General features: G+C 43.1%; 2 protein-coding genes across 10 annotated transcripts; both read right to left on the minus strand.

Annotated features, from left to right (window-relative positions):
* Positions 1-8,327: 8,327 nt before the first annotated feature.
* Positions 8,328-118,184, minus strand: rnf103 (ring finger protein 103). 8 transcript variants are annotated; one of them, XM_076738788.1, is made up of 7 exons: positions 117,468-118,176; positions 94,967-95,115; positions 70,425-70,540; positions 53,530-53,952; positions 52,485-52,617; positions 42,305-42,391; positions 8,329-8,698 (listed from the first exon to the last, which is right to left on the minus strand). In XM_076738788.1, exons 1-7 carry the CDS (start codon positions 117,691-117,693, stop codon positions 8,678-8,680), a joined length of 1,155 nt encoding a protein of 384 aa, XP_076594903.1. In that variant the 5' UTR covers positions 117,694-118,176; the 3' UTR covers positions 8,329-8,677. The 8 variants fall into 8 exon arrangements, 5 of the variants coding, with proteins under 5 accessions (XP_076594904.1, XP_076594903.1, XP_076594902.1 ...); XM_076738787.1 differs by lacking the exon at positions 8,329-8,698 and adding an exon at positions 33,861-35,351 and having other exon boundaries at positions 117,468-118,184; XM_076738789.1 differs by lacking the exon at positions 42,305-42,391 and having other exon boundaries at positions 8,328-8,698.
* LOC143325601 (uncharacterized) lies at positions 10,038-14,162 on the minus strand. Of its 2 annotated transcripts, none has more exons than XM_076738792.1 (5): positions 13,954-14,162; positions 12,824-13,845; positions 12,465-12,534; positions 11,587-11,752; positions 10,038-10,738 (listed from the first exon to the last, which is right to left on the minus strand). In XM_076738792.1, exons 1-5 carry the CDS (start codon positions 14,159-14,161, stop codon positions 10,636-10,638), a joined length of 1,569 nt encoding a protein of 522 aa, XP_076594907.1. In that variant the 5' UTR covers position 14,162; the 3' UTR covers positions 10,038-10,635. The 2 variants fall into 2 exon arrangements, with proteins under 2 accessions (XP_076594907.1, XP_076594906.1); XM_076738791.1 differs by having other exon boundaries at positions 10,038-10,765.
* Positions 118,185-122,592: the final 4,408 nt, after the last annotated feature.

Raw genomic sequence — 122,592 nt, forward strand, 5'->3', positions numbered from 1 at the left:
CTTTGATAATTCTATATATTTACCCCAATACATTTTTAGGATTAAATTTGTTGTGTGTGTTTATTATGTATTTAATTAGAGGGTGTACATCATTTAAGCTTTTATTATATCCCATATTTTTTATCAAGTAACTTCTTACCTGTAGATATTTGTAAAACTGAGAGTTTGGAAGGTTAAATGTTTTCAAGAGGTTCTTGTTAGGCTTTAGCCACTAAATAGTTAGGACCCAAGGATGCAACCTGGACACAGGAGTGGAGAATAACCAAACTAATGGCGCACTCAAAAGGAGTGGGAAAATAACTAAAGGAGCTCTGACGAGGCGGGTATGTGGTATAGGCACGCGTGGAAGTGGCAGGTAGGCACTGGGAGCAAAAGAAGCACGCAATACTAAACAGTGGAGCATTAACTGTTTCTCAGGAGGAGAGGAAGACAAAAGAGACATAGTACTCACAACAAGAAGACCAGAAACCGTCATGGGAGGATGAGGAATAATCCGGCACAGGTAAGAGAGGGCTCTCTCCTCAAATACTGTGCCAATCAGGAACAATGCCTCACAGGTGAGCCCCAGCAGGGGCGGGGTTAGCTGGGAGCATGGAGACACCCCGCTGCACAGACAGGGGAGAACAGACAGACAACAAACAATAGGGAAAAAGGGCAAGGAGACACACTAGGAAAGACAGGCAGGCAGGATCCTAACAGTTCTCAAATGTCTCAGTCCCCTTATCTGTGATTATTTGGCTAAATCTGATCAGTCCTTTGTCAGCCCATGTTTTGAATGAGTCATCTAACTGATTTGGTTTAAAATCTGTTGCAAAATTCTTAAAGTCTGTTGCAATTTCTCTCAGAATCACCAGGTCTTTTTGGAGTTGCTTATTACGCATTATTTTTTTTTCCAGGCTCTTACTGTATTCCTTATACAAATGTTATCTATTTTATCAACTGTTGCATGAGTTACTTTGCTGAATATGAGTTCATTCAGTGGTTTTTCCATTTGAAAGAGTTCCATTTTTTCCATCTTGCTGTACTATTATTATTGATCCAGGCTAAGATTGCTTTAATTTGAGCAGCTATGTAATAATTTGACAAATTCAGCACTGCTAATCCTCCATGTAATTTATTTTTTTTAACAATTTAAGTTTAAGCCGGGCTTTTCCTCTTCCCCAAATAAAGGTACTAAATAATTTGTCCCATTTATCAAACATGTTTTGTCGAATAAATATTGGTAAATTCTGAAATAGAAAAACAAATCTTGGTAGAACATTCATTTTAATAGTTTCGATTCTTCCTGTTATTGACAGTGGAATTACTGTCCATCTTTGTAGATCTTGCTTGAGGTTATTTTCCAGTGTTCCAAAATTGAATACTAATATTTTGTTTATTTCTTTGGAGATAATCACTCCTAAATATTTTAACTTGCTTTGTTCCCATTTGAGTTTCTATTTCAGTTGTATGTCTTGAGGTATTGGTTGACCTTTTACCATTTCCTCTGTATGAGCCATATTCAGCTCCATGCCACTAGGAGGGCTGTATTTGCTGAGTGGCTCGGCCGACCTCGGGTCAGCCCAGGTAGGCTTTTTAACCTAGGGAAACCAAAACACAGGTGTTGCTGATTTGGGAAGCAAACAGTTTTTTGACTGTGCCTATGTGCCTATGTGCATGTGGTTTGATGTGATGAGCAATTGGGGTTGTTGTTTTTGTTACGTGTATTTTGAGCTAAAGTTATTGCTGCTGTTATAAAGGAAAATAAACATCCAAGATAATTGTTACATCACTGAACTGTCCATTTTGCTATGTTCTAGTGCACTGGGCGCATGTCTAAACTTAAATCCTCCAGTACAAGACTTCGTTTAGGACTTAGTCAGTACAGCCTCTGTTTTATTTGTGTTTAGTTTATATCCTGATATATTACTGTATTGCTTGATCTCATCCATCACTTCAGTAATTGACTGGGTTACGTTAGATAAATAAATGATAACATCATCCGCATACATTGCTATTTCGTGCTCCTCCTGTCCGATCTGTATTCCTTGAATTCTATTATTTTTTTCTTATTTTTTTCTGCCATTGGCTCCATAGCCAGGATGAAGATCAGAGGGGATAGCGCATCTCCCTGTCGTGTACCTCTTGAAAGTTTAAAAGGTTTAGACAGGGTGTCGTTATCTCTAATTCTCGCATTGAGTGTTTTGTACATCATCTGAAGCAGACTTAGGAATTTTTCATGAAATTTAAATTTTTTGCATGTTTCAAATATAAAGGGCCACAGCACTCTGTCAAAAGCCTTTTCCGCATCGAGTGTTAACATAAGTAATTGTTGTTTTGTTTCTTGGGAGTGTTCCATTATATTTATTGTTCCTCTAACATTATCACTTAGGTGTCTACTAGGGACAAAACCAGACTGGTCTGAGTTTATGATATTAGGAATTATTCTTATAAGTCCATTTGCCAAGATTGATGAGAACAGCTTTTGATCAACATTTAACAATGAGACTGGTCGATATGATGCACAGTCTGTTGGATCTTTACCATTTTTATGAATCACAGTAATAATTGCAGAGTTCCATGTTGGGGCATATTCTTTATTATCTAGTGCCCAGTTGTACACTTTACAGAGGAGTGGTGTTAATTATTGGTGAAATTCCTTATAAAATTCGTTAGTAAAACCATCACTACCTGGACAATTCTCCTTTTTACTTCGTCTTATACTTTCTGCTACTTCCTCTTCTGTTATTGATTTAATGAGTTGATTGTTTTATTCTTCTGTAACTTCCGGCAGTTCAATGTTTTCTAAGTATTTCTGGATTTTTCCTATATTGGCTTCCTGAACCTCTGGTGTGTATAACTGTTTATAGTATTTGAAGAATTTATTTGCTATTTCTGTCCTTTTAAATCCATTTTTAGAATTACTGTCCCTTATTTTGGTTACATTCACTTTTATGCTTTGTTTTTTCAGCCGGAATGCTAGTAGTTTCTGTGCTTTTGGTCCGCTGTTGTAATGTTTTTGTTTTGTGAAAATTAGTGCTTTTTCAATGTTTTCCAATTCAATTTGATCTAACCTTTTTTTAATTTGCTTAATTTTGTTTAAAGCCTGTGTACATGTTTCCTTTTTGTGTTCGTTTTGGAGTTTATTTAAGGAGATTAGTCATTCCTTTTTCTCTCTCTCATTTTCTTTTACCTTATACGATGCCAACATTATTATCTCTCCTCGAATTACTGCTTCAGCCCCTTCCCACAGTGTGATGGGGGAGACTTCTCCATTATCATTAATCTCTATATATTGTTCAATTGTTGTCCTGATTGTATTCTTAATGTCGGCATCATTCAAAAGTGAATCCATAATGTTGGACTTTGTTCAATTCCTATTTTTAATTTCATGGATGTCATTGCATGGTCAGATACTTCTATTGTGCCAATATGGCAGTCTGATACCTTATCTAAATCTGTTTTAAATATAAAGAAGTAGTCTAGTCCGGAATCTGCATGAGAACACACTACAGCTGAATTAGAAGAAGTGCAATGTTGTTGCAGCTAGTTAATAAAGAGGCTCCATGATCACTCAAAGCAGTGGTCTTTATTTGCAAAAGAACCCAACACAACACGTGTACTTGAGTGTTTGCCAGTCTTTCTAATTTCTTATGTTCCTCTTTTGAAAGGTGTGTTTCCTGAAGAAACATTACATCTCCTCCCTCTCTCTTTATCTTGAGCAAAATCTTTTTTCGTTTAATCAGGTTATTTAAGCCATTCACATTTAGTGAGGTTATTTTAATTCTCTGTGTGGTTATTTTAATTAGTTCTCTCTGTGTTTCATTTTTGTCTTCCTCTCAGTATTTCCAAGCCCAAACCAGAAACAAAACCAAAAATGAATATAACGTAAACGAAAATTAAAACACGATAACATAAAAAGGCTTCCACATGTGCCACTCTTCTCTTTGGGTAGCTTTGTTGGTTTTCCATGTGTTTCCTGTCACATGGAACCTAGGGTCTATTTCTAGTTGAGACGCTTCCCTTAACAAAATGATAAGGTTTCTTTTACAACACATCACTAGATACAGCAGTTGTAGGGGAATCAGTTTATTAAACCTCTAAGATAATGTTGCATTTATTAATAAAATACGGGGGAACCAACCTTCTTCAGCTAAGAAGGATTCTATTTATCATGTCTTATAATGCTGATGTAGTGACAACGAATGGCCCAACAGTAGATCAATCTGATAATCTAAAGCGTAAATTCTCGACACAGGGATTGCTTATATTCAGCTCAAAAGGACATTGTCTGACCACGACTTGTATAAAAAGTATTATTTATTAAACACAATAATGGGAATGAATATGAATAATGAATAATACGACAAATGATATGGATGGTACGAAAAATGGGGATGCAAATGTAACGTTAATTTCTTGAATGAATGGTTGAGAGAATTTAAGCAAACTGGAAAAACAAATATCACCTCACGGACCAACTCTTATTCAAACCCGCTTAAGCATGCCAACTTTGTCAGCGACGCTCCTGTCAAAGTCTGCTCCGAACTGACACGAAGGACTCCAAGCATTCGTCTGTGGCTCCGATCTGTGCTGCAGTCTGCCAGACGAATCAAGCAAACCATGGTTGAGAGCCGATGTTGGACAGTTTGGACTCCCACAACGTGTCAGGGGAGATGCTGGTAGTGAGAACATTGATACTGCACGGTTTATGATTGAGAACCGAGGAGCAAACAGAGGTAGTTTTATGGTTGGACGTAGTGTTCATAATCAAAGAAATGAAAGATTGTGGGGAGAAGTAAACAGGGTGGTATCAGCATACTTTAAAGACCTTTTCCTCTTTATGGAAAATGCTGGAATTTTAGATAGCACTGACCCACTCCTGGTCATGACAGTACCCCCCCTCTAGGGACGGCTCCTGATGGACCAGACAAGTCAGGATAATGTTTGTAAAAGTCTGTGATGAGGTCAGGGTCCATGATGAAGCTCGCAGGAACCCACAATTGTTCCTCCGGACCATAGCCCTCCCAGTCCACCAGGAATTGCCTGCCCCGGCCCCTGTTGCACGCAGCCAGAAGGGTCTTGACAGAGTAGACAGGACCACCGTCAATCACCCGGGAGGGCGGAGGGGGTATGGCTGCGGGAACCATGGGGCTCTCCTTGACAGGTTTCACCCGGCTGACGTGGAAGGTGGGGTGAACCCTCAAGGACTGGGGCAGACGCAGGCAAACCGAGGAGGGACCAATGACCTTGGACACAGGATATGGCCCCACGAACCGTGGAGCCAGCTTCCTGGAGGCGACATGGAGGGGCGAGTCCCGCGTTGAGAGCCAGACCTTCTGGCCAGGCCTGTACACCAGAGCAGGTCGGCGCCTCCGATCTGCAGCCCTCTTCATGCAGTCCACACTGCGTAGGAGGACCCTGCGGGCGGCTGCCCATATGTGGTGGCAATGCCGGACCATGGCGTGAGCTGATGGGATGATGATCTCCTTTTCTACCTCTGAGAAGAGAGGAGGCTGGTAACCGAAGACACATTGGAACGGTGACATTCCGGTGGCTGAGGTGGGGAGCGAGTTGTGGGCATACTTCACCCACATCAGCTTCTTGCTCCAGGAGGCCGGGTTCTGCAACATCAGACAACGAAGACATGTCTCTAACTCCTGGTTGAGACGTTCTGTCTGGCCGTTAGATTCTGGGTGATACCCAGAGGTGAGGCTGACGGTGGCAGAACTTCTTCCAAAATCTGGAGATGAACTGGGGCCCCCAGTCTGAAACGATATCTTTAGGAAATCCGTGGATACGAAACACATGGGTCATCATAATTTCAGCTGTTTCTTTGGCGGATGGAAGCTTAGGTAAAGCAATGAAATGAGTCATCTTAGAAAATCGGTCCACCACTGTAAGGACAGTGGTGTTACCTTCAGAGACCGGGAGCCCCGTGACGAAGTCCAGAGAGATCTCTGCCCAGGGACGAGTGGGAACCAGGAGTGGCTGCAGCAATCCCATCTGCGCTCTGGAGGAGGTCTTGTTGCGGGCACAGATGGGGCGCGCCTCCACATACTCCTGCACTTCTCGCTCCATGGAGAGCCACCAGAATCTCTGGGAAATGACATGCATGGTTCTTTTGACCCCCAGATGGCAGGTGAGCAGTGAGGTGTGAGCCCAAGGCTTCGCTGGAAGGCGTCCTCAGCTTGAGAGGACCACAGGAACGGAGTCTGTGGAGACGTGAGCGCATGGAGGGGGGCAGCTATGGCGCTGAAGTTTCTGATAAATCACCTGTAAAAGTTAGCAAATCCCAAGAATTGCTGAACCTTTTTGTGACTATCAGGTGTAGGCCACTGAGCTACAGCGCTAATTTTTGCCGGATCCATTTGCACTTTCCAGGGGCTATGATGAAGCCGAGGAAAGATATGGAGTTGGCGTGAAATTCGCTTTTTTCAGCTTTTACATACAATCAGTTCTCCAGCAACAGCTGGAGAACCTGACGTACATCGCGGACATGAGAATCAGAATCTGGGGAGAAGATCAATATGTCATCTAGGTAAACATAGACAAAGTGGTTCAAGTAGTCTCTAAGAACATCATTGATCATGGCTTGGAAGACAGCAGGAGCGTTAGTCAACCCAAATGGCATAACCAGGTATTCATAATGCCCACTGGGTGTGTTAAAACCCGTTTTCCATTCATCCCCTTCTCTGATTCGGACTAGGTGATAGGCGTTTCTCAGGTCTAATTTGGTGAAGATTTTGGCCTGCTGGAGCTGAGCAAAAGCTGATGACATGAGTGGCAAAGGGTACCGATTTTTGATGGTAATGTCATTCAGTGGCCCATAGTCAATACATGGCCGGAGAGTCCCATCTTTCTTCCCCACAAAAAAGAACCCTGCCCCTGCTGGAGAAGAAGAGGGACGAATGAGACCAGCCTTTAAAGAGGACCGTTTTTGATTGTGTTTTTGTGTGTGTCTCTGTATGTGAATGTGTGCATGCAGTGAGCAGGAACATTACTATGATTCTGAGGCCAATACTGGCTTTCTTGCTTGGAGATTCAAGACAGTTCAGCAACACCTATGATGGCTTCTGTGAGGATTCCAGGCCTAATCTCCAGGACTGCCCCACAACCCAACGAGAATCTTTGTTAATAGGTGAACAGCTCTTTGGTGACAAGTGCAGGGAGGTTGTTTCCATCTGACACTTAATCCGTGGTTAAAGAAAGAGATGAGAGCCACCTTTGGGTACAGACAGAAGCTGGTTCATGACCAGGATGCAACATCTTCAGTCTTGGATGTCTTCCCTCGTTTCCTTGACATACCTGGATTGGTAAGGATATATATGAATTATTTCATAGTATTTTAAATATTTGAAAGCGTAATCCTTCTAAATGCAAAGCATACTTGAGTAACCTGTATATGGACATTGTATTGTAGTATCTGGTCTTCTGCAGGAAACTCTGACCTCCTGGGCTTTGAGGAATCTTTTCACTCGTAAATAATGTATACCTTTAACATAAACGTTGAGAGGCCATGACCATATTAGGCCCTCTCCTGTTTTGCAGTATATGCTCTGCCATGACCATATTAAGTCTTCTTCAACCCTTCTGTGTTAGTTGTATCAACACAACTCCCCTATATAATTCATGTCTGAGTTGCTGTATGTGTGTGTTGATTCTATTGGCTGAAACCACCCAGACATAGCATGCTGTCTGAGATGCTGTACTTGCTTTAATAAACCTTTTTATATATGAACAAGACAGTATCGGCGGAGAACTTCTTCATCATCTTCAATTCATCGCTGCATCATTTATACACAACAGTATCTCTGTTTAAAGATTGACGAGGATTTTTCCATGATGTTTGGGGACAAGTTATCTGGAAAGTTTCTCACAAAGTGGCCTTCACATTTCAAGAACAAAGTCATCACAGAATGCCAGAGTCTTCCCTTAAACCTTTATGTTGAGGAGCTGCAGGCAGCTTTTGACCCTGAGGCTGAGAATGACTATGGTAAATATGGACAGTTTTTCTGTGTCCACAATACACTCAGCTGCCTGTTTTAATAAGTCCCATATATAACAGCAAACTGAAACTAAATTAGCAGTCGCGAAATAAATGAATTCATCACTATGATCATTTGAATATTGACTGCAGTGTCAAAATTACCAAGGAGATGGGGGGGGGGGGATTTTAAATTTGTATTTAAAATCTTTAATAAATGATTAAATAGATTTCAAAAGTAATCATTCTTTCTTCTGTCTTAAGCACGCTATTTGTCTCCAAGGCAGGGATAGTTCAATTCAATTCAATTTTATTTGTATAGCACCAAATCACAACAGAAGTTGTCTCAGGACACTTTCCATATACAGCTGGTACAGGCCAAGCTCTTTTATCTACAGAGATCCAACAATTCCCTCATGAGCAAGAGGAAAAACTTCTTTTAAACAGGCAGAAACCAGGCTCTGGGTGGGTGGCCATCTGCCACAACCGGTTGGGTGAGAGAGAGAGCAAGAGAGAGAGAGTGAGACAGACAGAGAGAGACAGACAGAAATGCAATCAAAGAGAGAGAGCAAGAGAGAGAGAGTGAGACAGAGACAGACAGAAATGCAATCACAGTAACAGTGACAGTGGATGTAATAATAGTCGTAGCAGTTGCAGTGGATGTCAGGCAGGGCCATGGCAGGGGACATAGTGGTAATCCACAATCCAGATTCAGCCACTATCCATGGGAACCTGCAAGACGACAAAGCACAGAGACTCAGGGGAAGAAGCTAAGTTAGTAACACCTTGTGGTAGAACATGAAAGCATGCAGATGGAGAGGGAGAGAAGGACAGAGGAGCTTGGTGTATCTTTGGAGGTCCCCCGACAGTCTAATGCTATAGCAGCATAATTAGGGGCTGGTCCAGGGAAAGCCTGAGCCAGCCCTAACTATAAGCTTTATCAAAAAGGGAAGTTTTAAGCCTACTCTTAAATGTAGAGTCAGTGTCTGTCTAACAGACAAAGACTGAAAGATGGTTCCACTGGAGAGGAGCTTGATAGCTAAATGCTCTGGCTCCTGTTCTGTTTGTGGAGACTTTAGGAACCATAAGTAGACCTGCATTTTGGGGACGCAGTGTGTGAGTGGGGTAATAAGGTACTATGAGCTCTTTAAGATAAGATGGTGCCTGACCATTTATGGCTTTGTAAGTAAGGAGGAGGATTTTAAATTCTATTCTAAACTTTACAGGGAGCCAGTGCAGAGTGGCTAATATCAGAGAAATGTGATCTCTCTTCCTCGTTTTTGTCAGATCATGTGCTGCAGCATTCTGGAGCAACTGGAGAATATACAGCAACAAATTTGGGCAGCCTGATAGGAAGGAATTGCAATAATCTAGCCTGGAAGTTACGAATGCATGGACTAGTTTTTCTGCATCATTTTGAGACAGGATGTGCCTGATTTTTGCATTGTTATGTAGGTGAAAAAAGGCAGTCCTTGAAATTTGTTTTACATGGGAGTGAAAGAACATGTCCTGATCAAAGAAGAACTCCCAGATTCTTTACAGTGGTGCTGGAGGCCAGCACAATGCCATCCATAACTGCTGTGTCATCAGAAAGTACACTGTAAAGAATTGACTGTAAAATTTACAGTAAATACCTGGCAAAAAAGTTGCCAGTTAAGTATTGTAAAATCGCAGTTCATTACTGTAAAACTTATTACAACATATTACTGTAAATCTTTTACAGGTTATTGCTGTATGTAATTTACAGTTACTAATTGTTTTTGTTTTTAGAAAACAGCAATTCAATGTAATCTAGTTTACAACTTTTTCTTGTATTCTACTAAATTACAGTAATTACCTGGCAACTAAAGTTGCCAGGTAATTACTGTAAATAATAAACAATACAATATGTTGTCGTAAAATGTTTTTACAGTTAATTCTGGTTTTCACATCAGCTGCTTTGCAAATTATGCAGGTTGTGAAATGTGAATGAAACAAATACAAACACAGTGTCAGAGTTGCTACAAAATACAACTTTTATTAAAACCTACAGCATTTGTACAATATGTTCAGCTTATGTAACCTGAGGTAACTATTTTTCATAACAGTTCCTGAAATAAGAACTCCATGAATGGAGATAGGCTCCATTCAGACCAAATGTCCAGTAAAAACGGAGTACCCCCTTTCAAAATAAGTGCACTTAGTTTAGTGGTGCACTGCAGGATGCTGCCACAAGATAGTCAGGTGAAAACACAGCAGCTGTCCAGTGAACCAGAGTCAACTTTCGCCAGAATGCAGTCAGACATCACACTGTGGCAACTGATAATGCAAGCCTTAATACATTCACTGACATTCATGAACAGGCTAACATTAATATTTCAGCATAATTAGTCAAGTATTATTGTAGACTAAAACTGACCGTATGGGCATAAAGGCCCAATCTGAAATCAACCGGAGGTGAAATATTAAGAACAATGAGCCATTGCTTTTAATAATGTTAATACTTTGAACAGATTAACATGTGCAAAAGGTGCATGGATCAGGAAGAACAATTAACAATAAAAGAGCTTGCATGAAACCTCGCCAGAGCAGGTAGTATAGGGTACCAGGTACTGCGACTAATGGAAGCACAAACGACCGGGTAGAGAGCAGAGCAGAGTTGAGCCGTGCTGGTTGAAATGTGCCATAAGTTAGGCAGAAAGCCATTCAAAGTCCATAATTCTCCGAAGAAGAGAGGAGACATGAGGACTGACCTTCCCACTTCTTTGGCTCAGCTTTGCTGTCTTGGTGCCACTGTTTGGATTTATTCCGACAAAACATCTAAAATAAGAAAATAACAAAACTTTATGAAAAACTGTGCTCACAGCTGCTCAACAAGCCAGCAGAATCAATCAGGTCATACAATACAAGCCCATCGTTTGACGTTCCATGTGCAAATCTGCAACAAAAACTATGCTGTTTATTATTTTTCATTATCATTTAATTTGTGCAGTCCAGGCACTTAGGCAAGCTGAAATAGAAAATAGCTCTGCAATGCAATGACTACATGATGTAGAGTTATAATGGTTAAAAGGGCAGCTTGTATTTATTGCCACAAGACTGTGCGTTAATAACTTAATAACTTTACATTCATGTGACTGGGTGGAGACAGGGATTTGGTCTGTATTACAGTTGATGGATTAATAAAAGCTGTAGTTATTGCAATATGCAAGAGTAATTACCAGTAACTGAAAGAAATATGTTGACTAAAAAAAAACATGGTAAAAAGATTTTGATCAAAAATGGACAAAACTGTACTTAGACATGCTGAACACTTGTTTCATACCATGAAACAAGTGCCATATACACTCTATTATAACACAGCATGTTCACTGGTGTTGTGGTGTCTGGGTTGGCAGGTATACCACTGGGTAGATGGGTACATCACTAAGGAGAAAGCAGGCGATTTCAATGACTTTTTGGCTGATGGGTGGTATCCTGTTACCTGATATAAAAATAGGAGGGTATGCACCATAAACTGCTGTATACTACACCAATGAGCATGTCCCTCGCTTGAGAGGAGTCCACTGTCTGTTAGTGCTGGAAAATCAAAATAGTGTCTTGTCCAGTAGTACAAGTACAAACTACAAACACCTAGTTACCTTTGAATGAATTCCAGTGTGGCTGCTGTCTGCTCCTGGTACACCAGATTGAAGTTGTAGTAACTTGAAAACAATGCTGCCAGTCCTGCTACAAAGTTGGGGTGAGGAGGCACAAGCACCTGGCCCTCAATACTCAGCATCCACTCGGTGGTTGTGAGCACTTCACCTAAACATAAACAAACATATGGTTTATAAGTTAATGTTTTTTTCTTGTTGCTTTCCACATAAGTATATCCACAATAAACTGCTACATTAATGTATCCTACATATGGTCTTGGTCTTTGCAATGCTTTACAACATTTAAATTCCTGTTATGTGTTGATATGCTTGGCTAGTAAAGCTGACTGATAGAACACTAAGTGGTCTCCATGACAGCAGGCAACGTTTCAGATATGGATGTTGCTGCAAAAACGTGGATATTTCACACACACATCTTCCACCCAGCAGCACAGAAAGATCTATGTAATCGGCACAGCTTCAAGGTGGGCACCCAAGATTAGTGTGACCAATTTAGTTTCTGACCAAATGTGAAATATGGGCACAACCTGCCCTTCTGTCTCTGAGTTATGGTGTTGAACAACAGACAGAGAAGTGTTTCTGCAGAAAATAATGATATCACAGTAAAGCGGACCTTTAACCTTTTGGAATGAAAATGTCACTTAATTTTATCCTATTAGACATTTGTCATATTTAATGTATGGATTCTTGGCCAAAAAACATCACATAGGTCACAGTAACCCTGACCTCTGACCTCCAAAATCTAATCAGTTCATCCATTAGCCCAAATGGACATTTGTGCCAAATTTGAAGAAATTCCCCCTGAGTTCTGGAGATATGGCATCCAGCCAATGAGACATCACAGATACTGTATAGCATACCTAAGACAATTAGTCTTGGAGAGTCAGGAAGCAGCAGTGTTCTTTCGGCGTCAGCTGCTGTTGCAAACACCTAAAAACAAAGATAAATAAAATTGACAGACAATTGCTTTCAGTTTCACTGTTGAGTATATCATACCGATACAATACAACTTATTAGCCTACCTCTACAATTGACAGAAAGGGTAGGATGTGAAAAAATGGCTGCAGAAATGTCTTTCATAGGGTGAGTTTTTAGTTTTAAGAGTTGATTCCATGGCCTATACAGCTTCTAAGTTGACACAAAGTATCTGTACTTCTTCTTGAGTAAAGAACATGTGTACTTCTGCTATCTCTGCAAACTACAATAATTACACACTTACATCTGTCTGCAAAATGAGTCCGTCAGGGTTCTCTCTGAAGTATGCCATAAGCAGGAGGATCACACATGGGAGTGGATCACACTTGTCTTCGTTGTTGTACTTGACCAGGATGCGCTCCCTCTCATCTGCATTAGGCCCTGCTGGCTTCTGCTCAAAATACTTGAGGATCAGCTTCCCTTTGTCTTCTATGGCCTGCTCCATTTTATGCAGTATGTCAATGTCAGTGAGCAGTTGGAAATGGCTGTAAAGCTCTTTTGGTGTGAAAAGATATGGCCACTCATTCTTCAGCTCAGCGATTGAAGGGGGTGGGCTGGCATTGATAGTTTTTCTTTGTAAGTAGTAGGTTGCTTTCATTAAGTGAGTCAAATGTCCTCTCTCTGCACCAGATGGCCCCTCAGTGCTGTAGAGGTCTTTCATTTCTCTCTGTTTATCTTTGAGACTTTCTTCAGTTTCGTCCACTGGACAGTCAGGCTGCCATCTCACGCAGCCATATTGGTCAGCTGGTCCTCTAGCTATATCTGCAGGTGATTTTGAGACGTTTTTTGACTTCCTTCGTCTGGAGAGAGTGCTTCCACGATTAACATGTTCTATCCGTGTTTTTAACTGAGTCACAAGGGATCCAAAGCCGCTGCCAATCTTAGTGCCATCTTTCATGACATCGGCAAAGCTTCTGGGATGCTGCTTTACAATCATCCAGGCCACTGTCAAGCACTGAGACTTTGATGGATTTAATTCAGTCAGCCTCATTTCATCAACAATTATTCGTACCATTTCCCTGCGGTCTTTCGCAGAGGGACGTGTCTCCTGTGCGATGGCAGTTCTGATACCAGTGGGCATTCTGTTCCAAGGAACACTGAAGTTTTCAGGCCAGGCACTTAAATTCACTGTCATTCTGGAGCTTTCATTGCTCGACAGACTTGGAGAGGTAGAGGGGGACTGAGAAGATGAAGGATACTGTGTGACGGTACTTAACATTAAGTCAGAGGGTTCGAAGGCAGTCAGTGACAAATGTCTTGGTTGGTCTACAAGGACAAAAAAAAAAGAGTCATAGCACTACTTAATATCTACAAACAACGTGATAATGGAATTTTCTTTATTGCGTGTTTTTATAAGCAATATCTGAGAAATACCTTCGGTTTGCCATGCACTGATGAGCCTCCGACACTGGATAGGTGTGATGTTAGCAGCAAGATCCTCTTCTTTAATGAACTGCAGATCAGTTTTGGATTCCACACCAATGCTTTCCAACTTGTTCAGGAGGGACTGTAGTTTATCTTCTGGTAAACTGGGCAATACAGCCAACACAGCTTGTTTTATGTCCTCCCCCAGCGTTGCCATGTCAGTATATATCTGGGAGAGAGTGATGGATTATGATTACTGATGTACCATTCAAATTGTACCCCACTAAAGGATAATAATCAAGCAGGTCTTCCTGCTTCACACACATGTAGTACGACTCCTGGACAACCTCTGTTAAACTGTGAACACCCAAATCAGGAAACTCCACAGCTTGCTGCCTTCCCACAACAAAATATACAAAGTCGCCACGATGGATCAAAATCAATATGATCTCACCCATGTGAAGGCCCTCATCATCTTGTCCTAAAACAACATGCATTCCTTTTTTGTACTTTGTCCCTTTGACATTCACAGCGCACGTGGCTACAGTAGTGTCATGTGTGAAGTTAAATGGTGCAGTTGCTACCTTGTTTCTCTCACTATAGTCATCAACATAGAATTCAGTTCCTTTTTCAACTTGGATGACAGGAGGGAAAAAACTTCCTGCGCCTAAGTATGCTTGGAGGAGCTGGTGTCGCTCTGCAAGAGTAGCACACAGGTTTTTAAAGTTGTGTAGTTTCCTGGCACACTGTTTAAAAAAAGTGTGCTTACTTTCGAATCTCAACGTCCAAAGACGGATGAGAGGTCCAAACTGAAGAATAAGCTCAGGATAGTGACAGAGATAATGGTGCTTAGGTTTAAGAGGACAGTGTGGAAACAGCTCCACTCTGGACTGAATGTACTCCTCAATAAGAACATTCAAGTAAGCAATCTGATCTGCAGTAATTGCTGGTGCACATATATAAGCAACTATCTCTCTCAAGAGCAAAATCAACTTCCAGACACCATTTTCAGAAGGATTCTTGATCCTGTCCCCAATTAACAGAGGCAGTACTCTCAACAGACACCAATTCTGTACAGCATGGCCGCTCAACTTCTCACTACCTGGGCTGAACTCAGGAGGTTTGTCATCTGCTTCATTTCCAAGATATGTAAATCGACTTATTCTTCTGTTCAAATCCACATAGGAGAACTGTTTCTCCTGGTTTACCAAGTGGTTGATACACAATGCCATGTCAACAGAAACAACGCACTCAAAAAGGTCATGTCCAAGACATGGCGGAAGACCAGGCTGGCAAACATGAAAGTAACAAAGCTGGTTAAACACAGAGTCAGATTTTATGCCACACACTGTATCTGTATTGCCTACTCTTAACTCATGTACATGCTGCTGATATGATTGTTTTGTTCTCTTTGACCCAGTGGACAGTGGACTCAACTGAAATGTTCTTCTGTCTATATCACAAAACCTACAGAAATGAGAACTCTTGCTGAAGTTTTCCACAAAGCCACCAATACTGTGAGAGCCGAGATTATCTCCAGCTATCTCACATACAGAACCTTTGATGACTTTGCCATTATTCAAAACAATGCCACTGTCCTCCAGCTGCTTCAGATCTTTTATCAGCGGACTGAAGACTATTTCCTGTCCGAAAGACTTGAAGTCTTGTTCTCGGCAGAGAAGAACAAGCTGCATGTGATCGATGTTTGATCTGTTGTAGGGCAAAACATCACCAAGCGTCAGATAAACGGCCAGTACCTTATGTTTTTTTCGACCTGATCCTAATGGATTGACTACCTCAAAAGAATCTTGATAGAGAATCAAGGCTAAAGATGAGGTTTCTGTTTTAAGCAAGACATTATCAGTCATATTCTGTCCATCCCATACATATTCCAACACATCACGAGACGAGAGGCGTGAATGAGACGTTTCATATTGTTTTCTGAAAGCCTCAGATTCGAAGAGAGAAGCAATAGTTTCTTTTATTGGCACATACTGTGCAAAGCATTCTTTACCTGAGTCATTTACACCTAAATACAAAGGCAGAGGTGCAACATAGTTGAAGTGGTTTTTGAATACTGACTTGCGACGCTGATCTGTACGCAAAATGTTGTTGCCTTTTTTTAATATGTCAGGTTTTGTGAGCTCTTCAATTACATTTGTGATATCCGTGTCAGGCACCCCAAGCACAGATAATTTCTCTTTGAGTTTGGAAAAGATATGCAACTGAGCAGAATCATGGATGTCCTGGACTTCCTCAATAATAGTCTGAATTACTGATGCTGGTAAAACTAATTTAGCCTGAAGCCTCAGGTAAAACAGAGACAAGTTCTTTAAAAAGAGGTCTTCATCCACAATATCATCCAGTTCTGTGTCTGGCTGTCCATCGTACTCAGTGAGAGAGGTAGAGGGCGGACTCAAAAGTTGGGAAGGGGTTTCTTGGGCTGGGTGTGGAAACACCACCTCACGTATTTCTCCTGCCGAACTTTTTTTGTGTGTTCTCGAAATGTGAGATGCAAATGTAGATTTTACACCAAATGTTTTCTCACAAGCCCTGAAGGGGCATGATATTTTCCTGCCCTCTGCTATATGGCCTTTCAGATGATTAAGCAACTCCTTCACATTTGTAAATGTACCCTGACAAAATTCAATCTGACAAATCAGTGTTGTACCAGTATCCTCATCTGTAGTAGTTTTGTCAGACTTGTACCGTCTATGATCTCTGTACAAATGAGACTTGAAGGCTGCAAATTTTCTGAATGCACGGGTACAAGTAGGTACACCACAGGTAAAAGGGCAGTTTGCAGCATTACTGTGGAGTTTCATATGATTAGTAAAACCTATTATGGTTTTACTCTCATGGGCACACTGCTTGCATTGATACATTTCTGGCCTACGTAGAGCAAAAATGAAAGAGAGAAGAGAAAAAGTTATTAATGTTGCACATCATAAAAACAACACAAAAACGACATTAAATGTGCACGCAGTAGAGTGCTGATCTCTTCCACGTGGCAGTTTAGCTCTCTACACTTTACAGGTAGCTTGTGCAATACTGGGGAAGTAGCACATTTTTTTTACATTCATTTCAATTATTTTAACATTTTCTAAAAGCTTTGAAACAATTAAACCACAGGAGATTTTTTGACATACAGCTATGAGTGTGCACATAAAATTTTAGCCTGATGAGCCTAGTTTGTGAGATGATAGACACACACGTACAACCGAATGCATGATTTCTTGGCGGAGATAATAGTATAGCAAAGCAAATTTAGTTTACTTGAGGTAACTTGGATACAAACTGAATCCCAAATCAAATTTCAGTGCCACAGACTGCATAGTCAAATGGAAAAAATATTTTCACCTGAAAATCCTCTTCACCTCTGTGTTTTGCTTGTGGTCTTCAGTGGTGACACTCACTGCATGTGGCTTCCCTTGGCATCCCTCCACCTGTAGCTAAAAGATGCACAAGTTGCAAAACACAAGTCATGCTAAATTAGCCTCACAGTCATTCACACATGCATTGAGTCATGATTCAAAACGTAATTGTCCATTGAAGCAGGTGATAATGGAGCAAGAAGACCTATGCCAGAATGTAGTCTATGTCAGCATTGTAAATTATCATCTACCAGTGGCTGGTAAAATCTGAGCATTCACTAGCCATTTACAGGTGGACAAAAAAGTTCATTTTGCACTGTGTGTGTGTGTATGACAGAAAGAGAATGTCACTATTTTCCTGAAGAGTTATAATATTTATCTTGTGAAATGACAGCCTATTGCTTGGATATTGTAGATCTAGTTTCACCATTTTTCACATGACGTTATAGTACATTGCCAGGATAAAGTGTCTGGTAAAACAAATCAGTGGCTGGTAGAGAAGGTTAATTTCCAACCCTAGTGTTCTTATTTATTTTCTAAATGAGATTAACATTACTGGCTGTAACAAACCTAAGGGGACTAACATTATGTGGCAGTACATTAAACACATTGTAACTTGCACCACTCTCTGTGAAAAGAAACCTCATGCATTGGGTGTTTTCATGTTGCTTTGTCACAGATTACACTGTGAATTGAACAAAATGTTTTTACCTCAACGGGATGTTCATCAGTGTTTGGTCACTGTGGGCTTCAGTGGTGGTGCTCACTGTCTGTGCATCCCTCCAGCTCTGCAACGTTATGATGCACAAGTTGTAAAACACAAGTCATGGTGGATTACTGTTACCAATCATTCTTCCAATAAGGTTGGATTAATTAGGGGTGTAACGGTTCACCTAATCAACAGTTCATTTCTAACTTCAGTTTTTGACTCATGGTTCAGTTCTAACCTCGGTTTTCAAAGCTACTAAAGAAATGTTTTGAATATTTCCAGAAAAAAAATGTCTGGATTTTATTTACAAATTGTTGCACTGCAATAAAGAACATGCACATTACTACAACACTTTTCTTACCACTTCGCAATACATAGAACTTCTGTTCATACAAAAAATAAACATTTGTCTACATTGTCTAAATGAAATTTAGTTATTTAGTTTAGCTGCTAGTTAACTTAGCGGCTAGTGATAGCTCCTCTGGCTCTGTGTCCAGAGGAGGCAAAAGTACTCACACTCTCTACTTCTAAAAAAGACTGTAGTAAAAGTAGAAATACTGATTCTACTCCTTCACTCAAGTAAAAGTAAAAAAGTACAGGCTCTGAAATGTACTTAAGTACAAAAGTAAAATGTGAAAATGATATTTGCATTGTCAATTATACACAATACTTGTTTTGATGACTTGGCAAAATGAAAAACAACTAAAATGAGTGTTGGCAATCGATTAAAAAAAATTAATTTGATTAATCACAGTTTGGTCCGTGATTAATCATGATTAATCACATTTTTCAAATAACTCTTATTAATGCAAATTACCAGATACTTGACCAAAATGTTATTAAATTACTTTATGAATTACTGCATGTAAAAGTGATTATTACTAGATAAAAGTAACTTTTACATTACTTTAAATATGTACTTTAAATTTATCATTACTGTGCACTATACAGCTACATTATTGTTGCGTACCTACACTTTCTTTTTCTTGAAATTGCATTTGAACACTTTCTTGTTTACCATCGCTTACGAAGCAAACACAAAACTAAAAAATTAGCACGTTGCTAACGTCAGCTAGTCAGCTAACGTCACCAATAAATCACTTATCCTCGTACTGGTGAACGTAACTAGAGATGTAGAGACGAAACCCTTTTTCCCGTTTGCTCTTCGGAGCAGGGGAGTGGGCATCCACGATACGATGAACATCGTTGATAGATATCTTTGACAGATTTTGCAGGCATCTTGTAAAGTTCATTGTGATGACTAGCTGACGTTAGCAACGTATGTTGTTTACTGTTACTTGTTGTGCTAACTGTGTTGACTTTATGTCCATTTCAGTGTCAGACAAAGATCAGGGCACAGGTGATGTTTCTCGGCTTGATGTCAGTCGAGGGCGGCGATCCCAAACACTGGCTCTTGTCTTAGTTGCTGTGTAACTGTTCCATTCAAACAGTGTTGGCACTGCGTTTGCTGCTAAAACCCGTCTACCTTTGGGGGTATTTCGAATTTGGGCATTTTCGAAATGTCGGCTGCATACCTTCGTATGCTGAGTTACCGAAAATCCCGTCCTGCATATTTTCTGCAGCCACTGTGCACGAAGTTCGGTGTCCTTCGGGAAGCAGTGGAAGCTAAGCTCGCTGTTATAGCGACTTGAGCCGGCACAAAGTGGCACACAACAGTGCTCATTAGAGCCATTCACCGTCTTCGGGAACTTAAAAGTCCCTCTCACATTATACTTCGTCTTCTTTCGTGGATGTTGATTCATTTTTCATTCCTTGTATTTATTTTAGTGCTGTTTTGACTGGAGAGTGAAGTAAACCGGAAACTGGTTTGCCGATTTCAGGCGGAATCGGAAGTACGTCACGAGGCTTGCGCACAGAGCCTATTGTCTACAAAACAGCTTTCACAAAAAACATAACTTCTCCTTGCGCCGGATTTTATAAAAAGGCAAATTTCCTACAGAAACAGTAAAATTTGTGATTAAAAATTAGATTAACGCGATTAAAAAACATATCACGCTAAATATGACTGTAATTAATTGATCGCAATTAACGCGATAATTTGACATCCCTACTCAAAACACAGAAAGTTCACGAAGCATTCCAGCAAAGCCAAAGTATTTCCACACAGTTGACTTGAAAGTGGTCAGGAGATTTGATATCTCCGTTCTGTTAGCCATCTTGCTACACTTAACGTGCTGTAGGAGAGGAGAGCGGTTCGGTCTAAAACTGCTACACCCCTAATTTTAAAGTTAACCGAAGACAAATTTCTCTGCCGACATTAACATACACAAATCTCCGTTCTGCAGGCGAATGGATTAATGCATGCTACATTATCTAAGCTAACGTTAGCTGTAATGTTACCTTCATTGGCTTTTGCTAGCCTGTTTATTGGACGAAAAAATGCGATGTAAACACGATGCAGACTGTCCTCGTGCTAAATGCGAAATATGTTTTAGCTGAAGTTATGGGTAATTACAATCACTGAAAGAAATATTACTCACCAACCACTGACTCCTTAGCCTTGCTCTGGTGACAGGTGACTGGTAAACAGGCCCCGCCTTTGCTCCTCTCCTCCCTCCTGTTTCTCGCACCGCCTTTTTTTCAAATAAACAGTTTTTACCTGTAATACACATAATCTACATGCCAGAACACAATTTACTGTATTTTTTACAATATGTAACCCAGGAGTTATGCAGCAGGTTGCTGTAATTAGTTTCGACCCATGATGCATTGCAGTATACAGTTAAAACTTGTAAAATGACAAAACAAGAAGATATTGTAAAATTTTACTGTAGATATTACAGCAATTCCTTACAGTGTAAGTTTCTAAGATGTTTAGGGCCTAGTACTATAACCTCAGTTTTGTTTAGCATCAGAAAATTGCAGGTCATCCAGGTCTTTATATCCTGAAGACACGCTTGTAGTTTAGTTAACTGATTGGTTTCTTCTAGCTTCATTGATAAACATAGCTGGGTATCATCTGCATAGCAATGAAAATTTATTGAGTGCTTCCTGATAATGTTCCCTAAAGGAAGCATATATAAGGTGAATAGAATTGGTCCAAGCACAGAACCCTGCGGAACTCCGTAGCTGACTTAAGTGAGCACAGAGGAGTCGTCATTAACGTGTACAAACTGAGAGCGATATGAAAAGTAGGATTTAAACCAGCTTAGCACAGCTCCCTTAATGCCAATGAAGTGTTCCAGTCTCTGCAATAGGATACCATGGTCAATGGTGTTAAATGCAGCAATAAGATCGAATAAAACTAGTGCAGAGACAAGTCTTTTATCAGATGCAATTAGAAGGTCATTTGTAACTTTAACCAGTGCTGTCTCTGTGCTTTGATGCACTTTAAATCCTGACTGGAAATCCTCAAATAAACTATTGTTGTGTAGAAAATCACACAGCTGATTAGCAACTGCTTTCTCAAGATTTTTTGAGAGAAAGGTAAGGTTGGATATTGGCCTATAGTTGGCTAAAACCCCTTGATCAAGAGTAGGCTTTTTAAGTATAGGTTTTATTACAGCTCCTTTACAGGACTGTGGTACTAAGCAGCTTAGTTGAGTTCATGCATGTACCCATTTTAGGTACGCTAAATTCCATTTTCAAAAACAGTGAGAAAGGAGAGTGCTTCTTGAAAGAGAAACACAGTAAAAAGGGGACATACAAAGACATTAATGATGGGTTCTCACAACAGAGGCATGCTTTACAGATTTTGCTCTATTATGATGATTTTGAAACAGCTAACCCGTAAGCCTCCCACCAAAGTTGAACTCTGTGCTAATAAATGTACATCTTGCAGCTCTTTTCTACACACAAGATTTGAAGACGTATGGTTTTGATGAAATACTAAAACCTCTAATTGATGATTTGAAAATTTTAGAAAAGGAATCCAACTTCTGTTTATTAAAGAACCATTGTTTGGCTCTGTAATTCAAGTCACAGGAGATAATGTTGCTTTAAATGGTTTGTTAGGTTTTGTTGAATCTTTCAGTGCAACACACTGTTGTAGGTTCTGTCATGTTAGGCAGAACGTCTGAATAAGTTCTTAGGACCCAAAGATGCAGACTAGAGAGGGGATTTATCAAACAAAAATAATTTACTTTAAACAAGAACTGTGCAACAAAAAACACACTCATAAAGAGTGGACAAAAGAACAAAATAAAGCGTACTCGAAAGTGAGTGGAAATAAACAAAGGGAGCTCCAACGAGTTGGGTATCTTCGCAAGGTACGCGCTGACGAGGCAACTGCAACACTGGGCACACTGTAAGTGGCAGTCCAACAACAAACTAACATTAGCACAACTCACAAAGAGAGGAGATAACAAAACCAAGTACTCGCACAGAACAAACAAAGACAACGCCAGGGATTCAGGACAATCTGGCAACAGGTAGGAGAGAGCTCTCCCTTTTATCCTGTGCCTTAATCATGGTCATGCGCATCAGGTGTGCACCTGAGGAGGCGGAGCTGGTCAGGTGTAGAGACACACCCAGCTAGAAAGACAGGGGAAAACAGACAGACAACATATAACACTGGGAGAAGGGAAAAGGGAAACACTAGGAACAGACAGGTCTGCAGGATTGTAACAGACAAATAAGGAAGAAAGTCTGTATTTACTGAGAAAAATCCTGCACTTATTCTGTGCTCCTGAGAGCTTCATATTGAACATTGTAATGGACTAAGTGAAGATCCTGCTCTACCTCCTGTTTATGGTGTTAAAAAATATTGTGTGCTCAATTCATTAGAATATTTTCTTACAATTGTGCAGTTGATATAATGCATGATTTGTTAGAGGGTGTCGTACAGTATGAGCTTAAGCTGTGATTTCAGTACCTTGTTAAAAATGGCTACATCTCTATGAACATGTCAGACAGGATAAAGAGTTTTAATTATTAAGGAATTTTAATTATGGTTACATGGAACGTAAAAAAAAATAGGGTTTCATGGAACGTAAAAACAAACCTAGTGGGTTAAAAATGGATGACAAGACCGAACACTTAAATTTAAATGCCATTCAGTCATTGTGTGTTCTCCGTAAGACCCCACTTCTCTTTGGTGATATTGTTGATATTGTTGTTATTATGTTGAAAGTGACAATAATCACTGGAACTTTGTGCTCCTTGTGTTACAGATAGTTAATATATTGTTCTCCCCTATCCTTACTGATAGCATGATATGTTACCTAAAACATTTGATCTCTGACCACCACAACAAGTTCAAAACTTTGTTCCCTGATAAGAAATTGATTCCCAAACACCACTTAATGATTAATTACCCGAGATGTATTAGAAAGGTTCGCCCTCTTATCAATATGTCGTGTATGTGATTCGAAGCAGAACACAAATTTTTTAAAAAGTCTGTAAAAAATTTCAAAAACCTTACAAAATCTCTTGTAAATCAACACCAGTGTCAACTGGCTTTTGGGTCAGAAATTATGGCACTACCAGGTTGGTCTATTTATATGCAATGGAGCATCTCATGACTTACCTGTTAAAGAAAATCTGCAATATCATTATAATGAACAGCAAGCTTTCTTGCCTCCTTGAACTGACACCTTACTGGGGTGGAGGAGTTTGAGTACCCAAATGATCCTAGAGGCTATGTTATCTGGGGCTTAATGCCCCTGGTAGGGTCTCCCATGGCAAACAGGTTCTAGGTGACGGGTCAGACTAAGAGCGGTAGAAAAGCCCCTGTGAAGAAAAAGACAGCAAGGAAACGTACATCGCCCAGATTGACGTCACCTGGGCCCCACCCTGGAGCCAGGTCTGGGGTTGGGGCTTGCAGGCGAGCACCTGGTGGCCGGGTCTTTGCCCACGGGACCCGGCCGGACGCAGCCCGAAGGAGCGATTTGGGCCCGCCTTCCCATAGGCCCACCACCCGCAGGAAGGATCAGAAGGGGCCGGTGCTTTGTGCTATAGGTGGCAGTCGTGGGCGGGGGCCCCGACGACCCAAACCCTGGACGATGATTCTGGCTATGGGGACATGGAATGTCACCTCGCTGGGGGGGAAAGAGCCAGAGCTAGTGCGGGAGGTTGAGCAGTACCGGTTAGAGATAGTCGTGCTCACCTCCATGCACAGTCTGGGCTCTGGAACCCAACTCCTTGAGAGAGGCTGGATTCTCTTCTATTCTGGAGTTGCCCGCGGTGAGAGGCGGCGAGCTGGTGTGGGCTTGCTTATAGCCCCCCAGCGCAGCTGCCATGTGTTGGAGTTCTCCCCGCTGAGAACTCGCCTTCGGGTCGGGGATAGGTCTCTCACTGTTGTTTCAGCCTATGGGCCGAACAGCAGTGTAGAGTACCCGACCTTCTTGGAGTCCCTGGGAGGGGTACTAGAAAGTGCTCGAACCGGGGACTCCATTGTTCTGCTGGGGGACTTCAATGCTCACATGGGTAGCAACAGTGATACCTGGAGGGGTGTGATTGGGAGGAACGGGCTCCTGGATCTGAACCCGAGTAGTGTTCTGTCATTGGATTTCTGTGCGAGTCACAGTTTGTCCATAACGAACACCATGTTCAAGCATAAGGATGTCCATCAGTGAATGTGGCACCAGGACACCCTAGGCCGGAGGTCAGTGATCGACTTTGTAGTCGTATCATCTGACCTTCAGCGGTATGTCTTGGACACTCAGGTGAAGAGAGGGGCTGAGCTGTCAACTGATCACCACCTGGTGGCGAAGGCAAAGCTCTCGATTTACCGGTCAATCTATGTTCCTACCCTCACCTATGGTCATGATCTTTGGGCCATGACCGAAAGAACGAGGTCCCAGATACAAGTGGCTGTAATGGGTTTCCTCCACAGAGTGGCAGGGTTCTCCCTTAGAGATAGGGTGAGGAGCTCTGTCACCCGGGAGGAGCTCAGAGTAGAGTCGCTGCTCCTCCACATCGAGAGGAGTCAGCTGAGGTGGCTCGGGCATCTCTATCGGATGCCCCCTGGACGCCTACCTAGGTAGGTGTTCCAGGACACGCTGGAGTGACTATGTCGCTCAGCTGGCCTGGGAACGCCTCGGGATCCCCCCGGAAGAGCTAGAGGAAGTGTCCGGGGAGAGGGAAGTTTGGGCATCCCTGCTCAGACTGCTGCCCCCGCAACCCAGCCCCAGATAAGCGGGAGAAGATAGCAAGCTTTCTTCAAAGTTTGTACTGTTAACACACTTTACTTTGATGAACACTTTCATGGATACTCTATAGAGGGGCAAAATAATGAACATGCTGTGATTTCCGTTGACCAGCTTACTTATTTTAGACCTTCTGATAAGCAATACTCTAATGAGAGTGAGAGAGCATACGTTGTTCCATATTGTTGTATGTTTTAAAAAGTGTTTTAAAATGTTTAGGCCATGTGGTGCTCATTTTAAAATAAATGTTTCAACCAAACATGATCTCTTTATTTTTGCAACTTCATTTTCTATGTAATTTTCAGTAATTCAGAAGAGCTATATTTACACCTTACAGTGTTAATAAGGGGGCAGGGAAGGGGCTAGATTTTCACTAAACTCAAGAGCGACTGAACATACCACTTAGCAGAATAAGCTAGGTTGTGGAAGACAGAAGTTTGCAATTGATGAGTAAGTATTTTCTGTTGTTATTTTCGGCTTCTATTAGGATCTAGGCTGTTAGCAGACTTTGCTGATGTTGTTTTTGTCATGGGGCACTCGCTCTCACTCTTGAGTTTCAGTAATAGGGTCGGCTGACACAGGCCAAGCCCTCTATCTGTCGCTTGCTGGCGAAATCCTTAAGGGGTGGAATTTTCACTAAACTCATAAAAAAGAGACTGAGCATACCACCAAGCAGAATAAGCTAGGCTGTGGAAGATAGGAGTTGGCAATTTATCAGTAATTGTTTTCTGCCGTTATTTCTGTCTTATATTGGGATCTAGTCTGTTAGCAGGCTTTGTTGTTGTTGTTGGCGGCCGTAAAAGGCGACGCAATCCTGAGAACCACTGCTCACTCAGAAAAACCTCAGCTACTCCCTCTGCTTTTTCCTTTGGCCTATGGAATTGTCAGTCTGCTATAAACAAAACAGCATTTATCCAAGCACATGTAAAGCTATGTCAAATTCAGGTACTAGCCCTAACCGAAACCTGGATCCGTCCAGAACACACAGCCACACCAGCTGCGCTTTCAGCTGACTCTACTTTCTCCCACACACCTCGTCCTGATGGATGTGGAGGTGGCACACTCATTTTCAAAAACTGGAAATTCACCAAGCTTACTCCTCTTAGCAATAGCTCCTCCTTTGAATATCATGCAATCAAGGTTACTGCTCCCATTAAGCTGTACTGGTTCTGGTAGACACTGGTCATATCTCGTCTACCTGGGCTAGTGGGGAACTTTATAGCTGAACTGGAAATGCTACTCTCAGTCATTCCTGAAGATGGCATCCCACTGATTGTCATGGTTGACATGAATATCCATCTTAACAAACCCCATGCGGTCGACTTCCTTTCACTGCTGTCCTTGTTCGACCTCAAACAGGTCTCCAATGCTCCCACACACAAAGCGGACAATACTCTCGACTTAATTGCAATTCGAAACTGCTGCATGGTGAAACTAACGGTCACCCCCTTACATGTATCAGACCACTTTTTTACTCAATTCTCTGTATCCTTACCAAAGCATCCTCACGCTCCACTGCAAGGGGTCTCCGTCAGACAAAACCTCCAGTCCCTCACACTGGCTCAACCATACCTCCTCACAGTGTTTTTTCCTCACTCCCTGTGATTGAGGCAACAGACACAATCTGCTCTTTGCTAGCCACCTCTCTAATGAAATATATGCCCACTCTCATCCAAACTTGCTCGTAAAACCCCCCCTGAGAGAAAATGGAGCAAAACCAGAGATCCCTCTGACCTCAGGGACTATCAGACTCTTCTGTCTGCATTCTCCTCCCATCTGAAAAGTGCCAAGTCCATTTATTATCAGGAGAAAATCAGTAGCGCCAATGACTCTCGGAAACTATTTTCTGCTTTTAACTCACTACTCAACCCCCCTGCCACGTCCACCCTCAACTTTGCTCACAGCCGATCACTTTGCTTGCTTTTATTACAGATAAGGTTTCAACCATCAGCAATCACTTCTCTGAGCCTGACCAACTCAGTAGGATACCACCAGCTACCAGGGCCAAGCCTCCAACTTTCTGCCCGACTCTCACACCACTACCTGTCCATTGGACCAGGGGCGGCTGGCTGATAGAGGGCGCTAGGGAGCCACCCCCTCTGTCTCACATCATGTAGAATCACACAGCCTTTCCTTTAAAAACGTTTTTTAAAATGACTTTTACATGTATATTCTATGTTTTAAAAAGGCAAAATGAATAATATAGTCTGAAGTGAGTTACTAAAATGTAAAATCTGCACTAAATAGTCAGATTAGAAATGTCCTACGTTGTCTACAGTTACTAATAGCTGACATATATCCGGCCACGGGCACACACATCTTTCCCCATTGACTCTCGTTGTAACTTTGACATGCGCAGTTCGTTCCTCTTCAATACAAGAGATAGGAGACAGCGGGGCGCAGCCTGACCGCACCCCGCTGTCTCCCTCTGATCGCTATACACACCATCGGCCATGGGATGGCAGCAGAGAGTGAGCGGTTTGTTCACCCGCAAGCCTGTAATTAAAACCGCCAAGCGAGTGACGTTGAGTGCAGAGTGTCGGAGTAATTAGCAAACAAGATCATGCTGAAAAAGCTGAAAAGGAGAAAATGAAGAGAGAAAATTCAGTGAAGTCACTGAAAACAACACCGTTCAAGAGGAGAAGACTACAGGAGAAACTGAGAGTGATGGCGCTCGGACCTGACCGGCCGGACGTCTTAATTAGACAGCAGTCCGAAGACAGAGGGAAGAGATATACCCGCTCTTTTTCATGGAGCTGGTATGAGAAGACGTATTGGCTAAGTTTAGACAAAGTGACAATTTTTTGTTGCTTTGATAGTCTTAAATATGAGGATTTGCTGTGTTTTCATTGTCATTTAAGGTTGTTAATATAAATGTTAGCTAACAGAAGCACTTTGGGCTTTAAGCCTGATGGTTTGATTGTTTTTTTAAACAAAATGTCCAGTGTTTGTTGGTTTCAGGTGTATGTACTTGCTGTTTTTTTTTCTTTTTTTATTTCAGTATGTAAATATAAATATGTTGTTCCAAACAATTCGCTGGACAGAAGAAACACTTGGTACTCTTGGAAGCTGTGAAAATGAATTGTTTCTCTTTTAACTTTTGAAGTAAAAAATATATTTATACATTCTTGGTTTGTTTAATGATGGAAAAGGAGATTTTAAGGGTTTGTGTGTACCAATTATATCTTATCTGGAGCAAAACATATCAAACACTGGGGAGATAAATTCAAATTCACTAACTGGTAACATTCACGTGCATTTAACTATATTTGACTCAGCAGTAGTGCTTACGTGTACCCTAGTAGTGATACATAGTAATAGCACATCAAATGGTTGTATACATAATATACATTAATTCTTGTGGTCCGGCATTGCCGACTCCGCTTTTTGGTTTGGTAAATTAAGTGCGCCCCCCCAAGACAAAAATTGACCAGCCACCACTGCACTGGACCCTATACCCTCCTACCTCCTGCGGGCCATCTTGACCACACTTATCCCTGCTGTCACCCCCATAATCAACTCCTCACTTACAAAGGGTGTGTTCCCCACTGCTTTTAAACAAGCCCGAGTAACTCCACTGCTAAAGAAACCTGCACTCGACCCAGCTCAAATTGAAAATTACAGGCCAATTTCACTTCTCACTTTCCTTTCCAAGACTCTTGAGAGCATGGCCTTTAATCAAGTCTCTGAATTCCTTTCTGATAACAACCTGCATGATCTGCATACAATCACAGCAAGAGGCACAATAAAGGCCAACAGCAGACAAGCAACTATATTTAAGTATATTGCATATTTAAGGCATACTTATATGGCAAAACTTTAGATTTCATGAATATAAATGTCTTTGATAGGCGTTTTAGGCTCATTATCACTGAAATGGTAAGCTTCAAGACATCAGATACACTATCAATTCTACAACTTCAAATAAAAAAGCATAATCATTGCAGTCTTCCAGAAGTAACTTGGTGGGCATAACACAATTTAATCCCATTAACAACAACACACTAAAAGAAATTAACTCCAATCTCAATTCATCCACCTGTTGCCTTGACGTTTTATCCCCTACTTCTCTAAAACAGTTTTTAGCCTGATGAAAGAACTAATAGTCATTCTTAACAGCTTTCTCCAATCTGACATTTTTCCAAAGGCTTTGAGCCTCTTCCAAGGAAGAACAGTCTTGATGCTACTGTACTAAGTAACAATTAACGTATATCAAATCTACCATTTTTAAGTGAAGCCATTACAAAAGTTTTTCACCAATCTATTAAGGCTGAACAATTGTTTTGATAATTTTTATCTGGATTTCAGTCCCATTATAGTACAGAGACTGCACTCATAAAGGTGGTAAATGACATTTCTCAGGCGACTTTCAACGACTCAGGCAAAGTTTCCATTTTAGTATTTTTGGGTCTTTGTGCTGCCTTTGACACTGTGGATCATACAGTTATATTGCAAAGATTAGAAAACTGGGAGGGACTCTCTGGGACTGTCCTTAAGAGGTTCAAAATGTATTTTGTCTCTATTGGTACCTGTGTGTCCGAGCAGTCAGCCATGACCTGCGGTGTTCTGCAAGCGTCCATCTTGGGTCCATCTCTCTTGTTTAACCTCCATATGTTTTCCTTCTGGCCAAAGCATACAAAACAATAGCCTACGAAAATTATGCTGATGATATGTAAAGCTACATTTCACTTTCATTAGTGTCATTACGGTAACTGCATTTAACAAATCAATGACGGATGAAATTGAAAAAATTATCCAACTAAACAGGGATAAGACCAAGATAAGTGTCTTTGGAACACAGAAAGAAAGAATGGTGTTATTTTGGATTCAGATCTAAATTTTAATCGCTTAATTGGTCAATTTCAAATTGGTCACTTTGTCGGCTTACCACTATCTGATAAATATTGCGAGAATCAAAGGAGTAATGTATGCATCTCATGCAGACATAAAAGGTGTCCTATGTGTATGACAGGCAAAGCCTTTCTAACACGAGGTTAAACATTGTGAAACAGTCACAGTTAATAAGGTTTACAACAAACTATTACAAACTATTTGGTTAGATTTAGGAAAAACTTTTCTGCCAGAAGCCTTTCTAAGTTGTGGTTAATGGAACATCTTCTGCGAACTTAAATGCTGGTAATTTGTATACCTGACTGCTACTTCACTCTGTAGGAGCATACACAGCACTACAAGATACTCCCACTAGGAGACATTGTATACCAGTATCAGTGGATGGCACTACTATATACTCATCCTCCTTTTCTTCGCAACCATTAATATAACTGTAATGCAATTTAAAATCTGTATGAAGTTGTGCAACCATACCAAATCCTTCTCTTTAACATTAATCTAACCATACTATATATGAAAGTGTAATGTATAAGGTTTTCAAAAATATTTAAGAACAATTGAAATTGAGTTGAGAGTATATGTATTTACCTCCTTTGGTGTGACACCTCTAATAAAAAACAGGTGAAACCAACTGCCTTCAGAAGGCGCATCATTAATTAATTAAATAGAGTCCACCTGTGTGCAATTTAATGTCAGTATAAACACACTTGTTCCGTGAAGGCCTCAGAGTTTGTAAGAAAACCTTACTAAACAAACAGTATCATGAAGAAGCTCACTAAACAGATCAGATGAAGTTGTGCAAAGTACAAAGTAAGGTTAGGTTATGAAAAACATCCCAAGCCCTCAATATCTCATGGAGCACCATTAAATTCATTATAAGAAAATGGAAAGAATATAGCACAACAGCAAATCTTCCAAGAGAACACCACCCCCCCCAAACTAATAGACTCGGCAAGGAGAGCGTTAATCAGAGAGTCAACCAAGAGGCCAATTGTAATTCTGGAGGAGCTGGAAAGATCCACAGCTCATCTAATTCTTCTTAAAACTCTATTGTATATGAAATATTGACCGTGTGTTACCTTTTTTGTAGAAACTGACTTACATTGCTAAAACCTCCAAAATAGTCAATATACAATATGTACAAAAATACGGATGAAATGACCTCCTCAATGGCAGCTATAGCCCTGCTTCTTTGTGTATTTGAACTTTAACCCTGATGTATACTTGACCTTCTCTTTACACTTAACAGATCCTTACCACCCATAATTATGACAAAACAACCCCCAACACAAAGTAGTTCTGAGACACTTTTTTTTTTATTTTGGATAAGTGTTACTACTCTGAATATAATTTTCCTTTTCTTGTCCTTCACACACAGAAAGAGGACAGGAAGGAGCTGAATGATTACAGTTAAGCACCCATAAAAGTTGATAAATAACAGTTAGTTTTTGACATTTTAAATGAGGATTATTCTTTTGAACAATGCAAGGTGAAGAAACATCCTGAAAGTGGCTGCACCGGTAGGATTTCAGACATAATAAGATCATTAGCAAGGCATGTGTGAGTTTCAAAGGTCATATTCTAATATCAGCAAGTGATTTATTTTGTACAGTTGCTGAATGTCTTAAATGTACAACAAAACCTCAAATTCCAAATGTCAAAATCCCTTCATTATTTTTGATAAACTGAGACAAGCTAGTTAGGTTTAAATTTCAGCAGAAGACAAAAGTGAGAGCTACTTAACCTGATGTCAGTCAGTCAGAACTAAAATTAAAGGTATTTGTTACAGGTCCTTCGGTATTTCAAGAAATTCACCGAGTCATTTAAAAGAGCTTTACTTTTTTTTAGTTTACTTATTTAAATGACTGAGTCAAAAGGGTTTCTCTCTATTCTATACTGCTGAACATCAGTGTGGGATGACACATGATGACAACTGACAGATGACAAAGACTGTATTTACTGCAACAAGCTGCCCGAAACTTGAGCTTTTTGGGTAATGAAAGGGGTTAAGAAGGCCATGTGTTTTGCCATTCCTTTGTCTTGTGTCATATAGGTTTTTTGTGCACGTGAAAGATCTGAAAAGTTACAAAGTCCATGCCAAAGGGAGTTACTCTCTCCCACAGAAAACACTGACCTGCCAGAGCATCTTGGTAATAGTCCAGCCTTTTTTTTTTTTACATTACTTGGAGGTGGTATGTAAGACCGCACCACCTCCAGCTCGGTGATAAGTGACCGTCCCACCAAAGAAGTCTAGTATATCTGGGTGTGAGCAAAAGCACTCCAATTTCTCTGGTGTTTGCTTCAAGAACCAACGCAAATGTCTTCATCTATTTCCATCATCTAAGGATGTCAAGACTCAGTAGATTGTGACTGTGTCCATGTACTGTTACCTCATAGAGACAACCAAATCAGACATTTAAAAGAAATACGTACCTATACAAATTAATTTGCACTGGTCAAAAACAGAACAGCTGCACCACAGCGTTCAAAGCTATATAATCTTTTTGCCAATTTCAACTTATAACTTCATGATCATTGGAGTGTTTTTTTTTCTGTTCATCTGATGAAAATAAGTTCAGTGTTCACTCTTTTTGTAGCTCTTTTTTTTTATCGTCACCAATTACGTGATATAGTATAGTATACTAGATATACTAGTACATGACTCCCAAATGCTGTGTTCATCGGCTAGTTTCTGTCTCTATATGCCATGGCTGCTGGGAAGGTATTCTACAGATTTATTGGAGTTTATGACAACTACTGCCTGCTGCTGGAAACTAGGTTAATGAGAACAGAGTTTAAATTAAAAGTACAATGGAAAAGAGACTAAAATGCTCTGTGGTGCTGAGGGAAGCTGAAGATTTGGTGATAGTTCTCCATGAATTTGTAACCATGACTGACACCTTTGACATTACACAGTCATTTGACCTACTGTTAACTGTATTGATTGGTGCAGTGTGTATTTCAGTTGCTGTACATACTTGGTAAAACTGGCTATGATAAAAGTGATATAGAGAGGAATGCGGGTGTGGCCTCAGGCTTGTGGTGTAGGTCAGTAATCTCTAGAGTGTATTATGTTTTAGTACAACTTTAAAAATACATGATTTGTGTCAAAGACATTTCAATGTAAAGCCTTTCTTTTAAATCTTCAAACATATGGCACACTATTTTTGTGACAGCACAAAGATTTGCTGGCATGATTTTGTAGATGTAGACGTCACCTTAACAAAGAAAGTACAAAGGTGCATCAGATTTGATGTTAATGGGGAGCTACAATTACAATGATACAGAAAACAAGTTGCTGAAGAGCTCACATGGCTAAGGACACTCAATCCATAGCATGACCAAGAAGCTTTACTCTGTATCCTCATGTAAAATAAGGTTTACAGCAGCTGTATGTGTATTCTCTACATATAATTAAGTTGAAGAAAAATAAACATTCAGAGGAGTTGTTGATGGGGTCATGTGAATGCCTTCAGAACAATAAGAACAAACTATTTTACCCTCTCTTCATTAATATGAATTGTACTGTGCTGACTAACACATCTTTACTGTATTAACAAGAATGAGGGTTCAATAGAAACGACTATCCAGTTTCCTGAATTCTTAACAAAATTCAAATTACATACAAACACATACATGGGCTGTGTTCAGAATTGTGTACTATTCATACTAAGTACATGATGACAAAATGAGTATGTCATGCGTTCCACCTGCATAGTATGTGGATTTTGTGTATGCAAGATATACCCAGATGTATACTAGAGAAGCAAGAATTTCAGAGTATGTGACATGAGCTTACTGGACAAACTCAACTGCCCCACAAAGTATCGCACTTCTTCAGACTGCACTTCAGAGATTTTGAGCCAGGCTAAAAACTGTCAATATGTCACTTTATTAATTTTTAATATTTTTTCAGGTAATAAATTAACCATTTAGATACCCAATGTGTGGTCAATTTATCCAAATAATACATGTTTTGAAATTTGCTGCAACATTTTCAGAGATTTGAGGGAGCCACTGACTGGGTGAGACCAGCAGCACAGCAGCTTCCTGTTCTCCTTGTGATCACAACACCATGTGAAAGAAATCTCACTCAATTGTTTCTGTGGTGAATGTCCTCTTCTTTCCCCTCAGTGTTAGAAACAGCAGAAGTCAACCAGTATCCTCTCTGCACAGAAACCAAGGTGACTGGACTTTCATAGTTTCATCTGTCATATTGCCTTCAACAGGAATGGAAACAAGTTGATTGATGGCTCATGACAACATCATCCCTGAACTTCACCCAAGTAAGCTGTCATGATAACAAACACAATCTTAATGCCCAGAGAGCTTGCTGCCAAAGAACAGTGAGTTTAGATGTACTTATCAGTCCTGCAGTGTGTTTTCAGTAGAGCTCCTCTTTGCAGCTCTCTGCTGTTTCTTCTTGTAGCTGGGCCAGCGACACACTGGGCAGCAGTGTCTGCCTGCTGCCAACCACACTACAATGCACTGCTGGTGAAAGGCATGGCCACATGGCAGACCCATCAGCAGCTCCTCACTCACAAAGTTCTCCAAACACACCACACACTCTGAACAATGCAGCATGTCGTAGGGCCACACCGACCAGTCAAAATGCTGATGGTTTGTGACGCCTTCAGGTTTGAGGCAAGTGTCCTCCAGTGTTCTGTCAAATGATGGTGAGCTTCTGTTCTTATGACAACAGCAGAGGGATGATACAGAAGCAGCAGGGTCCATGTTGTTGTTCACAGGGAGTTGTGTGTTGCTGTTGTGGTTGCACAATAATCTCTTGGGCCTTTTGCAGCTCTGTCGAGGTCCGCTGGGATCTGCAGAGGGGGATTCTTTCTGCTCCCTTCTCTTTGTGTCTGAATGTGTACCATCTGGCTCTTCATCCAGCTCTCCACCAGACCCCTCCCTCCTGCACTGACCAACAGCTCTGAACCTCCAGGTCGGCAGGACTTTAATGTAGTCCATGTTTACTAATGGGTGAAGCCAGAGATCAGGGAAAGCCAAACGTTCAAATAAGAAGTTGGGATCATCTTCCCAGTCTGAATGGTCATATGGGACCTGTTGCAGTGATGTGATTGGGTGGAGCAGATAGGAAGTGTACCAGTCCCACAGACTTGCCAGCCACTCCAGGTTGGTGGTGCTGTCTTCTTGGCTTCTGATGCCACATCTGCGTTTCTTCTCAAAGTAGTCAACCAGTAGACCGTGGGCCAGGTAGGTGGAGAGGAAGACAGCTGGGTGAGATGAGTAAAAGGTCCAGTCTGCTCTAACCAGGCTAGCCAGCGTGGTGGTGTCAGCATAACGAAGCAGCTTCAGACTGTAGCCATACAGAGTGTCCAGATAGGGCAGCTGGAGGATAGCCTGGGGGAAGTGATCAATCAATGATTAGTGATCAAATATTATCAAGTCTCCACTCAGTTAAAATTGTAAGAGTAAAGTTAGATTCAGGCCACTTTCTTAAGTACACCTTTCTTATGCAATTCCCCTTTCCCTCAGAACAGCCTGCCTTCTTGACTTGGATTTAACAAGTTTCTGGAAATATTCCTTACAGATTCTGCTCCATGTTGACATGGCAGCATTTATTTTTTGATTGCAGGACATTTACTTCTAGTTTAATATTTTAACAGTATGGTATTAGTACTTTCGTAAAGAATCCGAATATTTCTTCTACCATTTAATGTTAGCTATATTAAGTGTCTCACACCTGCCAATGTACATTTCTACTTGTCACAGGATTTTTCTGTCTGATCTGAAATCTATACAGACAGCTTTAATGTTATAAACACTGAGCCAGTGAAACCTCTCAAAAATATTAAAATGCCCATGCTTATATGGCCCTTTTCTATTCAACATCACATGTTAATAGCGTTGAATACATTGACTCAATTATGCAATTTGCTTTGATAACCATTTGTTGCTATATGAAAAATCTATCTGACATGGTTGCAGGTAACCTGAATTGTTAACCTGTCACAGCAAACACTGGACAGGCCAATTCAATTTCCTGATTAAATACTAGACCCTATCAACTAATTTAACAAAAAGCATGTCTCTGTTGCTGTTTCCCAGTCATTTAGCTGCTGTTATTTGTAGAAAGGATGGACATGAAGAGGACCTAGCCTCCACATCAAGGTAATCCTTGTTGGTTGCAGAGCTTAAACACTGAGGATCTGCTGGGAAGGTATAGAGTACAACTCAAATAGCTGCATAGAACATCTTTCTATTTTCACTTTGTACTTTCAGCACAGTAGAGACAAGTTTTTACCACATCCAGACCACGATTATGACCAAAGATCCAAGCCATTGGAGAGGCAGTTTTATCAGTGATTCATATGTGATGACAGGCTAATTATGTTCTACACAGAATTTAAAGATAATATCACTCTCAAGGCTACAGAGACAAAATATAAGCAGATGAACACATCATTAGATGCAGGGTTTTTTAGTGCATGACCTTGCTACTCATTTCAATGCATCTCAGGCAACTGTTAGAAGAATTTAAGATATAAGACTGTACAGAATTACATGTTCAAAGGCTCAGTTCAAAGGCACTAACTTCAAAAATCTACTCCCATTGCAAAGGAAGGACCATATTTAAGACCACACATAAGCTCATTTTCACTACTGACATACATTTCATACATATAGTGTCAATATCAGACAAAGAAATCACAGTTGTCTGGGATTCTCCATTTGTTAGAGGAAGGAAATGAGGTAATGGCAGATAAAGGCTTCCTTATTAGGGATCCTCTGTCTGTCATTAACGTCAGTCTTGTAATACCATCATTACTAAGATCTATTAGACAGCTTACCCTGGACAGGGTTGCACAGACACAAGAAATTGCCTGCCCTTGTCATTTAAGCAGAAAAAAAACAATTGTTATTAGAACAGAATTGCTATTTATAGTAGAATATAAATATTCTCTCCCTGGAATAAATAAATCACAGAGAGATATTTCAGAGAAAGGGCAAACCATCTTGTAATTACACATATGCTCAAAATTCCTAAATATTTCTAAATGCACTAAATATTTCAGGAAGTGATTCAGGAGTCAGGAGGAAGTGGTTATTGAAGTAATCTCTTTCTGTAAATGCATACAGATTGAATGTCAAAATGCATTGAAAAGATTATAGTCACGGAACATTGTCTGTGTATACCAGGCATCTCCAAACTATTCCACAAAGGGTCGTGTGGCTGCAGGTTTTTCCTCCAACCAATCAAGAGCATGAAGTCTGACTAATCAGCTCTCTGAAAACTGAGATCAGCTGATGAAATGAGTCAAGTCTGGTGTGCTGCTGCTTGGTTGGAAAGAAAACCTTCAGCCACTCGGCCCTTTGTGGAATAGTTTGGAGATGCCTGGTGTATACTGTGTACTGTAGCTACAACTTCTTCACGTCAAAGTCTCGGTGGAAGTCGCTGAGACATGACAAAGAAATCACACCAGTTTGCATTTTAAAGCCATACTTGTGTCCCTCTTTAAATGATAAATTGCCATCTAGGTCTTGCATGAGCAATGTACAATTTACAACAGCATCTTTATCTGGGCATTTAAATTCCAAGAGGACATAAGGGCAATCATCAGACTGGTCAGTCACTCTCCTGTCTGTGGTTGTGTCTGTGTGGAAAACATTAGGACTGAACACAAATCCACATGCCAGAATGCCACTGTAAACTGACAGCAATGCTGAGAGCGTCACCTCATTTTGGGCGCATTGTAGTTGATATAGTTTGCTTGGAAAGCAAGCAATGCCAGAACTTGCTGTCATGTTGGTTTCTTCATTTCTTTATCTAGGAGCCCAGAATCAGACAGAGTGACTGACCTGCCATTGTAATAGTGTAGCTCTTCCTGCCTCAGAACAGTGGTACAGCTATTTGGCTGGCTAAGGGCAATGCAAAGGAAGGGTAGTTATCAGAGGGAGTAACAGCAGGGTGAGTGTGGTAACATAGGTTATAATAATCATTATTGTAATTATTAATAATAATTATTATAATTAATGATAATAATAATAATAATAATAATAATACACTTTATTTGTAAACTTATAACTTTTCTTAACAATGTTACAAAATGCAGATAAGGCAGATGAAATAAAAAGGCCAAAGACATGAGCACACAGGAAATAAAGTGAGATAATAAAGACAATATAGACAATAAAGTCAATAAAATTAAAGACAATAAAATATTTCACACACCGTTACCACCAACCATAACCACCAGTTACGTTAGGTTGTTTATGCCAACTTCTGACTTCATCTGCATGCCCCTGCAGAAATTGAGATTCTTCAGCCAGACAAAGTTCTTTGATCGTCACAGTTTAGTTGAGCCTTGCCCAATGCAGGTTGAGTGTCCTGTTCTCATCTGACAGAAGTGGAACCCACTGTGGTATTCTGCTGCTGTAGCCGATCCATTTCGAGGTTTGGCATGTTATACGTCCAGATACTCTTATGCAGAGCACAGTGGTAATGCCTGGTTAATTGAGTTATTGTGGCCTCTATGTCAGCTTGAACCAATCTGGTCATTCTCCTCTGATCTCTCATTAACAAGGCGTCTTGTCCCCAAGAACTCCTGATGATTGGATGTTGTTATTTTCTGCACCATTCACTGCGAATTCTAGGGACTGTTGTGGTGAAAATCAAACCATCCCATCTGACACCAATAATCATTCATCAGTCACTGATTAGATATTTAAGTAAAGTGGCCACTGAGTATATGATCCCCTTGATGCTTGGAACTAGTTACAAAATATCAATGTTTGTCAGACAACTTGGATTTCAGGGTTTTGTTCAAACCCTTATAGACTAATTGAAATTAAATTAGAATCTACAGTGCTAGTATGCATTTTATGGCATCACTTTATTTCTAACCCCAATTTTACATTTATCAACAAAAATAATATATCTCTAAACTATAATTAAAAGCTATAGCACACTTCATTATAGCAGTGCTAATTGAAGCATTGAAAACACTTATAAACATTTATGTGACACATCCATAACTGGTAGATAGACAATTAATGAACAGTTAAGGACCTTACCAGTGGTTTTGCAGAATAATCCCAATAACTCATTTGTGCTAAAAACTGACATTGGTGACAACCATTTCCCAATTCATGCAAGTGACCCTGTGATTTTTAATTAATAATGTTGCAAAACTAAAAATTTGACAGCTGTCAGTGAAAATTATTTTGCTGACTACAGAGTGAAAGACTACAGCGATTAAATGCAATATTCATCTATGTCGAACTCAGATATACCTTCTCATTGCATGATCAGGGCTGGAGGACCCGCATACCGATTAGTAAACAAAAAGCAGTAGGCAAAGGAGTAACTCAGCAAAGTAGTGATGCTTACATAAGAAAATGTCACTGAATCTCATGATTATAATGTCAGACAAGATGGTTCCATCACTGTTACTGTCATTGCATTTCTGTCTGTCGCTCCCACTCTCTCTCTCTCTAACCCAGATTTTTTGTGTGATTTTGAATCCTGCCCTCAATGGGTCGATAATTTTGGTTTCCATTGACCATTGTTACATCATTTTGTTTTCAACAAATTATATAATGTACATCAGTAAAGATTTTCAACTTGAATAATTCATTCACCATGATCCAATGTGTGATTTAACTGTTCCCTTAATTTTTTTTGAGCAGTGTATATTTTAAAATCTATGAAGTGACTGTGGTTCAGGAGGTAGAGTGGGTCATCTACTAATGAAAGGGTCAGGGATTCTATCCCAGGCTCTGTATGTCGAAGTGTCCTTTGGGCAAGATGTTGAACCCAAAATTGCTCCCGATGGTTTTCCAATTGTGTGTAAGGGTGTGTATAAATGGGAGAATGTATTGTAAAGAGCTGTGAGTGGTCGGTAGACTAGCAAAGTGTTATATAAATTTAGTGTATTTAATAATATCTAAATGCAGATGCATGTTTTGGTGGGCGAACTACTGAAATTTAAGCAGAGTATACCACCTGAACATTTAATTTGAAAACTTTTACAATTTAGTAAAATATTATGTGAATATTGAGTGAAATGTGGCTGCATTCTTTGACAAATGGCTCTAACAGAGGGTGGAAGCAGATATTACTTATCAGGCTTCCACATGCAAAACCAGTGCTATGATCCTTAATAATATATAAAACATCATATATATATGAATGGTAATGAGTTAAAACAGTTTATTTTGTAAATTATATGTATATGTATATGTATGTATATATGTATTTAGAACACCCCAATTTTTCCAGTTATTTATTGCAGTTTAAGTCGATCAAGTCCAATGAATAACTTGAAATGGTACAAAGGTAAGTGCTGAACTGCCAGAGGTTAAAAAAACAAACAAAACAAAACTGAAAAATAATGTTCATTTCAGAATTATACAAAAAGGTCTTTTTCAGGTTTTTCACAAAATGGGTTAACAATTTAAAGCTGTTCTGCAGCAATGAAGGTTGATCAAGCCTTGAAAGCTGGTGCTACTAATTCCTAGAGGTGTTCCAACTTTTCTTGATTGCTTACAACCCCCTTTGTCTGCATAAAAGCAGTGCTGGAACACACTGTGGTACCATACCCTCGTGAGCTCCAGTTGAACAGTATTGTGCTGCAGAAAGTAGTGTGTTGCTACAAAAATGGCAAGAAAAAAGCAATTAACAATGGAAGAGAGACAGACCATCATAACACTTAAAAATGTAGGTCTTTCCTACAGAGAATCTGCAAAGAAAGTCAAGGTGTCAGTGAGTACAGTTTTCTTCACCATCAAAAGGTACTCAGAAACTGGGGGAAACTCTGACAGGAAAAGGTCTGGCAGACCCAAAGCCACAACTGAATCAGAGGACAAGTTTCTGAGAATTAACAGCTTGCATGATAGGTGGCTCACAGGACAACAGCTTCCATCACAGCTTAACAGTGGTCATTGTAAACCAGTCTCAGTTGAAACTGGGAAGAGATCTGGTCTGACAGGACGAGTTGCAGCAAGAAAGTCATTGCTAAGATGTCAGAATAAGAGGCTTGCCTGGGCCATGAAACACCGCCACTGCAAAGTGGATCTCCTTTGTGGAAAAGAGACAGCCAAATTGAAGGGACACACCAGAATGAAAAACAACTAAACCAGTGTTACAAAAATAATGGGCTGATACCCTTATTAAAAGGGTATTAATGAATAAGAAAATTCTTGTGGTATTCCTTTACCTGACCACACTAAAACAGCATATAACTGCTAGTTTAACCTCCCACGAAAGTGCTGATATTTTCTACTCTACATATGTTTTTCTATTATACATCCCTGTTCTACTGTTCAGTGAAAGTAATCTGTTATCCATCTCCTTTCCCCATCCTTAATTATCAATACAAATATGTAGGCAGGTATGTATGTATGTATGTATGTATGTATGTATGTATGTATGTATGTATGTATGCAAAAGCAAGTATGTACAAACATAAGCGAGTGCACAGTATGGGTATGTAAAGATACACATAATAGCCTAATGTCATCTGTATTTTGTTATTGTTTTTTGCGTTTTTTTTATTTATTTATTTATTTACATATATATTCTCTGGGAATATTTTCATATAAAGTTTTTATACACATGTATATTTCAAAACTATGTTTACACTGCATACTACACATTTTTCTTTATATATATATATATCTATATATATATATATATATATCTATATATATATATATATATATATATATATATATATATATATGAGGATGTTAAAAAGAAGGGGGGAAAAGACAGAAAAGAGGAGTATCGCGATTAAGATGGTTTAAAACTGTATCTGTACTGCCAAGACTGCACTGTTTTTATCTTCTTGGATTACTTGTAAACATTGGTAATGTCTTGATTGTATGCAATACCTCTGAAAAAAAAAGAAAAAGAAAAACATCAACCGTCATACATGGAGGAGGAAGTGTGATGGTCTGGGGCTGTTCTGCTAGATCCAGGGTTGGTGACTTGTACAGAGTGAGAGGCACCCTGAACCAAAACGGCTACCACAGCATTCCGCAGCGCCATGCAATACCCTCTGATATGCACCTAGTTGGTCAGGGGTTCATCCTACAAATCCTACCAATTGCTTGTTTCTACTATGCTTTCATTTCAGAGTGCAATGAGACATTAAACGGAATCATTTTCAATAAAAAATGGAAAAAGATGGGTGTTCTAAAACTTTTGACTGGTAGAGTACATATATGTTTCAACAAAGGGGGATCCAATCACAAAAGAACTGTTTCATAATGGTCAAAACCTTTCAATACAAGAAGAATTTGTGGATGAAATCAGTTGTGAGAATTGTGTGGTATAGATGAGTTCCTACCAGAACAGGAAGCCAGGACCCCAGCAGTATGGAGTTGTAGGTTCCAAGTGTTCGGATCAGAACTACAAATCGTTTCACTGTTGCTCCCTGTCCATAAAAATTAAAACAGGTTAAAAAAAGGACAATAAATGCTTAACTAACCGTACATGAACTCTCGCTTCAGCACTGCATATAAGGTGGTGGAAGAACCACTCAGATTGAAATTGCAATTGCAATTGAAAGCATTACCACATAAACACATTGTAAAACTGAAGAAAAACTGTTAAGTACCAAAAGTAAAAGTGCTCATTGTGTATAATGTACAATGGCCCCTTTTAGAGATCATTACTTTAAATGCATTACATGGTTGGATTATTATTGCATTAATGTGTAAGTAGCATTTAATGTTACAGCTGGTCATTGTGACCTAAATTTGAATACTTACTATACTGTTGGGTAGTTCAATTTATAAAAATTCACCACATTTTATAAGATGATTGTATGTTATCTATGTAAAGCTGTAATCTGCAAACTAAGGGCTTCAGCATGCTCCATGTGGCAATCTGCACCCAATCTCCTCTGCAGTCTTGTGCACACTGTCCCCAAAAATTTCTGTGCATTGACTTGCACAAGCCAAGCTGTCAAAGGGATAGTCGGTATAGAAAATGAATGAATGAATGAATGAATATGCTTAGACTGCTTTTCTCTCATCAACCTTCACCAACTAACAATTTCTTCATCTGAACCATCAACCTGTTTCTTTGACTCCATCCTGACTAGGCTACTTAAAGAAGTTTTACACATAATTGGCACCTCTACTAGATATGATCGATCTGTCTATCACAACAGTCCTTTAAAGTAGCTGTCATGGCACCGATTCTTAAAAAGCCTATTTTTGATCCAGGGTGTTAGGATCTAAACTATTTTGTGGTTAGTTCCTGTTTTATTTTGGTCGACATCCCTCATGTGTCTTAGTTGACTTCTTGTATTTGTGCCACCCGTGTGATTGTGTGATTGTGTTCACCCGAGTCTAATTTTGTTTCCTGTCTATTTAAATCTGTGTGTTTCCTTTGTCTTTGTGGCATCATTCCTTGTGTGTGGTTTTCCTTGTTACCCATGACTCTTGTGAGTATGCAAGTCTAGTCCCTGGTTTCCCTGTTGTTCCTGGTATTTCTTTGGTTTTTGGATTTTGCACATAGGGGAGTTTTGTTTTTTGGGGGGGGATTTTTACCCTTGTACTTTGTTATATAAATTATTTGGACTGTCTCCACTCAGCCCTTTGAGTTCACTCCTTGTTTTTTTGCTCGACCACTTAAATCATAATACAGGGGTTTTAGCCAAATATAGACCTATACGTAACCTCATCTTTGTCAAGATCTTTGAGAAAACAGTTGCCAATCACTTTATTTGAGGATTTTTTTGTCAGAATTTAGAGTGTATCATAGTACAGAGAAAGTTACAAATGACCTTCTAATTGCATCAGCCAAAGGACTTATCGAAATACTTTGTAGATCTTAGCGCTGCAATCGACACCACAGACCATCACATCCGATGACAGACTGGAACATTTGATTGGCATTCAAGGAACCACATTAAGCTGACTTAAATCCTATTTATTAGACTGATGTCAGTTTGCAGATGTGGTACTGATAAATCCTCCTAAATGAAGGCCAAAGTTAGTCATAGAGGTCCACAAGATTCTGTGCAGGGACCAACGTAATTCACCTTATGATCCATGTACAACTCCGGAAAAAAATTCAGAGACCACTGCAAATTTTTCTGAAATCAGAATCGACAGTTACGTATGTAACTACGGTTCTATGAATCCTGGATGACCGCCAGAGGCGGTGCCTTAAGCACTGAATGACTCCATCTCGCGCATGCGCAGGTCGAGAAGTAATACCAACAAAGTCACCTGTGAGTGACCCCCTGACGACCCCGGACAGGCTATAACTTCCGGTGTTGTCAGAGGATCTGTTCCTGCAGAATCTTCTCGCGAAGCCACAAGGATTCTGAGTGACTGAACGCTCTGGCGGTCATCCAGGATTCATAGAACCGTAGTTACATACGTAAATGTCGTTCTATTTCATCCTTCCTGACCGCCAGAGGCGGTGCCTTAAGCACTGGATGACCAATACCAACAAAGTCACGAGGAATCCAAATGCATACCTCATTGACTGGAAGTAGAAGAGCTTGGTAGGAGGACCACACCCAGTGGGTGAGGAGAGGCAATGTTTACTCTATAGAACCTTGCAAAAGTGCTTGGTGACGCCCACGAGGCTGCGGCGCATATTGCCTCCAGGGGCACCCCTTTCAGGGCCGCCCATGATGTGGAGACGCTTCTCACAGAGTGGCATCTCACGCCAGATGGCAGGGGGCAACCACCCGTCTTATATGCGTGACAAATGACGTCCACGATCCAGTGAGACAGACGCTGTTTGGAGAGAGCGCAACCTTTCCTAGGACCACCAAAACACACAAAAGGCTGGTCCGACTGGCGTATACCCACAGTACTGTCCACATAGGCTCTCAGAGCCCGCACAGGACACAACAGCACCGACCTCTCGTCTGCTTCCCCTACTGGCGGGTCAAACCGTGCCAGCTGGATAGGCTGATTAAGGTGCGAGTTTGACAAAACCTTAGGCAAGAATGCGGGATTCGGCCATAAGGTGACCCCTGAACCGTCTGAGTTCCACCGTAGGCAAGAACTGCTGACCGACAAGGCATGAAGCTCACTAACACGCTTCGCCGAGGTGACAGCGAGGAGGAAGGCAGTCTTCACTGACAACCACCGTAAGCCTGCCTGTGCCAGGGGCTCAAAGGGTGGCAAGCATAGAGCATCCAGCACCAAAGGTAGGTCCCATGCCGGAGCTCTTGGCAGTCGTGGGGGACGTAGTCTCCGAGCCCCCTTCAAGAAGAGGGACACCAACCTGTGGCATCCCACCGTGTTGTTATTGACTAGAACATGTCGAGATGAAATGGCGGCCACGTACACCTTCAGGGTAGAGGGGGACCGACCGCTATCCAGGAGAGACTGCAAAAATTCCAAAATAGAAGGCACAGAGCAGTGCACAGGGTCCTCATGCCTTCCTGAACACCAATCAGAGAACAGCCGCCACCTGTTCTCATACTGCACCCGGGTAGACAGTGCCCTGGCGTTCAGAACAGTATTCTGGACGGTGCCTATACACTCATTCAGCAGTGGGTCGGGCCCTGCAGAGGCCAAACCCACAGCTGAAGATGGCGAGGGTTCGGATGCCACGCCCGGCCCCCCAGCTGAGACAGGAGGTCCTTCCTGTCGGGGAGGCGCCATGGTGAGCCGTGACAGAGCCTGTGCAGGAGAGGAAACCACGTCCGTCCTGGCCAGAAGGGGGCCACCAGCAGCAGTCTGTGGCCCCGCTGAAGAACCCTCTGCAGCGTTGCCATAATCAGAGGGACTGGCGGGAATGCGTACAGGAGACCCTCTGGCCACTCGTGTGCCAGGGCATCCTGCCCCAGAGGGCTGCTCACCTCCATCCAGGAGAACCATAGAGGGCAATGAGTAGTCTCTTCCGAGGCAAAGAGATCCACCTCCGCCCTGCCAAAGAAGCCCCAGATGTGGAGCACCACTTCCGGGTGAAGCCGCCACTCCCCTGGGGAAAGCTTGCCGCGGGAAAGGGAGTCTGCTACCTCGTTCCGCTTCCCCGGTAGATACATTGCCCTCAAGCTGGCTAGGCGAGGGGCTGCCCAAGTCAGGAGGCCCCAGGTCACCTGCAGCAACCGCATTGACCTGGTACTCCCTTGGTGATTTATCTGAGAAACGGTCGAGATGTTGTCCGACCGTACCAGCACATGCTTCCCCCTCAAATATGGGAGAAAGTGCTTGAGCGCCAGGTGCACAGCCTGCAGCTCTAGCACATTGACATGTTCGGAGCGGGCCTGAGCAGACCACTGCCCCTGAGCTGTTCTGTTCTGCCACACTGCACCCCATCCTGAGAGGGAAGCATCTGTTGTGACTGTCTCTCGACGGGACGGAACAGAACCCATTGGCATGCCCTGTAACATGAAGGCCCTGTTCCTCCATGGGGACAGAACAAGGAGGCAGCGCCATGACACCCTGATCTTCCTGTGCCTGTGCCACTTGGCATCCAAGTGAAAGCTGTTCAGCCACCGCTGAAGAGGGCGAAGTGACAGCAAGCCCAGAGGAACGACGGTTGCCGCAGCCGTCAGCTTGCCCAGGAGGTGTAGATACTGCACATAGGGCAACCACCTGCCCTGCCAGAAGAGGGGAAGGAGGTGGAGGATATTGTCCACCCGCCGAAGTGATGGACAAGCCTTCATGGTTGCAGAGTCCAGAGCCACACCGAGGAAGGTGATACTCTGGGAGGGAATCAGACAGCTCTTTCTGATGTTCGCCCTGAGACCCAGCCGGGCTACGTGAGCCAGAAGGATGGCCGTATCCTGCACCACTTGAGACTGGGAAGGCGCACACACCAACCAATCGTCTAGATACGGGAGGATCTTCATGCCCCGCGACTGCAGGGGAGAGAGGGCTGCTGCCACACAACGGGTGAACACTCGTGGGGAGAGGGAGAGACCGAAGGGTAGCACCCTGAATTGAAAATGACGGCCTTGAAAGGCAAACCGTAGGAATTGCCTGTGGTGAGGTATGATGGGCACATGAAAATAGGCATCCTTCAGGTCGATGGAAGTGAACCACTCCCCTTCGGCAACCACACGCAGAACCTCTGCCGTGGTGAGCATGTGAAATGGTAGGACTTTCAGGAACCTGTTGAGGCCCCTGAGATCGAGGATGGGGCGAAATCCGCCATCTTTCTTTTCCACCAGAAAATACGTCGAGTAGTATCCCCCGGGCTGTGACAGGGGATCTACCGGCTCGATGGCACCCTTGACCAGGAGGGTAGACAGCTCCTGGCCCAAGGCTAAGGCTTTCGCCGGGTCGCCTATGATGGTCATTTTGACCCGGCTGAAGGCAGGGGGCCGGCGTCGGAACTGCAGTTTGTACCCCTGGGCTAGGGTGGACACCACCCAGGGGTCCGAGGTGTAAGCAGCCCAATAACTGAGCTGCTGCTGGGAAAAGCAGCCGACGACCGGCCCCGGAACTTCAGTTCCTGGCCCCCCGGCCTTTGGAGGCTCTGGGGGGGCGCCGGTTAACCTCCAAGGCCCGAGGTTGATTAGAAAGCTGACACTCAGGGGCCCGAACATCCAGAGCTGCCCGCCGAGCGGGCTGCTGCACTGGCCGTTGCACTGGCCGCTGAGGCCTCTGGAAGCTACCAAAACCGGCCTGTGGCTGAGAGCGGCGCTGTGCAGCTGCTGAAGAGCCTCTAGGTCGAGCAGGGGGAGGCACACTCCTGTGGAGACCTGAGAGCTGCTGTCTGGTCTGTCTGGCTTGGACCGTCCGCTCTAGTGCCTCTAAAGCGGCCGACCCAAACAACTCTCCCGGTTCTACCGGGACGCTCCGAAGGGTCCTTCTGCACGCCTCTGAGAGGGGCGACTGAGCCAGCCAAACCTGGCGGCGAGCCTGGACCAGGGTGGACATCACACGCCCTAGCTCCCTGGTCATAAGGGCGAAAGCCTGTAGGGACGCATCACTAAAATTATGAGTTGATGCGTCCTGTGTAGTCTCCTGAAGGCAGGCTGAGAGGGCGAGCATGAGGTGTGACATCGAGTTACCGATGCGACCCATGCGAGCCGCTGCATCATAGGCTTTGGAGAGCAAATCATCCGTGACACGACACTGGGGTGAAGGACACCTCGCGTTCAACCTCAGGGCCTCATCAGGAGAGACCACGAGTGCGGCCACCGTCGGCTCAACAGCTGGCATGCGGCCAAGGCCAAACTTGGCTGCATCCTGCATGGCTGCCAGTGTTCGGCCATCAGATGTTGCATGAGAAAGAGCCTTAGAGTCTCTCCAGCATGCATGCAACTCCTTCAGGTACTCCTCTGAAGGAGGCACAGTGAATGTGGCAGGGGCTGAACTGCGCCTGAAAAATGCGCTCGCCGGAGCCGGCTGGGCTTGCAGAGCGTCCAGTTGCAAGCGAGCCAAGGCCATGCGAATGATGGCCCCCATGGAGCTACCCTCTGAGCAGCCACCTGAACTCTGGGCCGAGGAACGAGAGCCCGCTTCTGAGGGATGGGAGACAGTGTCATGAGAGACAGCGTCTGTCCCATATTCCTCAAATTCAGTGGTCGAAGCTGCCGTTGAGAGGATGTCATCCTCTGGACGCGACAAGGCCACAGGAGGAGTGGACGCACACGGACTCCCCACACCAGTCCCCGTCTGGAGGGCTAAAAAGATGGACTTCATCTGATTAAGTTCTGCTGTCAGAAGGTCCACTCTGGAAGAAAGCTCACTCTCTTTAGCCTTCTTCTTGGCGGAAGCACCGTCAGTGGCCGGAGCCCGACGCTTTGGCCGGCTAGGTTGGGCTGGGGACAGCCTGTGAGCGTCAGTCAGGCCTTCTGGTGAGGGGACACCCACAAAAAGTCGCTCCACCTCAGCCAGTCTAGCAGCCCTCACTGCCCGGGGCATGAAGCTGCAGTTCATGCAGGGGTCCTCTGAAAGACCTTCCCTCAGATGCTCGAGGCCAAGACAAGAGGGGCAAAGGTCATGACCGTCCTCAGGCTGCAGAGGAGCCATACAGGCGGTACAAGAGTGGGAAGTTATCATAATGGCGCTCTCTTGCCACCAATTATGAAAACAATGTATGCCGAGAAAGGGAGCCAATTAAGGAATGCTGTGACTATAAATAGGTCACACGTAAACGAGTCGTTCCACAAATAGACAGAATAGCACAAGCAGAGCACTGCTGCTAACTGTACAAAATAAAATGGCTCAAATGAGTTATGCTGCAGCCATAAAAAAAAAGCGTGGGTACGACCGCTCCAAATCAAGAAGGAACGCTGCAAGAGCACAAGGTGCAACTGCGTCCTTAACCAAACAATCGGATTAGGTCGAGCGGGAGCACTGCTGCTAACCGTAATAAGACAGAACGAACAAACCTATGCTGGGAGAGGGGGCGAAAACACAGCCGTCACCAGCAGGTCGCTGCTGTAAAGCTACCAGACAAAACAGGTCCAACCAAAGTTGCTGTTAAATAATAAAGTTAGCTTAAGCGGACACACTGTTGCTAACTGAAAAGATAACAGGGCACAACTAAGCTGGGAGAGGGAGCGAGAACACTGCCGTCACCAACAAAGTACAATATGCGCTGCGTAGCGGTATTTTACCAGTCGAGTCCAACCGTAGGTGAGGATGATCCATAGAAAGGAGCGTCCGCGATGCCGGTGAGACAGCGCACACCGCCTCCCGGAGGGACAGCTTGCCGCAGCCCTTGGAGGGCGAGCACCTCGCAGCTCCGACCAGCAATGAGCGGTCACAAGGCTACCGGCGACAAGCTGCTAATAATTACGTAACGGTGATAATTAGCTTCAAGCTAATGCTACGACCGTAGTATACCTGCGAAGCGAGAAGAAAAAAGGAACAGATCCTCTGACGACACCGGAAGTTATAGCCTGTCCGGGGTCGTCAGGGGGTCACTCACAGGTGACTTTGTTGGTATTACTTCTCGACCTGCGCATGCGCGAGATGGAGTCATTCAGTGCTTAAGGCACCGCCTCTGGCGGTCAGGAAGGATGAAATAGAACTTTACATGTATGGAAACCATTCCATTCCAGTGTCTTTTGAATTCCAATACAGGCACACCTGATTCTACTTAATGAATTACTGATTAGGTGATCACCCAAACCAACTCTTACTTAACAAGGAAAAGTATAAAAAACACTGTTGTGGTCATCACTATCCTCTTGCAGTAGGACCAGCTGGATGGCAAAAACAGTGCTAGTAGTACCTCAAAAGTAATTGGAATCAAAAAATAACAACTGACCATGCCAAAAGAGTTGAAAAGAAAAAAAGAGGGTTCAATTCTGGCAGAGGGATACAGTCAGCGTCAGGTTGCTTCCATCCTTAAAATTTCTAAGACAGCATTTCATAAGAACAAGGTCAAGCAGCAGACATTGGGGACAACAAAGCTACAGACCGGCAGAAGGTGAAAACGACTCTCCACTAACCTGGATGACCGTTAAGTCATTTAAATGTCATTCAGCAACCGTAGGATGACATCAAGTGACCTACAAAAAGAATGGCAAATGGCAGCTGGGGTGAAGTGTACGGCGAAAACGGTTTGAAACAGGCTCCGACAGGCAGGGCTCAAGTCGTGTGAAGCTAGAAAAAGGGCCTTCATCAATGAGAAGCAAAGAAGAGCCAGGCTGAGTTTTGACGATAAGGATTGGACCATAGAGGTTTGGAGTAAGGTCTGATGAGACCAATTTTCAGCTTTGGCCAACACCTGGTTGTCTAATGGTTAGACGGAGACCTGGAGAGGCTAAAAAGCCACAGTGTCTCGCACCCGATGTGAAATTTGGTGGAGGATCAGTGATGATTTGGGGTTGCTTCAGCAAGGCTGGAACTGGGCAGATTCATCTTTGCGAAGGACGCATGAATCAAGCCACTTACATGGTTATCCTGGAAGAAAACTTGCTTCCTTCTGCTCTGACATTGTTCCCCAACTTAACTTTTCCAGCAGGACAATGCTGCATGCTCCATGTGTTGTTTAAAAATGAATATGAACTTGTTTTCTTTGCGTTATTTGAGGTCTGAAAACACCGCATCTTTTTTGTTATTTTGACCATTTGTCATTTTCTGCAAATTAATGCTCCAAATGGCAATATTTTTATTTGGAATTTGGGAGAAATGTTGTCAGTAGTTTATAGCATAAAACAAAAATGTTCGTTTTACTAAAACACATACCTATGAATAGGAAAATCAGACAACTTAATAATTTTGTGGTGGTCTCTTAATTTTTTCCAGAGCTGTATATGAATTATTCTTTCGAAAAACATTTTTTATTGCTGTGCAGATGATACCCAATTACATTTATCAATGAAGCCAGATAAAAGCAATCAGTCAAATAAACTTCAAGCATGTCTTAAGCACATAAAGACCTAGATAACCTGTAATTTTCTGTTACTATACCCAGACAACACTTTTGAAACATCTAATTATCTATATACATCTATAATTATCTAATTGTATGGCTACTTTGGATGGCTCTGCCCTGGCCTCCAGCACCACCACAAAGAATCTGGGAGGTATCTTTGATGGTGATATGTCCATGGCCTCCAACATGAAAAAATTCAGACTGCCTTTTTTTCACCGACATAATATTGCAAAAATCAAGCACATCCTGTTTCAAAACAACATAGAAAAAAGTCCACGCATTTGTTACTTTCAGGTGAATGCAATTCCTTGTCATCAGCTGATACCAAATTCTGCAGTGTGCATTCCAGAATAGAATTTAAAACACTTCTTCTCACCTACAAAGCGCTAAATGGTCAGGCACCATCATATCCTAAAGATTTCAGAGTACCACTATTACCCCACTAAAACACTGCGCCCCCAGAATGCAGTTTTGGTCTGGGAGGCAGACTCTCTACGTTTGAGAGTAGGCTTAAAGCTCTCCTTTTTCATAAAGCTTATCGTTAGGGCTGGCTCAGGCTTGCCTTGGACTGGATGCTGTAGCCTGAGACTACCAAGACACTCCAAGCTCCTCTTGCCTTCTCTCCCTCTCAATCTGGTTGCATTCATGTCCCATTAATGCATGTTACCAACTTCCTGCCTGTTAAAAGTTAAAAAAAAAAAAAAAAAAAGTAAAAAGAAGTTTTTTTCTCACTGCTGCTGCCAAGCGCTTGCTCATGAGGGAATTGTGAGGGAATTGTACTGTCTCTGTAAATTAAGTAATTAAGTAATTAAGTAATTAATCAATTAATAAGAGTCTGGTCTTGAGCTGCTCTATATGAAAAGTGTCATGTCAACTCTGCAGTGATTTGATGTTATATACATAAAATTTAACTGAATTGGGGAAGAAAATTTATCTGATTATTGGATATTTGAGGTTGAGCCAATCATCAAAAAGTAGCAGCCAAAGATCAAATATGATGATAAAATGAATATTTGAGAGGCACGCAGAGCCCACCGCAAGAAGCATGCAGCCATTTTTATTATAGGCGTCAAATAAATATACTGTAGTAAAAATTAAAGTACAAGTATCTCAAAGTATCTCAAAATTGTATTTGAGAACAGGAGTAAAGGTACTCTTACAATACACATTTCACCAATGCATCTAATGGAACTACAGGAAGTGACCTGTGTAATGAAGAGATCCATCCAAGCCAGCAAGTTGATCAGGACCAAACTGAGGACAAACAGATCATTAACCTCTGGCTGAACCGAACGCAGGAAAGTATCCATGGCAGCCAGAGACAGGAACTCCCCTGTACTACAGAGAGGAGAGGAGGAGGAGAAGGGGAGATGAAGAAAAGAGGAGTGGAGGAGAAATGAAGCAGAGGAGAAGAAGTGGAAGTGGAGGAAAGAAGAGGAGAAGGAGAAGAAGAAGAGAATAGAAGAGGAGGAGGAGAAAATGAGGAGTAGGAGTAAAGGAGAAGAGGAAAAGAGGAGGAGAGGCGGAATGGAGGAGTGAACAGGAGGGAAAGATGATAGGAGTGGAAAGAAGAAACAGATTAAAACAAAAAATTAAAAAAGATTTGTATTTTTTGCATAACGATAAATGGACTGTATTTATATAGCACTTTTCTAGTCTGCATTCACCCACACACACATTCCCAAGTGCCCAAGGACACTTCGACATGTAGGTCGACGAGGCCAGGGAACCACCGACCTGAGTCCAGTCACCCTATGAAAGAAACTGATTTTGGCTGCTTTCATCTGCAACCTCATGCTTTCAGTTACTACCCACATCTTATGACCATAGGGGAGGGTTGGAACGTAAACTGATTGGTAAATCTAAAGCTTCGCCTTCTGGCTCAGCCCGCTCTTCACCATAACGTTCTGATAAAAGATCCACATTACTGCTGATGCTGCACCAATCCGTCTGTCCATTTCCTGCTGCATTTTATCTCCATTTTACCATCACTTTTTACCAACAACATCCTGACATGCTGCAACTCCTTCACCTAGCACAGCACCCAAATCCGGAGTAAGCAATCTACCATTTTCCAGCAGAAAACAACCTCCACCCCAAGAGTAAAAAGCCAGTCCATTGTTGCATGGTTGGGATGGAATCCACGTTTTCCTCTTGAATCTGTGATTCGATAATCGGTCAGAGGCTTGTTTCCAGCACCCTGGAATAAATTTTGCATAAAAAATAACCCATTTTCATTTCCATGTTTACCTGTTGCCATAGCGATAAATGCCCTCGGGCATCTTGAGTATGTAGGCGGGGCTCTGTTTCACACCGATCTCTGATAGGCTGCTGTGGTTGTCCCAGTGACGTACGTCCACGTAGATGAACTCAATCCTGCCTGTGAACTTGATAGACAATGAGGAGAAGAAAGCAGGTGGCTGGGATAGACGGGCAAACAGAAACATCTTCACTGGGTGGGACAGGTCAGAGCCCCACTCCTCCAACAATTGCTTAGACTGACGCAGGGTTTTGATTCGATGAGCTACATGTGAGGTCATCCAGCGGAAGATGTGTTCAGCTTCAATGTGACGGCCATTGTACTCTTTTAGCATGACTTTGCCCTTCGATGCTGAAGTCTGAGGAACAGACATGATGAGGGTGGATCGCTTCCAGCCACGCTTGATACATGACCTGGTGGACAGAACAGAGGACCACCATGTCAGTATTACAGACAGACTTTTTTTTTTGGACACAAAAAATAAGCTCTCATTCTTACTTGTAACTCCTTCTTGCCTGTTTCTATGGAAATATAAGTATCATGTGTGAACTAATATACTACTGGTTGTTCACACATGATGTCAGGGCTGTTGGAGGAATTAAACCTTTGACATACTGTGCAGTCTTAGTGCAGACTAAGGGAGGACAAATTCTGACACAGATTTGGGCCTTTGCTCTCTCTCTCTCTCTCTCTCTCTCTCTCTATCTCTCTCTCTCTCTCACACACACACACACACACACACACAGGTGCCTGAGTACCATGGACCAAGTGAAGCAGCTGCACCCCCATTATTAGATTTTGGGGAGCAAACTTGTGCTTTATCAGCCGCACTGTTTGATGATGGCACTTTGCTTTTTTTAAACAATCAACCATTTGAGCTAGCTTGGATCAAACCTGTTTATCTGTATCTGTTTCATATGTTGTTGATCAATTAAAAATTACATTTCCTGTCCTTAGTCTCGTACAGGCACACAAAACAAATTCCGACACAGATTTGGGTCTTTTGCGCTTTCTCACTCTCTCTCTCTCTCTATCTCACACACACACACGCACACACGCACACACACACACACACACACACACACACACACACACACACACACACACGCACACACACACTTTAAACTATAACAAGGTCTAGGTAACATGGCAATGACACAAAAAATTATCTACACATAAGAACTCTGATATCACTTTCTTCTTTAGTGCAAAGTGTGGGGAAATTTCATCAAATGAAAGACTAATGAGTGTACCTTAAGTCTTAGCTTGTCCTGCTGATTGGTTATCATGCTTTTCAGAATCATCATTTCAGCAAACACAGTTTCTTGCATCACAAGAAGGCACTACAAACTAACCCGAGATTTTTCTATTTTCTGAAAAATTTTCTGTTACATATTATCTTGACCAACTGATCACAGCATTTTTATGAAAACATTTAATTCCATTGTAGGCAAGCATACTCTTTTTAAGAAATTCACGAGTAAAAAACATGAACAATTCACAGTTTTGTTCAGAAATTGCTGACTTGTTCAGTGAAAGGGGTGCTGTCTGGCACAAAGTGCGACCAACTAAATCACCCACTGATATTTTCATCAGCAGTGTAATAAATGTAATCTGAAAGTAAAGAGCACCAGCAAAGTTGTGGAAAATAGTTAAATCATTCTCACATATTTGTGCTTCATCCTTGTGGTTCTACCACAATCTCAGTTCAAAAGGATACATATGATGCATTCAGTGCACACTTTATTTCAATTAGGTTATGTATTTGTAAATGCAGGATTTCCTCCTGCTGTCTATGATCATAATGCATAACCAGTTGGCAGTCATATCTTTTCAGAGAAGTAATTTATGAATCTTCAACTGTTTAATGCTCTTTGCTCTGCTGATCCAAAAAAGTCCACTGGTGTTGTTCAGTTAAAGCCAAGGCTGTTATTTTTATCAGCTCAGTTTAAGGTTGAATGTTTAACTTACTCTGACTGTTATAACAGACAGTTTCCCTGACTTTTCGGAGGACAGTCTACATCTAACCTTTACATAGTAGTCAGTCCAATGAGCTGTATAATTAGTGACTACTTTCTAAATGATCAGGCAAAAACATTTTTATCTCTACATTCCATTTTGAAATTTTCACGTTTACAGCGGGCATAATACTGTGACAGCAACATCAAAAATCATGCATGAATGATGTTGCTAAGGCATTAGGTAATAAGCAGGGTATTCATTACTATTTATGTGTTTGCCTTTTTATTGATTTATCTAAGGCTTTTGATCCTGTAGATCATCAAATTCTTTTGAAAAGCCTGGAATCTATTGATTGGATGAAAAATTGTGTAATTGGTTTGCAAATTATCTTGGTGATAGAACACAAGGGCTGTCAATGAATATTCTAAATTCAAATTTATATCTAAATTGTGAAAAACTCAACACATTCAATTGTGAAGATCGATATTTGATCGTGGGGTTGGGTGTGCGTGTGTGTGTGCGTGCACCAGTGCACCTGCACTGAATGCACTGCATGACGGACAGGTGTCACAAAACCAGAGTTTCTGTTGTCCATTAATTAATGTGTTTTTTGTTTTATTTTTGTTTTTGTATTTGTTTTTTTAACCAGGAAAATCAGAATGTCAGTTTAAAATAATTCCCGCCTTGTAGCTTTGGATACAGCAATATAACTGCTGTTTTCTGCTTAAACATAAATTTTTACTCTTTAAAATGTCTATCTCGGTCAGATCCTTTTCATAATGTTGCCATTTATCATAGCAATGTGACCTTTGGTGGCAAAAATAAACACTTTTAGTTGACATACACTGACGGTTTTGCAACGCCCAGACAGATTACATTGCAACCCATTTTGTGAGTGTTGGCTGCAGCATTGCTGTTCAATACTGCAAAAACTTAAAAACTTGTTATCTCCATTAGAGACTTGGACACAAAAACATGTTTTTCTGGAACACTGAAATCTTCAAGGACAAGTGAAGTGACACCAATCTGAAACTCTGCACACAACGTCACTTTGACTGATTGAAAATGAAATACGGGTCAAACTGAAATGAGCGAATCATTCAACAACTGGTATGGGACATTATTTTCTTTGTTTAATTTGTAATGTACACCTATGTAGATCTTTCAAAAATGTTTATGTTGAAATAATATCCATGTAGTATGTCTCTCGTTTATACAGGAGCGCACTCTGTTGCCCAGGCAGTTTAAATTTGCTTTTTTAATTTCTGTATTGTACAGAAAACTTAGAGTTTGCTAAGGTCAGTTACTTCTGATGCTGTTGCAGTCCAATGTTTTACAAGCTGACATATTTGGCACCTTCAGCATTCTAATAAATACATTTTACAATTGGATTTTTCTTGGTGAAACTAAATTCTATAGGTATAAAACCCACCATAAATCATGCGTGCAACTATTCACAACAAATGCTTCTTTATTTTCAATCAGTCCTGGTTATTCTGGAACTAAAATTGTGCAACACACATATTTAAAACTAAAATAAGACTCAGTGGTAGATAAATGGAAGTAGCACAAAATATGTACTTTTTTGGAGACTAGATAGAACCCAGTTTTGGATCAAAGTCATTTCTTTACTATCAATATGTTGTACTGGTTGTACTTGGTGTTCCAGTAACCAGCTCTCTCTGCCTCCACCCTCTGCAGACTTGTGTCCATCATTCCAGCAGCACGGACTGTCGACCTGCCAACAAAGCCCCTGCCCACCTCTCCACACTCTGTAGCCAGATTTGTGTACTTCAGCCACTTGAACTCATGTGCAGCTAGTATTCCCTCCTCCCAGGGAAAAGTCAACTCAGTGATGAGGACCTTCTTGGCAGCTGTGGACCACATCACGATGTCTGGTCTTAGAGTTGTCTGCATGATCACAGTTGGGAAGACCAGCTGCTTGCCCAGGTCAACACACATTTCCCATTCATTTCCAGGATTTCCAAGTGCCCTTGCGCCAGAGCAACTTCACATGCTGACAGGATGTGCTGAAGGCCTGCATTGCTTTTTCCCCACAGGGGACACTTGTCTTCACTCTCGAACCACCTGTGCGGATGTCCACTGCTGCACCCCTTACTGACTGCTCCCTGGACTCCTTCAGCTCAAAGACAAGTCAGGCCTTCTCCTGCTTGTAGTGAGACAAAATGCTGCTAATGTCTCCTCCTATGACTCTGTGTTAGTTTGAAACCAATTACAAAGGTCCTAGTTGTTTAAATAAAGAGGAGGGGGTTTCTAGAGTGGAGGGAGCGCTCTTCATGCAATATACTATCTCTGGGGTTACTTCCTTCTGGATCGTCATTGGTGTTTCTACGGTGAATTTGGGTGCTGCCCCTCAATTCTCTTGACTCTGACTGGTCGACTGAGGTGTCGAGCATCGAAATAGACCAATGGGTCGCTGAGCTACTGACCGGTGTAACTACGCAGTTAGTTTCGCCACTCCATCTCATTTACACGTGAATGAGCAAAGCACTCACAGAGGACTGCTGAGCAGCCCAAGGTGTTATTTTACTGTTTTATTTGCATTCCGTCCTTTTATGAGAGCTAATAACAATAGCAAGCAGAAAAAAGGCTGGAAAAGTGTTTTCAAGAGAGGAGTTTCTCCGTATGCTTGGACGAGGTAACGGTACTCTGCCCAAATGTGCCCAAATGAGCGCCTGGACATACCTGTGTTAAAACATCTGTAAAACTGCTCAGGTTCACTTTTTCAGCATGTACTTTTGCACAGTCACCTTTTTCTCGAGTAAAAATTCAACCAGATACATTGAACGGAGTGGACTTCACTTTGTTATGATAATTATGTTAGACCAGCAGGATTAGAAGTGGATGTGGATGCAAGATGGCGCCAGTGTTTCAGGCGTGCCATCAGCCGCTCCGTATGCTGTGTGTGTTTTTACTGATTGTAACACTTGCTGCACTTAAAGTCAACTCTCTGCTGGTGTATGATCGCCAAACGTTGCTAGATCTGAGAACCTCCACTACAGGTCTGGTCAACTTAGATCATAATGGACACCGAACTCTACCTCCGTTCCTCTCGGATATACCGGCACACCTTTGCCGCACGTCAGCGCCACTCCCTCGGCGAAAATGCCACCGCAGGCGCGGTAAGCGTGGCGGCCGTTTGGTAAGGCTGAGGGTCGTGCTGATGCGTCCCGATCATGTCGGATTTGGAGCGGTGCCTCGCCTCTGTATCTCCCGATGTTGGCTGGATCCTGTCGCGGCCTGTTTGGTACCGGTGGCCGGCCTGGATGACCTGTTCCTCCCCTGCGGCCCCTGCCCTCCTCATCCACGCTGGCGTGGAGCCGACCTAGGGAACCTGCAGCTTCTCCGCGGGGAGCGTCTGTCAACGGCTCGCTCTGACCCACCGGCTCTAGCCAGGTTTGGCCTGGTTAATGCAAGATCGCTTGCTAATAAAACATTCATCCTGAAGGATTTCTTCACATCGCGTGATCTGGACTTCCTTTTTGTCACAGAGACGTGGCTGAGCCTTGGTGAGTCCAGTGCTTTCACAGAACTTTTACCTGCCGACTGTTGCTATTTTAATTCTCCACGGACATCTGGTCGAGGAGGAGGAATTGCAAGTGTCTTTAAAAGCCACTTCAAATGTAAACAAATATCGCTGTCATCGGCTCCCGCCAGCTTTGAATTAAGCCTGTTTGAGCTGGGATGTCCTCACACGGTGCTGTGTGCTGTCGTCTATCGACCTCCAAAATACAACAGGGATTTTATAACTGACTTTTCTGCGTTCCTGGCTGATACCATGCCGAAATATGACAGAGTTTTGATCGCTGGTGACTGCAATATTCATGTGTGCTGCCCGGAAAACCCCCTGGCGAGGGATTTCTTAAATCTCATTGACTCTTTTAATCTCGTACAATCTGTATTGGGCCCTACACAGGGACACACACTTGATCTTGTTTTGTCATTTGGTTTGCCTGTCTATAATCTGGAAGTCTGTGAAGCGTATTTCTCTGATCATATGCCTGTACTTTTTGAAGCCGCAGTCTGTTTTAACTCTGTTAAACCTCCCGCTGCTGTTCGCAGCTGCCGGGTTATTAACCCTTCCACTGCCACTCACTTCTCGTCTGCTTTCAGTCAGATCTGCGCCACTACTGATCCTGCACACCTTGACACAGAGGCTCTTTGCTCTCAGTTTTTTCACTCTTGCCAGTCTGCCATCGACTCTGCCGCCCCATTAAAGAGCAGGCAGCGTAAAGCTAAACCTGAGCCGTGGTTGAATGAAACAACCCGCAGTGTCAGACAGGAGTGTCGCAGAGCTGAGCATAAATGGAAAAAAGATAAAATAGAGGTGTCTTTTCAAATATTGAGGGATTGTTGGCGTCGTTATCAATCCTCTGTGAAAGAGGCAAAAAGGAAATATTTCTCTGACATTATTGTCTCTAACTGTCACAAACCTCGTGTGTTGTTCAAAGTGATCAACTCTACCCTGAATGCATCACAGACTGTGGGAGCTGAGCCCTCTCTCCCTGTGTGTGAAAACTTTCTGCGATTTTTTATTGATAAAGTTTCTTCTACCAGAGCACTTATTTCACCTTCAGCCTCTGTCCCCTCAGTGTTTCTCCCCTGTTCTGCTGTCTTTGACTCATTTGAGCCTGTGACCCTGGCGTTTGTGCAACAGATTGTGGGGGGTTTAAAACCATCTGGTTCGCCCAATAATCCTGTTCCTCCTCAACTTTTTAAAGAGGTTTTCCCCACTCTCGGGCCTTACTTACTCAGTATTATTAACAGCAGTCTGTCATCAGGGGTGGTTCCTGTTCAGTTTAAACATGCAGTTGTGCAGCCACTGATTAAAAAACCTGGACTGGATCCCACTGTTATGGCTAACTTTAGGCCCATTTCCAAACTGCCTTTCGTATCAAAGATCTTAGAGAAGATTGTCTATTCTCAGCTTTTTGACTTTTTTAATGACCACAACATTCTTGAAATTTTCCAATCTGGTTTTAAAACATTGCACAGCACAGAATCGGCACTCTTAAGGGTTTTTAATGACATCTTTTTAGCTACTGATTCTGGTCACTCGGTAATTCTTGTCCTTTTAGATTTAACTGCTGCTTTCGACACAGTGGACCATGATATCCTAATTGCTCACCTGGAGCAGTGGGTGGGCATCAGGGGTCAGGCGCTGGCTTGGTTCAGGTCCTACCTATACCACCGGTCATTCTGTGTCGGCCTTGGTGACTCTGTGTCCTCCACTGCTCCTCTCTCTTGTGGGGTTCCACAAGGCTCAGTGTTGGGCCCACTTTTATTTTGTTTATACCTTCTTCCACTTGGGTCCATTCTCAGGAAGCACAGCATTTTATTTCATTGTTATGCGGATGACAGCCAGATTTATGTCCCCCTTAAAAAGGCTGACTCTTCTGCACTTAAGCCACTTCTAAATTGTCTGGATGACGTCAAAGCTTGGATGGCTCAAAACTTTTTAAATTTTAATGAGAACAAGACGGAAGTGATTGTCTTTGGTGGCACTTCCGTGACCTCCCCAGTCGACCTGGGTTCCCTGGCGCAGTTCGCCAAACCCACTGTTAATAATCTGGGGGTAAAAGTGGACGCGGAACTAAAGTTCGACAGCCAGATTAAAGCTGTGGTAAAAACCAGCTTCTTCCAGCAAAGACAACTTGCTAAAATTAAACCCTTTCTGCACAGACAGCACTTTGAAACAGTAATACATGCCTTTGTAACCACTCGGCTTGATTACTGCACTGCACTTTACATGGGGGTCAGCGGGTCCTCCATTGCACGTCTGCAACTAGTGCAGAATGCAGCTGCACGTCTCTTAACTGGCACTCGAAAGTCTGAGCACATTACACCGATTTTAGCTTCACTTCACTGGCTACCCGTCCATTTTAGAATTCATTTTAAAATTCTTTTATTTGCTTTTAAAGCCCAAAATGGCCTTGCCCCAGTGTACCTCTCTGAGCTTCTGCACCCTTACGCACCTACTCGATCCCTCAGGTCAGCTGACCAGCTGCTCCTGAGGGTTCCCAAAACAAGGCGGAAGCTCAGAGGGGACCGAGCGTTTGCTACTGCCGCCCCTAAGCTTTGGAATGAACTGCCACTGCACATCAGGCAGTCCTCTTCCGTGGCCACTTTTAAATCTCTTCTTAAAACACACCTCTTCTCCTTGGCTTTTAACACCACCTAGATTGTTTATTTTATGTGCACAGGTTTTTTTTTACCCTTTATTTATTATGTTTTCTGTTTTAATGTCTATTTTATTGTTTATTTTATTGTTTATTTTTTTAATGTACAGCACTTTGGAAACCTTGAGTTTATTTAAACTGTGCTTTATAAATAAAGATGGATTGGATTGGATTGGAACCCACAGCCAACACTCCCACTGACTATAAACGGTTTGGCTATGGAGAGAGTGAACAGCACCAAATGTCTGGGTGTGCACATCACTGAGGACCTCTCCTAGGCAATCAACACTGCATCACTGGTCAAGAAAACCCAGCAGCGCCTCTAGTTCCTCCTCAAATTAAACAGAGCAAGAGCACCAGCAACCATCACATGCTGTTTCTACCGAGGCACTGTTGAGAGTATCCTTACCAGCTGCATCACCGTGTGGTATGGGAGTTGCACTGGCTCCAACCTCAAGATTCTGGAGCGCACAGTGAATACAACTGATCTCGATGGCTGATGGCTCGTTGGAGAAAGTGAAAGTCATGTGCACACTTTGCAAAACCAAATTTAACTACCACAGAAGTGACTCGCCTTTGGCGTATCATCTAAGAGCAAAACACCCGACTAAGACTACTTTTACGGGGCCTCACCAGGCTACACAACAGAAGTGTACTACTCGTGTGCGACTATCAAGTGACAAGTTAACCAAGTCTTTGGTTACTTGGATAGCTAAAAACTGCCGCCCAATTAACATAGGCTGCATGGTCGCAGGATTGACTCCCGCCTGCGGCTCATTTGCTGCGTGTCTTCCCCTCTCTCTCTGTCCCATTTCTTGTCATGCCTTCAGCTGTCAATGTCATAAAGGCTAAAAAGCCCCCCCCCCCCCCAGAAAAAAGAAAAACATAGGAGAAGATGATAGACTGAAAGAAGTCAATCGGACTGCATTGGGAGATACCTCTTATAATCTACCCTCAAGAGGAACCATCGTGTCAAAAATTCACACTCTGTGTGAGGGCGAGAGGGCTCGGCAGAGGAACATGCTTGAGCAAGTAAAGGACATCGCTCTCACAGGGGACCACTGGACTCCCGTGAACAATGAAAATTACCTGGGCATCATGACGCATTTTGTGGATAAAGAATGGACTCTGCAGTCATTTGCACTAACTGTGAGTAAAACCGAGGAGCGCCATTATCAGAATCAGAAAAAGCTTTATTGCCAAGTACGATTTAACACATACGAGGAATTTGTTTTGGTGAAGCTGGTGTATGACACATCTACTAAAAATAAGCTATTAAAGAAGTACAAAATATAACAATATAAATATATATACACAAGTCTGTTTCTTTTTTTTTTTTCCGGAAACACAGTCTGTTTTTTCAGAAGGAAGTCCAAGCTGAGCGTTAATGTAACGCATAGAGTTGTGTCTATATCAATGAGACAAGATGAGGCAGAGGTGGAGTGTGAAGAGTGTCGGGGAGAGTTCTGGGCCTTGTTGATCAGGCTGACAGCAGACTGGAAAAAACTGTTCTTGTGGTGTGAGGTTTTGGACCGCAGCCTCCTGCCAGAGGGGATTGTCTCAAAGAGTTTGTGTCTGGGGTGAGAGGGATCAGCCACAATATTTCTTGCAAGCCTCAGGGTCCTGGAGGCGTATAGGTCCTGAAGAGATGGGAGATTGCAGCCAATCACCCTCTCTGCAGACCGAATGACAGTCTGCCCTTGTCCTTGGCGGTGGCAGCAGCATACCAGATGGTGATGGAGGAGGTGAGGATGGACTCAATGATGGCTGTGTAGAAGTGCACCATCACTCATCTCCACTGTCTTTAGAGTGTTGAGCTCTAGGTTGTTCTGGTTGCACCAGGTCACCAGATGGTCAACCTCCCACTTGTAGACGGACTCGTTGCCATCAGAGATGAGTCCGATGAGGGTGGTGTCATCCGCAAACTTCAGGAGCTTGACAGACTGGTGACTGGAGGTGCAGCTGTTTGTGTACAGGGAGAAGAGCAGAGGAGAAAGAACACAGCCCTGGGGGGATCCGGTGCTGATGGTCTCTACGTCGGAGACGTGTTTCCCCAGCTTCACGCACTGTTTCCTGTCAGACAGGAAGTCTGTAATCCACCTGCAGGTGGAGTCAGGCATGCTCAGCTCGGAGAGCTTCTCCTGAGTTGGGATGATGGTGTTAAAGGCAGAGCTGAAATCCACAAACAGGATCCTAGCATAGGTCCTGTGGAGTCCAGGTGCTGGAGGATGAAGTGGAGGGCCAAGTTGACTGCATCATCTACAGACGTGTTGGCTCTGTAGGCAAACTGCAGGGGGTCCAGGAGAGGGTCAGTGATGTCTTTGAGGTGTGAGAGCACAAGGCCCTCAAAGGACTTCATGAACACAGACGTCAGGGCGATGGGTCTGAAGTCATTAAGTCCTGTGGTGCTTGGCTTCTTGGGAACAGGGATGATGGTTGAAGACTTGAAGCAGGCTGGCACATGACATGTCTCAAGTGAGGTGTTAAAAATGTCTGTGAACACTGGAGACAGCTGATCAGCGCAGTGCTTCAAGGCGGATGGAGAGACAGAATCTGGTCCAGCTGCTTTCCAGGGGTTCTGTCTCCTGAAGAGTTTGTTGACGTCCCTCTCATGGATGGAAAGAGTCATCACTGAGGTGGGTGGGGAGGGGGAGGAGGGGACCTTTAAGGTGGGCATTGGTGGAGGTGACTGGAGCTGGAGCTGTTGGGAGGTGTCGTGGGGGATGGTTGTTGGACTGTCCCTTTGTCTTTCAAAGCGGCAGTAGAACTCGTTCAGGTTGTTGGCTAGGCGTCGATCGCTGATGGAGTGGGGGGCTTTAGGCTTGTAGTTGGTGATCTCCCTGAGCCCTTTCCAGACAAACGCAGAGTCGTTAGCTGAGAACTGGTGTTGGAGCTTCTCAGAGTACAGTCATTTATCCTCCTTCACCGCCTTGCTAAACTTGTACTTCGACTCTTTCTATCTGTCTTTGTCCCCACTCCTGAAGGCCTCTTCTTTTGCCAAGCTTAGCTGTCTGAGTTGGGCTGTGAACCAGGGTTTGTCATTGTTGTAACTCACCCTGGTGCGTGATGGAGCACAGCAGTCCTCACAGAAGCTGATGTAGGACGTCACAGCCCCTGTGTACTCATCCAGACTGTTGGTAGCAGTCCTGAACACATCCCAGTCAGTAGAGTCTAAACACGCCTGGAGATCCTCCACAGCCTCACTGGTCCACTTCCTTGATGTCCTCACTACAGGTTTGCAGAGCTTTAGTTTCTGCCTGTACGCAGGAATCAGGTGTACCATGACGTGGTCAGAGTGGCCCAGTGCAGCACAGGGGACGGCGTGATAAGTATCGCTGACTGTGGTTTAACAGTGATCCAGAATATTCTCCTCTCTGATCGGGCATTTAATAAACTGTCTGTATTTAGGGAGTTCGTGGGTAAGGTTACCTTTGTTAAAGTTGCCAAGGACAATAACTAAAGAGTCCAGGTCGGTCCGCTCCACACACAGTATCTGGTCGGCGAGCATATGCTGTGCATTAGGGATGTATATCTCCACCACTGAGGCTGATTTGATGCGCATCTCGATACGCAGCCACCGATAGGATACATTAACGATACACTGAAGCCTCTGTTGATGCGATGCGATTCACTCCTGTTCACGATACGATGCGATTCAAAAATGATTTCATAACGATATGACTTGCTTACAAAGAGATTCGGTTCGATATGATGTGATCCAGATCGATACAGTTAAGTTGTGGTACGAGAGTGTGCCCATATCAGATTTCTTATAGCACAACTCTGCTTTACTCTCTGTATCAATATGAGAGATGCATGTAATATTTGGCTTGTTTTTACTGAGCAAACCAATATATCCTATTTTTAAAAAAGACATAATTCTGTATATATAGACAGAGCGTTAAATTTTATTTATAATAAGCAATCCTTATTCCGAATTATGTTCTGTCTCTACAATTTTACAAAACATATAAAACTTCACAGTTTAACAGTTTCAGAAAGCACAGGATTAACAATGTGCATAGTGCAAATAATATGACCTGATTGCGTGCGTTTTGTGCAGTTTACCTTCTCGCTTGAAAAACCCGAAATATTGCCACACGTTTGAGTTATGTGTCTTTTTCGGTGCACTGAATATCTCCTTGCTGCTAACGTCGTTCTCATTTCCCTCTATGTTGTGAGCAACGCTTGCGTCAGTGAAGGAGGAGCGATGGTGCATTCAGGTTGCCTCGGAAAAACACGACAGGGCAGGAAATAGTACTACAACATGAAATAATTGATTTAACCATGGAATTTACCGATGCAGACAGGCTAGAGGAGATGCACCGTAAATTCACCCATAAATTATATCCGATGTACCTTGAATCTACCGGTGCAGTCGCATCGCAAATATTTGTATCGGATCACCGATATGAATTGGTGAATCTCCTCATTCCTGCTGTGCATCCTGCATATTGGCCTGAGGCGGGATGTAAACGTTGACCAGAATGAATGAAGCGAACTCACTCTGCAGTGCAGAGTCTGGTATTAATCCACAGAGCCATGTCTCGATGAAGCACAAAACCACAGATGAAGAAAAGTCCCTGTTTTTTACCCAACAGCAGTTGCAATTCCTCCACACGAGCGCGCCAGCCCGTTTTCCTCTCTTCCGGCATTTCACTGCGTGAGCAAAGGTGAGCGCACCATTGATCAGGATGTCCAAAATTTCCACTGTTGGAGGCAGAAATTTAGGAAATAAATCTTCTAGTGTTGCTCCCCTGATGTTCATGAACTCTTCTCTGGTGAAAGAGCTCTGGGTACCGTCACAAAAAGGAGGGTTAAAACACAAAACAAAACAAAACAATGCGCACCAACACGTCCACAGCACCATCTTGATCGATTATCCCAAGGCATATGCTGACCATTATCTGGATATTGCAAACAAATGGGAACTCAAGAAAAAGTTAATAACACTTGGCACTGACAGTGCTCGTAATATGGTTGCAGCTGCGAGACTCCTTCCATTTGAACACCTGCCCTGCACGGCCCACAGTCTGCAAAGAACGGTCATCGTTTCACTTGGCGACAGTGGATTTGAAAGTGCTCTGGCCAAGTGTCCCAAGATTGTTGGACACTTTGAGCATAGTCCATCAAACACTCAGGAATTAAAGGAAGAGCAAGAATCACTCGCTCAGGACGTAGCAACAAGATGGAATTCAATGCTAGAGATGGTGAAGCGGATCCAGAGAAACAAAGCTCCACTGACCACTACCCTGGCGCAGCAAAACAGCAAGGTTGCCATGTTGGCTGACCAGGAGCTTGCCAAACTACAAAAGCTGGAGGAACTACTTGAACCTTGCAGGTAAATTATTTCTTTCTCCTCTGTGTGTGTGTGTGTGTGTGTGTGTGCTCTCTCTCTCTCTCTGTCCACCTGTGTTTTGTGTGTGTTCAAGCTCTCTCAGGTGTGTCCCCACTCTCTTTCCCCTGTTGTGTGTGTGTGTGTGTCTGCGTGTGTGTAAGCTGTTTTCTTTCTCCCTCTCTGTCTCGTGTGTTTGTGTGTATGTGTGTGTGCGCGTGCACTATTTCTCTCTCTCCCTCTCTTTCTTGTGTGTTGTGTGTTTTCTTTCTTGCGCTCCCTGTCTTGTGTGTGTGTGTGTGTGTGTGTGTGTGTGTGTAGTGAGCATCTTTCTCTGTGTAAGTAATTAAAATGTACTGACGTTTAAAATATCTTGTGGTTTCCTTTGCAGATATGTGACTGAACTGCTGTGGGGAGAACAGTATGTCTCCTGTTCAGTGGTTCTGCCAGCCTTGCGCCACTTGTTCAGAATTATGGAGCCCTCAGATGACAATCCAGTGTATGTTGTGAGATTCAAGAAGGTCATCACCACAGACCAAGCTCAACGGAAGGACAACACCAACCTCTCATGGCTGAAAATCGCGACTGCCCTTGACCCCAGGTTCAAAGACCTGAAGTGTCTTCCCAAAGATGAAAGGAGTGAGGTGTGGGCTTCAGTACGCGATCTGGTGATGGGAGAGACACATGCACAACCATCACCTGCTGAGCCAACAGAGGAGCCTTCACCAAAGAAGGGAAGATGTCCATCTTGCTGGGTTCTTCCGATAGAGACTCACAGGGCTGGTTTTTGCTATGGGCAATGTGGGCGACCGCCCAGGGCACAATCTATGCGAGGGCGCAATCTATGTGCCCTCAAAAAAAAAAAGACAAAACAAAACTCGGCAGTTTTCTAGACTACTGCTCATTTCTCATGTCAAGTTAGTGGAGTGTGCGCTAGGGCGCCCTTATTGTCACATCAACTTGCTGCTGAGAGTCATACAGGTTGTGTGTGTCAGAAGAGGCAAGGGAGAGGGGGGCGGGGATCAACTTGCAACTGCAGAGGTTGGATCAAAGCAAGGGGGAGGGGGGCAAGGGATAAACTGATGATCCCAGGCCACACAACACAAACTGCTTCCAAATAAATTGTATTTCATTCATGAAATTAATAGAGACCCATATACCTACATATAATTAATTGGGTTATGTGAAAAATGTAAACAAATAAAAATAAATAAATAAATAAATAAAAATCTGTGCATGCATCTACGTGAATTTGTTTACATTACGTGACTCCGGTTGTTTTACGGGTGGAAGGACAGTCTTGGCAAAAGGTAATGCAAAAGGTAATGATGTTGAGTCTTCATCTTCATCATGGATCAAAGTAAAAGACCAAAGAAGCCATCAGGTGCACAGTTCAGAAAAAGAAGAAAAGAAGAGGACAAACGGGCAAAAGATAAAGGTATGCAGGTTTCTATGAGTGACGTGAGTGACAGTAGCCTATAGGCTATTTATTTGCCTCTTGCTAATATGTTGCTACTTAGCCACAGAAGACGACTGTATTTGGTTTTTAGTTTTGCTGAACTAGCATTATTAGAATTGAGGCATCATGTCATGCAACTCATTTCACCCATAGGCAACCTAGGCTAGTTTGTGTTTGCAACACAACAAGTGCAAGTTTACACAGACGTCCTGACTATGGAATTTTTAATGCTATACGTGGGTCGATACTAACTTAGATAACTTCTAATATACATTGACATGGCGTTTTGTAAGCTACATGTGATATAGCTTTTTGAATAATTTGTAGTGTGTTAATGCTTAGTTAATAGGATGTTAACAAATGTAATAAACTGTGCATCATGGTTATATTAATCAGGTAACTGATGCATATGTGATGTAAGTGTGATCTACCTTACATATTGTATCTTAATTGTAATTCAGGGGCACTTCTGAAATATTTTGGAGCTGGAGCACCCACTGGCCAAAATGAGGAGTCAGATACCTCCACAGCAGCCACAGACATGGTCCTGGAATCTGATGAGGAGCCATCTACCTCTGCAGCCACACACAAGTTATCTATGCTTATCCATGTGCCAAATACTATTTTTTATTTATTTATTTCATTTTATTCATTTGTATTTATGTGATGAAGGATTCGTGCAATTTACATTGGTGGTGGGGGGCAAGGGATGTTCGCCCAGGGCGTGAAACTAGCCAGGACCGGCTCTGCAGACTCAGATGCAGAGGAGGAGTCCATAGAGCACTGCATGGATCGCTACAAAGCAGAACCAAAAATGGATATGGAGGGGTGTTCACTACAATGGCGGTCAAAGACAGAAGATGCGCATGCCAGGCTGGCATCCATTGCACGCAAGTACAATAGAAGCCCCTGTAACCACAGTACCTTGCGAGAGGTTGTTCCCACTCTCAGGTCACATCGTTCAAAAGAAGCGGGCTTCTATGTCCCCTGAAAATGTAAACAAACTAGTCTGCCTTAGTAATTGGCTGAGTGCAAACAAGGGCTAAGCCAACTTGTCTCTTTGGAGTGAAATGTTCTGAACTTTCAGCAGTATCTTTCCTTGTTTTTTGATATTTGCATTGACTCTTGTGCACCTTGTTGAAATTCAACTGGTATGAAGATGGGACAGATTTTTTTTGTTCATATCATTTATATTACCCTTCATTAATTTAAGAAATAATTGCCCTTTAAGCTGATATTTAATTTTAGTAGCCTTGAAGGTTTTGATATTCAACCTGCACTTTAACGTATAGGCCTGCATTTTTTTTAATGATTTGTGTTAGTGGATATTACAGTATATTACTGCAACTTTGTTCATGTAATAAGTTTACAACTTCTTTTCTAGAAATATTTAAATTCTCAAAGTGGTGGACATGCACTTCAACATATAAGTCTGGGTTTTGTTATTATCTCTGTTAGTGGATATAACAAAGATGTTTTTTTTTTTTTTCTTTTTGCTAAACTTGGAGAGAAACTGTGTTCACTCAAAGCTGAAAGAAAGTTATTAAAATGGTCTTTGAATTTAAATATACTTTCTGTATGTTCACTGATTCCATGACTTTTCACAAATGAATATCCATTACAAGCTTCAGTCTTAAGTAGAAAAACGCGATTAATCGCAATTAATTACAGAAAATTGTGCGACTGACAGCCCTAATATATGTGTATATATCTATGTATATATGTATGCACATAGATAGATAGATAGATAGATAGATAGATAGATAGATATGACTTTTACTGTCATCTTGTTTTTGTTTGTATCTTTAGATTTTTGCACACTATGGTACGATGAGAGACAATGATTCAATTTTTTTAATCTGCATTCTTCAGTGAGCCCTGATATGAAAGAAATGAGTCAGTGCATTTGAGGAAAGTCCTGTTTCCCACCTGTAGTCATTAGAGCAATTGAAGGTTCCAGTTCTGATCCCAAACTGAGACACTTTCTGCACCATCTTTCCCCAGCTGGAATGACTGAGCAGAGCTTCCCTGTTCTGGGCAATGACCTGCAGTAACACAGAGGGACATGATAGGGTCAGACAGGTAAAAGAAAGCAAATCTGTCAAGGGACATGAAACCCCCTCTGATAGTGTAAGTGGAAGCAATAACCTCTTCTTCTTAGTACTTCATAGGTGCCTCATTTAATGATCTATTTTGGGTTGAGATTATATTAGTTTACTATATACCTTTCATTTTTTTATACATGCTTGTGCTCCATATGAACATGGTGTTGAGTTTTTAAATTTGAATCATAAGAGACTTCTGAAATCATTAAACACTTAATCACTTTGCAATTGTTTTCAGCCACTAATCAGCTCATTTTGATACGTCAGGCTGACAAAACCCTAACAAAGCCAGTCATGCAGAAGCTCATACAAGCTTATCAAATAACAGAGAGATGAAATAAACTGACAAAGGTGCTGTCAAACAAAGTTAAAGATTCATAAAACTAAAAAATAAACCTGGGTTAAAAAACCAAGATGGCCAACACATTAGCCATTACAACTTAACAAACTAAAGCGTTGTTGCTGTCAGTTTGTTTTGGAGCTTTCAGTCCACAACAAAAAACCAAAAGGCCATCTTTCAGCGCCTGCGCCATAGACTGGGCTGTGTGATTCTCGGGACAGAGTATCAGCTATAGGCACAGACATTTCAGTCTGGCTCATATGTGGATCCTTAGTTTGGCATGACCTAGGGGTGGGCAGTATACAGGTTTCATCACAGTCACTGGTGTCAAGTTATGCCATGAAATCAATTTTGCAACATCGTCATTACTGTTATAAAATAATATGCTTTGCTATGGCTGTGATAACATGCAGTAGAGGGCTATACACATACTCATAGTGCTGTAGTCACATCCAGTAACTACTATTTTCCTCACTATGATGCCGACTCTAGTAACACAGAGATGGGGAAGGTAACCAGAGCAGTAGGTTGGATGTGGGAAACAGTTTTTTCATGTAGCTTTTAACGTTATCTCCACACTTCCTACTGCAAGCTCAGCTGGTTTTGTTGTTACAGGAAAGACCCCTGCTGTGTGCTGTATCTGTATGTCTATCTGTTGCTAATGATCACAGTGCCATAAACTCTTGCCATGTCTTGGGCAGATGGCAAGACTACACGTACAGTATGACCCTGACGAATCACAGCAAATCTTCTTCCACTATCAGGCACGGGTTCAGGTGTTATCGGAGAAGTGGGTGAAAGCATTGTGTGTGATGCTGGTGGTCTTTAAAAGAAAAGAAAAAAAAATGGCTGTGGATGCGTGCGCTATAACATTAAAAGCAAATGCAAGAGGTGGTGTAAACGGCCTATTCCATCATTATTTGTACATCTACTAGGTAGAATCCATATAACAATTAGGACCGGTACAACATGTTTCACATAAAGTAATTTATTTCCGTAGTTATTTATTCTACAAGGAGGCTTGGTTGTGTTGGCCACATCAAACAGGCTACTTTAATGCTGGAATTAGTAATGATAAGCATATTCCTGTAGTTAGATTTGATTTAGACTTATTTGTCCTGCAAGGAAAACTGTTTTCACTTCCGTACAACCTCATCTTACACAAATACACACTGTAGTGGCTATTTGTCAACATTAATTTTCTAACTAAAACTTACAGTAACTAAAACATTGCCCAGGAAAGATCCACATTTAGTTGATTTATTTTCCAGTTCAAAGCAAACACACAGAAATCATGCTGTCTTTCCCTTGTTCTGGTAAAAAAAACTCTCTCTCTCTCCCTTCCTGGTGCAACAACTGAGGTGGACACGCTTCCTACCTTTACCACTAATCCTGCTCAACAATTGCTTGATATGGTGCTTAGTGCCCCCTAGTGTCTACAAAATGAAAATACAAACAAATGCAAAAATAACGAACAATAAAGAAATAGTTGAACTAATGAAGTAGCTCCTACACTCCGGCCCCTAATTGTTCTAAATGCAAACACAATTACAAATACATTTCAATGTAGCTAAGAAAAAACTTATATAGTACGTGGTATGTGTCATGTATTTAAGCTTGACCGAATCCTCTTTTCTTTGATATTCCTGTAAACAAGAGAAAAGGTCAAGTTTGTCTCTTATTGTTCTCGTCTGTTGCCTCTGTAACAAGTACACAGGCTAAATTATGGCTTTTGGGACTAGGTGTACAGAAGACAGGTTCAGTTCCTAGAGCTAGTGGTACAATAAACACAACAGACAGTACTGCAAATGCGGTTGGTACCATATATTAGTTGGTGAATATATATATATATATATATATATATACATACAGTGAAACCCCAATATTTACAGTCTGCAGAGTAAATTAACCTGTATAATAAAGTGCACTTAACATTTCAAAGGCATCGACAACATTCACAATCAACCAAAACCCAGTCCAGCTTTAACTAATATGGCAGTAGATCCACAACCGATGTCGAGTAACGCATGAGCACAAGCTTCATAGAGGAAGAGATGCACGGAGATCTGTCCGCAAATGTAGAGTCCAGGTTATTAATTGTCCATGGGCTAGAACCCTTAAAGTGTGAGTGCGTGCGTGGGTATAAAAGAAGATGGGGGGGGGAACAAGGCTGCCAGAGCCTCCTACCAGACCAGGAGAGGCTTGTAACTGGGATTGCTCGGCTCCAAGTCCATGTCTTAGCTCGCCATCGATTCGATTCTGTGTCCTTACAGGAACCCTAGCCGGTATAGTGTAAGCAGGACTATATCTCATTAAAACATTCATCAACTAGTTGTATTCAGTGTACACAATAATTAATAAATAGTTCAATAATTCAATTCTCAATTAAGTGCATTTGATTTAAACACATTAACATCAATTCAGTGCATATATCAGGACAAATCTTCCCAAATTAATGTAAATCATCATTTCATAAATCAAAATAAACATTCTATAATTGTGCTGTAATGGCACATTAATCTCATCATACTCATTATTATGGATTCAAAAGCCAGCATTAGCATTTAGGTGTACCGTAGCCAATCCATTTACGTGCATTGACCATTGCTAATGCTAACACTAACAACAAACAGGCAGACTTACCAATTCCGAAATATATCTGATGCACCACGCGACCAACTTATCCCTCACCAACGCTGGTTGATGTCTAGAGGGTTGAATGATGTAACGGAGACATTCAGAATGATATAAACAAGACTTTACGAGTGAAGATAACATTTGTTTGTAGCGACCGACCTGTAGCAGCTGCTCCGCGTGCCTCCCCTCACCTTCTGAATGCGAGATATAGCGGAGCGCTTGTAACAGGCACTACGAGCGACGTGATTGGACCGCGGCCCCAGGTACGTGCATGACGACGCAACTCTACATGACCGGAAGTTACGCACTCGTATGGGAAATAACAAATTTTCACCCGGTTACACCTCCAGCAGCAAACAGACCTTTGTGACGGGCCTTTCCAGTACACTGTGTTTTGTTTGAAGCTGCACAGTGCACACTAGGCCTTTAGCATCTGGTTTAGCCTCCAGAAAGGTAAGTCAAGGGAGTAATGACCATCTTTCAGCACTGCTGAGCTGTAATATTCATAAATTTAATGTCTTCTCTTGACATTTCAGCCTGCTCCTCTGATGACCTCTCGCAGAAATCATGGTTATATTGTGTAGCAGAACTGGTCTGTAGCTGACCCTCTTCTCCCCTCTTTGCATTTCTCAGGAGAAGTGTAGTGATAAAACAATCAGACTTTTAAGAGTTATTGACCATCTGGAAGGTTCACAGGAAGGTGTGAACTCAGGCAGAGACAAGATGTCTGGTCGTAGAACAACTTTGCACATTCTTTCAGGGCAACAAGAGTCACTGATAACACCTTCCCTTCAAATTTACATCTGCTCAAGACGTACTCATGGAGGTGCTCACTCTTTCTTGATAGCCCATGGGAGTTAAGGACAATAAAACTGCCTGGATGGACGAATGCCATGTCTCAAAGGAATCTTCAAACCAGATAATGCTGATGGGTTGTAAATTAGACATTCCTGAAGTAAACTGTTCTGTATGTCTGTGTGCCTTTTTGCTTAACCTACCAAATTAACCAAATCTCTATGTTTGATTTAACTGTATTACATTGCTAAGATCATGATCTGTACAATAACAATGCTTTCCTGGTGTTTCTAACTTACAGAATGACGAAACTGTGAATTTAACTATTTCAAAGGTTTTCTCTGAGTTTCTACCATGGAACCATACTGCCATCTAGAGGTTCTTAGCGGTTAGGTTGAATGTGCTTAGCGGAAGACATTTATTAATAAGTAACCATAATAGCGATAATCATTTGGGCAAATATAGTCTGCCCTTCTTTATTCCTTCATCATATTAAAGTTGTTATACCCTTAGTCATCATGTTTATTAGGATTAGTATTAGGAAATGTTACCATGTTCATTGTTTAATGTTGTCGTTATTCATAAGAATTGTCTAACGCATGTAGTGAGCGTGCAAGTTGTTGTTGAAGTGCCATTGAAAATTGATCATTTAAAATATATTCGACTGACCATAGTGAGAAGCAGATGAGCCCTCGTATGAATAATTAATTAATTCTCACTCTGGGAAATGAAATCACATTGCGCGTCTGCGAACCATCCCACATGAGTGACGACCTATTGGTTAGACACGCCCTGGAGCGATGATAAAGTTAGCCGCGCGCAACGGACGCCAGGTTTTAGTTTTTCTTTCTTCCAGTCTAGTTTTTGTGTTGTGTTTTTCTTTCGTCTAGTTCTGTCTTTCTCCCTTTTCCCCTAGTGTTATGCATCAGTCTGTCTGTTTTCCCTGTCTGTGTGTCCCTGCACTCAGCTGTCTTCACCTTACCAGCAGCGCACCTGGGGCGCATCAGCCTAATTTGGGCTGAGTATTTAAGGAAGGCTCTCGACCCTACCAAATTATCCTGATCTCATTCATTAATTTCCAGAGTATTTCCCTTGTGAGTATCTCCCAGTCTTTTGCCAGTTGCTTCCTTGTGTGCTTTAGTAAAACTTATCTTAGAGCTTTCTTTTTTGCCACTCACGTGTGCTCTTTTGTTTCATTGCCTACCAGCCACATCCAGCCACAAGCGTTTGTTCTGCCTCAACCCATTTGGTGGTTTTCTTTTGTTCGTTATTTCCACTCTTAGTGAGTGCATTTTGTGTTTGTTTTCTCCACTTTTTTAGAGTGTGTTTTTTGTTCACATTTATTGTTAAATAAATTATTTTCTTTCTTACTCTTGTCTCTGGCCTGCATTTTGAGTCCAAGAAAAATTGCATTTAAAGGCATAGCCTAACAGGTTGTGGGTTGGGAGGCCAATGATCTTGGCAGCCTTGTGTGTTATTTGTCTGTTCTTGGAGAGGGTTGACAGCATATTAAAGCGGGGGGACGGTAGAGGAGGATGGGTTGAACAATACTTGTGTAAAGTAGCAGCAGAAGGTGGGGGGCAACAGAAAGTGCTCCAAGTTTGCGGACTGCAGAGAGTCTTTCTTGGAAGCATTTATGGATGTCACTTGTGTGTAGTTCAAAGTTCAGTTTATTACCCAGGGTGATGCTGAGATATTTGTGGCTGGAGGAGTCGAAGACCAGTTCCTTTGTTTTGGAGACATTTAAGTGTAGGTGACCACTGTGTGAGATGGGAGATAGAGTCATGGCTCCTTGCAACCCAGTTATTATCGTTGAGTAGTGCAACTACTGCGGTGTCGTCCAAGTATTTGAGGTATGTGATGAAGGGTGAGGGACTGACACAGTCATTGGTGTAGAGGGTAAACAGGAAGGGACTCAGGACACAATCTTGTGGGTCTCCAGTGTTGGTGATGGAGGATGAAAAGGATGAGGATGTTGTACTCCGCACTTTGATGGATTGTGTTCTGTCACTGAGGAAGCTGCGTACCCAGTGGATGAGAAGTGGTGGTGGTGTAGGAGTCTGACAAAATTACCAGGATGGAGGAGACGTGCAACTACATCCTCAGTCCCTCTTTTGGCCTTGTAGGCAAAATAGTTTGGGTCCAAAAAGTGAAAAGTGTTCAGTTTTTCAGCAAAAGAAGTGGGGTCAGTTAATGCAGCTAACTTGAGTTGTGGATCATGGCCAGTGAGAGTTTTAACTTTCAGGAAAGCTTGGCTTGTGTTCGTGGTGCGGAATTCTAGTTCCAGTTAGTCTTTATACCTGAGTTTGGCTTTGAAGATTTTGTTTTTGATTTGGCGTGTCATGATTCTGAGTGAAACCCAGTCATGCTATTGAAAAGCTTTTTGTTTTTCTCTGAGGTTGTTGTTAAGTAATCCAAGGTTTTAAGTTTGGGTATTTCTTGAAAATTTTAACTGGGATTGTTGTGCAAATACAGAATTTAATATAGTCCATGATGACAGAGACCCTCTCGTTCAGGCTACCACCTGGGAGGATGTCCCAGTCGGTGCAAGTGAGAGGGCCCTGCAATAACACAATACTGTCCTCCGTCCACTAGTGGATGCTTTAAGTCTGGGGCTTGTGTTGCTTCAGTTCCATTCTGTAGTGCAGAAGAAGGAAGACAACATTGTGGTCAGAGATGGAGGATGGAGATGTATGCATCAGTAATGTTTCCATAGCAAGTCCACTTTGTTCCCCCTCCTTGTCGGGATGTCCACATATTGTTGGAATGAAGGCAGGGCATTGTTGAGTTTGCAAATGTTAAGAATCCCCATGATACACCTCAGGATATTTCCCCTGCATGTCACTAATGGTATTAGCCACCAGCTCAGCAGCAGCATTAACATTAGCGCTCAGTGGGATATACACACAGCTGATGACAACAGTGGGAAATTCCCATGGAAGGTAGAAGGGACGGAGGGATAGTGTCAACATCTCCATGTGTGGAATGCAGATCTTACTCTGGATCTTAATATTGGTGCACCATCTGTTGTTGACAAACATGCAGACCCCTCCGCCCTCCTCCTTACCGAACTCCTTTGTGCAGTCTGCCTGGGTGATGATGAAGTTATCAAAGTCCACTTCAACATCTGGGATGGTTCCATCCAGCCAGCTTTCAGTCAGAGTGATGGCACACACTTCCTTGTACGTCCTCTCCACTAGGCACTTTGCATGGAGTATATACTTACGCTCAGTTATGGACAGTAACAAAGTAAATTTACTCGAGTACTGTACTTAAGTACTTACTACTTTTACTCCACTACATTTGAAGGACAAATATTATAGTTTTTACTCCACTACATTTCTATTGATGCTCTCGTTACTCGCTACTTTTGCGTATGGTTTGTGTTAGCCGAATTGCCGTACCTGTACCCATGCCATACGTCGTTTCCAAAACTAAACTTATTATTAGTGGTGTGGATGCGTGTGGAGGAAAATGAATGAAGAAATGGAGGAAAAAACTGCTAGAGAAACTCCCCCGAGCACCTGTGGCCTTATCTCAAGCCCATGTTTGAGATTGTTGACACCAAAACGGTTTCGTTTTGGTTCAAATGTTTGCTGTGCTTACCGCGAACAAATTATATCACGGCCTACAAAAACTCATCATCCAACCTGGAAAAGCTTGTTGCGGTATGCAAGTAGAGCTAGCTAGCTTAATGTTAAATTGCAGATGAACATTTCAAACGTAATTGTGTGTGCTTGCAGTATCATAGTTGCCATTTTTAAACAAAAAAATATGTTTAAAAATATGGCTGTCGCAGTGCAGTTTAATGATTAAGCTGACTTTCTGTTTATGTTTTTTTTTATACAATTCATATCCAAGAGTCCAAGGTAGGCGATAGGTGTGTGTGTGTGTGTGTGTGTGTGTGTGTGTGTGTGTGTGCGTGTGCGTGCGTGCGTGTGTGCATGCGCATTAGTGAGGTGGGGCTGTCTTTGATGTGGATTATCCAGATAATTTTTGGCAGTGATGCCTGATATGAGTTAACTAGCCAATAACTTGTTTATCCATAAATGTCAATATAAGTTCTTGTAGGGCATATTTAACTGAAAATATTCACTTTTTTCCATCTTTTTTTATGTAGAGAAAGCATGGATGTCAGATGCAAAAATATTCTACACTACTGATGATGCGTCCTGTAAATTTCAACTTTCCCCCGTAAATTCAACTTCCCCCCAATCAAGTCTACCAACCACCATTATCAGTATGTGCTTGCACAAGGATATCAACATCTCATCCTGTGTTTTGGAATCTGACTATCTGGACCCGTCCAGTGACTGCTGAGAAAGATCAACTGACAACAGGGGAAAGTCCTTGTGACGGCATGGAGAGACAGCTGGCAGGAGGGAATAGACCCCACCGGGACAGGCTTGGGTTAGCTGCCCATGTCTGTAGTCTCTCATGCTTTGCAGCATGCAGGAGACACCCACCATAGCTATGAAGAAATAAAAAAGTAGAACACCCCCAGAGTCTGCGAGAGCGGGGGCGGAAGAAGACTCATCGGCTGACAAATGGTAACGACTGGACTGGAAATTACGATGAGTAAAGATAGCACAGTGCAAGAGAACACCACAGCAATCAGCACATCTACTGCCACAACAACAGATCACAAGCTGATGATATATACTTGTGGATGGAGGAAAGAAACAGCTTTCCAGGGGTTGAGGATTCACCAAGGAAAGAAACGGTGCTTGAGGGAAGAGAGACAGGGGCCTTGCATTGACTACTTTCTGCGGAAGGGGTCAAATAAGTCAAGTGAAGCACAGCAACTGGACGAAAACCATAGCTTGGAGTGCATCAGCACCACTGTCATGGGGGAGGCAACCTCAAGCACAGAATTAACAGTGGAACAAACACCAGCTGTGGAACCCACCCAAACTCCCAGATCTGTAGTCGAGTGGAGACTTCCAGGGCACAGACTGCGTGTGAAGTGGCCTGGCGCTGCTGATAAAAAGCTGTGGGAAACGGTGAATACTGACCTGACCCTGACCCTTGAACAACTTCGAGGCACAGTGGAGAAGAAATTGGAGAAAACGGGAGACATCATTTATCAGTACGGGGCAGAACGCTTTGGAGTACAAGAGGCGAAAGTTGCTAAACAGGCTCCAACCCCACCAGTCTCCAGGAGGCAACAGGAGATCAAGCACCTCATTCAAGAAAGGAGACAACTCAGGAAACATTGGAAGAAGACCTTGGGAGTGGAAAAGTAGGGCATAAACAACCTCCAAGTTAACATTAAAATCCATCTGGCATCCCTCTGCAGAGCAGAGAATTTACGGAAACGAACAAAGAAGAAAGAACAAACAAAAACACGGTTCTTCAAAGATCCCTTCAAGTTCCTAAAAACTCTCTTCACCAAAGAGAAAAGTGGAGTTCTAAAAACAACAGAGAACCATCTCGAGGAGCACCTGAGAACTTCTTTGCTTCTTTAACATTCTGGACACCATCACAACCATGGTTAAAGCCTATTTTCAGGACTTGCAGTTCTGCTTCTCCACTCCTGAATTTACCACCTCATGGCAGTGTCTGGAAGTAGGCATCATGGCCGGATGCACCGTCTCTTCCTTGGCATTCACCATGGCAATGGAGATTATCATTCGAGGCTCAAAATGGGTTGTAGGTGGACAAAGACTTGGCTCTTGTCGGCGCCTACTTCACCTCAGAGCTTACATGGACGACATCACCACCCTGACGACCACCGTCCCATGCACCAGGAGGCTGCTCAGAAAACTGGAGGAGAACATCAGTTGGGCCCGTATGAAGACTGTAGCAGAACTGGTTTGTATCTGACCCTCTTCTCCCCTCTTTGCATTTCTCAGAAGTGTAGTGATAAAACAATCAGATTTTTTAAGAGTTATTGACCATCTGGAAGGTTCACAGGTGTGAACTCAGGCAGAGACAAGATGTCTGGTTTAGAGACATCTTCTCACACTCTTTCAGGGCAACAAGAGTCACTGATAACACTTTTACTTCTAATTTACATCTGTTCAAGAGGTTTTCATGGAGGTGCTAACTCTTTCTTGATAGCCCATGGGAGTTAAGGACAATAAAACTGCCTGGATGGACGAATGCCATGTCTCAAAGGAATCTTCAAACCAGATAATGCTGATGGGTTGTAAATTAGACATTCCTGAAGTAAACTGTTCTGTATGTCTGTGTGCCTTTTTGCTTAACCTACCAAATTAACCAAATCTCTATGTTTGATTTAACCGTAGATGTTATTACATTGCTAAGCTCATGATCTGCACAATAACAATGCTTTCCGGGTGTTTCTAACTTACAGAATGACGAAACTGTGAATTTAACTATTTCAAAGGTTTTCTCTGAGTTTCTACCATGGAACCATACCACCATCTAGAGGTTAGGTTGAATGTGTTTAGCGGGAGACATTTATTAATAAGTAACCACAATAGTGATAATCATTTGGGCAAATATAGTCTGCCCTTCTTTATTCCTTCATCATATTAAAGTTGTTATACCCTTAGTCATCATGTTTATTAGGATTAGTATTAGAAAATGTTACCATGTTCATTGCTTAATGTTGTCGTTATTCATAAGAATTGTCTAACGCATGTAGTGAGCGTGCAAGTTGTTGTTGAAGTGCCATTGAAAATTGATCATTTAAAATATATTCGATTGACCATAGTGAGACGCAGATGAGCCCTCGTATGAATCATTAATTAATTCTCGCTCTGGGAAATGAAATCACGTTGCGCGTCTGCGAACCATCCCACATGCGTGACGTCCTATTGATTAGACACGCCCTGGAGCGATGATGAAGTTCGCGCGCAAGTTGCTCGCCACACCAAGCCGCATAATTCCTATTTTTGTTGTTAAAGTCTAGTCACGTAATAATAATTTTGAAGACATTTTCAACCACCCATCGAAGAGTTTCTCAATCTTATTATTAGTCATCAAAAGCCTTGCCAAACGGCCAACAACTAACTTACCGCACCGAAGACCTGTAGCCTGCTGCTGACCCGCTGGTCCGGGTTAAATAACCATCGGAAGCCGTTCCTCGTCTGTAACCGACACAGAAGACCCTCAGCTCCCGAGACATCCCTGTCCAACACCGGCTCTCAACAGTGGTTCGCTTGATTCGTCCGGCGGACCGCTGTGCAGATCAGAGTGACGGACGACGACGCGGAGCCTCTTCGTGTTAGTTTGGGGCAGACCTCTACAGGAACGTCGCTGACAAAGTAGGCATACTTAAGCGGTTTTGAATAAGAGTTGGTCCGTGAGGTTGAGATATTGTCAATTTGTTTAAATTCTCTAAATTGTTCATTCAACAAATTAACTTCATATTCGCGTCCCCCTTTCCCCTTAAAAACCTACTTCTCACTATCGCCAAACTCATTTTACCATTCTCTCGCCACAAGTTCCTCTGTGCAGTGTTTGTGTTAATCTACCTCATCCATATAATCTATTGCATTATCCATGATTCATATTCATTTCATTATTGTGTTTAATAAATAATCTTTTGCATACAAGTCGTTGTCAGACGGTGTCCTTTTGAGCTGGATATAAGCAATCCCTGTACTGAGAGTTTACGCCTTAGATTGTCAGACTGATCTACTGTTGGTTCATTTGTTCACTACATCAGCATTACAAGATATGATATACAAAATCCTTCTTAGCTGAAGAAGGTTTGTGCCCCCAGTCTTATTAACGAATGCAACATTAATTTAGAGGTAATTCCCCTACAAGATCACACCATCTAAGTCCCGCAGCATCTCAGTGGTGAAAAAGTGTTTACTGACTTGCGGTTCTTCATCGGTGATTATCCAATCCCCACAATATCTGAACAGCCGGTCAAAAGCCTCGGAAGGTGCTATGATGCAAACCTGAAAGACAGAGACCAGGTGAAACAACTGCACAAGGACATCAATGCTGGCCTACGGGCTATTGACAACACCCAATTACCTGGGAAGTTAAAGACCTGGTGCTTCCAGTTTGGTCTGCTACCCCGGGTGTTGTGGCTCGGAGTTCCATGCTGCCTCACCACCATAGGCCTCTACGGAGACAGTGTCCTCAAGCTGCCCCTCACCAGCCTCACAGAGGAGTTCAAATGCGCTAAAACATGACTGCAGGTGACACTGAATGAATCCAAAGATCTGGTGATGAGGGAAAATGCTCCAACCTTGATTACTGGGCGCAAATGGAGACCAGCAACAGCAGTGGAGGAGGCAACAGCAGCTCTTAGACATGCTGACATTGTGGGGAATGTTCAGCAAGGAAGAGGAGGCCTTGGGCTAACAACTAGCCGCCCAGCCTGGAGAAATGCCACTGCTCCAGCAGGGAGGAAGATGGTGGTGGAGGAAGTGCACCGTCAGGAGGAGGAGGCAAGATGGGCCAAGGCAGTCTCTCTCAGCAAACAGGGACAGTGGACACAGTGGCAAAGTGTCGAAAGGAGAAGGTTGAGCTGGAGGGATGTGTGAGCCATGGAAGCAAGGAGTTTGAGCTTTGTCATCAGAGCCACATACGACATCCTTCCAACACCAACTAATCTCCACCAGTGGGTTGGTGAAGATCCTGGGTGCGTCCCTTGCTCCAGGCCAGTCTCCCTCCAGCACATACTCACAGAGTGCAAGACCAGTCTGATCGCCTTCTCTAAAGAAGGTCTACATAATTGAACTCACAGTACTCTGGGAGGATTCCATGGACGAGGCATATGAACGAAAACATCTGCAATATGCTGAGTTAGCTGCTGAAGCACAACATCGCAGCTGGAACATGGAAGTCCGCCCAGTGGAGGTTGGATGCAGAGGGTTTGTGGGAACATCTACCACCAAACTGCTGAAGGACTTGGAAATCAGGGGCCAGAGCCAGCACACAGCCATCAAAACTGCATCAGAGGCAGCAGAAAGAAGCAGCCAGTGGCTCTGGCTGAAGAGGAATGACCCCTGCTGGGCCCCTAAGTAACAAGCCAGGAGGTATGCGGTCAGCTTAGGCTTGACTCAGGGAACAGGACGCCCCTGCCATGCATAGTCCCATGAGATGTCTGCCACTTGACAAGGCGACTCTCATGGCTAATTGGGCATGGGCCGCCTCTGGTGAGGGTGTATAGTGTCAAAGACCAGAGGACCAGAACCAGAGGAGCACTACTGATGATGCATCCCGTAAATTTCAACTTTCCCCCGTAAATTCAACTTTGCCCCAATCTTCTCCAAGTCTACCAGCCACCATTCACCGGCAAGTCCACCAATTATCTGTATGTGCTTACACAAGGATATCAACATCTCATTCTGTGTTTTGGAATCTGAACTGACTACAGCTGCCTGCAAGAGAAGAGAGAGGCTGGGACAACGTCCTCAAACCTCAAACAGCAAAAGTTTGAGGAAACAAAGCAAATATCCCAGAAACCCACTGACAATGCAATCATGAACGTAATAGTTCAAGGGCTCCAGCCTTCTGCACTGGTGGAACAGCCATCATTTCAAAGCTTTGTTCAAAATTTACAGCGAAACTGTTCCGTCATGTCTCAGACTACTGTGCAGCACAAAATTGATAATACTACAGTAGTGATGAAGAAGCAGGTGAAAGAGGCAATGCAGAATACTGCATATATAGCTACAACAACAAATTGTTCGACTGCGAGGAGGAGAAGCTTTATTGGAGTCACAGCACTTTGGCTGGATCCTGGCACTTTTCAGAGGCAGTCTGTCTGTCTTGCATGTAAGCAGTTAAGTGGTTCTCATACATTCCATATCCTAGCAGGTGCACTGAATACAATACATTCAGAGTATGAAATCTGAGACATAATCGTCCGAACAACAACTGATAACGGTTCGAATTTCGTCAAGGCCTTCCAAGTCTATGGAGAAGATAAAAACAACAATGTTGCACTTGAAAAAGTAACTGAGGAAGAATCAACTCAAGATGATGGCCCTGAAAACTGAGGAGATGGAAGTTGAAGTGGATTTCATCAGTGTTGAAGACATCATGGCAGAAGACGTCAATGATGGCCTTCAGTACCAGCTCCCTAAGCATCATCGGTGTGCTTGCCATTTGCTTAATTTGGTCTACAGTGGATGCAAACAATGCACACAAGACAGAGGCTGTCATGGTCAGCTTTCTCAAAGTCGAGTTGTAAATGTTTGGATGTTTTGCTTTCCATTTTATTCCAACAAAACTTAATAATGCTAAACTTGTGAACATTTTTCAATAATTCATAATACTTTCCTCTCTGACATCCTGTGACTGGAGAAGAAGTAATGGTCATATTTATTATTCTAATCACTTACCATTTTAATTGTTTTAAGATGATTTTGGCCAAAGGAAAATGATTCTTTTATTATATCACATTCTGTGTAATCTGATATGTTGTAATGTATATATTAATTTGTAAGATTAATATATGCTCCTTCCTTTTTTTCTTTTAAATCTGTTTTAGGTACAGTCCAGCTGATATTTTCTTTTTGGGTGAATACACCAACACCATGGCTCCAGTTGCCAAAGCTATTGACATACTACAGGGAGAATCTATTCATATGGGATGGCTGCTGCCTACCATCACAACCCTCATTGCCAGGAAAATTTGTCTGACCCAGAGCTGGTTGCCGCAGCCGTTCTTCACCCCAAATTCAAAACATCCTGGACCAGTTATGAGGATGTCCTCAAGCAAGGCAAGAAAAAAAAAAACATTTTGACTGATCAATTTCTTATTGCTATGTTTTTGCTTGATGAATTTTGACAATAATAAACTCTTATTCTTCTCATTTAGGCCTCTCTTACATCAAAAGACACCATGATGATGAGAAAGGCTGTTTTGTGCAGCTGGACTTATCTTCAGCCCAAGAGGAGGACGAATTGATTCTCAAAACTTCGAAAACCAACTTCTGTTGAAGTTGAATAAGGACATCTTTAAGTTTGAGTAGTTTAATTTGAGAGAATGTTATCATCTCTCTGTTATTTCATCGGAGGCAAAGCTGATATTTGAACTGGCAAGATAAATGCTAATAAGCTAGCCAAATGACACACTAAATGTTACATTTTATGTTTAGGTATAGGTAAATATACTTCTGTTGAAGTTGAATCCCTAAGTTTGAGTTTAATTTGAGAGAATGTTCACATCTGGTTCACATCAGGCAAAGCTGACACTGTTCATTTAAAAGCAGTGATCTAAAAACTAATTAGCTAATGAAAGGATACACTGAATGTTACAATAAATGTCTGTGTTCTGAGGCTTCTTGCCTTTATTTGTTTATTTTTGAGCAATAAACATGTCTGTAGCAGAATTGCATCAGTGTATTGTATAATGACAATAAAGCTAATTTCCTTTCCTGTATTTGCTGATATATTTTTTAATACTTTTTTGGAGTAATATTTGACAAGGAGTATCTGTACTTTTACACAAGTAGTGAAGTTGTGTACTCTGTCCACTTCTGCTTATGCTGGAGTATATAGTTTGGCTGGTAACTGGTTAAGAATAACAAAATTGTCTCAAAATTGGGCTGGATTCATACAGTCTGATGCAGGCATAACTGGAAGCTTTTGCAGCCTACACTTTCCAACTCCAGTGTTTGTGTCATTTGTAAATGCACTTCATAGACATACCTTGTGGTACACTGACTGTTTGGGTTTTTCGGCAAAAGTATATTATCTCGATGTGTTTGTCAGTGTTGGGCAGTTGCAGTGCCAAAAGTAACATTATTTGATTAATTCATTCATTAATCTATGTTATGGGGTAGGTCACTCCAAAACCCATGTAGGCCTCTACCTCATTTTGATTCCTCTTAGGAGCCAATAAACATATCCATTTTTCTTCTCTTTTTTCTCTCTTAAGATATGTTGTCTTACATTCTTAATAGAGTGAAAAGAGGTGGAATCATGTTTTGAGTTGAGAATCCCTTTTATTTGTATAATACTGTAATATAATACTGTCCCCATAAAAAACAAACAAAAAAAAACACAGTGATATAAATTTTAGGTCATACTGCCCACCACTAGCAGGACCATTGAGTTGTTGCCACAGAATGCTGCATGTCTCACAGTTCTGCCCTCTGCCTAGCCATTATTTAGGAATTTCCTCGAATCCCTTTGACCCCTATGTCCATCTGATATTAACGTGTGATCTGCATCTACATACATTATCTGGACAATTACCTGACATCTGATCAAGGGCCTTTATTTATGCATTTACACCTGGTATTAATGAGCATTCTTTTATCTCCATTCTGTGCACATTGTGATAAGAGAGGTTTCATAAAGGTGACTCAGAAAAGCAGGGCTTATTGTGAAAACCCTGTCTTGAATTAAGCTAACAAACTGAACCAGGATCAGTCATCTGTATTTTCACTTTTATGGATCAGTACATCATTTTTTTTTCCTCTCCAGGAACCATCACCTTACCATGGTGGAGAGGTTTGTGTGTCCCGGTGAACCTGAGAGCTATGTTGTCTGGGACCTAGTGCTCCTGGTAGGGTCTCCCATGGCAGATTGGTCTCAGGCGAGGGGCCAGACTAAGAATGGTTCATGAAGCCTCCATGAAAAAATGAGGAAGAGGAGGTGATACCCAGCCCGGAGGAAGCCCTGGGCCCCCGTCTGGAGCCAGGCCTGAACGAAGGGCCCATCAGCGAGCACCTGGTGGTCGTGCTTGCCACGGAGCCTGGCCGGGCACAGCCCGAAAAGACAACGTGGCACCCTCATCTTCATGCTGTGGGCCCACCACCTGCAGGGGATCTCGACAGACCAGACCTGGGCGGCAGAAGCTGGCTCTGGGGACGTGGAACGTCACCTCTCTGTCGGGGAAGGAGCCAGAGCTTGTGCGTGAGATGGAGCGCTACCAGTTGGATCTGGTGGGGCTCACCTCTACGCACAGCGTCGGCTCTGGAACCGTTCTCCTGGATAGGGGTTGGACTCTATTCTTCTCCAGAGTTGCTCAAGGTGTGAGGCGCCGGGCGGGTGTGGGGATACTCACAAATGCCCGGCTGAGCGCCGCTATGTTGGAGTTTACCCCAGTGGACAAGAGGGTCGCCTCCCTACACCTTCAGGTTACCGGGGGGAAAACTCTGACCGTTGCATATCGACCGAAGAGCAGTTCAGAGTATTCAGCCTTCTTGGAGACCCTGAGTGGAGTCCTGTTTGGGGCTCCGGTAAAAGACTCCATAGTCCTTCTGGGGGACTTTAACGCACATGTGGGCAACGATGGAGACACCTGGAGAGGCGTGATAGGGAGGAATGGCCCCCCTGATCTGAACCCGAGCGGTTGTTTGTTTTTGGACTTCTGTGCTAGTCATGGACTGTCCATAATGAACAACATGTTCGCAAATAAGGACGTGCATAAGTGTACATGGTACCAGAGTACCCTAGGTCGAAGGTCGATGATCGATTTCGTTATCGTATCGTCTGGCCTAAGGCCGCATGTTTTTGGACATTCGGATGAAGAGAGGGGCGGAGCTGTCAATTGATCACCATCTGGTGGTGAGTTGGGTCCGAGGGTGGGGGAAGACTTTAGACAGACCTGGTAAACCCAAGCATGTGGTGCGAGTGAACTGGGACCGACTGGAGGAGGCCCTTGTCCGAGAGATCTTCAACTCATACCTCTGGCGGAGCTTTTCTGGCATCCCTGTGGAGGTTGGGGGCATCGAGCCTGAGTGGGTGCTCATTGCTGAAGCTGCGGCAGAGAGCTGTGGTCTAAAGGTCTTGGGTGCCTCAAGGGGTGGTAACCCTCGAACATTGTGGTGGACACCAGTGGTCAGGGAAGCCGTCTGACTGAAGAAGGAGTTCTTCCGGGATATGTTAGCTCGGAGGACTCCAGAGGCAGTTGCAAGGTACCGACAGGCCCAACGGGCAGCAGCTTCCGCTGTAGGGGAGGCAAAACAGCAGGTGTGGGAGGAGTTCAGAGCAGCCATGGAGAAGGACTTTTGGTCAGCACCAAGGTGTTTCTGGAAAACCGTCCAGAACCTCAGGAGGGGGAAACAAGGAACCATCCAAGCTGTATACAGTAAGGATGGGACACTGTTGACCTCAACGGAGGAGGCAGTCGAGCGGTTGAAGGAGCACTTTGAGAAACTCGTGCATCAGACCGATACGCCCTCTATGGTAGAGGCAGAGCTAGAAGCTGATGGGGGATCAGCATCAAGTACCCTGGTGGAAGTCACTGAGGTAGTTAAACAACTGCGCAGTGGCAAAGCCCTGGGGATTGATAAGCCGTCCAGAAATGCTGAGGGCTCTGGGTGTTGAGGGGCTGTCTTGGATGACACATCTCTTCAACATTGCATGGAAGTCTGGGATAGTGCCTAAGGAGCGGCAAATTGGGGTGGTGGTCCCCTTGTTTAAAAAAGGGGACCAGAGAGTGTGTGCCAGCTACAGGGGTAACACTCTACTCAGCCTCCCTGGTAAAGTCTACTCCAAGGTGTTGGAAAGGAGGGTTCGGCCAATAGTCGAACCTCAGATTGAACAATGCGGATTCCGTCCTGGCCGTGGAACAATGGACCAGCTCTTCACTCTCGCAAGGATCCTGGAAGGGGCCTGGGAGTATGCCCATCCGGTCTTCATGTGTTTTGTGGACTTGAAGAAGGCATATGACCGGGTCCCCTGGGAGATATTGTGGGAGGTGCTGCGGGCGTATGGGGTGAGGGGGTCATTTTTCAGGGCCATCCAATCTTTATACGCCCAAAGCAAGAGCTATGTTCGGATACTCGGCAGTAAGTCGCACTTGTTTCCAGTGGGGGTTGGCCTCTGTCAGGGCTGTGCTTTGTCACCAATCCTGTTTGTGACATTCATGGACAGGATATCAACGCACAGTCAGTGAGAGGAGGGTCTGCAGTTCGGTGTGCTGATGGTCTCATTGCTGCTTTTTGCAGATGATGTGATCCTGTTGGCATCATCGGTCTGTGACCTCCGGCACTCACTGGATCGGTTTGCAGCCAAATGTGAAGCGGCTGGGATGAGGATCAGCACCTCTAAATCTGAGGCCATGGTTCTCAGCAGGAAACCTATGGATTGCCTACTCCGGGTAGGGAATGAGTCCTTACCCCAAGTGAAGGAGTTCATGCACCTCGGGGTCTTGTTCACGAATGAGGGGACAATGGAGCGTGAGATTGGTTGGAGAATCGGAGCAGAGGGGGCGGTATTGTGTTCCCTCTACTGCACCGTTGTGACGAAAAGAGAGCTGAGCCAGAAGGCAAAGCTCTCGATCTACGGGTCAATCTGCCCAGGGGGCATTTGGTAAGGATGCACCCTGGGCGCCTCCCTAGGGAGGTGTTCCAGGAACGTCCAGCTGGGAGGAGACCACGAGGAAGACCCAGGACTAGATGGAGAGATTATATCTCCACACTGGCTTGGGAAGTCAGTCAGAGCTGGTTAATGTGGCCTGGGAAAGGGAAGTTTGGGGTCCCCTGCTGAAGCTGTTGCCCCCGCAACCCGACCCCGGATAAGCAGTTGAAGATGAGATGAAATGAGACATCAATTTTTTTCTATTTTTGTGTGGGCCATTGTGGAAATCTGGTGATTCAATTGGTAGAAGAATCATTGTGTTCCGTACTTCCAGACCCTTCAATATCACCAGCTTCATTGCAAGACCCTCAAAATAAAGTTTGACTGAGTACAGACAGACAAGCTGACAACAACCTAGTTTCATCTTGTTCTGTTTCTCAGTTTCTCATAGAATTAATGTCAATCAGTCAAAGCCGATACAGGGTTAATACAGGAATCCTCGAGTTGAATTTACTGCCTTTTACTACCTTTTTTTGCTACCTCTACAATATTTTTTACTACCAACACGACATCGAGCAGCGGCCTTTTTGGGGGGAGGGGTGGATGCGCAGCACTGACCCATGCATGATGATGGCCCATCCCTCACCCAAGACAAAACGTTATCCCACTTACTTGAAGGTATAAGTGTGACGCTGTCTTGACTAAAACATCACACACATAATAAATAAATATTCCAAACTCATTTCCAGAACACTTGGGACATTTGATTTTTTAAGGATATAAACAAAATGACTTTTAAATTTCAAAAGCCAATGTTTTATTCGCAATAGAATATTGATAACATGGCAAATGCTCAAACTGAAGAATCAGCTGGGAGAACATTTAGCAGCTTAAGTAAGTTAAATAACAACAACTGAAATGCAAATATCAGATGGCAGTGTGAACATGCCCAAAAATGAAAATTCCACTGCAATTTTAGGAAAAGTTGTAACAATTTTACCTGTACAAGTACAGTATTCATCAGCTGATACAATTTAATATCAGTCAGATTGAGATTGAGAGAGAGAGAGAGGCACAGTCACAAGAGTCTCAGTTGTGAGGCCTTCTCTTCAATCCTTTCCTCCAATTGGCAGAGCTCTTCTTTTTTTTCTTTTAGTCTTCTACGAAGTGTGTTGGACTTAGTGATAAGTTCAGCCCTTTTGGACCCGGCCTTTCCCTCAGCCTGCTCGGCCAACCCATCTGCATCATTTTCAAGTGACTCACAGACACTGCTTAGTACCCGACGCTGGGTTCTGAGGTCCAACAGCTCCTCCTCTGCTGCCTTCCTCTTCAGAGCATGTGCAGCACTCTCCTTTTTTTTCTTTCATTCTCCAGGTACAGTCTGCACTGAGATCTTGCAGATGAGGCAGAGGCAAGGAGCTCCTTTGTCCTTTTAAAACACCCCCACTGACTGCTGATCCGGTCACAGACTAATCGCAGTGATTCCAGGGATTCTTCCTGGAGGTTACAAGTTTCCACCTCTTTGTTGATTGAAAATCCTCTTTCATCAGTGGCTTGTCCATGGGACAGAAGAAGGAGACTCTTGCAAAACCGTAGCAAGTCAGGGTAAGGCGTGCTGAGAGTTGTGTAAAGAACAACACATCAAGTCTCTCCTTCATTGGTTTAAAGGACAGGAAACGCTCATCTCTTCTTTCCATGGAGGCCAAGGTTGCGAACTGCTGAATGATGACATCACCTACAATATTGATAAGGAAATTAAGATATAATCATTCATGACATTTAGGTACATTACAGTCAACTGCTTAACTGCCCATTGACAAAGAAGAATAACACAACTTCTCATAGAGTCAAAAGTGCATACAGTAATTTTTAATAACTGTAAAACAGTTAACACTCTGCAGACCTCAGGGTAAAAAGGCAGAATACCATCAATGACACCCCTCGAACATGGCCTTCATTTGAATGACCTTTCCACTTATACTGTCCCTACATATATATATTTTCTTACCAGCTGGAATGCCACCCGTCAATTGCTTGCCCTGCAGGAACGTCTGCACTACAGTTTTCATCTGCTTGATGCACCTCTCTGTTTCTTGGTGGATTCTTGTGGGATCAAGGCATGCGATGTGCCTAACCATAGGAAACTTTAGGGGGCATTTGTCCTGCAGTTTTCCTACCACCTTCACAAGGCACTGCAAACACTCTTGCCTGAATTTGAGCACCGAAAGCTCACCTATCTTGCATCCTGGTTTTCTCTGTAGGACCTAACAAATAGAGAACATTAAGGATCATTAACTGTACATGCTACTAATTAAAAACAATTATTCAAGCAATGTAGCAGGAGCGAGAATGAGGTGGTCGCTCTTTCTGTCCGCAAATGCTGCCCGTAGACAACATGGCGATTCAGTAAGTCAGCCTCCATAAACGGGACCCGCGGTAATGTAAATTTAAAAAGCTTTTTCTAACTTTGTAAAAAGCAAACAAAAGCTTTATGGGGATTATTGTACATTTATTTTAACATACTTCACATACATATATAAAGATTATATCCTATGTCTACTGTTTCTGTTCGGCGAAAAGCTGCCAACTTCTACACACTGCACCTTTAAGTTGTCCATTATCAACCACACAATCACGATAGCTATATTGCTTACCACAGAGGTGGTTAAATAATGGCCATCATTCATTATTCGTTCATTATCTACCCCTTATAGTTTGAAGCAAAGCTTTGACAAGAGGTCTGCTCAACTTTTTATACTTCCTATTTGTGCCAATAACACAGCACACAATATTGAAATAATCTGCACAAAAATTACCTTGATGGCAGATTCAGCACCCAGGCCGATGTCAACATTTTCAAGAGAGACCCAGTTCTTCTCCTCGGACACCTGCATTTTGATCAGCTGCAGCGGGCCTCTGTCCTCTAAAAGCTCCCTTTTGACAAATCGCTGCAGTAAACCCGTAAAATGACAAGAAAAACTGTTAGTAATCAAGCCACACCTGTCAACTGGTCCAATTTTTTCACATTCAAATGAATCAATGAGTCTCTCCAGTAATTACAATTATTACCATCAGGAACTCTGTCAGATCTTTAGCCAAAAAGGGCAGCACAGGCTCGTCAGTCTGATATTTAGTAAGGAATGGGTTGAAGCTTCTTGCAACTGACAAGAAGAACTGGAGTTTCGGTACCATAAAATCATCGCCATGTGCTGCAAAAATTGTGTCCTAATAGGCAGTGCTGGGGCTTGGCACCTTTTTCTTCTCAACAGCATCAATGTATGTTAAGAGCATGGGCCAAAAGTCGACAGCTCTCTCAGCCACAGGGACATTTTCCACCCACTGGTGGCCGCAGAAAGATTGGGGAAAGGTAGAGGATCCTGTGGTGCTGGTGTAATCTTCTCTACGCGCAGGAACATTGTGGAAAACGTAGTGCATGGCCCGCAGGAGCTTGTCTACCTGCCATGTTGTGAATCCTGCCTTCATGGCATTGTGGAGGGTATGCAAACCACAGCTGCCAACACGGATGAGTTGTGCATCCCCATGAAGCTCTGAATGCTCACTCTGAAGGAGCTCCAGCATTTTCAGGCTGACGTTTGGGCCATCCATACTGACTGACAGCAAGTGTCTCACATTGAGTTGTGCAACACATTCCTGTGAATTGTCACAAAGCATAAAATTTATTAAAAATAAATATTTGTCCAGGATTTTTGGTTATTCATAGAACTCTGCTAGATTGTAGCCATGTCCCAGTAAGTATCTGTCAATCAATTTTGTCCTATTCTGTGGTATTCATCTTTTAGAAATGTTAACCAAATCCTTCATCTGTAAATGTTAACATAGACCCCTTCACTCACTCACTCGCTCGCTCACTCACACACACACACACACACACACACACACACACACAAATGCACCAACCACATCAAGGGCAAAGGCCAGGTCTCTGAGTAACACATAGTCATTACACACACTCATGCTTGTGGATTGTGGCCTGTAGCTTAACTATGACATTATGAACATGTTCAAATAGGCCTAAGAAAGAAAAACAATAAGAAATCAACTTACTTTGATGTGTTGTAGCAAGTCTTCAGCCTTTGCATGTCCAAGGAACTGTGATCCGAAGTACAAAGACGTCACAGGGTCATCTTTCCACACGCGAACGTGAATATCCAATTGCTTTTTTTTTTTGCTGACTTGTTCAGAGATTCATCGAACATCAGTACAAATGGCCCCGCATCGTTAACACTATTTACAAGCAACTTCTTAAAATGTGGCGCAATGCCGAATCAAATGATGTATGCAGTCTTATCCTTGCTGCACGCGAAATTTTTGGCTATGTCGGAGTCTGTAAACATGCTTTGGAATAGCTCCCCAATACTGTCATTCGAAGAGTATCAGTGATGCTTGGCTGTGGTGTTCAGGCACCACAGAACCTCAGCTCTGAGCGCTGACGTTGGAGACAGCAAGGTCTGCTGCCTGTCTGCTGCAGCTGTCGTGGTGCTGGTGGTACTAGTTTTTAGTTAAACGAACATAAAACAAAAAATCAGCATCAATGGAAAAGTCACAATATATTGAAGGGGTGACGAAAAATTTACTACCAAGTCACGTTGTGTTTGTTACCTTTTACTACCTTTCAATGGCCTTAATTTGAGCTCATTTCATTTACTACCTTTTACTACCCCCTGGATACCCTGTGATATGACCTAACATTTATCATTTTGAAACATGACAATCAGTGACAACTAAAAATAAAAGGCTGCCGTCTGAATGTTTTTTACACTTAGCTTTTCTAACGATAAAGTGAGAAGGGTCAGTGCAGTGTCAATGTCATAAAGGAGAGCAGCGCTCCAACACTAGCTGGCTGAGGTGGACAAAAAACAGTATGTGAATCTACCGAGATTAGATTGGACTTTATTGATCCCTTTGGGAGGACCCCTCAGGGAAATTGGAGAAGGGAATTGGCTCAGATAGAGATCCTTCAGATAAATACAAATCGGTAATCAGCATGTGAAAGCAGTGCTCACAACTTACTTTTGTGAAACTGACTCCTGGCTAACATCCAATCACAATGTAAACCAGAATTCAAGATGTTCGCTCACAATATTCTGGCTGCGTTTGTACATCTTAACCTGCATTGAAGGCGTATTGCATTGATTGAATATAGCACTTCCATAAGTGCAGAGGCAGATTAAAAAGAGAATAGTCAAAATCAAGACAGCATAGTTATATATCCAGTCTAGAATGGGTGATTAGGTGATTAGAGGTGAATGTTTAGAAATTACGTGTCTGATGAGAGATGGTGTGATTTACCCGCTGGTGACAGCGAAATCATTGCCATGACCACTTAATCATTCACCCTAACTGTACTGTTTTAATAAATTGTTATTGAGTGCTTTTACCTGAACCAGCCAGATCCCATCTTTAGTATCTTCCACCAATTCATAGAAGTGCATCTCTCCACTGAAGTGTGTTGTGGTGGCATCTCCTGCCTCTGTCTGCTCCTTCTCTTTCTTGATGGCTGAGTACAGCTCCCCCTGTGTCAACTCTCCTGTGGGGGAATAAAAATAATAATAATAAAACATCATCCGCAAAAAGGCTAAGAACCTTTCTGCCCAAACCCAATCCTAATAAATTTTAAAAACATTACATTTGCTACTAAATTGAGGTAATGTATACATTTCTGATTCCAATTTCTCTTATTCCAATTCTAACAAATACCATTCACACTGCAATTTTCCCTAAAATTTGTTCAGCTTTTCATTTCACAATAGAAATTAAGTCAGTAAAAGATGCAAGTAGAAAGTAACTGCAGAAAGTAACTGGTTCAGCTGGGATCCTTTCCACAATGCTGTCACACACTTAGAACAACAATCTGAGCCTGTCAGTGGCAAAAACAAGCATTTTCAGTGGATGTACATTGACGGTGCACAAATGCATGGAGGGATTGCATTGCAGTGGCTGCCGGCTGCAGCACTCTCATTCAATATTGGAGCAATTTCAAAAATTGTTGAACCCATTTGTCACTTAGGCACAAGACATAGGAAAATATGGCCTATAGACACTAATAATATTTGACCACAATTTCTCCCATTTGTCCAGGACAATAAATGGATGGATGTTCAACCGCATAAAACTGGAAAGATCATCACTGAACAGAGGAGGTGGTCTAAGACACCACTTATCAGCAACATACAATGCAGTCCTGAGATCTCTCCCCAGGCAGCTTAACAGCCATTCACACCAGGACTCAAATGACCCAATTGTCACATGACAACCCACCCACCCATTCTCACCCATCAACACCTATTGTGATAGCCACACCCTGACTCATGTGATTCTAACAACTCATATGATGCTGGGTGGAGCTATGATCCTGCGAGAGGACAAATGCCTGAGACTCCCCACCACTCAGTTAGAACTGAAGAAGCCCTTTGGATAAGAGGCGAAATTTGTTTGACCAGCAGGTTTTAAGTCGTTAAACTAATGTCACCCAATGTTAAGGGTAGAAATTATATTTTAAGGATGTTCAAATATATCACAGTGATTGAAAGAGCTCCAGGTAAATACTAATTGGGTGTATCTGACAGAGCAACCTATTCAGGCCAGTACAGAAAGTGCACACTGTCACCCCAAAGTATGGCAAGTAACTCAGTAGTTGTATGAAGCACTGGGTGAAAGGAGAATAACCTTTGCGATGGCGATTACAGAGTACAAATGTAAGCTCCATGCTAGGGGATATAGACAGTAAAATATTTAGTGATAAAAGACAACCCACAACATTGCCATTTAGCCTTGTCCCACAGTGACAAATGTTTCTTCTAATGGCTCACCATCAGCACCCTAGCTAACAGGAGAGAACCCTCCACCACCCAATATATATATCAATCCATGTCATAGGTTCACACCTAAAAAATTTCACACCCCTCACCCCACATGGTATACTACTTAGCGAATGGAAATCTCACCACAGAGAATGGAGTAGCTTTAGTAATAAAACAAAAAATAGGTACAAACCTCCAGGCAGAATACAGATGGCAGCTGGAAAAAACAAAGGATAGAAAAATCTCTGTCGGGAAGCTAGACAAACATGCTGCTAAATCTTACAAATGACTATCTCACCACAGAAAATGGAGTTGCTCTAGTAATACAAGAAAAGGCAGGCAAAGGCCTCCAGGCAAAATGCAGATGTCTGCTCAAAAGAGAAAAGGAAAGAAATATCCCTGTTGAGAAGGCTAGGCATACATCCACACAACCTTATCCCCAACTACAATCTAGTTGGACATATAGTGATACTGTATTATCAAAAACATGAAATTTCTCTGGAAGGAACAAACAAACAGGCCATGGACCACAATTTTAAGGTAGGATTAGAGAGTGCTCTTCACCACCACAACTGCTAAATTGTGTTCAACAGTATCACTATGACTCTTTACAGAGGAGAACATTTTGAACATTTGGAATTTAAAAAAAAAAAAAAAAAAACGCCATTAACTGAAATTTTGAAGGGTGTTAAATTGTAAAGAAATAAGTACTTGTTACTTGTCTTGAGAGAGTATGTTCTTAGGACTGGTTGTGCAGAGCCATGCTAAACGGCTTACTCAACATGCGATTGCCATTGTTTGCTTATGAAGTTCCCTCCTCCTCTGTGTCTGAGAAGCACTGGCTATGGTCAGCCCAAGCAGTGAGTGTACTTCAGTCGGCGAAAACTAAATGCTACACCTCCCAACTTCAGGGACACCTCCTCTGCTATGCTGTATGTTAAGTGGATTAACTACAGTGTACATACATGGATGTTTGGTTAAGTGAATGTGACAAAGCTTAAATGCAACAGATGACAGTCCAAATAGCCAATACTTAATGAGCTTACTTATAATGCTGTGAATGTGTGTAAATATGTGTTGCTGTACATTGAAACTGTAGTGTTAGATACTCACAAAAATGACCTACTTAATCTACTTCTGATTTACTTTTTTTTTTTTGCTATTGATACTTTTATTTTGTTTGTTATGCCTTTTCTCTCTCTCTTGCTTGAAAATTGATCACTGTCCACCATTGATATCTTAACATGGTTTTCCAATTTTGATGCTAACAGGAACGTGGGTCTTTGACTTACCAACTTTGAGTTCTACCAGTTTGAGGGTTAATCACTTTAGATCTACTCATTGCTATGGGTTTGTTGATAGGGAGATGGATCACCATAGGGTTGCGTGGCTGACATTGGGGAAATCACTTCTCAAATTCCAATTAAAGATCAGACCACTCAGCTATTAAATGACTTAACTTTATCTAACAACAAGCAATGCATTTTCTCATTTGCACAGAAGCCCCCTAATTCTAATACTGATAAGATAAAAATCAAAATTAAAAAAAAGTTGCAGCCACGATTCCTGGTTCAAGCCCTTTAATGGTCAACAGAAGAGGGTAGCTCAATGGGCCAAAATTAAAGTCACAAGCAGCAACAAGCGGCTTTCAGGTGTCACAAAGATGAGCAAAGTCACGTCAACTTGTTAAATTTTGTTCAAACAGGGAGACAGAACAATAACAAACGTTTATAAACACAGAGCTTTCAGCATTTCAATAATTACCATCTGGGCGACTGGGGTCATAATTCTTGGGGAGCGCTTGTACATCCTTTCCAATTATTGGGCCAAGGTTAGTGTTTAGCTGATTCCAGACGACAGCAATATGAGCCATAACAACAACAACAACAACAACAACAATAATAATAGTGCTGGCCCTTTGGGACTTGAACCTTGATAAGAGGAGCAAACAGGTTTTACATAATTGTTCACAAAGTACAAAGTAACCAGATAATCAGTCATAGTGGATTCTCTGAAATTAACGTACTTTTTCTTTTTTCCCTCATCAGAGATGACATGGCAAATCCAGCCAAGACATGGTAAATTCAGCTACTTCAGAATCCTCAAGTTGTGGAGATCCCTTTCAGAACCGGACTAATCTACGGCTAATCCCACCCAGTATCTTCCTCGCCAATGTTCGGTCTTTGGCAAACAAAATGTACGAGGTACGACTTCACCTCCTGATCACATCACAGAGGACGTTTATGAACTGCAACGTCATGATTTTCTGTGAAACATGGCTTAACAAAAACATCCCAGACAACGTGATAAAGCCGCAGGGACGCCGCGTCTTCAGAGTGGACAGAACGGCAGAGCACTCCAGTAAGATCAGGGGTGGAGGATTGTGTATCTACGTGAACAAAACTTGGTGTACAGACTCTGTTATCACTGTTCTGCTAATCTGGAATAACTGATGATCCAGTGCAGGCCTTCTTATCTGCCTAGAGAGTTCACATCCACTGTGATAACTGCAGCTTATATCCCTGCGGATGCTAATGTTAAACTAGCAATGAAAGAACTGTATGCTGCTATCCACAAACAACAAACTGCACACCCTGATGGAGCCTTTATTGTTGCTGGAGACTTCAACCACTCCAACCTGAGGACTGTTTCACCAGAATGTCTCCTGCCCCACCAGAGGAGCCAAAACCCTGGACCATGTGTATACAAACATTCCTGAGGCTTACAAAGCGACCCCCTCCCCCACCTGGGACAATCTGATCACCTCTCATTGTTCCTAAGTACACACCACTCATCAAACATGGGAAGCCAGCAGTGAAAACCGCTTAAGTATGGCCAGAGGGAGCGGCCATCAGGGAAGCTAAACACGCTCACAAGCTACGCATTGAGGAACACTTCCACAACAACGCCGACCCCGCCACATTTGACAGGGCATCCAGGCCATCACAGACTATTAGCCAAAAATGATAACCCCACCAACCAGCAATGCCTCCTTCCCTGACGGGCTCAACAACTTCTATGCTCGCTTCGACAGGGACAACAAACAACCAGCCCCACCCAGATGAACAGCCCCTCATGCTCTCCACCTACAACGTGCATTTTGTACTCAGCAGAACCGCCACCCTGACCCTGAATACCGGCGTACCACAGGGCTGTGTGCTGAACCCTCTCCTCTACTCCCTCTTCACCCACGACTGCATACCTGTGCATGGCTCCAACTCAATCATCAATTTCACAGACAACACCACGGTGATAGGCCTGATCAACAACAATGATGAGTCAGCCTACAGGGATGAGATTCCGCAGCTGGTGATGTGGTGTGCTGACAACAACCTGACCCTCGACACCAAGAAGGCCAAGGAGCTCATCATGGAGTACAGGAAAACCAAAGGCTGCAGTCACTAGGGTTGGTCAGTACTCCGGTAATCAGGTATATCTAAAAATAGCAACGGTATCAGTTTCATTACTGTCATTTAAAAAAAATGCTGCGCATATAGGTCTGTAAGAGCCTAACATAATTGTAGCATCGTCATTACAAAAATGAAGTCCACTGCGCTCAATGTATCTGGTTGAATTTTTAATCGAGAAGAAGGTGTCTGAGAACCTGAGCAGTTTTACAGATGTTTAACACAGGTATGTCCAGGTGCTCATTTGAGCGCATCTGGGCAGAGTATTATCTCGTCCAAGCATACGGAGAAACTCCTTTGTTGAAAACACTTTTTTAGCCTTTATTCTGCTTGCTATTGTTCTTAGCTCTCATAAAAGGATGGAATGCAAATAATACAGTAAAATAACGTGTGGTTTGCGTGAAGTGGTGAAATCAGCAGATGCAGTACCATTGACGTGCGCTATTTTCGTGTTTTTGTTATATGCACATATAATTTCTTGGGGTATGAATTATGTTTCGTTTGGGTGGCAATGCTTGGTAGAGGCTTTTAGCTGAGTTTCTCCCTGTCATTCTGGTATGCTACAAGTTAGGATTGGTGCTTCCTTCCGTGAGCATTGATTGTCTGAATTGTGCGCTTGTCACGCTGCCCTGCAAAGTGATTTTTAATTAGTCACAGTAATACTGTGTACCCTGGGAAAATGTGGGGAAGGCTGAGGAAAGTTAACCTGGCTAGTCAGATCCTAGTCACCTTCTACCGCTGCACCATTGAGAGCATCCTGACCAACTGCATCTCAGTATGGTATGGCAGCTGCACAGTCTCTAAGCGTAAGGCCCTGCAACGGGTGGTGACAACCACCCAACAGAGGGCAATAAAGTTGAATCTAATCTATCTAATCTAATCTAAACCTGGAATGGGTCTATGACCAAAGAGCCAGTACCTGGTTAAGTCAAAGAAGTTAGTTATTTTTGTAATATGCCAACTAAAATAGGCCTAAAAAAAAAAAAATGGATGCATTGCCAAACATGAGAGAATTGTATCAGGTGGCAACCCCACTCTACAAAAGGCAAACATAGAATAGGTGAAGGGATGCTCAAAAAAAAACAAAAAAACAGTACACTGAAAGAAGCCCTACTATATGCTGCAGAATTACAGCACAGAGACAAGCTGCTCATGGTGGAGACAGACTAAGAATTTCCCTAGTGTGTAAAAATCAAGGATCAAAATACCTCTACTCATGCAAATTTAGCTCATTCCAAAATGGCTCCTTCAGGGAACAGAAGTTACATTCGTAACATTTCGTTCCCTTTCAGTCAATTCACTCGGTACAACACATATTGTATGGGACATGTATACACGCCCCGCAGAGCTGCCACCGAACCAGAGCCAAACCTCCAATACTCTAGTGCATCGTAGACCCAGCAGAAAGGACAGAGTGAGCCACTGAAGGGGCTGTCATGTCCAGACGATAAAACCGAGCACAAGTGTGCGGTGATGACCAACAGGCTGCAGCGCAGGTATCACTCATAGAAACCCATTTAAACAAGGCCCATGAGGCCGCCATGCCCCTGGTTGAATGTGCCCTTACACCTTGGGGCAACGGAAGACCCCTGCTGCTGTATGCTTGGGAGATAGCCTCCACAATCCAGTGGGAAAGCCGCTGTTTAGACAGTGCCTTGCCCTTAGCCGGATTAGCAAAACAGACAAACAACTGGTCACATAAACACACACCTTGGGTGCGGCCTATGTAAGTGCGTAGTGCACGCACAGGGCACAAGGAATGTAACCTCCTCTGCTCCTCAGATGCAAAAGGAGGGGGGCAGAAGCTCAAGAGCTCAAAAGCCATAGAGCTATAGGCTGCGGGGATAATCTCAGGCAAATACACCGCATTCGGGCGCAACGTAACCTTAGATCCATCCTGAGTGAACTGGGTACAAGAGGGATGCACAGACAAAGCATGAAGGTCGCCCACTCGCTTTGTAGAAGTCAAAGCAAGTAGCAGTGCAGTCTTGTATGAAAGAAATTTCATATCTGCAGACTCAATAGGCTCAAATGGGGGTCCACAAAGAACCTCAAGCACCAACGCTAAATCCCATGAGGGAACGCTGGGTTTAAACAGGCCTCAGCCAGCAGACTCCCTTCAGGAAGCACATAGCAAGAGGGTGAATGCCTGGCGTCACTCCATCAAAACCAATATGGCATGCAGATATAGCTGCTAAATAGACCTTAATTGTTGAGAAAGACAGACCCTTATCCAGCAGCTCCTGAAGGAATGTTAAAACATCCACCATAGAGCACTGAAATGGGAGTACATGTCGGTCCTGACACCACTGCTCAAACGCCCGCCATTTGTAGGCATATAGGCTCCTAGTAGATGATGCCCTCGCACTCTGGATTGTCACCACCACATTTGGGGGCAGACCCTGAGCTATTAATTTGGACCTCTCAACAGGTAGGCATGTAGACGCCACAGTTCTGGGCATGGGTGAATCAGGTTCCTGCGAAGAGGTAGCTGCCAGGGGCTTGCCGCTAGCAGACTGATCATCTCTGTGTACCACGACTTCGCCGGCCAGCGAGGGGCCACCAGGATCAGGGAGAGCCCCTGCTGGGGCACCCTCTCCAGAACAGACAAAATCATTTCCACTGGGGGAAATGCATAGAGCAGTGTGTTGGGCCATGTGTGTGCTAGCGCATCTGTTCATAGGGGAGCACTGCGGTCTGTTATGGAGAAGAACAGGGGACAGTGGGTATTTGCTCTGGAGGCAAAAAGATCCACTTCTGCCCTGCCGAAGCGACCCCAGATCTGAGACACCACCAGTGGGTGCAATCTCCACTCCCTCACCAGATGACCTCCCCTGGAGAGAAGGTCCGGCCCCAGGTTCAAGTGCCCTGGAACATGTGTGGCCCTGAGGGACAGAAAATGAGTACTGCACCAGAGCAACAGAGAGTGAGACAGTCTCAACAGGGGCAGGGAGCGTGCCACCGTTGTGTTGTCTGTCCTGATCAGGACATGATGGCCTGTCAGAATGGGACAAAAATGCTTCAGAGCTAAAATGGTCGCTATAGCTCCAGGCGGTTGATGTGGAGCCTGCATTGTGCCGGCGTCCAAACCTCTCTCACTGCTACGCCCTCGCACAGCGGCCTCCACCCCCTCAGGGATGCGTCTGTGGACACCACCTTGCGGAAAAGCACCCTCCCTATAGGAGACTCTTGTTGCAGTAAACCGGGTTCTCTCAATGGGAGAAGAGCCGACATGCAAGACGGAGTTATCGTCAGCCTCCTCTGGAGGTGACGTGGCGCGCACAGCCGGTGAGATAGAGTCCACCGTTGAAACGCTCGCATTTTTAATGGCCCGAGCGGCACTACAGCGATCATAGATGTCATCATGCCTGTCAGCTGTAAAATCGTCCGGAAACGCAATTTGCGTCCCAACTGAAATTGAGCGAGGCAGTGGTGAAACGCAGCCGCCCTGCGCTCTGACAGACGCGCTCGGCTTGAACCGGAGCATATTTCCAAACCGAGGAAAGAAAATCGTTGGCTCGGTGTCAGTGAACTTTTCTGCAGATTCACTGAAAAACCCAACGTTTGGATGTGCGACAGTGTCAGTGACAGCTGAGCTGCTGCTCGCTCTCTGGAGCTTGCAATAAGAACCCAATCATCCAGATAGGCTAATATGCGAACGCCTCTCTCCCGGAGCGGGGCTAACGGCACCTTGACACATTTGGTGAATGTTCGGGGGCGAGTGACAAGTCGAACGGCAGCACCAGGTATTCATAGGCTATGCCCTCGAATGCGAACCTTAGAAACTGCCTGTGGTCCGGGTGAATCGCTACGTGAAAGTACGCGTCTGCTTCTTCTTCCTCCAGAGCGCTGAAGTCTTCTGGAGACCTGGTGGCGGACCCTTGCTCCAGGCTGATGGGCGTTGGCTCTGGCTGGTTGTCTGTAGCTTCACTGGCTGGGGACCTGAACTCACGGGCAGCGTAGTCCTCTTGGGAGGAGGCGGCGGTGCTGGTTTGTGCAGACTGGCTGGCTGCTTGGGCTTAGCATCACATGTGGGGATGATGCTGCTCAAAGCCTCGGTCTGTTTTTTTCTCAGCTCAAACTTAGCCTGAATGGCGTCGAGCAACTGACCGAACAAACCCTCAGCCGACACTGGCTCGTCCAGATAGACCGCTCTGTCCCGGTCCGGAATGTCAGAGAGAGTCAGCCACAGGTGTCTCTGCGCCACCAGCGTGGAAGCCATCCCTCTCCCCAGGAAAAGCGCTGCACAGTGGGACACACGGAGGATGTAATCCGTGGCGACTCGCACCTCGTTCAGGAGAGGGGACAGTGGACTGTCGGGAGGCATGCGTGACCCGGGTTCCGCCAGACACATCGCTTGATATGTCTGCAGCATTGTGACAGAGCTCAGTGCACGGGCCATACTCGCCTGAGTACGGTAAGTTTTCTCCAGCTGCGACGCAGAGAACCTGCAGTGCCTCGACGGGAGCGTGGTGGGACCGCCGACACCGTGGTTCTGGGCTGGGGCCAGATAGGCTGCCAGGGACGCCTCCATGGGCGGGGGTTGACCAAACCAGCCTTTTCAGCCCCATCCAGGTCCAAAAACTGACCATAGCCGGGCACTGTGGCGCGGGTAGACAGCGGTTTGTTCCATGTCGAGGTGAGCTCTGCGACAAAATCAGGGAACATGGGCAGGCTGTTCTTCACGGTCGTCGCTTCAGGAGGAAGAAAAAACCCTGAGAACCGCGACAGTTTCTGAGCTGGTGGAGGAGAGGGCCAAGCCACTTCCAATTTCTCAGCTGCACGATGGTACAGTGAGAGGAAGGATGTGTCGGCCTGGTCAACCAGCGCAGCAGCGGCGGCGTACTGACCCAACAACAACGGCTCCTGTTCATCCTCCAACAAACCATGCACGTCTAGACCGATGTCCAGGACGTCCTCCTCATCATGATAGCATGCTAGCCCGGGTAGTGGCTGGTTAGCGCCCTTGAGGGGAGCCGGCTCCAACCCCGCTACCTCGCTAGCACACTCCATGTGGTCTGCCCAGCTTTCAATGGGGTCTCCGACCAAGAGCTCCTCGCCACCGGACTCGGACGAAGCCGGGTCCTTGGACCCGGAGAGGAGGGGGTCCGGATGTGCAGTGACTGTCTTCTCGTCCAGGGTGAAGCCGCACCCCTCAGGACAGGGGCGAACAGACCTGACCTGACTGAAGACACCTCTATTCACGCCTTTACGGCAGATGACCTGTGGTGACGTATGTGAGTCGCCACCTGCACATATATACGTGCACCACCACAGTCATCCTTCAGTTCTTACGCTCTTAACCTCGCTAAGAACACCTCTATCGAGTCAGGCTAATTAGCTGCTGCTGGTTAGCTTGGTCTTGTTGTGGCTACTGCCGACCCGAAATTAGCTTAACTGCCCCTGTTGGTGTTAGCTTCTGCTACCCGCGGAGCACTGATTTCGCCTGCTTGTTCTGGCTCATTGTGTCTCGGTATGAGCACACAGCCTAAGCAAGCGAAGGGAAAGTCTTCCGTTCGCCCCTGTCCTGATGGGTGCAGCTTCACCCTGCACGAGAAGGACTTCCATGAAGCCTGTCTCGTCTGCCTGGGAATTGTCCACGCCAGGAGAGCGTTGACCGAGCCCGGGTCTTGTGAGTACTGTCACCAGCTCTGGAGCTCAACCCTGGAAAGGCGGGTCAAGTTTGTGGAGAGAGTCCTGGGAAAGACAGTCACTGCACATCCGGACCCCCCTATCTCCCAGCCAGTGAAGCTACAGACAACCGGCCAGAGCCAACGCCCATCAGCCTGGAGCAAGGGTCCGCCACCAGGTCTCCAGAAGGGTTCAGCGCCCTGGAGGAAGAAGAAGCAGTGTTCCTAGTGTCAGGGTCGACTCTAGAGGGACTTCAACAGCAGGGAGACACTGCTGCCCCTCCGTTGTTGCCGCCGAAAAGGCTGCATTTATGTTCTGTTCAGGGGTCCAGTCCCGTGAGGCGCTGCAGGCCCCAAACACAGTCTCCCAAGCACAACACTCCCTCACACACAAGTGCCCCAAAAATGGTGCCTGTTGTTCACTGCATGAATATAAATATGCATTCAATAAAGGTTTCGTTTTGTTCTCAAAGCATTGCAAATCAAATGAGGCGGAGCGGACCAGTGTTGCTGTTCCCCTCCGGAACGCCAGAGGGCGACTGTCCCTCCCCCACAGGGCTGAGGCCTGTGTTTAAACCCAGCGTTCCCTCATGGGATTTAGCGTTGGTGCTTGAGGCTCTTTGTGGGACCCCATTTGAGCCTATTGAGTCTGCAGATATGAAATTTCTTTCATACAAGACTGCACTGCTACTTGCTTTGACTTCTACAAAGCGAGTGGGCAACCTTCATGCTTTGTCTGTGCATCCCTCTTGTACCCAGTTCACTCAGGATGGATCTAAGGTTACGCTGCGCCTGAATGCGGCGTATTTGCCTGAGATTATCCCCGCAGCCTATAGCTCTATGGCTTTTGAGCTCTTGAGCTTCTGTCCCCCTCCTTTTGCATCTGAGGAGCAGAGGAAGTTACATTCCTTGTGCCCTGTGCGTGCACTACGCACTTACATAGGCCGCACCCAAGGTGTGCGTTTATGGGACCAGTTGTTCGTCTGTTTTGCTAATCCGGCTAAGGGCAAGGCACTGTCTAAACAGCGGCTTTCCCACTGGATTGTGGAGGCTATCTCCCAAGCATACAGCAGCAGGGGTCTTTCGTTGCCCCAAGGTGTAAGGGCACATTCAACCAGGGGCATGGCGGCCTCATGGGCCTTGTTTAAATGGGTTTCTATGAGTGATATCTGCGCTGCAGCCAGTTGGTCATCACCGCGCACTTTTGCTCGATTTTATCGTCTGGACATGACAGCCCCTTCAGTGGCTCACTCTGTCCTTTCTGCTGGGTCTACGATGCACTAGAGTATTGGAGGTTTGGCTCTGGTTCGGTGGCTGCTCTGCGGGGCGTGTATACATGTTCCATACAATATGTGTTGTACCGAGTGAATCAACTGAAAGGGAACGAAATGTTACGAATGTAACTTCTGTTCCCTGAAGGAGAGGAATGAGGTACAACACTACGTTGCCCCGCTGCACAGCTGGGCTCGGTGAAGAGTGGTTATCGAACTGAAGGATGACTGTGGTGGTGCATGTATATATGTGCAGGCGGGGCCTCACATACGTCACCACAGGTCATCTGCCGTAAAGGCGCGAGTAGAGATGTCTTCAGTCAGGTCACGCGGGGGCGTGATATCCCATACAATATGTGTTGTACCTCGTTCCTCTCCTTCAGGGAACAGAAGTTACATTCGTAACATTTCGATTCGTAGATTGGACTAGGCAAATGCAAATGAAGGGAATGTTTGGAGGATATGAAAGTGCTCCACCAAAACCAAGCGATTTTAGTATGTTGTTGAAGCAGGCAACAGGAAGTGTGGACCAGGTGAAAGCAAAGCTACAGGAGGCAGGAAGGCTGCAGAGAGGCAAGGCAGAAAAAGAACTAAAAAGGGCAGAAATATTTTTGACAAATTGTCAGTGTTTTGTGGGAGACGTCAAATTCTCCATTCAGACACTGTCCTCTGCACAACCAAAACATCAAATGCCAGTTAAGTCCTTGACTCCTCTAGAGACACAATGTATTGAGCCAAAAGATAACACAACCTCGCCAAAACATCAACTGATAATACTTTTGTTGACATTAATACTGCTCTGCACACAGCCTGCTCTCTCCATACCCCAAAATACTCAGTAGGAGTATTTTAGGAGTACAACAGACAGGAAGTGTTGATGTACTATAGCTCTAAGTTGGATAATGTGGAAATAGGACACCCTACATGTGTCACACATGTAGCAGCTATAGGAAAAGCAGTACAAAAAACATCTCACATCACCATGGGTAACCAGACTATTGTACACACTACACATGGACTGAAAGCATTTCTTGACTCCAATGCATTCACACTAGCAGCACATAGAATTCAGGGCCCACAACAGCTACTTAACAAACCTCACATTCATTTCTCTAGTGCGGGAGCTAATATGGCTGTACAGATGGACACCAAACAAGATCATGACTGTGTAGCACAAACTAATAAGGAAATGCAACTACACTCAATCCTTCACAAAGAACCAGTCAAAAATGCTCAAATGACATTATATTGCAACGGACACAGTCATCATACACTGACTGGCACGTTAATGACATCATATGCTGTTGTAGAAGAAACATCAGCTGGATTAGAGACAAGACAAGCACAGCAGACAAGCACAAATGACGGAATTAGTTGAGAACCCAAGTCCTTGAGAGAGGCTAGACTCTCTTGCACTCTGGAGTTGCCCGCGGTGAGAGGCGGCCTCTCACTGTTGTTTTGGCCTATGGGCTGAACAGCAGTGTAGAGTACCCAGCCTTCTTGGAGTCCCTGGGAGGGGTACTGGAAAGTGCTCCAATCGGGGACTCCATCATTCTGCTGGGGGACTTCAATGCTCACATGGGTAGTGACAGTGATACCTGGAGGGGTATCTTCAGCAGCTATGGAGAATCAGCCATATCACCTTCCCTAATGCAACCATCCACATCCCTGTCATTAACTTTTCTGGCAATTTGGAACCGCGGAAAAAAGAATTAATTACCAAACTTAACAATACCATTACAGCCAAGTACAATTTCATACCAGAAATCAATCCCTTACTGTTTCAGACGGACCCGAAGGATCACATTCACTGGACCCCCCGGACGGTCCAGATGTTGTTCAGGTACTGGTGTGAACAATTAAACTGTTAACGGCGGAGAAATGTCCATCCACAACTCCCCACCTGTCAAACATCACTAACCTTTGTTCTCCTCTCTCCATCACTTTCACACCTGCACAGCTGGAAATACTGGAAAAAGGACTCAAGTTCATCCCCAGGGCTCTACACTAACTTTTCCACTGGTAGCACTGGTGCGACCAACTTTCTCAGTTGGTCGCACCAGCACATGATTTTCCTATGAACTGGGCACATGCCTTGTCATTGGCATAGGTTGGGTTCACATTCAGCCCGTTTATTTTTTCATCAGTGCCATCTGGGATTTGAATTGTGTGAACGGGAGTTCCTCTTTTGCTATGTTATAGGCAGTGTTAAACTTAATGACCATTTCGTTCTCTTCTGATGAGCGATTACTCTCATCCATCCGCTGAAAAAAAGTCGGGAGGGGCTCAGTGTTTCGGGTGATGCATTGGTCCCGACAGGTTTTGTGTTTTATGCTGGCGTTGTGTAACTTCACAGTTTCCAGCTTAAATTGTGTCGACCCCGTAACAAATTTTTTTTTGGAAAAAATCAGCAACAGACCCCTTCATTTTTGAGAATAGCGAAACGCTAGTCTTGGTGTCTTGAAGTTCTGTGCGCTGCGCGTTTACGCGACGGCTTATGTGCACGCGACGGCGCTGTCTCAACAGGAGAGAGTGCAGGTGGAGGCGGCTGACTAAACCAGTGAAAAACGGGACGACTTTCAACCACAATGTCTAACACGGAGCCATAAAACTGATGCGCTCGCATGAACGCGACCAGATGAAAGTCTTACTCGCAAACTCTGAAAAAAAGGTCGCATATGCGACCATTTTGGTCGCAGTCTCGAGCCCTGATCCCCACACCCAATCCACCCACCCGACCGGACCTCAGGAGGGACCTCCACACCTTTCACAGGAGGCTGAAATTAAGAGATCATTTCAGGGGAGGACGGAGGCGTGAGCCTGTGCCCTTCACTGGACCATCACACTGGCAACCACATCCAGACACCATTTCACCAGAAATAATAACATTAATCAATAAAAACAATTCTTTACTCACTAAATGGCGCCCCTTCCACATAGACATTCAAACATAACACAGGAACAGAAAAAAATCATAACAGCACTAGGTAACAACACACACATAGTCATTAAACCGGCAGACAAAGGGGGCCAAATTGTTTTACAGGATTTAAATAATTATTTATTAGAAGCAAACAGACAACTCAATAACACAACTTATTATAAACCACTTACACAACCACTTCAACCAGAAACACAAACATTAATTTGGGACATTACACAAACACTATACAATAATAAACCTATCACAGCAAAACAAATACAATATTTGGATGGTCCTGATAAGCCCAGGCCTCGCCTCTTCTACCTCCTCCCCAAGATACACAAGCCTCCTGAGACGTGGACGGTCCCCTCTGTGGTCCCGGTCAGCTGCCCCATCATAAGTGACTGTGGTTCAGAATCATACAGAATTACCGAATACATAGACCATTTCATCAACCCACTTTCAAAACATCACCCCAGTTACATCAAAGACACCTACGAATTTGTAAATAAAATCAATAATATGCATGTACCCAGCCACACTCTTCTTTTTACCATAGATATAGACTCACTTTACACTAATACTGAAACTCCACTTGGTCTTGCTGCCATAAAGCACATTTTCAATAAATATCCAGACCCAGCCAGACCAGACAAGGAAATTTTACAGTTACTCGAAATCACCCTCACCTGTAACGACTTTCAATTCAATAATAAACACTATCTCCAGCTGTGCGGCTGTGCAATGGGCCGGAAGTATTCACCGGCTTATGCTGATATCTATCTGGCCCTTTGGGAGGAAACGGCAATCAAAACATCACCCACCAAACCCCTCCTATATCTCCGGTACCTGGACGACATCTTTGGCCTCTGGGGGGGGGGCACAGAACAAGAATTTCTTCTCTTTTTGAACACACTCAGCACACACCATCCCAAAATAAAACTCAAACAAAACCTACAGCCTAACACAGTACAATTTTTAGATACAGAGGTCTTCTTCCGCAGCTCCAGCGACCAGGAAAAGTTACTGGCCACTAAAGTTTTCTTTAAGGACACAGACCGCCACACTCTCCTCCACAAGTCTAGCTACCACCCCAAACACACGTACAGAGGTCTGATAAAATCCCAGCTGATCCGCTTTCATAGGATATGCACCTTCCCGGAGCATGTGGAGGAAGCCACCAGCACCCTCTTAGGTGCATTGAGGCCTCGGGGCTACTCGAAGCGCTTCCTCCGTAGCATCAAGGCGGAGGTCAGCGGCATCTTTAACTCTAACCAAAACGATAACAACATTACAACCCAGCCTTCCGACTCCCTCGCTCCCCTGGTGATGACTTACTTGGAGAGTACACCAAAATTGATGGGTGCTCTCCGGGGGAATTTCCAGGGGACAAGGGACGTTTGTGAACCATTGAGAGATTGCCGCATGATCTCCGCCTTAAACTTAAAAGATATCCTGGTGCACACAAATTTGAATAGAAGCACCGGGAAAGAGGAGGCGCTTCTGGGCTCAGAAATTGCATTTGCCCGACTCCCCAACATTTTTAACCCCTATTCAAAAACTGGTTTTAACCTGTGGCAGACCTTGAAACCCACAACCAACAATGTCATTTATGCAATCAGATGCAAGGCCTGCCACAAATTGTATGTGGGTGAGACGGGCAATCAATTAATTTTAAGAATTAAACAACACATTTTTAAGATGAACAGCGAGAACGGCAAAAGTATTTTATATACTCATTTTAAACTGCATGGCCCCCACAATCTCCAAAGCATGGGCCTGGAGAGCAACCAGAGGTGGTCCACGACGCAGCGACGGGCAGCAGAGAGAAGATGGATCCATCAACTGAACACTATTCATCCTACAGGACTAAATGAAAAGTTCTAAAAATGATCCATCCACTACTGATTTTTAACTGAATACTAACCTCTCTTTTTATACCCCCCCCCCTTCTATTTTTCTTCCTTTATTTTTTATAATTTTTCTTAAAAAAGGAGATAGAGATATCTTATGACTGTTTACTTTGATGAATTTTAACTAATTTATTTATTTATTTAAAAGTGTTTATTACAATCTTAATGTTTAATTTATCACTGGATTGTTTGAACCTTAGAGCGCTCTTATTGTTTATATGTGTGTTTTTTCATCTAAAAGACTGCACTTATTTTAAGCACTTATCCCCCTCTTTTATAACTACTAACAGATTTTATTTATTTATTATATCATATATTTTAATATTATGTGAAGGCATGCCTCTTTTATTCTTAATATCGATATACATATATGTGTATATATGAACAATTTTATATGTATGTGTGTGTGTGTGTGTGTGTGTGTGTTATTATTGTGCCTATCCCTTCAATCAATCCAATATCTTATGATTCTATTTATAATTTATTAATCTACTAAATTATTCATATTTATATAAATTTTTTTTACAAGAAACAGTCATTTTAATGTCCTCTCTCCCTTTCAAACAAATAAAAAAATACAAAAATACAAAAACCCTTGGGAATGAAGGAAAACTCAATAAAACTAAAACAGAGGAAAATGATTTTAATTCAGTTACGCTATATTCTTGCTGCCTCACCTGCGTCGGGGACCACTCTTTAAACGGTCCCACCCTGTGCCGAATCGGCCATCCGATTTTCTGATTTTATTAATTTTATTTTCACCATTCTTTTAGAAACCCCCCCCCCCAAAAGGTTCTTCTTTGGGAGGATCCCTCCCTAATCACTTTGTGAATCCATTTTAAACGGCTCTTTTAATCTTCCAATAGGATGTTACGTTTTTACCCTCACCTATGGTCATGAACTTTGGGTCATGACCGAAAGAATGAGGTCCCGGATACAAGCGGCTGAAATGAGTTTCCTCGGCAGGGTGGCAGGGCGCTCCTTTAGTGATAGGGTGAGGAGCTCTGTCACCTGGGAGGAGCTCAGAGTAGAGTCGCTGCTCCTCCACATCGAGAGTCGCTGAGGTGGCTCTGGCATCTCTATCGGATGCCTCCTGGACGCCTCCCTAGGGAAGTGTTCCAGACATGCCCCACCGGGAGGAGGCCCCGAGGAAGACCCAGGACACACTGGAGTGACTATGTGGCTCGGCTGGCCTGGGAATGCCTCGGGATCCCCCCGGATGAGCTGGAGGAAGTGTCCAGGGAGAGGGAAGTTTGGGCGTGTCTGCTCAGACTGCTGCTCCCATGACCCAGCCCCGGATAAGCGGGAGAAAATGGATGGATGGATGGATGGATGGAATATAGTAGCTCCGGCTGGACTACGAAACTTACTATGCCAATAAGCACACAGTAGAGGTCACTGTGCTAGCTCAAAAGTAACAGCTCTCATTTCACGCCATTGGTGACATCCCCACCTCAAAGATATCACTAAATATTTTGTACAGTCATGTGAGATATGCAATCAATTTAATCCAAAGGTCTCACTTAAGGCTGGACTGGGTAGCTTCCCAGTAAGTGATGCCCCATGGAAAGAAATAGTAATTGACTTTACTGATATGGGAGCAGACCACAGAACCGAAGGTAAAAAATATCTTCTAGTTTGTGTAGAGCCATTCTCTAGGTAGGTAGAAGCCACACCTACCAAAACTGAAAAAGGAAAAGAAGAAACAGACACTGAACAGATGACCAACAATTCAACCCACAGTGATAACCGTTACTTCACAACCCTCCCCCCCAGTGACCAACACCTCCCAATTGGCCAGCAACGAGACCGTGGCTACAAATGTCACTGATCTAACTGTTGCAGACACCCAAACAATAGAGACACGTTTTGCACAGAAGAATTATTGGTTGGATTGGGTAGTAAGCGCAGCCAGAGTAGCTACCAAAGAAAATTGCATAGTGTGTTATTCCCCGAGGCCAGCCCTCCACTTGGAGGTCCCCTACCCGTTAGCTCCACCAAAGTGTTCCCACCAATTTTCACACTTGTCAAGGACAACCACACCTGTCTAACCAGATTTGATACCTCTGGCTACTGCGTAGGTGACATTCCAGATGACTGGTGTGTAACTACCATTAGTGTCACAGATTGGACAGATGCTACCACACTTACTCATGCCTGTTCAGATGTTTAATGGTATTGTGGCAGAAACCTGTTGAGAAATACACTCCCCCCTAACTGGTCAGGAACTTGTAGCATACTACCATTAATTGCGCCAATAAAAATCAGAAAAGCATCAGCATCTGAAGTGGCCTTGTGGCAGTCTACTACCTATCGTGACTTCCTAGCATCTATCCACTCACACAGGCACAAAAGAGGTACATTCAATCTATACCAAAACTCTCCAACCTGTATAGATGCTATCGGGATTCCCAGAGGTGTGCCTGATGAATACAAGTTAGCAGACTAAATTGCAGCGGGATTTGAATCATCCCTATTCTGGTGGGTGACCATATATAAGAATGTGGATAGAATTAACTACGTTCATTTTAATGTCCAAAGACCTAATAACATGACCTGAGACACCTACATGAACAACCGACTGCTACTTCATTGATGACTTACCAAAACAGTATGGCCCTCGATTTCCCAAATAATACCGCGTCTGAAGAACTAGCAGAACACTCAGGGATTGAGAACCCATTGACTAATTGGCTTGATAGAGCATTTGGCAAATGGAAGACACTAATTGCTTCTGTAGTTATCTCAATGGTTGCAGCAGTGACTATTTTCACCCATGTGGTTGTTGCTGCATACCATGCATCAGGCACCTCTGTCTAAAGTGTATCACTACGGCCACTATCGATAAGTTTCCTCCACCACCTCCTCATCAATTAGTGCAACATCCTGGTGAGATGATTCCTCTGGTCTCCCTCTCTGAGTCCGGAGAGGAAGAGACTGAAGCGGAACCTGATATGGAAGACGAAGACCGATGTTTGTATTTCTGAGCCCCTGTATACACGTTACCTCCTAACATTTAACACATTTCCACATATAGTTTTTGCATACACATAGAGGTGTGATACTTATAATTTTCCTGGTTTTTGTACTCATTGCAGAGTTGTGATCAGTTGAGTGATGAAGCTGAACTCTCCTGGGAAAGAGGTTCTGTTCCCAGTATCATGTTAACATTCCTAATATAGAAGTAATGCATTAGAATTGTTTTATTATTTCCACATGCCTCTGCAATGAAGACTTGCTTGCTGCTGATAAATGCAAAGAACAGCTTACACATAGTGGCTCACATATAGGTTGCTGGACGCAATGAAGACCTGCTTACGCATAATAGCTGTACATTTGAGATTTTGTTGATATAATAAATTATATCAAAAGAGGAATATCAAAAATCTCCTGTCTGGTTGTGTTGCATCTTCAAGTAGGTGGTCACTTGCAGTTTGGGGACCTGCAGAGTTGACTGCCGCAAACAGGGGTAACACAATACAGAGACAGCGTTCCTACCTTATTTATTTGCAGCACTATTTGTATGTCCTTGTACTGTTCAGAACTGTAACTGGTGATAACAGGAGGCAGATGAGGAAAGTGTCCTGAGACAACTTTTGTTGTGATTTGGTGCTATACAAATAAAATTGAATTCAATTGAATTAAATAGATGACGCTTCTCTTTTCTGTCAGAGCATACTCAAAAATACAGGTTTGGAAATATTTGGACAGACACACAATTTCCATAATTTTGGTTCCGTATGCTACCACAATGGATTTGAAATGAAATAATCGAGATTAAATTGAAGTACAGACTTTTAGGTTTAATTTGACGGTATTTCATCAAAATTGGAGAAAGGGTTTAGGAATTGCAAACATTTTCATACATAGTCTCCTCATTTCAAGGGACCTAAAACAATTGGACAAATGAATATAATCATAAACAAAATGTTCATTCTTAATACTTTGTTGAGAATCCTTTGCAGGCGATGATTGCCTGAAGTCTGGTACCCATGGACATCACCAAACGCTGGGTTTCCTCCTTTGTGATGCTTTGCCAGGCCTTGACTGCAGCTGTCTTCAGTTGTTGTTTGTTTGCAGGTCAGCATCCTGTCACTGATGGAGCTCCTCAGTGCAGTGAGTGTGTGTAGGAGGGGGTGGGAGTCATTGACTGTCATGGAGGACAGCTTGGCTGTCATCCTCCTCTCCCCCACCTCCTCCACCAGTTCCAGAGGGCATCCCAGGACAGACCTAGTCTTCCTAATGAGTTTTTCCAGCCTCTTCCTGTCAGCTGTTGTGATGCTGCTCCCCCAGCAGACTACACTGTAGAAAATGGCAGAGGCCACAACAGAGTCATAGAAGGTCTTCAGCAGTGCCCAACGCACCCCAAAAGACCTCAGTCTCCTGAGCAGATAGAGTCTGCTCTGTCCTTTTTTGTAAAGCGCAGTGGTGTTATGAGTCCAATCCAGTTTGTTGTTCAGATGAACACCCAGGTACTTATAAGATGTCACCATCTCAATGTCCCTTCCCTGGATGTTCACTGGTGATGAGAAGAGTACGGGCGCCGACGGAAGTCCACAACCAGCATTGCTGGCACCAGTCCACAAAATCCTGGATGAGTCCTCTGTATGACCTGTCGTCCCCATCTGTGATGAGGCCGACAATGGCAGAGTCATCAGAGAACTTCTGCAGGTGGCAGGTGGGTGACAGGTGGGAAAAGATAGCCGTATAGAGGGTGAAGAGGAACGGTGCCAGTACCACTTGTTATTTGTAATAACTTAATTATCAATCCTGCGATTAATGGAAGCTCGCCAGTCCCACCCCTCCTACTGTTACAATTACAATTACAATTAGTCATTTGGCAGACGCTTTTATCCAAAGCGACGTACATGTTAGTTTTGGATTTGGTTGCATATACATATACAGATGTTTTAGTAATAGCATCATACAATATAGGGATGTATAGGATTTTATTTCTAAGTGATTAGAACATTTTTTGTGTAATATCTGTGGTTGACAACTTGCTTCAAGCAAGGGGGGAGATATAGAGATAGAATCTACAGAGACTGAGCACAGAATTTAGTATTATACTAAAGATGGATATCAAACATAAAAAATGATGTTCAGGACAGTCAATTAAGAAACGATTTATAGATTTATAGACTGATTCCTAAAGTACATACACTACCAATAATAACTTGTGTTCCTAGTACCTAGTAGCTAGTGTCAACTGTAGCAGTGGATCCATAACATTGTTTGACCACATTCAGGGCACATTATACTCAAACCGTATACAAACCCTGTTTGGGGCATGCAAATAATTAACAAAGAATTGAGTAAAAAAAAAAAAAAGGTTTTTGAAAATCATTCAAGTGGTATTAAAGCTGTATTCAGAGGTTGTATATTAATTATGTACATCATAAATAAGTGGTATTTTCTGAGTTATTGTTTGGATTTTTCTCATCTAATAGTGTAAGATGGGTGAAATAAGGAAAAATATCATGTAATTAAAGTCTCATTCTGTTGATTTTTGTGAAAAACACTTTTAACACTCAAAAGTCTTAAGTCATTCCTTTTTACTAAGAATAGACACTGAATGCTGGTGGATGTGGTACCTTGGGGTGAAGGGTGTGCTATACAATGTACATTTTGAGCATTTAAGAACGTTGCTCCCTCACTGTTGGCACAGTCTCTTAACTTAATAACTGAACAAGTACACAGCATCAGTTACATGACAAGCAGCTGAAACACAGTGGTGGTGTTAATGCCACCCGTGCAAATGCAGATTACAACCTTTTCCTTTGTATTTTATCTATTATGTCTCGACAGTGTGAACTAAATCATAACTCATTATTGTGTGCTAATGTGCAAATTAATCTGAATATGAGCTTTATTACGGTACAAGTGCAAACGCAGAAAATACAACAATCAAAGTCCCTTGCCCCCTGACCCTTACCTGATTTCTCCACCAGCTCGCTGACATCCTTTTTCGCAGCCAGTCCGGAGTATCCCAGCCCTCGACACTCCAGGATGGTCTTCAACTTCTTGTAACTGAGAGTAACTGGATCCACAAGCTGAGTAGCGAACATACCAGTCTCATACCAAACTACCGCCTCAAAAATCCTCGCTAGCATAAACAATACTATGAAATACAAGAGCAAAAAGAATAGTTTCAACCACATCGTTTCGCTGGACGAGAGCGCTGCTGGCACAAAATAATTACTGTAGGAGGTTGTCTGTGACAACTGGACAGGCGGCAGGAGCTTTCAGTCACTTTCTACCCAGACATTACTTTACAAACACTATATATTTGTACGGTCATCAAATCTTCATCAGTTCATCAGTGTGGCTGGGAAGATAATCCCTGCCGTTCACTTATCTCAACAGCAGTTTACGATCATGAATCCTGCTAACTAATTAGCTTAGCATCGCAGGTAGGCCTTGGTGATGTTATGTTCTCAACCAGGATAAATAGGCCTCGTCAAGCCGTCAAGTGTCAGCTGCACGCGATGCAGTTTCCCGCTGACTGGCAGCAGTGCGTGACCTGGACTGCTGCTATGGTCCCAGTTGTTCTCAACATTACAAAATACAATAATGACGGATACTGTTTTGCTCCGATCAGCTGATGTACACGGTGGACCTCACGTCACATCCGACTCCACCTCGCAAATGTAAACAAGCTACAAAATAAAAGTCTTAAAAGGCATTACTCAGACGCACCTCTTTCACACTTCGTAGACTTATCCTATGCAGTAATTGTTGCTGCAGGTGCTGTTACTGCACAGTATTAAGTGATTCAAGTATTTTCATTGCATGAACCCTCTTTATTCTACCCTGTGCTTTAATAGTTTGCTGTTGCGTTTCATTGTTTTTTGTATCTGAAAAATTGTACGTTTTGTTTTTTGTTTTTATGAGGGACAAATGACATATAGTTTGTATAAATGTTTAATTACTACAGACTGAAGATGGTTTCTTATGAAACAGTGAATACAGAAACATGGCTTCAATAAAGAAAAAGTGGAAATAATTAAAGTCATAACAAGAGGATTTCTAAGCGCTATCAAAGGCAACTGGACTTGTTTGGTGGTTCTCAAAGACGTTTAGCCTCTTATCCAAAAAGCTTCTTTAGTTCTAACTGACTGATTTGGAGTCTCAGGCATGAGTTCTACATGCAGCATGATGTGAGAGTTGAACATCTACACAAAGCAAGATTGTCCAAAGCAGGAGAATGTATTCAGTGGGAAATCAAGAATCATTCTCTTCATAACTCGGTTTTGATCAACATATCTGTGATTTGCACATCTCAGATTTACACACACAAAAAAAGTAGTATCCACAGTTGACCAGGCCTCACCCAAATATGAATCTTTTGTCAGGATATTCTCAACCTCTCAACCAGCTCATATTTTCCTGCTGTTTCCTGAACAAACTAGATCAATGTGTCCTAAGTGCTCTCTAAAACAGCTATCTCTGTTTCAGTGTTTGCAATTACTGAAAAGCACAGCATGCTGCATGTAGAACTCATGACGCACATGTTCGACCCCACAAGTAACACACAAAACAATCAAGATCTTTCACCACAGGTTTGTCAGGGGAAAACCAAAGAGATAAGGGACAGTTTCAGATGAGGTGTTGAAAATGTCCAGTCATTTAGCTGAGAAACATCTGGATTATGCTTTTGGGAATAATTAGGCTTTTTCTTTTTCTCCTTCTAAAGCTGCTAACTGATGTTTCAGAAATGGAAAATGGAAACTTCACTGGCAATGTGGAGTGAGGATGACGATGTAAAGAAAACACTCATTTTAGGGTTTGATGTTCATTTAAGATCTTTCCATTTCGCATCCTTTTGTGTTTTACCTTGTATTTTTTTTATAGTGTCATTAAGTTTTACACATCCCAGAATGAGCACAACTTCAGCCAATTGTATGTGTCACTCAATAGAGACTTCTTAACAGTGTAATAGGGAATATTAGCCCAAAAACCAAACTTGAACTTTGAAGTATTTTATTCAAAACAGTACAGCAAAACATAATATTGAAACAAAAACTCAATATAGAAAATTGCACATCTTTGTATTGTACTAAAAGTGATCTGAGGCTCCTACCGTCTTCTACTTTTTATTTTTTTAAAGCAATTTGCATTGTTTTTTTTCCCGCAAAAACATATCCTTAAACACAATATGCATCATGGCAATTCTGGTCCACAATCACACACATGGGCATTTGGCACAAAATGCATGACAGTGGTATGTTTTTTTTTTTTATAAAAAAAAACAAACCTTGATTTTCAAATTTTTTAAAATTTATTTATTTATTTATTTAAATTTATTTTTTCAAACTCTGCATCCTGCAGTCCCCTTTTTGGACTGGTCCTGTGTTGGCGAGTAAAAAAAATGGGTGTGTGATGGTATTGCCTGTCCCCTGGAAAAAAAGTCCTGACGGTGAGTTGTGACAGCCTGATGAGGTCTTTGACTTCACCAACTCTTTGCTCTGTAGCCCACATAATCCATCATTATTTGCACAATTTCATAATAGCTTTACTTGTTTACCCTCATAAGGATCTATCCCCTCACCAAAACTCCTCTGGTCAAAGTCATTGGCATCTTTCTTAACATCTTCAACTTGAAAAAAACTCCCCAAAAAATCCTTCTTTGCCATATCTTTGTGTCTTTCCTTTTCATAACAATAAATTTCAACAAACCTCTGCCTTGAACTATGAACTATCCCAGGTGGCACCCATTTGGAAAACAACTCACAGCCAAGCTTTTGAATCAGAGACTCCGAATGGCAGTGATGGCACTCACTGGAGCCAGACTCTTGCATTCTAATGTCACCAACAAAGATGCTGGATGACAACTGATCTGTATACATACACACAGAATAAGCAATATGCCAGGAAATAAGGGGGGACTTTCCACATTGATGGAAGTAAATGGTTCATATGGACAAACAGGGGCTTGCCAGTTAGCACCTTTTCTCTAGTTCAACACGAAAAACAGGACATCTGCAGCTCAAATCACTGAGGAGTAATGATGCTTGAAGACCACAGGTTCCACGAGAACCATTGGAACAACCACCACTGAACAGAGGTGACTTAACAGCCATTCACACTAGGAGCAGTCTTGTGACGCTAACTACACACATGATGGCAGGGTGGGTCAATGATCCTGCAAGAGGATAAACGCCTGGGACTCCCCATGAGTCAGTTAGGCCTGAAGAAGCCTCTCAGTTGATCCAGTTGCCTTTGTAAAATGCTTAGAAGTATCATGACCTGAATGAATGAGAATCTTCACAGACTTAACCTTAACCTAAAGTTTATTCTATCCTAACCTTTCAAACCAAGTCTTAACCCTGAAAGAGCCCTTTGAAGTTGTGAGAAGAAGAAGAGAAAGACGTACTTTATCACACACAACAATGCACGCTACATGCACACACACACGCCTATGTGAAATTATCTTCCGCATTTGACCAATCCTTGGTCAGTCCTTCCTCTGCAGCGGACCAGGAGCGGTGGGCTGCCAGCCGACAGCGGCGCCCAGGCACCCAGAGGGTCACCATTTTTCAGGTGGTGATCTTCTTGCATGTTTTTAGTGGGGGGGGGGTTATGGAGGATAATACGGGTAGAACATGCAAACTTCACACAGAAGGGCCCTTTTTCTTCAAGGTACGGGCAGCAGGTACCGAAGGCATGGTGAAAGACACACCCCCAGCACCTACAGCACCCCAGATGAGAATCAAACCCGGGACCTTCTAGCTGTGAGGTGACAGTGTTGCCACTGTACTACCACTGTGAGGACCTGCCAAATGTTGTCACATTCCAAAAATGTGACAAAAATGTTCCAGAAATTACTCATTCTATTGGTTAAAAACTTGTTCTGGATTCTCTCCAGGTAGCAAGTACAAGTAAAAAATACACAAGGTCATTTTAATAAAACCTTTTGTCCTAAGAAATGATGTACATCTACCTTACACTGACAAATGAAGTTTGCCTTGATTACATTTTATAACATCAGCCACCACAGAGCCCTTCATTTGCATCTCATGAACATCACATTACTTCCTGTATTGTTACTTAAAGTCACTACTGAACAAAAACAGCTAGTGCAAATTAGCTGCATGAGACTGACATTCAGAGGAGACAGGTCTGCATAAATATGGATAGATAGATAGATAGATAGATAGATAGATAGATAGATAGATAGATAGATAGATAGATAGATAGATACTTTATTCGTCCCCAAGTTAAAGGTAAAAAATGTAAAAATGTCCACATGTCCAGTGCAATAGGACTAAAAATACAGATATCCAGGGCAAACAGAATTAAAATTAAAGATGTCCAGAGCAAACATATTTGAAGGTAAAAATGTAGAAACAGAAGTAAAAGTAAAAATGTCCAATGCAGTACAATAGGACTAAAAGTACAGATGTACCGTACACACAGAATTAAAATTGAAGATGTCCAGTGCAAACATAATTGAAGGTAAAAATGTACAAACATAAGTAAAGTAAAAATGTCCAATGCAACAGAAAACAATGATCATGGTTTTGTGATGAATACAAAAAAAAAAAAAAGAAGAAAATAGAGACTGTTTTAAAAGCACCCACGACCAACAACACATTCAGAGTTAGTGTACATTCTTGCCCTAACCCTAACCAATCTCATTCCTCATGCCTAAACGTGACCCTACCAACAAAGGCACCATGTGCTAGCCAGTCAGAGGCGGAGTAGGATTGGTCATGACTTAGCCTTCCTCGGAAAAAAATATGACGACGTAGCTCATGTAATTGGCAATTCAGAGCCTGTTTTTTGGTCTATATTTTCTTTCGTTTTGGCAAATGATTTCTTAGGTGGATTTATGTGCATTATTCACTATGGACATCAGAGATAATAATGTTCCCTAGAAGTGAAAGTGAATTGTTCATGTACTGCTATACCTGCTATGAAATGAAGTGTCTGCTGTGAAAAAGGTCTACAGGGCAAATAATTTCTTTGGCAAATGGTGTACTAAATACTGTAATCTCCTACAAAAGTGGCATAAGTAGGTTTTTACAGGATCATATCAGTGCTTTTGCATGTTTTAG

The sequence above is a fragment of the Chaetodon auriga genome, chromosome 9 (assembly GCF_051107435.1).
Source record: "Chaetodon auriga isolate fChaAug3 chromosome 9, fChaAug3.hap1, whole genome shotgun sequence".
Taxonomy (NCBI): Eukaryota; Metazoa; Chordata; class Actinopteri; order Chaetodontiformes; family Chaetodontidae; genus Chaetodon; species Chaetodon auriga.

Coding starts and splice junctions, on each gene's coding strand:
- LOC143325601 (XM_076738791.1), bottom strand. CDS start 14,161: ATGGCAACGCTGGGGGAGGACATAAAACAAGCTGTGTTGGCTGTATTG. Junction 12,535..12,823: donor GACTCATTTTGCAGACAGAT/GTAAGTGTGTAA, acceptor CTTTGTTTTTAG/GTGTTTGCAACAGCAGCTGA. Junction 11,753..12,464: donor TCCAAGACTAATTGTCTTAG/GTATGCTATACA, acceptor GTTTATGTTTAG/GTGAAGTGCTCACAACCACC.
- rnf103 (XM_076738787.1), bottom strand. CDS start 117,693: ATGTGGTTGAAACTATTCTTTTTGCTCTTGTATTTCATAGTATTGTTT. Junction 95,116..117,467: donor CGAGCTGGTGGAGAAATCAG/GTAAGGGTCAGG, acceptor ATTCCCCCACAG/GAGAGTTGACACAGGGGGAG. Junction 35,352..42,304: donor GGTCCTGGCTTCCTGTTCTG/GTAGGAACTCAT, acceptor CACTTCCCCCAG/GCTATCCTCCAGCTGCCCTA.